At 38.8% G+C, this 110882-nt stretch overlaps 1 protein-coding gene across 1 annotated transcript; it reads left to right on the forward strand.

Moving 5' to 3' along the window:
• The first annotated feature begins 18090 nt into the window (after nt 1-18090).
• ZNF638 (zinc finger protein 638) lies at nt 18091-87821 on the forward strand. The gene is made up of 27 exons (XM_044663032.1): nt 18091-19421; nt 23300-23361; nt 26696-26734; nt 31432-31733; nt 32988-33253; nt 41305-41451; nt 45388-45522; nt 50384-50436; nt 50906-50955; nt 54753-54824; nt 55606-55692; nt 55951-56031; nt 56942-56985; nt 57831-57962; nt 58954-59082; nt 60115-60156; nt 60582-60722; nt 63320-63445; nt 66425-66462; nt 70937-72206; nt 72863-72928; nt 76121-77090; nt 77538-77609; nt 79605-79706; nt 82454-82520; nt 83389-83533; nt 87497-87821. Exons 1-27 carry the CDS (start codon nt 18102-18104, stop codon nt 87557-87559), a joined length of 6021 nt encoding a protein of 2006 aa, XP_044518967.1. The 5' UTR covers nt 18091-18101; the 3' UTR covers nt 87560-87821.
• The last annotated feature ends 23061 nt before the right edge of the window (nt 87822-110882 follow it).

Consider the following 110882-nt stretch of genomic DNA (forward strand, 5'->3'; position numbering starts at 1 on the left):
TCATGTGTCCTTGATCAAGACCAATTTCCAAATTGTTGGTAGTTGCATTTGTGTGGGAGTTTCAAGTCCACACCCTCAATCACATCCACCCCGACCCATGCGTTCAAGCAGTTGTTTTTCTTATATGTTTCCTCTCCTGCAGTCCTTCCTCTGAATGTGGGCAGCATCTTTACCATAAATCCCTCAGAATTGTCCTGGGTCATTGCATTGCTGCTGGTACAGAGGTCCATTACATTCGATTTTACCATAGTATATCAGTCTCTGTGTACAGAGTTCTTCTGGCTCTGCTCCTTTCGCTCTGCATCAGTTCCCGGAGGTCTCTCCAGTTCGCCTGGAACTCCTCCAGTTTATTATTCCTTTTAGCACAATAGTATTCCATCACCCGCATATACCACAGTTTGTTCAGCCATTCCCCAATTGAAGGACATCCCCTCCTTTTCCAATTTGTTGCCACCACAAAAAGCGCAGCTATAAATATTTTCGTACAAGTCTGTTTATCTATGATCTCTTTGGGGTACAAACTCAAGTATCAATTCTTCTAGCATTTAAAGCTCTTTACAGCCTTGCTCCTTTCAGGCCCTATAGTCCAGGCAAACAGGTCTCCTTCTGCATGGCATTTTATCTCCTGACTTGTGCCTTCGAAGCAGCTGCTCCCCATGATTCCTTCCCCGTCTCTAAGACTCAACCTTTTTGGATCCCTGACTCCCTGAGCTCATAACATTTATTACCTTCTCACCTTTGGTCTATATATGTACACATTATCTCCTGATAGAATTTAAGTTTTTTACTTTTGAATCCCCCATGACCTAGTCTGGCATATAGGCCTTTAGATGTTTTTTTTTTGAGTGGATAACAATTGTATCAGGTCAAAAGTTTTGTATTAATGAATAAAACCAGTATTATCAAGTTGACAAAGTTGGGAGAAAATTAGGTTCCAAATACTGCCTCTGATATTTCTTAACTATATTATTACAGGTGATCTATTTACCTCTTAATTTTAGTTTTCTAATCTATAGAATGAGGGCCAATTATCCTCACAATATTAAATATGTAAATGTATGTATATTTTTATAAAAATATGCACCACTTTTGCTACTTGTGCCAAATTGAGGTGTTTTCATATGTTTCTTAGATTTATTTTAATTTGAACAGTTTTTCAAGTGATCAACAGCTTGTTTCCTTGCTTTTGTATATTTTTTAGTGTTGGGGAATGGATTACTCCCTAATGATGCCTAAGTGTTAGATCATTTTTTTAATTAGATTGATTTACCATAGTTTTCCCAATTTGTTTCTTTATTTTGGATATATAATTTTCTGTAGCATTACATCTTTTATTTAATAAAATTCTAAAGTTTTGTCTCTAATGATTCCTTGCATTTGTTGAGTAACTTATCCAGGGGCCTGAGTTCCGATCCCAGTTATGCCACTGTCTCATTCCCATATTTGAGGCAAATAACGTCCCTGCTATTGATCTTAATTTTTTCATCTATAAAATCAGACTTCTGGACTGACCGGTCTATTTCTCAGAACCCTTTTGTTTCTAATGTAGACTTTTTATTATTGTCAAGTCATTTCAGGCGTGTGCCTGACTCTTTGGTGTTTTCTTGGCAAAGATAGTGGAGTGGTTTGACATTCTCTAGCTTGTTTGATAGATAAGGAAACTGAGGCAAACAGTGACGTGATTTGCCAGGGACCAAACCGCTAGCAGGTGACTGAGGCCAAATTTGAATTCAGGAAGATGAGTCTTAGGATTCCTGGTCAAGTCCTCAATCTACTGCACTACCTAGCTACCCACTTTTTAAATTCTATTATCTAATTTTTCCAGGCCTTTTTACTGACGATTCTTTTCTCAAATATTTTATGATTTTAGTTTTTATTAAAAATTTTTAATTATGATTTTTGATATATTTTCTTCTTTTCTAGACTTCCTATTTTGTTCTACTGATCTATCTTCTCATTTTTTAGTTAAGCAGAATGTCAACACAGTGGATTGAGTCCTAATTTGGCGGTAGATGCTTTATGCTGTCTTTTGTTCTATGGATGAGTCTGTTAAACCTCTCTAGAGTCCTGCAGTTTCCTCATTTGTAAAGTAGGGATAATATTTCTAATGCCCATCTTAATGGGGTAGTTTGAGCCTCAAATGATGCAACATAAGTAAATCACTTTGCAAATTTTAAAGTGTCATATAAGTGTCTGATATTGTGAATTGTCTGGATAATTTCTAAATTGGAAGATAATTTGAAATTTGGTAGTGGCAATGGAGGCCTTCTCCATTGATTTTATTTTTCTGGCTCCTGATGACAATTTGCTTCTTTTTTTGTATGATATATATTTTTTAAAATCTTTATAAAGTAACCCATTGTCATTTTAATGAGAGTATTAATTTAGGGAACACTGACTTTTACAATTTACTATATTGGCTTGATATAGCCAGAAAACAGAAAATGTCCTAATTATTTTTTTTTCTTTCAAAATTGTAAAGTCGTCCTGCCATATGAGCACTGATATGATTCACTGACTGACTCATTTAATGTAGAACTCTATGAACAAATTTAGAAAGAATATGAGAATATTTTGTGTTTTAGATATTAGACAGGATAGTTGAGTTAGAGTTGTCTTTAATGTTTTTTCTGACATGAACCTCTTCGGCAGTTTTGGTAAAGCCTATAGACTTAAGAAGAATGTTTTAAAATGCTTGTAAAATACGTTATTAAGGAAACCAATTATATTAGAACACAATTAACAAAAAATCTTTAAAATTCAAAGCTCCCTGGGGGTGCCCATGGATAAGAACCTGTATTTATATATACTCTGCTGTCATATTGATAGTAATCACTTTACAGACAGGAGGATCCCAAGACCTTTTGGAGTATACTACTTCTGCTTGCTTTTGCAACCTTCTTCTGGGAGCCCCCCACCCCGCCCTACTAGGGGGCAGTGAAGTTTTATCTTTTTTTTTTTTTTTTTTGACCAGGGAAGTTGGGGTACCAGAGGATGGGGGGGTGAAATTTGAGAATAGAGAGTGAGACACACTATAGTTTGGAAACAGACTCCAGTTGGAAGATGGTTGTTACGGTAGCACAGTACCCTTTTGCAGTGCTCTTAATATGTGATTATGAGTTTGTAGAAGTAAAGACATCTCTTTGTTTTCCATCATATATATCTTGGTAATCACTGAACTTTGTGCTACCTTGAAAACAACCAATGATTTGAAGTTATGTTTTGGGAATTGATTTTTCAGGCCACAGCTGTTTACATTTCCCATCCCTCATACCTCAGTTTGGGTAGTGTTGGAATACAGAGAGTAGTTTTATCTCAAACTAAATGTTCAAAGAAGATGTTGGAGAAATTATACAAAACCTTGCCAACAAAGACTTAGTTCTGTTTAGGTTTTTAAAAAGATTTTATGGCTATGCTGTGATGGTGGCATACTAGTTGGTTTGTATTGTGCATCATATTTTTTGATATCCTAGTTTTGTCATGTTCAGTAAACAATTTTGGCCCTAATCCTAATAGCCAGTAATGAAGAAACTAGTCACCTCTTAGTTATTAACAAACCATTAAATTAAGAACTGAATAGATATCACAAAGCATAATTTTCTAAGTTTAGGATCTCTGGAAGTGAGCAGATTTAAATTCTAGGTTCCTCATTCAATATTTGAGCTTGCCTGTGTAGCGTTGAATGAATGAAACTGACTTCTTTTAGATCTTTCTTGGTGGTAAGAATTGATCTCAGAGAACTTATGGCATATTTTGGAATAATCCTGGGATCTTACTAATAGCCTGAGCTCAGGTTACTGATAAACTGAAGATTAAATGTGTTTCTCAATGCCAGGAATGGAGTAACAGGCTCTTAATTAATTGTCTATGGTGTTGGCCCTCACAGTGGGATCCCACTAAAAGTTTTGGTGGCCTTTTTAAACTAAGAAAGGCATTTCCCTTGTGCTTGCTACTGGAGCTCATTTTCTAATAAAACTTTGAATACCACTCTTTAAGGTTGACGGGTTCAGGGTTAGCAACTCTGAGATAGATGTGGAAGATTTTGATAGTTGGACACCATTATCCTCAGTTTCTACTCTTGTTTAAGACACTTAGAGAGCTTTAAGCCTCAGAGGTGTAAGGAGTTGTTCTTGTGTCCTTGTGTGTAAACAGTATACTATGTACTAACAACATTTATTCAGCACAAATTGAAGATAAGAAAGGGAAGGCACTGGCATTTAAGGGGGATCAGAAGAAAGGCTTCTTGGAGAAAGGGGATTTTATCTGGATGCTTAAAGGAAATCAGGAGGCAGAAAAGAAGAGACCATTCTAGGCATGGGGTACAGCTAGTGAAAATGTTTGAAAGTCAGAAGATGAAGTGTCTAATTCAAGGAACAGCCAGGAGGCCAATGTCATATTATTGGAGTATGTGTGCAGGTGTAAGGTATAGGAATACTGGAAAGGTGGGGAGCAAGTTATAAAGAGCTTTGAGATCTTATCTAGGGTGCAGTTGGATTTTTATTTTGTGGGGTTTCGGGAGATGCTTTAGGAAGATCACTTTGATAGCTGAATAGGGGATGGACTAGAATAGAGAGAGATTTGGAGGAGGGAAATGAACTATCAGGCAGTATTCTAGGCATGAGCTAATTCGGGCCTGGACCAATGTGTTGGCAGTGCCAGAGGTGATGGGATATACAGGACGTGTTAGGGTGGTAAATTTGACAAGACTTGGCAATAGATTGGATATGGGAAAAGAGCATAATGTTTGGTTCTATGTCTGGGGGGATGGTGGTGTAAGAGGGAGATTTTTAGGTATTTTATAAATATATATATTTAAAGTGTGGCCGCCAGGAATCAAAAATTCAGATTGATTCCATAATTAAAATAGACCCAAGTCAGCATCCAGTTTAAGGTAGTTTATTTACAATTAGGAAGGTAAATGTAAGTAATTAGAGAGAGGGAGAGAGAAGGTTAAAAGGCTAATTAAACTAAGTTATATGCCACAAGACTTTAGAAATCAGAGAGGCTATAAGCCTACATAAGGCAGAGTTTGGAAACGCCAAGGTAGGCCAAGGAAGTGAGCCTAACTTACCCATGGGACAATTCAGAGTAGAAGCATTCTGAGGTCTCAGCTGAGCACCTTCAGCACCAAGTCCAAAGCCGGAACTCCTTCCACTCCTGAACTAACTGTAACCAGGTTGTATTTAAAGAGATAGCAACTCTCATCATTTCCTATGGGCCACCTCTAATTCAAGTGGACCAATGGCTGCCTCTACACTGATTTGGACTGCCCAAAGGGCAGTCCCTTGTTCTTGATTTGATACTTATTGTCATGTGTGGTTAACTTATCTCCACTCCCCTTTTGAGGGAGGTGGGGATGATATAATCTAGATGCCTAGGGTAAGTAGATTTTTGACTATGAATGGGCTAGAGTTAATTTCATTTACACAGTGGTACCACTAACTGTAAGAGAGAAGTTAAGAAAAATGGAGAGTTTGAAGGGGAAAGATAATGATTTGAGTTTGGGACTTAAGATATTTCCAGGACATCCATTTTGAGATATCCAGTAGGCACTTGGATTTTCCCTAAAGGTTAGGAGAGAGGCTGGGGCTGGAAAATAGATATGAGAATTATTAACATGGAGATGATAATTTAATCCATGGGAGCCAATGAGATCAAGTGAAATTATAAATAATATAAAGGGAGGTTAGCAGATGTTACCTGGATAAAGATCCAACAGAGCAGCCTGAGAAGGAGCAGTCAGAGAGATAGGAGGAAAACTAAGAGCGAATAAGGTCCCCAAACCCTAGTGAAGGTCTTGACCTTGTCAACAGTTGTTGAGAGGTTATAAGAAGGAAGAGGATTGAGAAGAGTTACCAATGCTCTCTATCACTGATTGCAGTGGCAGAGTTAGAGTGAGAACTGAGGCAGTGGAGGCACTTAGTGTAGACAATTTTCTCAAGAAGTTTATCCCTAAAAGTGGGAAGGGACATGAAGCACCAGCTAGCAGGATGAATAGATCAAGGGAAGGGGTTTTTTTTAGGACGGAAGAGAGAGACATTGTCATGTTTGTAGGCAGTAGGAACATAGCCAATAGATAGAAATTGAAGATTAGTGAGAGTGGGTATGACAGAGAGCACTCTGAAGAAAATGGGATGGAATAGTATCCCTTGTGCATATAGAGGGGGTTTTCCTTTGACTAGTAGGATTACCTCATTATGTGACACAGGTAAAAGAGGAGCTAGCACAGAAAACATCCAGGTAATGTGAAATGAGGACTGGAGAAGAGCAAACTTGGCGAATGACTTCAATTTTTCAGTGAGAAAAATTTTCAGCTGTCGGGTGGGAAAGGCTATGGGAATTTTGAGGAGGAATAAAAAGATTTGGAAGGGCTGCTGTGGAGAGTGGGATAGTGAGTCAATGGGGGAGGTGTTAAGGGTTTGTCTTGCTCAATGCTCAGTTGAGATTATGTAATAAATCTGTAGTGGATCTAGTCAGCATTTTGTGTATGTGATTTTCTCCAGTTTCAATAGCATGTAAGTAGCAGTGAATGCAAGAGATGACTAGACTGAGCCATGGCCAGGTTTGGCAGGGTAAGATTTTCTTTAGGGTAAAAGGCAGAAGCCTGAAGAAGGGGACAGTGCAGAGTTTAATTGGTTCACCAAGGGAAGGGCTCAAGGTGGAGAAAATAGAGTAGTATCTAGAATAGGGATGGAAGCCTGGAAAAGAACTAAGAGGTCTAGGATTAGAGGTCAGAATATGAATGAAAAATAGCTTTTGGGCAGAGGGAGAATATGACAACAGATTGTAATCAGATAAAGTAACTTCAAAAGTTCATGAACATGCAAGTAGAGCTTTTTGGGGTGGTGGCAAGATCAAGGATGTGAGCATCTCTAAGTATAGGTGAGAAGTAGGTAATGGGAAAGGAGTAAGCTGAGGAACTTTGAGATTAGGCTGTTTCCTATCAAATAGTATCAATAGATCGAGGTTCCCCCAGATGAGTTTAGAAGCTGGGGGAGAAGAGAGTCTGTGTGAGCCCTAGCTCTGGAAATCATTGAGGATAAAAGAGGAATCCCTAACATAGTATTTCTTTTTGCCTTAGGGTGTGATTCAACTACCAAATCCTTTCTCCAAATTGTATCTATTAGGCTTCTTTCCACTTATCTGTAACTTCTTTCTTCTGGCTTCATTTCTTCATGGAAAGGTAGCAAATAATATGGCAGTGCTCCTCTAGGAATATGTATACTTGTTGGGCACAGGGCAAGTGTCTCATTTAGAATGCTATGTCTATAGTCAGTCAGAAAGCTGAGAGTATCATCATACTAGGCCCCTTTTCCACCATGCTGTCAGTCAGCAAGCATTTATTAAGTCAGCCATGTGCCAGAAACTGTCCTAAGTTCTGTGGAAGCAAAAGGGGGCCCAAAACAAAGGATCCTTTTTTGTTTTTTTCTTTTGTTTCATGTGCTGAAATGGCCAAAAAATTCATTACCACTCAGTTAAATTGCAGTAGATAAGAGTTGGGGAGACTCATTTTCCTGAGTTTAGTTCTGACTTCAGACACTGACTAGCTGTGACCATGTGCAAGACACTTAACTCTGTTCACTTAGTTTTCTCATCTGCAAAATGAGTTGGAGAAGGAAATGGCAAGCCACTCTATTTCTCTGCTAAGAAAACCCCAAAAGGGGTCACAAAGAGTTAGACTTGACTGAAAAATGACTAAGTGACAACAAAGCATTTATTGTAGGTCAGGTGCTGTGCTAAGTGCTGGAGATAAAATGAATTAAACCATCTTTAATTTCCACAATTAACTGGACTGGACCTTGGAGAGCAGTGTTGCCTTTCTAGAATGATAAGACATTCCCAATCCCCAAGTTTGTGCTCTGTTGCCATATTTAAGAACCCAAGTTTCAGCTCTGTCATGTTGTAGTTGGACTATTTTTTTTTTTTAAGTGCAAAGATAGGAAGATATGGGTATAGTAAAAGATAGGGCATGATGACCAATAGTAAGCCTTAGGCCTTTATACATCATGAATATTCTATCTGAGAAGAGTATTGGTAAATGCTGGTCATCATGAGAACCAAATAATATCACAAAAAAATAAAATTGATTATATTTTTAACAGATAGGAAAGGGCTCATTTCTATTGGGAGTCACTCCTGTACCCGGTGTGTGGGTGGGTGGATGGAGTGGTTATGGTGACTTTTTAGATCAAAGGTGAAAATTAGTTACGATAACCCAAAGATAATACATAGAATTCAATAACAGTGTTGAGCTATTTAAAGAAGTAATTGATAATGAAGAATGAGTAACAATGAGTGACATCAACAATCATAACTTCATACAGACAGATGTGAAACATTTGCCATAACAAGGAGACCAAAAGGCTGTGGGCATCTGGTAATATATCATTACTTTCAGAAAGCAATGATGGCAAAGGGCAGCATTTTTTAAATGTTACAGAGAGAAGGATTGATCCTTATGAGCAGAATCACTTTAGGAGGCAGAAAGAAGCAGTGGAGGATAACTACTCATTTAGAGACTGCTTGTCAGGAGAGTCAATTGAGCAGATCATCCTGAGGGCAGGATGAAAATGGAAGAACAACAACAAAAAAGAAAAATTAGCAATATCTGCTAATATTTTTGTTAACAAACTAGTTTCCGTTAAGGATGGGAGAATCCACATTCCCTGGGCTGAAAAATCAAGATTCTGGAGTGTGCTTTTTAGCTGTTAGAAATGACACCAAAGGGAAGGGACAAGTACCTGAATAGGACCAAATGCACCTAGAGGAGAGGCCATGAAGAGGGTACAGCCTTCAAGGCATTGAGGTAGCTGGTCATAGGGCATCTGATTCAGTCAAGCATGGGCCAGGCATTATGCTAGGTGCTAGGGGGACGAGCCATGGAAAAAACAAAAAGGGCAATTGAGTGACAACTACTAACCCATAAACTTAATTTCGTCTATATTAAATCTGAGAATCACCAATAGGGAATAGGCAGGCTTTTTCAGGATCATAAGCCTACAATGGACTTGCATCTTTTACTGTCATATGGTTGAAAGATGTAGAAAATACAAATCCTACTTGTCTTTTATTATGTGATTATGAAAACATGTTTTATTTGATAGATCATGATGTAGCCTTCAGAGGTTTTCTCCCACCTAGACGTCTACTATAATTAAATTAAAATAAATTTTCCCTTATATTGCTATCATTGAAGAATTCCATAGAATGCTGGAATGGGGGGGGCGCTCTTAGGGGTAGAGGAAAGGGAACTTGACTCTTGGAGCATGGAATAAGAAAGGAAAAGGACAGTGATATGATTAAAACTTAAAAATAGATTTGTAGATCTTCCTGAAGAGGAGGAACTGGGCATTCTGAGGGAGAAGCTGGTTATCCTTTCAAGAATGTTTTATAGAATCACAGCAACCCAGAGAGCTGCAGTAGTTAGTGAGTCTCCCTTCACAAGGACACTGAGGTAACTGTCAACCTGATAACAGCAAATAGAAACGGTCTGTGGCCTGACTGGATTACAGAAGGCTTAACAGAAAACTTTTCAAGACTTGGGAAAATGTATGACACCTATCTACTTTTTGAAGATTCAAGGCATACATTACATAAATAGAAGTCACTGAAAGTTATTAAAAAACAATTATAAAGTCTTGAGCAAAGAACTGAAAACCCCATAGAGAAGATGAGTTTGGTTTTACTCACTGTTGCCTGTTGAAAGCAAGGGAGTCTAAAAAGGAAAAATTAATTTGGGAAGTAAACACCTAACAAAGGTTTGCATGTACTTCCATTGTATCTTGAAAAATTTAATCTAAAGGTCTTTGTGTGTGAGAGAGAGACAGAGACAGACCCGAAAGTTTGCAAGAGAACGCCAGGAAGGAGACAGAAGTAAAATCCATGGTATCAAGGGTATATATTAAAAAGGTCAAAATTCAGGCAACACATAAGAACTGGATCTCCTAAAAGCAAAATGCCAAATTTCAGCTTAAAGCTACAGTGGCTCCAGATGGGTATAGTTATTTGGAAGAAGAAGAATAGGTAAAAGGGTATGTAGATAAGTAGAGAATAACTTTTTATTTTAAGGGATTCTGTAAGTAAATCCAAGAACTGAAGGGATTTGGGATGTGATAGAGAATATTTGGGTTAAAGTCCAAGGAGGGAGAAACAGATGATTTTGTCATTAGAGCATACTACTGACCACCTGCACAGAAAGAGAAAATAGTGTCCTTTTGGAGTTTTGGAAATATCACCAGCCTGGCCCAGAAGTATGATACAACAGTGATGGGATACTTCAGTTATGCAGACATCTTCTGGAGGCCTTAGAGCACAAATGGAATAACCAACAATAATTTCATTCCTTAAAAGATAGAGGAACCAGTAAGGGGTAGTTCTATTTTGAGTCTATTCTCTGATTTAAATTGCTCTCCTTAAATTGCTCTCCTTTTAGACTCCTGTGCCTTCTGTGGACAAAAGCGAGTGAACAAAAACTGTGCCTCTAAGGGTTTCAGTTTCTTGCCTAAGATTTTACAAATTGTCATCAAAGGGAAGAATTGCTGGAGTGTGAATTGTGGGAAATTTGGGAGTTGGAGGGAAGTGATCACTTCCTCATCCTAGAGAAGAGAAAGCTGGCCATAGTCCGATTTCATTATATTCAGAGGAAATATGGGATCCTATCAACTAATGCTTTCAGATAAATCGGCTCTGGAGTGATGAGAGAGGCTCAAGAATGAAATCCTAGACACACAGCAAGTCTCATAATTGAGGAAGAAGTGTTAGAAGGAATCATTTTGTGCATAGGGAACTTGCCAACTACCTTAGATTTAAGCAAGGCCAGGAAATATGAATAAAAAAATATGGTTCAGGGCTATAAATAGTCAGGAATGCTCAAGCTTAGAATGAAGCCAAGAACTCAAAGGAAGTGGAGGATAACAACAAAAATTTAGAAGTTAAGATGAGAAAAGAAATACTGAGTCTCAAAGAAGGGACAAGATAATTTGCTGCAAGTAGTTTGGAGAATGATAACTGATAATAGTAAGAGGAGAAAGAAGCTCTGCAAAAGAGAATGACTTATACTATGACAGAACAAAAATTACTGATCAGAGTGTTAATATCCAAGAAAAAATAAAAGATGACAAGAGAGCCCCATGCTGCCTTGGATGGATTCCCAACAGACCCAAGTGGGCTATCTGAAAAGAATTGATGTGATGTGATGGAAACTTGAAGTTATACATACCTGTAGAAAGGTCCAGATTAGCTAAAAACAGGATCACTAAAGTATTAGAATAGAGAGTTTTGTGGATATAATTTACCTGTATGTTAGCAAAGCTTTTGATAAATATACTCTTGTGGAGAAGATGGAGAGAAACAGTATAATTCAACTAGATGGATTCTGAATTAATTGAATGACTGGCCTCAGAATCATGGTAATCAGGCTTTGCGGCACACTCCTACTAGCTAGCTACCTTCCAGTTGCCAGGGAGGCTGAGGCCAATGGATCTCTCAAGCTCAAGAGTTTGATATAGTACTGGGCTGTGCCAATTGACCACCCTAAGGCCAGTGTCACAGTGTCAAAAAGGTCTCAGGATTGCTGGGCAGCACTAGGTTGCATATGAAGAGGTGAACTGGTCTAGGTAAGAAATGTAGCAGGTCAAAAGCTCCTGTGCCATTCAGGCCTGTGAGCATACTCTATACTTCTCTCCCTGGAAGACTCATTCTTTAAAAACAAATAAACCACAATCATGGCAGGTCTCCACTGGGGGAACTCCAGGGATCTGACTTTGCCCTGTGTTATTTACTAGTTATGTATATCTCTTGGATAAAGAAATTAGATTAGTAGCTAGGTGGCCCAGTGTATAGCATGTTGGACCTGGAATCAGGAAGACTCATCTACTGAGTTCAAATATGGCCTTAGGCACTTAGTTGTATGATTCTGGGCAGGTCACTTAACCCTTTTTGCCTCAGTTTTCTCATCTATAAAATGAACCGGAGAAGGAAATGACTAACCACACCAGGATCTTTACCAAGAAAACCCCAAATGGGGTCATGATGAGTTGGGCATGACTGAAAAATGACTGAACAACAACTGATTTTCAGATTACACAAAGCTGAAAGGCATTACTAATTCACTGATAGGGCCCAAAAGGCTCTTGAATGTTTAGAGCATTGGGCTGAATCTCATAAGATGAAATTGAATTCAGAAGTACATTTGGGTGAAAAAAAATGATCTCCACAAATGGGAGGGGTATGGTTAGACAGAAGTTCTGAAAAGGATCTGGGGCTTTTAGTAGATTCCACACATGCTTTGTATGAGTAGGTAGAATGATATAGCATCACCAAAAGAGGAATGTAATCTTGGGAATAGGTATCTGGTCATCTCGGCATACTTAGCCTTCTTTTCTGGAGTACTGTGTTTTCTCTTGGGTTTAGGAAGAACATAGATAAACTGAGGAGGGATCCAGGATGTAGAAGGGCCTTAATCTCATGATGCATGAGGACTGGTTGGAAGAGTCAAACAGTTTAAAGAAAGAGGACTTGATTACAATGTATAGGAATTGCAAAGAACTTTTTCTAAGAGTAAGAGCTATCCAGAGGTGGAATGGGCTTACTGAGGCAGTTATAGTTTTCCTTTCAGTTCTTTAAGCAGAGGCTGGGTGACATCTTACTAGTAGGAATCCCCATTACAGTGGGGATTCCTTTGGTAGAAGGGTCAGCTTCCAACTTTGGCTTGGAAACTCACAATTTGTTCTCAGTTCTAAGAGACTAATTCAGGTAAGAAAACTTTTGGATCATAACAGGTTAGAAAATACTATTGAAGACTCTTGTCCATGATAAAATGCACTTTTTTCTATTTGTTTTTATATCAGTCGTTTCTGGATGTTAGCCCCCCCCCCCCCAAAAAAAAAAACTTCAACAATAACCAAGTACACATAGTCTCTCTTTATAATAAAGAAAAATAATGAAGTAAAACCAACTGACATGATAGTTTCTGATAGTATATGTTATATTCTATACCCATAGTCATTGTAATAAGTTTCAACTTTCTCATGCCCATCATGTTCCTAACTATTGAAGTATCCTTATCTATGATTATGACTAGCAAGAATGCAGCTCAGTGAAAGCAGCAGTCACGAGAAGGTTAGGAAGACTTGAGTTGGACCTTGAAGGAAGGAGCAAAGATAGACAATTGGGGAAAAAGGAAAAGGTCCAGAAATGATTTTGTTATTGTGAGTATTTGGTGAACAGTGAACAGAAAAGTCTTGCCAAAGTAGAAGGTTTGCATAAGATAGTATTTAAATTTTTTTTGACCCTTACCTTCCATCTTAGAATCAATTCCATTTATTGGTTCCAAGGCAGAAGAGTGGTAAGGGGTAGGCAATGGGGGTTAAGTGACTTGCCCAGGGTCACACAGTTAGGAAGTGTGAGTCAGTTTCTGGGCCTGACTCAGTCCACTGTGCCACCTAGCTGCCTCTTGCATAGGACATTATTGAGTAAGGATTAAGTTTTTAAAATATGGGTAAAATAAAGCATTCTAAATGTAAAACACTAAACTATCTAGAAAATTCTTTTGTCCTCTAGTATCATTCTTGGATAATTTCCCAAGTAGCTAGCTATTTATTGTATTATAAATAACTGTATTTTACTGTGGTAATTTCACAAATCGTATGATGTCTCATTTGTAAATATTCAGAAAGTCATCCTTTTCTGGATTTCCATAAACCTAAGTTTTTTCTACTTATAGATTTCTGTTGTTATATTTTGAACACTCCACCACCACCCCTATCCCCAGAGTTAATCATTTTCCTGTTTTGTTTTTGATAGGAACTAATTTTAAAACAACTCAGAAAGTTGGTGGTGGCTTGTAATTTTAGTTGGTATAGCATAGAGATGTCAAATGTTCACCTCTTAGCCTGAACAAAATTAAAATATGTAATTATTTAACAAAATGAATAAAAATACAATTAAAAAAAAGATGACTTTGCATTTAAAAAGTGTCACTATGTGACAGACCCGCAGGGAGCCTTCTGTACAGATCAGTGGTTTCTCTTTCTTTTTGAGTTTGATGCCACTGATGTAGCAGGTAGTTTTGGATGTGGAGTCAAGAATGTCTTATGTTCAAACCCTGCCTCATATACTTAATGGTTGCATAACTTGGCAAATCATTTAACTTCTCCCAGCCTCAGTTCCTTTATTTGTAAAATGGTGATAATAGTGCTTACTTTATAGGATTGTTGTGAAAACCCAAAAAGAAGATAAATTCCGTTGCAAACTTCAAAGAGCTATGTAAATGCTGGTTTCTATTATTATTATTTTCCTAGTTTTGTGTAAGTTTCTGCTTATGTTCCATAGAAACTATTTAGTTGATTTTTAATTTTGTTTACATTCTTTCAATAAATAACTTATCCAAAAAGGTGGGTAGAGTTGAATGCTTTTTAAAATCAACTGGTTTAGCATTTGTGTTCTCTTGTACACTTAAGTAGTTTGGAAGTTTAGTGACAATGAGGGAAAAAATAAAAGCCAAACTTAAAGCTAAATACACAATGAGAAAACAGTCATGTTTAGCACAATATCTTGAAATATAGTAAATGCTTACTAAATAATTACTAGTTGGTTAATTGATATTTGAACACAAAATACCTGAAGAACCTGAAAGGAAGAGAAAATATCAAGATTTATTTCCATGAATTGCAGAAAGGCAGATGTTGAGCTGAGTCCACACCATTAGAAAAGCCAGGAAGGAGATGAAGTACACAAAAAACACATGTTGACAAACTAAAGAACATTGAAATTTTGTCAGGAATTTTCCATTACTTGCTACTCTACTCCACCACTTGGGTGTTGTGGTCTCCTATTATAACATGTATTTCATTGGTTCTGGGTAATGGTCGCCAGCAAGCTAGAAGGAATTATTCTAAGGGATTCTCTGCACTTTAAATATCCTTCACATTCATCACATTGATGAACAGATTTTATTCTAAAGTATGATATTATCTTTGGAGCATTGCAAAGGATACTTTCGTGTTCCACCTTCCACACATCTTGGCCCTTTGCTCCTGGGCAAATTAATTGAGTATTCTTAGTGCTGGGGGCAACATTAACACTACAAGAAACAGAGATGTCACTTGGACTTGGTGTAGTATCTTTATCTAGTAGTCACCTATATCAGTGATCATAGATCCAGGCCCTAACCATATTTTGGTGTTAATCAGAAGGGTTATTCTTGAACTTTGCTTGCTTCAGGAGAATGAAACTTTTAATAAAATTCAGAAAAAAAGATTTGTAAATCACCTTGCCCAAGGAATATGAAAAGGGGAAATTATAGGGGAGATTCTAACTTCTTAAATTTTAATTTTTTTTCCTCTATGGTGAAAATCAAGCACCATTTAAAAACTTGCTGAGACAGCATGTTTTGATCTTTGTTTTAAGAGAATATATTTTTCATATATTCTGAAATAACTGAGGAATTTGGAACTTTATTTTACTTTGGTATTTAAGGCCACTGCTTGCTTTTTAAGCCTGGTGAGGGGGCCTTATAGAAGTGTGTGTATGTGTGTGTGTGTGTGTGTGTGTGTGTGTGTGTGTGTGTGTGTGTGTGTGTGTGTATGCGCAAGAAAGGAGAAAAAAATGACTGGTAGTTGGTGTGGGAGAGGGCTTCCTATGTCAAATCCATGGGAATTGGTTTTCAAACACTCAAATATACACATTATAAAATTCAGATCCAAGTACTATAATTTGAAAGTAAAGATACTTGAACAATAATCAATTTTATTTTCAAATGATAAAAGGGAAGAAATGCTTTCTAAATTAAGTTCCACAGAGAAGATCATAGTAGAGACCATTTTCCTATACGGAGATAAAAAGTAGGTATTGAGTCAATAAAGACCAATGCTTTCTTTTCAGAAAGCGTTTATTAAGATGCTTAGTACCATGCCAGCTACTAAACAGACAATCTCTGGATAGTTGAACAGACATTCAAAAGTACATGTATAACTAATATATAGTTATAATTTATAATAACACTTGTTTATTGACTACATTAGTTTCATTCTTGTATATCTCTCTGTAAAAAAATTATAACCAGAGGTTGAAATGTAGGACTTGCTTAGGAAATAAGTTAATAGAGGATGTTGTGGTATGATTGTAACTAAATAGGAACTAAAATATAAAATGCCTAAAACTTCATAAAAATACCTATATGGAGGTGGTGAATGAGAGCTAGGAAAGTGGAGGAAATCTCAGCTGTTGCTCATGAAAGGACAGGAGATATTGAGCACTGTCCTAGGCTGGGCATTTCCAGAGCAACCCTAGTAAATCCTTGAAGTAGTCTTATGCTTTATCTTCTCTCAGAAAACAGATGTCTTCAGAGGACAACCAAAATAGAAGACCTTGACTTTTTGCTTATCATATGGACTAAAATGGCTAAATCACATTTCAAAGGTATTGTGTAGTTTCAGAACTTCTTTGCTCCCCCAAATCTAGTGCCTGCTTATTGAAGCTTTGGATCCTTTAAAAGAAAAAAATTTATTTGTGCTTACTCTGTACGCAAATATGATTCAGCCAAAGGCTAGAATAGATCAATTTGGTTAGAGTTCAAGATTTGAAAAGGGACTAAATGGGTGTTCATGTTGAAATAGTAGATTTGGGAAGATTGTAAAGGACCTTGAGCTTTTCTATAAAGAATTCAGCCTTTAGTTTATAAGCAGTGGGGATGCCATTAAAGAATTTGAATAGATAGGTAATAGGATGGAAATATTATAGGAGATTAATCAGGTAGCTGCATTTAGGTTGGATTGTTGAAGAATGAGTTTAGTTTGAATACTGTTCTCTAATTTCTTAGATAACATGCATAAATACATATAGAGTTAGGAATAAATCTGTAACATGAGCTAAAAGATGGTAACCAAGTACATTGAAACCACATGTTGTCGAGACAAGCACAGCAGATGTATTTACTGTCCTTGGATGCCTATGTTTTGGTGTCAGACATTGGGGGTAGTTGACTAAGAAATTCTTTGAAGCCTAATATTATATTGTCTTCCACATGTTGGATCATGTGGCTTCTGCTTTGGGAGGGGAGATGGAGCAGCAGTGCCTTTCCACTTATACAAATGCAGGAAGTGTTTGTAACTCCTTCAGTGTTATACATTTTGATCTGTCCAGGAGGTCTTATTCCTTTGGAGGGTCTCCAAGAAGGGTTTAAAGAGGTTGTGCCAACTTAAGAGAAAGGATAAAAAAAAAATTGTCAGTATTTAAATTTGGAATTCAATGTGATTATTGTAGGGGCACCAGGATAATTATTTGTGGAAGTCGTTTTCCCAGTTAAATAGCTATCAAAAGGAAATCCTTTAATTGTATTGCTACTTTATGTTGCATAGGAATAGCTAATGAACTTGCTTCTAAAAAATGACTTGTATATCTCCCTTTAATGGGCTAGGTTTTACTGTTTTGTGGGCATGCTATCTTATAATTGAGAATTTAAAAATGTTACTTGTTTATCACAGTCTAAAGTGTTCAACATTTTTATGTCTATGTATTTTTGTAACTCTAAAATAGCATGGAATAAATTCCAGAATCATTTTTGGAGGGGGGAAATACCCCAAACCAAACACTTTTAACTGTTTTAAGCATTGGAAGCCTTTGCTCAGCACCCTGGACAGTTCTTATTTATTCCTCAGGAGAAGATGGGGGATGGATGTTCAATTACCACTGTCACTATTTGCGTTTTTAAGAACAAGAAAGAAAATACACTGGGAGTATCATGATTTAAAATTTTTCCTGAAGCTTCTGTTCCAAAAGCATTTAAAATTTAGCTTGATTTCATGATTTAACATTTCATAATGTTTTTCACTGGCTATAGAATCCACTTCATAAAATAGTTTGAGTTAAAATGATCTAATATTTGTGTTTTAACTTTCAGCTTTGTGTTATTCTTGGAAAATTTCGCACCACTTGTGAATTCCTTGAACCTGGGCATTGCAAACCCACTTCTGTTGGGCCCATCTCCTTTGCAGTTTGCTCAGATTAAGACACAGTTGGCTCTTCAACAGCTGCATGCAGTTGCTTCACATGGTTCAGCATCACCTTATTCTTTATTAAATCAGTCATTCTTGAAAATAGCCATGTCAAGACCCAGGTTTAATCCTCGAGGACACTTTCCAGGTCAAAGGCCACAAGCACCTAACCCTTCTGGAATGAAGCCTCATGGAGGATATATGAGAACTGAAACAATGGGTATCCCAAGATTACAACCCTCAGGAAGACCACATGGAATTGCACAAAGATTTGGGGGCCATGAGTCTTATCAGAGCATGGGTCCCCATCGGACAAATGTTCAGATGATGCAACATCGAACTGATCCAAGATTGGCCAAAGAAAAAATGGATTTTCACGAAGCCCAACAAAAGAAGGGAAAACCTCATGTTGGTCAGTGGGATGATAGTCCTCGTCCATCTGGAACATCAGGACTGAAACGTGGTTCTGCCACACACATTACAGACCAGAGTCCTAAAGTCCACAGTCGATACACAAAGGAAAGTGCATCAAGTATTTTAGCAAGTTTTGGATTGTCCAATGAAGATCTAGAGGAACTCAGTCGATATCCAGATGAACAGCTAACCCCAGAAAACATGCCTTTGATACTGAGGGATATAAGAATGCGTAAAATGGGGCGCTGGTTACCTAATTTGCCTTCCCAGAGAAGTGGTAAAGAAACCCTTGGTGGTGAGACAGTTTCAAGTAATGTGATTGATTATGGACATGCCAGTAAATATGGTTACACAGAAGATCCATTGGAAGTACGAATTTATGACCCTGAAGAACCGACAGAAGAAAATAAGGCTGAATTTCAGTCCCAGCAGAATATTTCTGTGTCTGCTCCAAATGTGATATGTAATACAATGTTTCCAGTTGAAGATTTGATCAGACAGATGGGTTTCCAAAGTGAGTCCTCCAGTAATCAATCATTTTTCCCAGTTGATAGTGCAAACAAGATGTCAAATTTAAACATGACAGGACAGTCAGTTCTTGAACCAGTGAACTCTGTGAGCCAATCTATTAGTCAAGCAATGAGCCAGTCACTTATTTCTTCAATGAGCCAGTCTCTGATACCACCTCCTATGAGCCAGCAGTCTTTTTCAGCTGAATTAATTACACCTGTAAGCCAACAGGAAAGGATTTCGCATGAACCTGTGATTAATTCATCTAACATGCATATTGGGTCTGGAGGTGGGAAAAAAAATTATTCATCAGAACCTGATGCTCCTATTCAGTCTCCGTTTGGAATTGTGAAAGCATCTTGGCTGCCCAAGTTTTCACAGACAGGTGCCCAGAAGATGAAGAGACTTCCAACTCCTTCTATGATGAATGATTATTATGCTGCATCTCCAAGAATATTTCCACATATGTGTTCTCTATGTAACGTAGAGTGTAGTCATTTGAAGGTGAGTGGTTTCTAAAGATCACTGTATAATATCTCAGCGCCTGAGTAAATTATATTCTACATTCTAATGTGTTCTGGTATTTATTGGGAATTAAGAAATTGAAAAGCAATTAAGTAATCTTTATGTAAAAGTTTTTGAAGATCTTATCATAAATTATCTATCTTAAGATTACAGTATTTCTCTGCTTGGATGACAGCTTAAGCCTATGAATTATGTAAAAAGTTGACCTGTTGCATTAATCTTTGGTACATCCTTTGGAGACCCTCAGCAGCCTTGCACATACCTTTGTGTTCAGGGCTAGTGACAATTAATGCTGATTTAAGTGTGTTCTGACTGGGGAACATGGGCCAAATAACTTTTAATACAGGTAAGGAAATGGAAACAAGTTAGTTTTCTAAGATGACAATTAATGACAGAACTAAGATAAGCATTATTTCTGCCCCTTATACTCTGGTATATTGCCTCTTAAAAATTTTATATATATCTTGATATATTTTGTTTTTACACTGTCTAGTTAAGTAATTCTTAATCTCTTGTGTCATAGATGCCTTTGGCAGTCTGATGAAGCCAGTAGACTATTTGGAATGTTTTAAAATTCATTAAAAATATAAAGAAAACTAATTATATTCATTACAGTTATCAATATTAAAAACAAGTTCAGAGAGCCCAGATTGTAAACCTCTGATTTGGATTTTCCTTTGGAAAATTGAGCAAAAAAACTAGGATATATTGCCTCTTGATGAATAGAATTAATAGATTTCTGAGGCTTTTTATATATATATGTAGCATATATTTTAGAGAATGTAAAATGACAACAGGATATAGATAAACATACATATGGATTTATTAGGTTTAAATATTTAATGATTAGTGTAGCTGCCACAGTCATATTTTATTGAAGTTTAGAAGAGTATCTAGAGGTAGTAGGATGTTTAAATGATATAATATGGTATATATTGTTTTTCAAAATAAGTATGTGGAGTTTAGGATGAATTTCTTTTGCAGTTTGTTTACTATGCTTGTATAAACTATTTTCTGCTAAAATTCTTTGTAATTTATAGTCTAAATTCTTAGGCTCAAAACCTGAGCGGGGAAAACCCCTTCCTTATAGGAGCAAATTTTTCTTAAAGTCCCTTTTTGAAACCTGTGGATTTTTGCCTGTGCCCCAGAGTGTGACTCTTCCTCTCATTTTAATTTTCATTTAGTCTAAATCCTCTTCACTTTAACCACATGCATTACTTTCTCAGGCTCAGCATCTGATGTTCACTTCTGGAGATGGGGAAGTTGTCATTGTAGAGGAAAATGTCTTTGGGTTGTTACCACATCTTTTAGTTTAGCCTCTTTAGAAACAGGGTCTCTGTCTCAGTCTGTTTAGGAAAGAGGGTTAAATGATCTTTTATCTTCTGAGCATAGAGAGCCTAGAGGAATCTTTAGAATAAGGAATATGAAGTGAAAATGAAGCTATATGTGAGGGGAACGCATGCTAGATGCCCATATACCCTAAATGTGTATTCATAGAAATTTTATTTCTACTTTTGGATCATTTAAAAGTTTTCAGAGGAGGTAAATTTTCAGCTCAGTATAAGAAAATGTCCTCCAAAATGAAATAGGTTACTTTGAATTGTAGTTTCCCTATCATTGAAAGTGTTCAAGGATACTTTAAATTAGTCTGCTTGGGTGGAAGAATTGAACTAGATGACCTTTAAGGCCTCTTCCAGTTTTTTGTTTACTTTCTATTTAAAGATGGAATTTTGTTTCCCATCTCATGTTTCTTTAGCAAAATTTTGTCCTCATGCAGGATTACAAAACTGCTTATAATTGTTGGACATGCTTGAGTATTTAGAAATTTTCATATGAAGAATGTTTAAAACTTGTAGCTCAGGAAAAAAATTATTTTTAAGTGGCACCAAGGTCTTGTATATAAATAAATGTGAGTGTATGTATATATTATAAATTGTCTTTCAAGAAAGGCTAAAAAATATAACTTGAGCAAAGAAATGGAATGTTAAAAAAGCTCTTTTGTGTTTGGTCAGCAGTTAATAGGTAGACTCGAATCCATAAGGAGACTGCTTGATTTGGAGCTGGTTTAGGTTCAGATCCCATCTCTCTCTTTTTCTACTTATGTGGGCAAGTTCTACTTACATTTCTTCATCTGTAAAATGAGATTGGACAAGATGACGACCTCTTGGGTACCTTAAATCTCTAAATTGTTAGTGTTGAATTTATACTGTTAAGGGTGGTATGCCAGTGGCAAAAGTAATTCAGTTTAGGTCAGTCAAAATTAGAAAATTTAGAGAGGGAGTAAGTAAGGAGAAGGTAAAGATGGTTAGAAGACTTATAAACTACTCTTCTTCGGTTTACTTACATCCTAGCACTTCTGGGTTAGTATAAGAAATTTCCTTTCATCTCTGAGAGATAAAAATTGCTTTCTGGACATTTTGATAATTTGGATGCCATCTTGATGACATCAGTACCGAGGTATTGATACTTGTCTTCATTTGACTTCCTGTTTGTAGGAAGTTTGTCAAAATTTCCCATTTTGGGGGACAGTTGGGTAGCTCAGTGGATTGAGAGCCAGGCCTAGAGACAAAAAGTCCTAGGTTCAAATCTGGCCTCAGACACTTCCTAGCTGTGTGACCCTGGGCAAGTCACTTGACCCCCAGCCTTCACAACTCTTCTGCCTTGGAACCAATACACAGTATTGATTCTAAGATGGAATGTAAGGGTTTTTAAAATTAGAACAAACGAACCCATTTTTAATTCCCAGTCAGTATCTTCTAGGGAGAAGTTGTCTGGTTTTACACCTCAATTATTGCTGGCACAGAGGCAACCATAAGGAATAGCTTTGCCTCTTTCTGCTTTAAGGCAGATTCGTCAGTAACTTGATAACCTTATCTGAGTTCCCTCAGCTGTGACACACTAGCAGTTTAAAGTACTATTTGAAACAAGGGAATTGTGCACTCTTAATTTAAATTGGGGGGGGGGTGCCTTACTATACGAGAGTTCTCTTTCATGTTGGAAAAACAAAACAGCATTAAACCAAATGTTTTGTTTTCAGGCGTTTGGGTCACTTCTGGTTCACTTTGAGAACTGCACTGGCTTTTTGTGTATTTTAAGAGTTAATGGGGTGCATTTGTTATTTTAGGGCAGAGTTCTTTGTATTTTTATTTCTTCAATTACTTAATAATTAGAAAATGCCCAATATTTAATTCTTTTATTACATATTTTGGTTGTTATAACTTTAGAATGAAAACAAGAATTGAATTTTATTTTTAAAATACATGAGTACATGAATCCATATCCTTGTGCAGATCAAATGATGACTTCTTTTGGAACACTATCTGTCATGAATAATAGGATTTTGATAACATGAATTTTACATTGTAAAACATCAAGTTACATGTATTTGGAGGACACAGGTCATAAAGACCATTTTCTTTAAAATATAGATGTGGTCTCTAGCATTTCTTTTTTCCTTTGGCAAAAATGAACATTTATCCTGTAGGCTTTTACAAAATTTTTTTTTTTTTTAGTAAGCCCTTTTCTGAGACATGAACAACTTAGACTCTGAAATTGTGCCTATGAAATGAAATAGAGTAAACAGTATTTTTGTTATAATTTACTTTATCAGCAACATCAGTAAGTTGATGATGCCAAAAATGTACTTGGGACTTTATTTTCTTGTCTTTGCTAAAGTTTGTTGAATATAAGTTTCATTATGCTACCTGTAATTGTGCAATTGTTTTGAAGATCAGATAAATTGCTCAAACAATTGAAAAAATTCTTAACATCTCTGACTCTGAAGAATTGATAATTATGGTGGACATGTCATGGTTTGGCATATTCTAACTTTAGCACTTTCTCCTCTTTTCTAATAGAATTGGATTCAACATCAGAATACGCCTGCCCACATTGAGAGCTGTCGACAATTACGTCAACAGTAAGGAAATTTCTATTTTCTTGGGTGGATAAAGAGCATTTAGAATGCCTGTTAACTTTTTCAATCTGAAAGTTTTGGAAAATACTTGAGGCATTTTAAGTTAGTTTTTGTTTATTTTACTGTTATGTATATTTGGTCCTTTTAATGGTAAGAAGATATATAGAATTGCCTGGTGGGAAAAAAAATGTCTTGTGGTTTCTGCTTTGCTATTGCTCTCAGGGTCCAAAACCATTGAGTCATTTCTCTCAGTTACACCGACATTTTTAAGGTAAATCTTTTTTGGTCCCTCTTCTTTTCTCTCCTAAGGAAGACTTATTTTGAAACAAATCCTATCCCTTTCTACTTTTCCTTGTATGTTTTAGGATTCATTCATTAGCTAAATATTAAGTACACTTGAAATGCTTGAGTTGGGGGCTGGGGAAACAGACAAAAAATAAAAATCCCTTCCTGGTTGCCTGCCTTGGAGCTTACATTCTGCTGGGATTGAGGGCAGGTCATCAATTATGTCGATACAAGGTAACTTGAGGAGACAGAAAGTACTTAAAATTAGGGGATGTTGAGATGGATTTATTTAATCTAGGATCTGTCATTAGAAAAAAGGCAAATCATCAGGATGAGCTGAGAGAATTATGTACTACTGCTTCTCCCTTCTCTTACCCAACTCATAAGACTTGGTGCCTTTTTGGGGAATTTTTCAAGGAGAAATTTTTCCTGCTAGTCTAGGACCAGAAAACAATAAGAACCATAGTATTATTGCCTCTTTCTATCTGAGAGATCTCCTTAAATGGTAGTGTTGGCCCAGAGTAAAGTTTCTCATTCCAGGTATTGCCATGTGACTTGGTAGACTAATTATATTGAATTTTCAGACTTTACCTGGCTCCCAAAGTGTAAATAATTGGGGAAGCTATTTTGTCATTTGACCACTTCCTGACAACTGCTGTAAGATTGACAGTTTTGGTTTTTTAAGTTAAATTACACCCTAAAAAGAAAATATACTTCATTGCTCAATTCCATATCTCCTGGCTTCTTACCTAGGCCCACATAGACCTTAGTTCACAGACTCTTAGTACGTAACCTGATTTATTTCTTAGTCTGAGAGAGGTTAAGTACTGCTCCAAGGTCTTACAGGTAGTAACTATTTGATGTAGGATTTTGAACTTGGGTCTTCCAGTCTCCAAGTCCAGTGTTCATTATTTCTGGTTACTGTTGGTAAATCACAGTCTTTTTTTTTTTTTTTAATTATTACATGTAAAAACAATTTTTGACGATTTGTTATTTGACATTTTGCAATTCAGATTCCCTCCCTCCTTAATCCCTGTTCCCCAAGGTTGTAAAGAGTCTGATATAGGTTATACCAGTGCTGTCATGCAATACATATTCCTGTATTCCTTGTACCATAAAAAAAGACATCACACATATACTAAGAAGCTCATGAAGGAAATAAAGTGGAAGATGGCATGCTTTGATCTATAATTAGACTCCAACAGTTACTTCTTTGGCCATGGATTTTTTTTTTTATCATGAGTCCTTTGGGATTATCTTGTTTTTATTGTTTTTGTTTTGCTAATAGTTTAGCCCTTCATAGTTGATCATTGAACAGTATTTTTTTTTTTAACCCTTATCTTCCGTCTTAGAATCAAATACTGGGTATTGGTTCTGAGGCAGAAGAGTGGCAAGGGCTAGGCAAATGGGAGTCAAGTGACTTGCCCAGGGTCACATAGCTAGGAAGTTTCTGAGGCCACATTTGAACCCAGGACCTCCCATTTTTGGGCCTGACTCTCAATCCACTGAGCTACCCAGCTGCACCCTCGAACAATATTTCTGTTACTGTACATATATACACTGTTCTCCTGGTTCTACTCACTTCATTTTGCATTAGTTCCTACAAGTCTTTTGAAGTTTTTCTGAACTCATCCTGTTTGTCACTTCTTTTTTTTAACTTTAAAAAATTTTCCTGTTTCTCATTTCTTATAGCCATATACCACAACTTATTCAGCTTTTCCCCAGTTGATGGACACCTCCATTTCTTTGCCACTATGAAATGAATTGCTAAAAATTTTTTTGTATAAGTGGGTCCTTTAATCTCTTTGGGATGTAATTCCATAGGGATTGGTCAAAAGGGATCTATCCAAAGGTATGGCCCTTTGAGCATGCAAACACAGTCTTTTAACCCTTCTTGCTGAGGTTGGACCTCTTGTAGAGAATCCTTAACACATTGGTTTCATGCTTCAAAGAGATTTAAGTTTGAAAGCTGGAGGACAGTTCTACTTTATGTGGAGACAGTTAGACAGTGGAATCTTTTCTTAACCAATGAGGTCAGTTATTCATTATTGTTTCAATGGTTCAAACTTTCCCCCCTCAAGTTATGAGAAGTGAGAAATCTTACCAGACCATTGTATTACTTGAAGTTACTAGTGTAACTTTTTTTTTTTTTTTTGGTAAACTAATCAATCTTCTAAGAGAATTGATTAGTGCTTGTAGTTAATTAGCTTCATGGATCTTATATCTACTAGTTAAAGTTGAAATGTTGCCTAAAGAATTTTAAGAATACAAGGATTATACAGAAAATAGATTTTATCAGGAAATATTTATTAGGCACTTAGCATAGTCTCCAATACTCCAAATAAATCCTATATGTTAGGGGTAGAAAACAAAAACAGTTCTCCATTTAAGAGGCTTACATTGTAATGGAAAAAGATAACATAGAGTTAGTGCATACAAGTTAAATTGAGTTGATGGCATTTGGGGTGTTTTAAAGAAACTTTTTATAAAAGTATTAAATAATAACTAATTTTTTTTCCTTAAAAGAAACATATTAAAGCATATGGTAAAACTTTTTGTTACTGTCACAGGAGTACCGGTGCCTTTATACTAATGCTCTATTCTCCTATCTGAAATTTTGGATACGACTTTGATACATATTATTATTTTGGTTTTTTGTTTACTTAAATTCAAATATTTTCCCATGGTTACATGATTCATATTTTTTCCCTCCCCTCCTCTCACCCCCCCTCCCATCGATAGCATATTGTTGATTTACCATTGACTTAAAATTCTTTTCATCATCTTTTAGTTTGTGATTTTTGTAGTAGGAACATTTTTACTTAAAAAAAAATTGAATTATAGCCTGTTCTTATTAGTCTTTTTGTCTAAAAGAACATCTGTATTGCATTAAGAATATCAAGTGTTAAGTTATAGATGGATGTCTAACCCAGGAATACAGTGTTTGGGAACAGTATTTTTTTTGTTGCAGTTAGAAAAAAAGACTTATAATTATGCTTCTTGATAACATTGATAATCTAGTTATGTTCATCAATGTTCTTTCTCAAAATAGATACCCTGATTGGAATCCTGAGATCCTGTCTTCCAGGAGGTAATTTTTTTTTGCTGTGTTGTTGTTATTATTTAGTCATGTCTTACTCTTGGTGATTCCCGTGCCCCCATTGCATGCTGGGCCCTTCTGTCTTCCACCATCTCCCAAAGTTGGTCCAAATTTGTATTTGTTCCTTCAATAATACTTTTCTAGCCACTCATCCTCTTGTCATCCCCTTCTTTTGGCCTTAACCTATCTTTCCAGCTATATTGGAGATCCCCTGCCCAACCAACACATACCATTGAAATTAGCCTATTCTCTCTTCTTTACATCCTCTACTCCACTTCCTGTCATTGCTTTTTCTCCAGCCATCCCACATTCCTACAAACAATTCCATCCTTTCCTTGCCTTATAGAGTCCTCATCCCTGAAGATTCAGCTTTTGATAACACCTGCATGAAGTCTTTCCCCATCCCTCCCACTGCTGGTACCCATCCTTCTTAAACCACTTTTTATGTATTTGTATAGATTAAATTTACATTTATACTGTTTATAGTTTTATGTGCACTTGTTGTCTCACCCATTAGGGTTTGTTTCATTCTTATACTTTATATTCCCAGTGCCTGACCTATTGATAGTCAGGATTTAATAAATACTATTTGGTTGATCCAGCCAGTATTTTTTTTTTAAACCCTTACCTTCCATCTTAGAATCTATTGGTTCTAAGGCAGAAGAGTGGTAAGGGCTAGGCAATGGGGGTCAAGTGACTTGCCCAGGGTCCCAGAGCTAGAAGTGTCTGAGGCTAGATTTGAACCTAGGACCTTCCGAGTCTGGGCCTGGCTCTCAATCCACTTTGCTATCCAGCTGCCCCTCCAGCCAGTATTTTGATCAGAGTTCCATCCACTGCATATCTTCCAAAGTGGTCCTCCAGCTTCTATTTGAATGCTTCCAGGGAATGAGGGAATCTACTACTCTCCAAAGCAGCCTTTCCCTTTTGTGCAGAGTTTGTATTATTACAAAGTTTTTCTTTATATTGAGCTGAAATCTGCTTTGATTTTTATTGTTCCTTGTTCTGCAAGCAGAACCGAACTGCCTTTCATCTTAACCCTTTTCTGACTGCTTTCATCTTCGGGCACTCCCTGAAATCTGGCTCCTTCCAGATGACGGCATACTCCTGGTGACTTTTTCTTATACTGGTTGTATTTTGACTAATAACTCATAGAGCTCCCTCCCACCCCTCATTGATCTTGGCTTGGGAATCAAAAAACTCCTTGTACCCCATTGCCATTTCTAAACTCTGCCTTTATCACTGTCACTCTAACCTTTCCTCCTTTGAGATGAATGTTACTTAGTTTTATCTTGGAATCCTGATTCTGATGGCTATTAGCAATTCCTAAATGTATTTAATTTCCATAACTTAATCCATCTCAGCTGCAGAAGTGTTCTGCCCTTAATCTTACTAGCATCCATAGATGCTTGTTTTATCATTGACAGTGTATTATTCAATCCTACTACTGTCTCCACCTTTGCATATTTAATAGGGCAGCCCATCTTGCCAAGACTATCCCTTCCACATGCACAAATGATCCCTTGCCATTTTTTCCCTTTTTGCAGACTGCTCGTGTCCCCAGTCTTTTTTCAGTTTCTCTTTACTGATTCCTATGTTGCTTACAAATATAACCATTTCTCCCTCATTCCATTCTGTGAGCTTGCCATGCCCATTAGCTTCTTATATATATGTCCTTACTTCTTCTTGTCTAAATTCCTTGAGAAAACCCATCTATATTCCGTGCCTTCACTTCCTTTTTCCTTTTTTTTTTAAAAACCCTTATCTTCCATCTTAAACTCACTACTGTGTATTGGTTTAAGAGCAGAAGAATAGTAAGGGCTAGGCAATGGGGGTTACATGAGTCAGACAGCCAGGAAGGGTCTGAGGCCAGATTTGAACCCTGGATCTTCCATTTCTAGATCTGGCTCCCAACCCGCTGAGCCACCTAACTGCCCTGCTCTTTTCTTCCTCTGCCATCTGACTTTGAAGTTGATCTTTCCAAAGTTATCAGTGATCTCTTAATTGCTGATCTAATGGCTTTTTCATCAGTCTTCATCCTTTTAAACCTCTCTGCAGCCACTGACATGGTCAGGATTGCCTTTATACTGTTCTTTCTAGGGTTTTAGAACTCTGCTCTTTCGTGTTGCTTCTTGCCTGCAGACTATTTCTTTTCAGTTTCCTTTGCTGCACACACCTGCTAACCACAGGTGATTCCCAAGTCCGTCCTGGGCCTTCCTCTCTTCTCCCTCTATACCGGTGATGGCCACAGGTGCATTTATCTTTCCTATTAATTGCTATTAAAATTTTAAAAAAATTAATTTCCAGGGGGCTAAGTAATATTTTTTCTGGAAAGGGGGTGGTAGGCCAAAAAAGTTTGGGAATCACTGATCTATACGATTTTGCTTGGTGATCTTTTCAGCTCCCACATATGAGAGTATTATTTCTCTGCTGAGGATCCTCAGATGTTTGTTGCACCTAATCTCTCTGCTGATTCCCCAGTCTTGCATCCCCAGGTATCTGTCAGGCATCCTGTCTGACATCAAACTTTTCATCTCCTCCCCACCCCCATCCTCCAGTATTGCAATAGTGCACTAGATAAGTCTCCCCAATCTAGTCCATTCTCTACTTAATTCTCAACCTGGTCTTCCTAAAGCACAGGCTCAACCATGTCACATACTTCCCTCACCTATTCAAGTAAACACTACTATTTCCCTGTTATTCAGGATCAAATGCCAACTCCTCTCTTTGGGGTTTGAAGCCCTTCACGATCTGTCCCCCTCCTACCTTTCCAGGCTTCTTATACCTTAACCACCCCCATGTACTCTTTGATCTAGTGACACTGGCTGCCCTCAGGGATTCCTGATTCTGGCTACTGGCCACTTACAAGAAGCTTTCCTAATGATCCTCCCTCATTGACTCTCCTTTGCCTTTCTGTGTTCCCAGCAGTGCTTAGTCCAGTGCCTGGCACACATTGTTGTTTATCTGACCTCCCTGACATTGTTGGAACATACTATCTCTAAGGTTTTCTTGGTAGAGATACTGGACTGATTTGCCTTTTTTTTTTTTTTTTCCTCCAGTGAATTAAGGCAAACAGGTTAAATGACTTTCCCAGGGTCATATAGTATCTGAGACTAGATTTGAACTCATGTGCTCTTGTCTATTGTCACCTACTGCCTCCAACCTGGCAAATAGTGCTTGATAAGTGCTTACAGACCAATTGACTGTTGATCACAAATGCCCTTCTCTCAATCCTACATTTTCTTGAGTTTCAGTCTTTGATCCAGTCACCCTGTCTTTCTGGATAGTCTTTCTTTCCTCTTTAGCCTTTTGTAGCTATGCTTTCTCTTGGTTCTTTTACTTTTATTTGACCATTTCTTCTCAGTCTCTTTTGTTGGCTCTTTCAGGTCACACCCACTAAATATAGGTAGGTAGGCCCTTTAAAGCTGTTTTTCTTTCTTCCCTTTTACATCTTCTTGGTGATCCAGCCATCTCACATGGATTCAGTCGTCTAATCTAGCTGACTTCTCAAGTCCTCAATTACCAAGTGTCTCTGGGACATTTTGAACTGGATATCTTGTACCCAGTTCAAACCTCATATGTGTGGTTGACCTTCACTATCTTTTCCCCTATACAATTTCTTCTCTTCCATACTTCCCAATTACTGTAAAGACTACAATCATCCTCTGGTTATTTAGGCCTATAACTTTACCCTACATGTCCAATTTGCTGAGAGATTTTTTTCATCCCTGTTTTCATGATGTCTCTCACATGTCTCCTGTTCTCTACTCATGAAACCACCACATCAGTTACAGAACTTCATCATCTATGTTTATTCTGTATTCTTTGTACAATTATAGATGTTCATATCTTTTCTCATCAAGAAAATAGGCTACTTGAATAGGGAAGATTCAACATTTTATTTTGTTTCCCCTGTACCTAACATATACAGGAAGTGTTTAGTAAGTACTGATGTCCCATAGAGGGGACATCAGAGGCTTCTTTGATAAAAATATCAAGAAGGTCTTTGTTATTTGTTATTTTTTTCCAGAACTTACTTTCTGAAATTTAAAATAGATAATACTTTTTTCCTTACCCTAGTCAGATTTTTGGCTTTCCTTTTGTTAAGAGAGTTTTTTTTTAAATATGCAGTTTATACATCTAATACTCTTTAACACAGAGGTGTCAATACATCCTGTGTAGCCACAGTACCTGAAGGGGCTGAGGCAGATTAAAATGGAGTTGCAAAGTATTTAACAACAAATAAAACTACACTAAAACATAGATGGTGTTAACATGTGTTTTTTAAAGACAATAGGCATTCTACAAGGATTCTTATACATTTTGTTCATCTTCTTTTTCTCTTTGAGTTTGACATCACTATTCAGTATACACTTTTCAGAATATATATATAATACTGACTGTAGTTTATTGTAATTTCTAAATTCCTTATACAGCTTTAAACCCTCAAATAGTTGTGTTTGTGGCTATTAGACACAAAAGCATTTGTGGAGTGAACTAGATCTAGTATATTGCTGAGTCTTTCATCATAAACATAGGCTTTCCCTTTTTAAAGCCATAGAGGTTGGTGTATGCATGTTTTATCTCCCTTTCTAAAAATTATTCTTCTAAAATTTTAAATTAGCTTAATTCTCAAGTTGAAATTAAGTGGAGCTTTGCTTAAATCTAGAATATTGATTTTTATTTCGCAGAGATGAGGGCAATCGAAAAGAAAATCAGACTCCAAGGAGACGTACTCACTCTTCTAGTGCCAGTCCCCGACGATCTAGGGGGCCAAGCTTCAGTCACAAGTTGCGGCGGTCTCGATCTAGAAGTCCTGGACGTTACATACCAAGTAGACCAAGAAGTCGAAGTCCAAGATATTCACATCGATTCAGTCCCAGACACCGGTCTCGGTCACCACATCGATCTCGAAATCCTCTCAGAGGAAGTCCCAAACCCCCAAGATCTGCTAGCTCCGAGTGGACATCAAGGAGACGACCGAGGTCACCAGGTACAATGATGGCCACATTGCTGATGATAAGAATTGGTTTATCCACTTAAAGAGACTTTTTCTTTAAACCTTTACCTTCCACCATAGAATCAATACTATATATTGGTTCCAAGGCAGAAGAGTGGTGAGGGCTAGGCAATGGGGGTTAAGTTATTTGCCCAGGGCCACACAGCTGGGAAGTGTCTGCGGCAAGATTTGAACCCAGGACCTCCCAGAGGTCTCTAGACCTGGCTCTCCATCCACTGAGCTACCCAGCTAACACCCCTTAAAGGACTTTTTAAATAAAAGGACTCACCTCAATAGATTGACTCCATAATTTCTTCTTCCCCCAACAGTGGTAAAAGGTGGAAGAGCATGACTTTATACTCTGAATCTGTTATTCAAATGCCCAAAGATGCATATCAAATATTTGAGAATGTAAAGTAGTAGAAAAAGTGGTGGCTGAGCTTAAGAGGTCTATTTTGAATCTTCATTCCAACATGTAAAATGCTTTGCGAATCAGATCAAATTATAGCTATTATTATAAAAAGTTTTTAGTATTTTATAGTCATAAATAACCTAATCATTTTTGTGCAATAAAATCCAAATGACTTGTTTCACTTTGGGGAGGGTTGTAAAATGAAGGAAGGACTTTGTAAAAATTTAAGACTTTGTGTCATCTTCCTTTGCTTTGTTAATATTATGTGAACCTTAATTTAGTTTTATTCACTACATATTCTGATATTAACATTAATTTACTAGAAAGGTAAATGATTTTCAAATAGAATTAATGACTTTTTGTTTACAAGAATGCATTGTATTGGCTGTCAACAGTTTAATTTCCTATAAGTGTCCCTAAAAATAATGTAGATGAGGCAGCTAGTTTGCTCAGTGGATTGAGAGCTGGGCTTAGAGACAGGAGGTCCTGGGTTCAAATGTGGCCTGAGATATTTCCTAGCTGTGACCCTAGACAGATCACTTAACCTCCATTGCCTAGCCCTTAATCCTCTTCTCCCTTGGAACCAATGTTCCTTATTGATTCTAAGAGAGAAGGTTAAGGATCAAAAAAAGAAAGAATAATGAAGACTAATACTGAACAATTTTTAAGGACCTTTAGTACATAGGAATTCACCTATTAATTTTGAAGCTGATGACCAAGCTTTCCCTTTATGTGCCCAAAGCAGTGAAAGGATTGCCCTGCACTGGTTTTTATGATGGTGTGGGTACCGATAGCTTTTAGTCTTGGAGACTCAAGTTGTGCTGTCCCCTGTCCAGATAAAAGAAGCTCATTGGAAGCTGTGGTTCAGAGTTTGGGACACGGTTTCCCTGCAGAGTTCAGTAAGCAGAAACACTTTGAAGCAAGCGGGAAGGGAAGATCCTCCACCCAAAAGAGTCTCAGCAGCAGTTCAAAACTACCCTGTAAGACTGTAGGTTCTGCAAAGAGTGAGTCCTCAGCCAGTCACACTGCTCGCCATAAAGCCAAGAATCCTGAAGATGCCAGCTCATCCCAGGTGCTGGAGGAAAGCGTTACTCAAAGAAAGGTTAGTGACTGAAACTGGCAGGACCAAGCTTGCGTACTTCGTTTTGTTCTCCTGGTGAGCATACTCTAAACATAGCGGCCCTTCTCTCTCACACTGGAAGAATCAAAATCTCAAAGGATTAATAGAAGAATAAGGATTAGCTGTGTAAGCAGAAATCCCCTTTGCTGGGGTGGGGCACAGAAGTGAGTACTGCATCATACAGATCTCAGCCTGAGGGGGCCCTCACATGCCTACTGGTTCTCTGTTGAGTGAGCTGGGAGTAGTGTAGAGAATAGAATGCAGCCGAGGGAACTTCAAGAGAGTGGACCACCATAGAACCTGTGGACGTTAATATAGTTGGGAAAGATTTCTGAGAATTTAGGTTTAGCAGGTAGGACTCAGCAATTTTAAAAAAAGGATGTCTTTTGTTTTTACATCACCTGTGTTACCTATTACGTTCTTCTCAGAGAGCCATCCCTTAGGATAATGAGTTGTGTTGTGGTTTTTTTGTTTATTTGTTTTTATAGGAGGGAAGGAAACGATTTAAAAGTAACCAGCAGATTAGTCTCACATCATAGGCAGAATTCCACACCAACCTCACTCAAAGGACTGTAGGAAGGTGTCTTATATCTCTTCTTTGGAGCCCTACTTGGTCAGGATCGTTTGTAGTGTTCAATGTTGGTTGTGTTACTGTCCTCATTATTTCTTTATCTAATCACAGTGTTGTTTTCCTGGCAATGCTTACTCTGCTTTTTGCATCCGTTCATGCTTTTCCGTATTCATCATGATCACTATTTCTTACAGGGTAGTAATACTCCATTTTGTTCCTAATCCATCAATATCTACTGTGTTTCTAGTTTGTTGCTATGCTACCACAAAAAAGGGATGTGTATCATTGACTTCCTTGCCTAGCCCTGGACTTAGGTCAAATACTATGGATAGTTTAATACTTTTCTCGGTATATTTCCAGATTGCTCTGAAGAGGGGTTATAATAATCATTTCATAGCTCCACCAAAACTGCATTAATGTATGCCTGTATTGACACATTCCCTGCAATATTAACTATTTCCTTTTGACATCCTTGTCAGTTTTCTGGATGTGAGTTGAAGCTTTAGGGTCCTTTTGATAGATAGTTCTTAATTTAATTTCTTCGTATTTTAGCCAATTTGCATTTTAAATGTTTTTAGCTATGCCTTTTCTTTAAATTGCAGTCATTTCAAAAGAAAAAAAATCTAGCCACTGTCTCTAAAATTATTACTTGTAAAAAAAAAAGTCCAAAATGCCTGATACAGTGACAGAATCTTTGTGTATACATAGCATTCTGCCCTGACTGTTGTCCTTTTTGTTTTGAGGCAAAAAGTAATCTTTTGTCATTTATTCTCCAAGAGCATTCTTAGTTTTTTATTACTCAGGTTGTGGCAGCTTGTTTAGGGTATCTGGTTTCCCACAGCCCCCTTCTGTTGCCATTATCTTTGTTCATAGGGGATTAGTTAAGGTCTGACTTGAATTTTCATTTCTCTTGCTAGTGTTTTTAGAGTGTGTCTTTATGTGGTTCATTTATAGTTACACACCTTATTTATTAGAGAATGACTGTTAGTGTGTTATTCATGGCTCATTTTCTAAAATTTAAAGATGTTTTATTTTCCCAATTACATGTAATAATAATTTTCTGTATTTTCCAAAATTGTAAGATCCAAACCATCTCCCTTCCCCTACTTGGAGATGGTAAGCAATTTGATCTGGGCTTTACATGTATTATTATCATGCAAAACACATTTCCAGATTGGTCATTGTTGTAAGACCACATTCATACAAAACCAAAACCCCAAAATAATAAAACTATAAATACACTGATATGAAAGATAGCAAGCTTGATTTGCATTCATCCAACTCCAACATTTCTTTCTCTGGAAGTGGATAGCATTCTTCTTCATAAGTCCTTCAGAATTTTCCAAGATCATTGCATTTCTGAGTGAAGTCAGATTTTCACAGTTGATCATCAGACAATATTGTTGTTACCTTATATAGTGTTCTCTTGGTTCTGCTTATTTCTCTCTGCAATCAGTTTATATAGATCTTTCTAGCTTTTTCTGAAATTATCCTGTTCATCATTTCTTATAGGGCAACAGAATTCCATCACAAACATATACCATAATTTGTTCAGCTACTCCTCATTTGATAGATATCCCTATAATTACTAATTTGCCAACACAAAGAGCTGCTATGCTCATCATTGTTTTTATTTTTTAGGGTTTTTTTTATTTTCAAACTTTGATTCTGGTTTTTGACCATGTTGGGATAGGTATTTTTCCCTCAAATTTGAAAGCTATCTTGTTTGCTTTTGATTTGTAATCTTGTCTATGCATATTTTTAATGTTAAATTCCAATAGTTTTTTGTTTAACAAGCAACAAACAACAACAGAGTAAAAATAAGATCTTTGTAATAAAAATAGATAATTAAGTGAGGCCGATTTCCTTTTTTTAAGTTGTGTCCAAAAGTTTAGGTCTTACCAGAAAGTGGTCAGTGTGCTGCATCTTCAAGTCCTCAGAATCATGACTTGTCATTGCATTGAGCAGTGTGCTAAAGTCTTTCAGAGTTGTTTTTCTTTCCCCACACTATTGTCATTATAGAAATTATTTTCCTAGCTCTTATTTATTTGTCTACATCAAGTCATAGGAGTTTTTTAGTTTCCTTTGAAACTATTTCTAAGAATACCATGATATTCATTATAGTTATATACTGTAATTTGTTGAGTCATTCCTTAGTAGGTAATCACTCCCTTTTCAATTCTTTGTTACTTTGGAAAAAGCTGTTAAAAAGGTTTTTGTACTTATGGGTCTTTTCTTCTTTTTTTTAATCTCTTTGGTATCGATGAATCAAAAGGTATATACCAGTGATGGTGAGCCTATGGCACGGGTGCCAAAGATGGCATACAGATTGCTCTCACCCTCCCTCCCCACCCCCAAAGTTTGTTACTAGAAAGGCAGAGGGAACTCCCTTCCCCCTCTCCACCATGCCTGATAACATTTTTTCATACCCTCCCCACCTCTCTGCCTAGCAGCTAATGTAAGGAATGTAAGGAGGAAGTGTGGGAGACTCACAGGTGGTAGAACTAGAGGGGAGCAAAGAGCCCAGGCCACTCCCCTTCCCCTTTCTACACTCTCTGAGGACATTCCTCACTTCTATCTGACCTGTGTGGGGTAAGGAGGAGGGGGCAGAGTATGGCACATGGTCTGGGGGTTGGGGACAGGACCAGGCCGGGCCCTCTGTCTAAAAGGTTCACCATCACTGGTATATACAATTAATTTGGTGACTTTTTGGTGTAATGCCAAATAGCTTGCCTGGACTAGATCATACCTTATTCTTAGTGTACAAATGTGCCTGTTTCCTAATATTTGTCATTTCCCTCTTTGCTATCTTTGCCCATGAAGATGGTTCTGAAGGAACCTTAGATTTGCTTTAATTTGCATTTCCCTAATTATTAGAGTTTGGGAGCATTTTTTTCCTATGGATATAAGTAGCTTTGATTTCTTCCTCTGAAAAGTGCCTTGTATATCTTAGACCTTTTATCTATTGGGGAATGGCTCTTTGAATGATACATTTTACATTTTAGTTAATTCCTGACTTTTTTTTTTTAACCCATATCTTCCACCTTAGATTCAATACTGTGTTTTGGTTCCAAGGTGGAAGAGTGGTGAGGGCAAAGCAATGGGTCATACAGCTGTGAAATGTCCACGATCAGATTTGAACCCATATTTCTAGGCCTTGTTCTCTATCCATTGAGCCACCTAACTACTATAATTCCTTATATATCTTAGAAATGTGACCTTTATCAGAGAGATTTGCTGCAAAGATTCCTCCCTCCCCCTAGTTACTTGTTTCCCTTCTAATTTGAACCCCACTGGTTTTGTTTATGCAAAATTTCTTAATTTTACTTTACTAAAATTATTCATTTTACCTTCTTTGATCCCTTCTGTCACTTATTTGGTCCTGAACTCTTCCCTATCCTTAGATCTGAAAATCATTTTCTTCTTCCTCTAATTTGTTCATGTTGTAACTTTTTATATTTAACTTATATGTATCCATTTGGAGCTTATTGTGGTATATGGTATAAGGCATCGATCTATACTTAATTTCTGCCTGACTATTTTCTAGTTTTCCCAGTAGTTCTGCACACTAGAGTCCTTAGTCCATTCTCTGGGGTATTTAGATTATGAAACATTAGGCTGCTGTTTGTGTTTGTTCTCTTGTACATTTGGAAACTATAGTGGGAATAATGAATGTTTGGGATATAAGGGAATGATGGTATAATATCAAGGAAGGATCACTGAATTTTAGATTAAGACAGGATTTGGAAACATAAGAAATTACAATAAAAAAAGAATTTTTTTCATAGTTTAATATCACTCTGAGTGGCTTAGAGTGTAAAAATGTAGATCCTGGGATTTGATGAATTGTGAGGCCAGCTCATTTAGGGTATATATTGAGGTCCTTGATTATGAAAATGGTAATAGAGCTAAGACATAAATTCAACTAACTACTAATTCATTTAGGAGAGAGCAAGCTTACCCTGGTGGCCAGTAGGTAATGTTAATTGTATCTGATTTGATAAATGATATAAATCAGTGATCTGAAACTGATAACACCACATCAGTTTTAAAAAGTGCATAACCTCTTGTGTATATACTTTCAAATCACATGGATATATTCAATTGTTTCAGCTATGTCCGACTTGTGACCCTATTTGGAGATTTTGTGGCAAAGGCACTGGAATGACTGGCCATTTCCTTCTCTAGCTTTGTTGACAGATAAGGAAACTAAGTCAACAGGGTTAAGTGACTCACTCAGAGTCACACAGCTAAATAAGTGTCTCAGGTCATATTTGAACTCCAATCTTCCTGATTTTAGACCTGACTTTTTTTTATCTACCCTGCCACATCAAGTGGCTCTACCACTCTACTAATGTGTATATTATGATAAAAAATTTTACATGTATAAAAATGACAACAATATTTTTAAAGTTCATTAACAGTAATTTTTTTTGCTTTAATTTATGATGTGATTGAATGGCTTCATTTTTAAAAATGCCTTTTCTACGTTCTGGGGAACAGGTTATAGTTATAAATAATGGTTTTATGTAATTTTTCCGATAACTTGGTAGTTTTTTTTTAAATTAAAAGATTCTTATAATAGTAGCTAACACAATTATGTAGCACTTATTATGTGTGCTAGGCATTATGATAAGTGCTTTGCAATTATTATTTCCTTTGATCTTCACAACCACCCTGGGAGGTAGATCCCTCTTTTACAGTTGAGGAAACTGAGGCAGGCAGAGGCTAAATGGCTTTTCCAGAGTCATACAACTACTGAGTATCTGAAGCATTATTCACACTTGGTCTTCCTATCTCCAGGCTCAGTGCTCTATCATATGTGCCACTTAAATAGGTCATAATAGGAATCAAGTTTTCCTTGGATATAATTGGCCCCCATACAAAATGTAGACAATTTGCCTAAATGAATTGTCTGATTTCCACTCAGCAGAAATACTTTCCCTCCTAATTTACTTGATTGTGCTTAAAGAAAAATATATGTTCATGATCTCTTCATGTTTGGGTATTTTTGTTGTGTTTTTGTGTGAAGAAAAAGATGAGTGGTTTATAATCAGGCTGGAAAGGTAGATTAGGTCCAGTTGTGAAGAGTTTTAAATACCAAACTGAGGTAATAGGGAGCTCTTAGAGTTGGGATGAGGAAGGTACTCCAGAATCTATGTGGTCCTCTGCATGGAGAATAGACTAGAATGGGAAAAGCTTTGGGGCTAATGGGTAACTGTGATTGTAGAAAAGAGCCAAATTCCGAAAGGTATTTGAAGAGACAAAAAAGATTGGGCAACTGATGTGCTGTCTGGGGTCAGGGAAAGTAAAGATTTGAGGATGGGACCAAACTTGTAAGTAGAGAAGATGCTGGGGATGCAGCGGGACAGTTTGAGGATAGATTATTAGCTAATAAGAGTTGTGATGCTTCACTTATGCTTATTCCCTGAAGTAAGTTCATTTCTACTCCAAATGGAAAGTTGCCTTCACAAGTTTTCTGCCCTGGAGGTCTGTGCCCATCCTCTCAGGGCACCTCCATTACTTGGCTTCTACACACAGCCAGGAAAAGGATTTTTCTTAGCAGCAGGAAGTTCTGATCATGCTGTCCTTGTACTTGGGTTTTAGTGATTCCCTATTGCCATGAATTATATCAACTTCTCTCCTTAGCTTTAAAAAAACCCCAAAAACTATTTCAGAGGGATATTTATTCATCTTTCCTACATTGGGGACATTTTGAGGGAATTGAAGATGCCAAATGCTATTTGCTAAGTCATAAGAAAATTACAGGCAGGCTTTTTCAAATGTAACTCTAGCAGACTACATTTTTTAATGGCCATGTGTTTGTCGAAAGGCACCTGAAGGTATGATCAAGGGCTTGATTGCCAAAGTCTTTGGTTAGGTAGAGCTAAATACCATGTTGAAGACTTGACCTTATTCTAAAATTATGTGAGATTTATTGAAGGATGCAACAGAGAACTTGATCTGTCTCTCAGTCCAGATAAGGTAAAGCTGCAGGATGTATTATGGTCATACAGAGTGTTTCCATTATTGTGGAAGATGGGTATACTTAATATACTTTTTCATTCAAAGACTGAGATGTTTCTTCTAGATCCTCTGGTGCTGCTCTTGCTGGTGAAAGCCTGCTATATGAGATCCATAAGCACTTAATTCTTTCTTGAATATTCAAGGCACTGGGGATATAAATGCAAAGTCTTATTCCATATTCTGAAGGAAACCTTTTATTTGAATGAGAAAACAAGTATATATGTAAATATACAAAGACAAAAAATGTTATAGTCTGGGGAGACTTCATTCTGGCAGTTGAAAGTGTTATACAATGGAGGTAGGCAGGTCATGAAGGGACTTACAAGCTGGAGGCCATAGGGAGCCACTTCTGTTAAACAGTGGGAATGATGTAGTCAGAGCTGCTCTTAAGGAAAATCACTGTCAGCTCTGTGAGGCTGGGAGACCAATTAGGAGTCTGTCATTTTGTAATAACTGGCTTGAGATAATGAGGTCTGAATTAATGTAGTGGTTGTGTGATGGAACGAAGAGGTCAGAGGTTAGATGTGGAGCTAGAAACACAGCAAGATTTGGCAGCTGCTTGGATCTGTCTAGGAAGTTGGTAGCATGCTTCATTATCAGCCTTTTGGAATTAAAGTTAGTCATTCCATTGATCAGTGATAGATTAAAGTCTATCAAAACCTTTTTTTAAAAAAATATCAGTTGTTCTCCTGGTTCTGCACATCTTTTCTCTGCATCAGTTCATACAAGTCTTCCCAGGTTTCTCTGAAACTGTCCCTCCTCATTTTTTACAGTGTAATAATATTATTCTATTACATCCATAAATTATAATTTGTTCAGCCATTCTCCAATTGATGAGCACCTTCTTTTGTTTCTAGTTGTTTTCTGCAACAAAAAGATGCTATCAATATTTTTGTTCCTTAGTCTTTTTTGCTTTGGTCTCTTTGGAATACAGGCCTCTTTTGGAATATAGGCATCAGTGGATCAAAGTGCAGGCCCAATTTTAGTTTGGGATATAGTTTCAAATTGTTTTCCAAAATGGCTGAACCAATCCATTATTTCATTAACAGTGTACCAGTGTGTTTGTCTTCCATACTGGGCTGATTTTCAGACCCTTGCTTTGAATAAAAGTGAATGCCATATAAGAATATGGTTGGCCCAATGAAAAGTCATCACTATTACTAAGGGAAGAAAAACAAAGCACTTGTGTTAAATCATTGTGATTTCCTTGTGCCGTCTTTGTTTACAAAGAACAGTATTTGGTATCTTTGTGTCTAAGTGCTTTTCAGCATCTGGTACACTAAAATTCGGACACTCATTATAAGCGTGGTAACTGAAACATTCATGATTTGTTAGTGTTTTTTCCTTTAATTTTAGAAGTATTGTTAATTTGAGGGTGTAGTGACTTATTTGGATTGCTTGAAATCCAAATAACTTTTTTCCTCCTCCCATACAGCCGTGGGAAGATGAATCCTTGCGTTGTGATACAATTATTCATGTATCAGAGTTACCAACTGATGGCTACACTGAGCAAGATATTATAAAAATAGTTCAACCATTTGGAAAAGTTAGTGATCTCTTGATTGTTCCATCTAGAAATGAGGTAAGCAATTCAATCAGCACTTTTGAAGGAGATTTTGTAATTTTATGGGAAATGACTGGATTTTTTTAAAATTCAGAAATGACTGCTATCCTAGACCATCCCATTATCCATTCTATAATCTATCCCACCCCAAATCTCCACCCCTCCATTACATTAGTCCTAGGATTTCATTGATGGAGGCAGCTTGGCTCAGCACCTAGTTTGCACCATGATAGTGTAGAGAGTTGTTAAGGACAGTTGGAGGTTAAGGGATTTGCATAGGGTCACCCAGCCAATTGATGACAGAAGTGGCTCTTTCAAGACTAACACTTTAAAGCTTTTATGCTTGTGGTGTGAAGAGTGAATCAAACTCTCTTTGTCTACCAATCAGCAACTTTTAAATTATCAGTCAAAAACTTAGGCACTCCTATTTAATAGCTTACTAGTCACTAAGTACAAGAGTTTACAAGTCACTTGTTAGAGTAGATGACAACTCCAGAGACCACTGTCCCACCCCTGGGCAGTGCTAGGCAAATTGAAATACTTTTGGTATTTTGGATTGGTTCCTATAAAGTGGGAAAGGGACAGGAAGTAACCTGGAAAAGGGACTATAAAAATGTCCTGAACTTCCTGTCCAAGGGACTTCTCCTTGAGGTTTCTTCTTTGGAGTTCTTCTTTGGAGTCTATGCTCCTTGGATCTTCTCCTTTGGACCTCTTCTTTGGAGGATGGCTCCTTGGGGCTTTTCGACTTCGACTTGGAGCTTTGGGCCTTTCGACTGGAATTTTGGGCTTCAGGACTTCGACTTTTGGCTTTGGAGCTTCTTAGAGTCGGGGACTTTCTTGTTGGGTTCACTGCTGCTTGGTGAGCTTACTTAGCTCATAAGGTTTTTTCTGCATTGGGACCTTGCCTGGATTCTTCCTGGCTTGCTGGTGAGTGATTAGGTTTCCCACATGGAGATTGGAACTTTGTGGAGATTGGAACTCTGTTGGTGATGAGCTTCATTTCATCGGATTAGCATTTGGGGTAGGCTAGGCAATCTCCTGATCTCTTTCCCTTCCACATTTCCCTCTTTTACTAATATTCCAATTAAACAAAATTGCTAAACGCTGCTAATACTTTTCCTGACTTAAGGGATAATAATCTGCCACCACTTTTTTATAACTCTTATTTAGTCAAAATTGTGAAAGAGAATTCTTTAGTGTCTATTTTGAGTTAAGACTAAGTACCCCTACTTAGTACCTCACTAGACTGAAGACAGCATTAACTCTCCTTTGTCTACTTTTAAATTGAATCAACAAAAGATTGAACCACCCTACTTAGTACTAGGTGAGAAGCTAGCAAGGTACTTAGAGAATCCACAGCCATAGCTGTGAATCTTTTTGATGAGAATTTAACCTTCAGAAGGTGAGAAGGTTGATCCCACAGACACTGCCCCAGTGCTAGACAATTTGGAAACTGAGTGGCCTCTGTGAAGAGGGGAAAGGACAAGAAGTCACCATAAAAGCAAGCCCCAAACTCCCTCAGAGCAGATTGTCTTTGAGAAGATAGTCTGAAGAGATTGCCTTCTGAAGATAGTCTTCTGACTGGGGAGAGTCTTCGAGGGAGCTTCGCTGGAGACTAAGGCTTGGATCATGGGCTTGGAACTTGGCTTCAAATTAGACTCTGACTCCTGGACTACTTCATTGGGTGAGTGAAAGATTGACTCCTTTCCTAGTTTCCTAAGAGACTAGCTTCCATCTTGGAGGAGGTATGTGGTTACTTACTACTAGCCTTCCAGGTTGAGAACTAATTAATCTCTGCCTGGACTAAGCAGACCCGGAGTAAACATTTAGGTTGATAGGGTAGATAACCTCTCTAACCTCTTTACATTTCTCTACTTTATTGTTTCCTCTCCATGTTGTAAATATTTGTAAATAATTTTCTGACTCTAGATATAACAAATATTGGCGACCACATAATTTCATAAAATTATTGTCCAACCATTAAATTTAACTCTTACAAAATCACAGTTTAACCATTATAGTGGCCTTTCTCCTTTATGTGTCCTTGCTCCTTTATGATGTGTTGCTGGGTAGTTTTATAGTCTACAGTTGGTGTTTTCTGGAAGTTGGAAGTAGTATTGTGTTTCTTGATTGGTACCTACCTTTAATACTTGCAGGAGTTGTGATATGGCAGGTAGCTTCTTGTTACTAAACATAAAAAGCCTGACACGGTGTCCAAAGGTATGTTGATTAATCTAAAACCCATAGGCTCTGGAGTTGAGAAGGACTGTCATGGAACTCAACTTTTTCCTCCCAAATCCCTGAGAAGTGACTCTCTTACCCTGTAAAGGAGATCTTGCAGTGTGATTGTTTTATACATACTGAGGGCATTTTCTGATCCTCTTCTGTTCTTTCCCTGTACTTTCCTTTCTTAGATATCTCTCTTCCTCTGATATGGTGCAGTTTTCTCTTTCTCTCATAAGTAGTATTTGATCTTAACCTTTTATTTTGATTGGATGAATTTCAGTTTTGAATGTAGTGGAATATTGGGATTTAAGTTAGGAGAAGTAAAGAACTTTCCAAAGATTTCTAAAGGAACCTATCTTAAGCTTCCATTCACATGCTTTTGCATACTTCTGAAATACTTTGTTTCTACAAAAATATGATTTGAAAATTAGTGACTTCTGGCCCTGCAACTTCAATCCATGAACCAGGAAGAAGTTACTTCTTCTGCATTTCATGCATTTCATATGACTGAAAGACCAGCTAACATGCTACATATACTTACTGACTGGTTAGTCATGGCTCTCCATTCCCCCTTCTCCACCCCAGTAGGAGGAAAGAAGAGTGCCTGCTTTTCTCCATCTGGACCCTTTTGCAGTGAGGATTATTGTTTCATGGTAGGGACTGCTTTGGGCCGAGTTCTAGGCATGTCAACACTATCAGAAAAATAAAAAGTGAAAATATTGTATGTCAGTTTTTAAAGTGAGCTACTTAATTTTGAATAATTTATTTTTAAGTATGTATGTTTGATTATTTGTGAATGAATATAACAATACCATATTGAAAGAAAAATACCGCATTCTTTTGTAAAATCTTATGTGGCTTCATATAGCTCTGCTAGAGGCAAGTAGGTCTTTTTTATGTGTGTCAAGAAGTGAATTTGACTAGTAAGTGTTTGCAGAATACCATTTAGTATTACTGATCACTGGCATCTCCTTAGTTCTCTTAGGTTTACGGAGCACATTACATGCACTTATTTATCTTTTGACCCTAGTCCTTATGAGTTAGATGAGAATTAAACTCATTTTTTTAGTTAAGGTAGCAGAGTCTGTAAGGGGTCCCACAGATAGAAAGTAGATGAGACAAGATTTAAATTTGGGGTCTTAGCCTGGTGTCATGCTTCATCACAAATAGAGCCATAGGGCAGATTTTTATTTGTATAGTAATATTCATTCTTAAGTGTCATGATGATCAAGAAGAAAAGGAACTACTACTAACCCATTGATTGATGTGACCAGATCCTGAAATACAGGGCTAGACAAGGAAGGCGGTAAAAGAAGCAGGATCCATTTCTCTTGCTTCCCATAATACCTTTTGTAGACCATCCTGTTCTGTCTTGGTTCATGTTGCTGCTTTGCCCACTTTCAGCCTTCTCTTTCAGGGGACTCCTCAGCCTCAGACAGCTGTCCACTTTTTTCAGTGTTGACTACTTGACCAGTCCTCTGTCAACTTCCTAAAAGAGAGTTGGAGTGCTCATAGCTCCCTGCTCAGCTGAGAGATAGTGTGTGAGTGCTCAAGGTGTGGAGAGCTCCAGAAGAGTGGGATCAGCTCTTAAGACACCTTAAGCATCAAATAAATAATTAGCCAGGAAGACTGGAGTGCACAGAGGGAACTACATAGTCCACTGACGTGTCTGACACTTTTAAACCTAGACTTTAGGGACATAAGCCATAAACTTGCCATTTATTTTAGGCCTACTTGGAAATGAAATTTAAAGAGGCTGTGGCTGCTGCCGTCAAGTACTGTGAAACCACACCAGTCCAGGTGAAAGGGAAGCGGGTAAAGATCAGCGCCGCAGGGAAGAAGAAGCTGCCGAGCACCAATCAGGTAAATGGAAGCAAGCACAAGGGGTGGGAGGTATAATGAAGTTAGAGCAAGAGCACAACAGCTGGGAACAAAGACTTTACCAAGGCTGGAAGTATCCAACCCAGCTCTACAAGAACAGCAATTTCTGAGGCTTTTTCAATGATGTGAAATCTTTAAGAGTTATTGCAGGTTGTTATGCTTCAGTAAGCTGGGTGCTATGCCTAGCCTCCTTGGGGATTGCAGGTGTAGATAGTCTTTGATATTAATGGACTATATGAAACCAAATAGTCTCTAGACCAGAGGTTTTTAACTAGAAGCCAGGGAAATGTATTTTTAAATATTTTTTAGTAATATTATTTCAGTATAATTGATTTCCTTTGAAACCCTGAGCATTTTAAAGTATGATTCAGAGAAGAAAGTGGATTCACCATATTGACCACATTATGTAAAAGATGCAGATTTCCTCTAATTCCTTCTTCAGTATTGATTTTAGGAAATCTATTTCAGGGACAATAAAACATTTAAAATTTTATTTCTGATCATAACAAGATAGAGAGTTCATAAATCAAGTAAGGTACTAGGGATATAAATACAAAGAATGAGACAATCCCTACTCAGAAACGAGCTTTCTAATGGAAGAGATGAATGAACATTAAAATACAGGGTGTCCCAGAAGTTTTGGTGCAGTTTGAATAAATACTTAGAAGCTACTAAACTGTAAGACTGCACTATAGCTTGTCCAGAAAGCCCAGATATCAGATGGAAATACATTTTTATATATATGCAAGAACACACCAGCACAAAAGTAGTCAAATACAAGGACTGGAAGAACGGATTACACTAGGAGTTAGAGATTAGGAAAGACCTTGTGCAGAAGATACCCAGGCTGCATCTTAAAGGATTTTATGAGCCAGAGGTTGGGTAGGGACTGGGACGTTTAAGACTACTAATACAAAAGCATGAAAATGTATTGAGAGTGAGAAAGAGCAAGAATGTAAATATCACTTAGCAAACATTTTTAATGTGCCAGAGTGCCAGAATAAGTACTGCTGGGAATACAGAAAGGCAAAGGAGAGTCTTTGCTCTTGGTATGCTTCATAGTCTAATGGGGGAGACGAGATAAACTGGAGATTATCAACAGAGGGTAGGCACTAGAACTGAGGAGGATCATCAGGAAAGCTTCTTGTAAGTGGCCAGCAGCCAGAGTCAAGCTCTTGAGGGAGGCCAGTCTTACTAGATCAAAGAGTACATGGGGGTGGGTAAGGCATAAGAATCCTGTGTAAAAAGGAAAAAGGGGGTTTTTGGTTGGATATATTTATTTAAAGGTGTGGTCACCAAGGAACTGGATAAATACCAATTCCTAAGATGATTTTAGTAATTTATTTACAAAATATAGGAGAGAGTGGAAGTAGAGATGAGAAGAGGGTAGAATAAGAGGTCTAACTTAATGAACTAGGTTTGTATTCAAGTCTGGGCTTTACTCCAGCAGGGCTCCAGAGGCCCAGCTGGAGAACCTAAAAATCAATTAGCAAGGGGTTTAGCCACTAGGGCTTCTCCCAATCAAGGGATCCTCCCAAAGGCTAGTACCTCCAAGAAAGTTAAGGTAGTCAATCAGCCTTCTTTACTCACCATGTGTAGTTCTAAGGGAAAGATTTAAGAACAGTCTCATCAAGGTCTCAGGGTCCCAGCCACAGCTCTCCTCCAGCTCCAAGTCACAAACAAGAAGAGTTAATAAAGGGCCAAGCCTCAGAAGTCCTCTTAATTTATCCAGGCCATTTCTTTTGTCACTTCCTGTGCCTTCCTCTTAGTTTACTTGTCCAATCACAACAGATACTTCTCTTAGGACTGCCTAGAGGGCAGTCAGTCAATTCTGATTTCTCACCCATTTTTGCACATGTGGGTCACAGACCTCTCAACTTGTGAATTAAGTGGAATTGTTTACACTTTAGGTGATTAGATTTTCAGAATGGCCAAGGTAGATTTAATATCATTATCACACCTGATAAGGTAGGAGGGGGACAGATCATGAAGGGCTTTAAATCCCAAAGAGAGGAGTTGGCATTTGATTCTGAATGAACAGGGAGGTAGTAGTATTTACTTGAATAGGTGAGAGAGGTATGTGACATGGTTGAGCAGGTGCTTTAGGAAGACCAGGCTGAGAATTAAGTGGAGAATGGACTAGATTGGAGAGGCATTTGAGTCAGGGGGACTACACAGCATGTTATTGTAATACTCCAAGCATGAGGTGGTGATATGAGGGGAGAAGGGAGGACATAGGAGAGATGTTTTGAAGGTAAATTGACAGACCTTTTGCAACATATGGAGAGATACACATACACACACACACACACACACACAATCTCAAGAATGATGTTTAAGCTGGGAATTTATATGATTGGATGGTAATGCCCCCAACGATAAGAAAGAAATTAGGAAGATGTGAAGATATTGGAGAGGAAAGATAATGAGTTCAGTTTTGGATGTGTTGAGTTAGGATGTCCAAGATCAGTAAAGAGGTTAAGGCGGGATAAACAGATCTGAGAATCCTCAGCATCTGTAGGAGCTGATGAGATCACCAAGGGAAATACTAAATAGAGAAGAGAGTCCAAGATAGAGGCTTGGAGATCACCTGGGGTTAGCAGATGTGACAAGATATAGTAAAGGAGACTGAGAAGGAGTGGTCTGAAAGGGAATAGGCAAAACCAGGAGAGAGTGGTGTCCTGAAACTGTAGAGAAAAGACAGTATCAGGAAGAAGGAGCAAGCTAGGTGACTCAGCGGATAGAGAGCCAGGAGGACCTGGGTTCAAATATAGCCTCAGGCAGTTCTTAGTTGTGTGACCCTGGGCAAGTCACTTAACCCCAGTTGTCTACCCATCACTACTCTTCTGCCTCGGAGGTGATAAAGGTAAGATGACTTTTTTTAAAAAAGGAGAGGAACTTTATCCTGTCAGTTTCTGCAGAAAAATTTAGAAAGATGAAAGTTGATAAAAAGGCCATTAAATTGGCAATTAAGAGGGCACTGGCAATTATGAAAGTGTAGTTTCAAAGGCTGAAGGGGGCTTTAAATGCAAATGAGGAAAGAAGCAGCAGAGGCACTGAGTGTGGGTGGTTTTCTCAGAGTTTAACTATAGAAGGGTAGAGGGATATGGGATAATAACGAATGGGAATGGTGGCTCAAACCAGGACCTTTTTTTAAAATACATATTTTAAAAAATTGTTAATAAAGCTATTTTATTTTAACCAATTTTGTGTAATAAATTTGCACATAAGTTTTCCAAAGTTATATGATCCAATCTGTCTGTCTCCTGCGGACTCCTCCCCCCAAGCTGGAAAGCAATTTGATCAAACCAGGGCTTTTTTAAGGTAAGAGAGATGTAGGATTGTGTATAATAAGTAGATAACCCCATGGAAAATCAGGGAGAGTGGGTATGATGGAGGTCGTCTGGAGGATGGAATTGAAATCATTTGTATATACAGAAGGATTTGCCTTTTCAAGGAGCAGGGCCATCTCATGTAAGATAGGGAAGAAGGTGATGATGGCAGAAGTCATCTGGGAAGTCTGAGAGGAGGAGGAGGAGGGAAGAAGAGGGAACTCTTGTTAAAGAGATAATATAATAATGAGGCTAAAAGAAGGTTCTGCAGTGCTTTTAAAAACTAAATAGAAGGTTTATGTTTCATTCTAGAAGCAATAGGAAGCCACTAGAGCTGACTGAGTAGTAGAATGACATGTTCAGATCTGTGCTGAAGGAAATTGACCTTGGCAGCAGTAGGAAAGAGAAGAATGGGGAGAGACAGGCAGAGAGAGCCTAGATGAATAGTGATAAAGGCCTGAACTGGTTGTTTTGCTAGTAGAGTGAGAAGTCTGTAGAGGTATGAACAGCAAGGGCTGGCAACTGATTGGAGATGGGGCTAAGGTGGAGGAGTCCATTATGATGCTGAGATTACATATATTACATGATAAATTCAGAAGCACGAGTATAGTGGTATCTTTGACAGAAAAGGGGAAGGTCTAGGGCAATGATGGGCAAACTTTGGCCCACGGGCCAGATGTGGCCCCCGGAAATGTTCTATCCGGCTGTGCGACATTATTCCTAATCTGACAAATACAATATAATGAAACTTCATAAGAGTTGTCTTAGAAACAGACTGACAGATAAGCATTTCCGAAAGGAAATGGCCTCCTCTTTAAAAAGTTTGCCCGTCATTGGTCTAGGGCAAAAGATAGGGAGTTGAGTTTTAGGCATAAAGTTTAGGGTGCCTTTTGGACAGCAGAGAGCATTTGGTAATGTGGGATTGAGGCTAAAGGGAGAAGCTAAGATTAGATATGTAAATCTGAGGTCATCATCGTATAGAAGATAGTTAAACCTGTGGCAGTTGAAGAGGTTGCTGAAAATGAGTATTAAAAAAGAATAGAAGAGGCTCCAGGAAACTACTTTGTGGGGAGTATCAATAGTTAACTGTTTATGATGTGAATGTGATTAACAAAATAACTAAGAAGTATTAAGATAAGGCGGAGGCATGAAAACCTAATGAGAAATATCTTCCAAAGAGCATTATAGTCATGAGTATCAAATGCAAGAGAAAGATCATGAAGGATAAAGACTGAGAAAGTTGTTTTGAATTGAACGATAAGGTGGAGCAAATGGGAGGAGAGGATTTTGATAACTTTAAAGGGAAAAGCTAGATCTTGGTAAACTTGCTGGGATGAAAACAAAAAGTCGTTAATGGGGAAGAAAGGCAGACACAGCCAAAGGAAGCCTTTTTGGAAGAAGGGAGATGTGTCAAACTGAAGTATTTATTGATAATAGGTCAATAGTAGTACCACTGACAAATACTTTTGACTTAAGTCTGGGTTTAAAAGTCTTATCACTTTTATTTTTAGAACAAAGACGGAAAGAAAGTGGTTTCAGAAGCAAAAAAGCTGTCAACTTCAAAGTAAGTATTTCCATAATTATATTTGGGAATGGGATATGGGATTATTTAAGGGGCTGATTTCTTGTTTTACTGTGGCAAACCTCTTGCTTTTTAATGTAAAAATGTTTGGTGCCTTTCATTTTTAACAGTTATTTTTCATTATTTCTTCCTACTCCTACATAAATCTTTCCTTTTAACAAAGAATAAGAGTCAACTAAAACCAACACTCTGTGTGAGCTTGACAATACTCAAAGTGCCATTCAGCCCTGGCCTGCCACTTGTCTACTCAAAGGGAAGGAAGAGCTTTTTCTTATCTCTTCCTTTGTATCCACATTACTCACCTCCATTGTTTGGTGTTAAACTGCAATTTCTTGCTTGTGTAAGTCTTCTAATGAAACAAGACAGCTTAAAATTCTGTGAAAGTAATTTTAGCCTCCTGCATTTGTGAAATTAGCATTGGTTTTATGGACCTTTCTACTTTTTCTATTAGAAAAGATGGGGATGGTTCAAAGACCGAATCTGTAATGGCAGCTTCCACTGGTAAGTTGACTTTCCTATGCAGTATTTCTTTTCTAACTGCTAAGCTTAACTTGATTTTTTTTCCATCTTTCCTAACTGACTCTAAGCCTAAGCCTGTAGAGGTGAAACAAGTACAACAGTTCTGTGATTTTATTGAGATGAGAGAGAGAGAGAAAGAGAGAGAGAGTGTGAGTGTGTGTGGGTGTGGGTGTGGGTGTGGGTGTGGGTGTGTGCGCGCGCACTTGAGAGTGACCAAAGATAACTCTTCTGTCCTAGAGGAAACCCTGGACCCTTTAGTTAGATCCTTATGTTCACACAGACAAGGCAATGTTTTTTTTTCTGCACAATGCAGGTCAGAAAAGGTTAGGTTCAGAGAGAAATTTGTCCTCAGAAGATGTTTGCATGACAGCACCTGCAACGAGACCAGAGGCTTTCTAGAACTCAAATCCTAGAAGTCTTGAAGCTAGAAGAGTCAGCTCCTTAGCATATCAGGATATTTCTGCATAGTATGGTCAGGCAAACCTGAATTCTCAAGGAAAGATTAAAGAATGTTGTATTTTGTTGAAGAACTTAAGGCATACATGTAATGTGTTTTAGAAATATTTCTATCCTAATAGATTAAAATGTTCTCTATTCACTTACATGCCAAATATATGAGATAATGCTATATGCAAAGGCTGGGGGAGGGGGGAAATGTTAATAATTTATAATATATCTAGTTAGAAGGCTTAACAGTTAAAAACATTTTACACAGTTAGGTAATAAAACTGTTGTCTCCATTTTACAGATGAAGAAATTAAGAGTCATCTAGATTAAGGACCTTGACCTTTTTGATAGAGTGAGGACTGAATTGTATTGCCTGAATATTGAAGTTACTGTAATTAGGTAAAATATTAGGTGCCCACTCAGGATGAGTAGGAGGAGAGATGTGATTTTAGTTGGTTCTCAAAGCTTATGAGTGTTGTTAGAGTGATAGAGAAAGCCTTTTTTTGACAGAAGTGACCATGAAAAGGTGAGCCACCAATGTGGAATGACTCCTACAGGACAGTGAATTGGAATTTTTGAAGTCATGAAGAAGAAAAATGGTTAGTAAAATAGGGAAAGAGGAGAGGAAGAGAGTCTTTGGTGTAAGTGGAGAAGTTCGTTCTGTAGGCAGTTGGGATCACCTGCTAATTTCTGGATCAGGGTCACAGGATAGACATGACTGACAATATGACTCTGCTTGATATAGAATCCCATTAAATAGCCCAGGGTATATGCTTCGAGAGAACAGGAGCCTGGGTTTGTGACATGAAAGCTGGACTCATGGTCAGGCAGTTAAAGAGGCCAAAATAGAACTTCACTCATGGCGGGAGAACTCAGGAATGTTCATTTTATAGATGAGAATCAAAGGAACTGTATCACATACAGCTTCTTGCTTGGTATCATACAGGCTAATGGAACTTGGGTCTGCTCCTCACTCTTGGCTCAGGGCTCTTCACTACACCATCTCTATATGTGAGAAATGCTGACTTTTGAAAACAGGGAGAAAAAATAAAAACTTGTTTTCATTCTTTGAAAGCTCAAATAGAAGGATTCTGATAATGACAGAAAAGGGAGATCGAAGAAGAATGATTATTCTGAGCAAGGAGATGTACTCTCCTCCACCGTTACAGAATACAAAGGAATATGCTTAGGTAGCTAGAGCAAGCAGACTGGAAAGAAGGAGCTGGGCACACAGGGATTATAGATTAGAATCATAAAGGAAACTGTCCATTTTCAAGATCCAGGCTGTGAATCTGTGTCTTGGGATCAGCATGGTGATGATGTCCTTTCCCTCAAAACAAAGATTCTGTCTTACTTTGGAGCTACAAGTTCCTTGGAGCAAGGAAGTAAGAAGCAGAAGTATTGGGTAGGAATGACAAAGGTATAAGGAGGATGACAAGACAAAGTGTTGGAGACTATTTGCTAGTTTCAAGAACAATCAATTCTGCTTACATCTTTTATTTCGAAATGCTAAGTTATCCCAAATCATCCTTCTCTGCTCTTGGTGCCAGATGGCCAAGTTGTCTGATTGAGTTACGTCAAAATTTGGTTTATAGGAGACTTTCTTGGGTTTTTATTAGAACTCAGGGTCCTTGACTCCTGGAGATAGCCATTGATTTTGTGATGTTTTTACAACTAATGATGAAATTTCTTGTTGCTTCTTTAAAATCATTGACCCATTGGCTCCTACTTGCATTTATTAAAATTAATTAGTTTTGGGATTCAAGATTTATAATGATGCCTTTTTTCTTACTTCATCCAGCTTAACAAAAACTGGACATGTCAAAGCCACTGCTGCTGTAGTGACTAAGCCTGCTGGTGTGTTGTGGATTGGTTCTCCTCAGTGTGTTTGAGAAGCAAAGCAAAGCAATGGTGTTGGATTTTTTATGCAATCAGCAGGGTGATCCACATTGAGGAGAAATGGAAGTGCACACAACCATCTAGAAACCTGAAGAAAATAGGGTGTAGTGTATATTGTTCTTTCTTTTGACTCCATTCCCCAAATAAGCTATAGTATAGTCTTAAGTCCTAATCCTGGAGAAGCAGCTTCTCAGATGAGATATTCAGTTGATCTTCAGCCATGACTAAGATGTTCCATATTTCACTGCAGAAGGGCACTGTAAAAGATTCAGATGGTATTTCAGTCCTTTAACAAGCTATTTTACCTATTGTTCTCCTCCTGCTCAGTGCCTGATTGATTCCCTTAACCTCTTGTATCCCAGAAAGAGGTGAATTAATGAATTTAGCCTGTTATTAGAAAAGTTAAATCCAAGAGATGAATTAATGGCCAGTCATGAAGGTGATTCTCCTGATTTTTTTCCCTGCCTTTGAACTGTTCTAGCCTCCATCTGAATATGTAGGCATTTGTGGCATGGTGATAATTTTAAATACAGAAAGCCAAAAAAATGTCTTAGAGACTCACTGCAGTAAGTGCATCCTTAGGCAGCACCATGAGAGTGGTGAGCTGGGACCTCTTGCTCAGGAGGCAGACATAGAGCATGGGAAACAAATGGGAGTCAAGATTGCCTGTGAGACAAGACAAGTGGAATTGCCAACCCAGGGGGCCTCTATAGTGTGTCCTACTTTCAGTCCACTTGATGCATTCATTGTCTCCATTGAATATCAGCTGTCCTGGAAAGTTGACTGGGCAGATTTATAGAACGTCTATGGCAGTTCACAGAAATTAAGAATAGGTCCAGGAGAAGCAGGATGGGTCCCCTTACTCAGAGGCTTGTTGTGTTCTATGACTTATTACTACCTGGTGGTGCTAAGGAAGGAACACCAAACTTCAAGAATCCTGATGACATCTAGAACCCCAGAGCTTTGTATGGAGCACTTTCAGCATAAAGAGCCTTTGAGAGTGTGAGGTCATGACTATGAAGGGGACAGAGACAGGGCTTTAGAGAAACTACCAGATCTTGAGATTGTATTTCTGTGGCCTGGCGTTGTGGGACCTAGAGCTGTTGTGGCTCCTCTACATTCTAGGGTTCTAGGCATCCTTCCTCTTGTAACTTAACTTCCTGGGGGCACTGCTACATCCCCCAAGAAGTAGGTAAGTAACTTTTTCTAGTAAAATATTTTCATTTTTATTTCCTGTCCAACTATTATTTATTGATTAACATGTGTCCCATGCCATAAAGGTGATAAAATTTCAAGTTTTGAAAGCAGTACTTTAATTTGACTGCTTGTTTTTACTTTCATTTTAAAGCCATTTTTAAGGAATGAATGATAGCTGAATACAAAGTTTTGTTTTAAAAAATGAACCAGTCTTGACTCTAATTTCTGTAATTTAGGGAAATCATCAGTTAATAAAAAGTCTGTGATTTCTGCAAGTGCTAAAAGTAATAAAACTTCTAACAAATCAGGTAAGGCGCTACTGGAAGCAAAAAGCAGGTTTTACTATATTTATAATGATTCTTTAGATAACATTATCTGAAACAATTTCTAAACTCTGATTTTCTCCAAATATACTCAGCTTTGAAAAATCTGTTAGATTTGGCCTTAAGTAGTAGCTCAGTAGATTTGAATGTTTAGGTTTTTTTTAATACTTTAACAAAGACTTTTGTGTGAAAGTCTTCAAAATCATTAGGCGAAGAACCTTCTGGATCAAAGTTTGACAATTCTGTTTGGTTGCATAGGACTGTCACTTGGTGTCTTCTTTGCCATGTGTAGTTTCTGATTGGTGTCTTTTATAATAAGACAAATACTTTATAAAAATTTAGATTATTCTTGTCATCTCTGAGATAGAAAATGACTTTAAATAGAGTGTTATTTCTCAGATTCAATATAATTCAAGTATTATAGTAATGAAAATATTTTAGCTATTACAAAATCCAAATCATATTATGTACAAGTGATCCTGCCAGCAGAGGAAGGAAGAAGGTAGAAGCAACAGCTTCTGGAGTACCATTTTAATCAGTTTTGTGAAATAAGGCCCACTACATTATATAAAAATAGTTTTTGAAACAATGAAGTTCATTAGTTTAATTTTCTCATTGCTTAGTCAAATTATATTAATAAGAAAGGAAATTGTCAGAGGAACAGCTGAAATCCATATTTGGCAGTGGTATCTAGATATAAAAGAAAGTGTATGATTAAGCTGTGCAATATATGTTGGAATAATTGTTTTGAATCTACTTCTAACAGCAAAACCTAGTGGAAAGAAGACAGTAGAAAACAAAAAACCTATAGATCCCCAAATAAAAGACTCTAATAAGACTGTGACAGTGCCAGGTAAACTTGGACTACCATTTTAATATTTACTTTCAAAAATATAAAAACTTTTTGAAATATACTTGAGATACACTTTTTCATTTTTACTGAATTTTTTTTTAAAGAGAAACTTGCACCAGTTTTGACTGAATCAGATCAACCCACCAAGACTTTAGTTGACAAAGGTAAGTAGTAGGCTGTTTATAGGTTAATTTAGATTTATTGTTTGACTTGAGTAGTCTGCTTTTGTGATGCTTTAAAAAGAAATTTTTCATGCAGAAAACACTGAAACCAGAAACATTTCAGAAGCCAAGAGCATTCCTGAAGCCACTGAGAACACTGCTAAAGAAAATGCTTCAGGTAGGTTAAGAAAAATTTTGTACATGATAATTTATGTGGAAAAATGATGGTTTTGCTTTATTAAATTAGATGCCTTGTTTATGACCAAGTAAAATATGGAATGGGACAAAGTTTTCATTCCGTAGTAAAGCTTTTAGAAATCTTCTAAATTGATGAATTTTCCCCTCTCCCTATATTTCATCATTGTAAAAATTTGTCCTCAAAAGGAATAAAACTGGCCATCCAGCAAAGCTAAAATTATTTTTGTCTAGATTTATAAAGCAACCTGTTAGCTTTTCTGTCAACTGCTTGTATTTTTTTTTTGTAAAGAGATTTTATTTTACCAATTACGTGTAATAACAGAATTCCACATAAGTTTTCCAAAGTTATAAGACCAAAATTATTTTCCTCCTTACCATCCCATCCCTTTCCGGGAGCTGGCAACCAATTCAATATAGGTTATACGTGTATTATCATTCAACACATTTTCATATTATTCATTTATGTAAGAGTATATCCATATAAAACTGAAACACCAAAATAAAAACCCAAATAAACTAAATTGAAAACTAAACTAAAATTTTCCAACTAAATTGAAAAATTGTAGGCTTTCATCTGCATTCTGACTCTTTAACATTTCTTTCTCTAGAGGTCGATAGCATTCTTTGTCACAAGTCCCTCAGAATTATCTTAAGTCATTGTATTGCTGAGAGTGGCTACATTTTTTACAGTTGATCATAATACAATATTGCTGTTACTGTGTACAATATTCTCCTGGTTCTGCTTGTTTCACTCTGTATCAGTTCATGTAGGTCTTTCCAGCTCTTTGTGAAACCATCTTCATTATTTCTTATAGCACAATAGTATTCCATCACCAAGATTTATGACTTTAAAATTTATTTATAACTTTCATTTTTTTTTTGTCTGCAAGAAGCTGTTTCGGGGACCACCGAAAATGAGGATTCAGTTAGTAAGGTTGGTTTAAATGTTTTATTTGGTTTGAAGTTGAAAATGTGGGAGTGTTAGATATAAATACAATAAACATATTCCCTTTCCCCCAACAGATATTTAGGATATTGGTCATGATGACATATTTCTGTGTTTCTTTGGGAAGTTTTGAGAGATGGAGAATTTGTCCTAAACATGAGAGTGTGCACTGCACAGCATTTCATACAGATAACTTACTGGTCATCACTTGTCAAGTTATAACTAGATTTATATGGAGGATTTGAAATTTTTAGTATAAAAAAAGCAAATTTTCTTGAGCCACTTGACATATCATTGAATAAAGTTTTCTTTGCATTTATTTTTTAAGATACTGTTTTATTTGACTATTACATAAAATAATCTAGCTTCGACTTGATCCTGTTGACTATTAATTCAAGGCCACTGATTAGGACTATATCAGCATCTCTCCACCTAGCATATATTAGGCATTTTGTTTTGAAAAGATTGGGCTATAGCCTAGCAAGTCCCTTTAGTTTTGTGAAAATAAGTATATTAGAAAGAACTCACATGAGCATTTACATAATTTACATAATGTTTTTATTCAGTTTTTCAACATCACTTTAAATTCTCAATACATTCTTTACCTATTCAGCAAACCATTCTGTGTAACAAAATTTTAGTAGTGAGGAGAGTTTGGGTGATCTAAGCCAATCCACATTCTTGTTTGTGCCAGTGTTCCACACCCATACTACCCTCATCTTTGTAATGAATTAGAATTCCTGACTTCGAAAATATCTAAAACAAATATTCGAACAACATACAGTAAAAGAAGACCTAAAAGGAAATAACAGTATCATCATCTTGATTTAAAGGAAACAGAAGAGATGTGTATTGTCCTTATTTCAAATTTGCCAAATAAAGGATATTCTACAGAGGAAGTTTCCAATCTGGCAAAACCATTTGGTGGTTTGAAGGATATTTTGATTTTATCATCTCATAAAAAGGTAAGATTTTTCTTGATAAGGAAGACTTTGATTGCATGTTCAACTAGGTCCCCTTGAAAAACATTTCATGTTCTATAAATAGCTTAATTCAGATGTAGATTTTATATATATATAATTTTTTTTAACCCATACCTTCCATTACATTCATATGTGATTATCCATCTCACACAGGAGGGCACATATTTAGTTTGAAATTTTTGGCCACTATGAAAAGAGCTGCTATAAATATTTTTGTCTATATTCTTTTTAGTTCTCTTTCCTCTTTCTCTGATATCTTTGGGAGTATAGGTCTAGTGGTGATATAGCTGGGTCAAAGGGTATGGTAGTTTGTTAACTTTTTTTTTTTTTTAAACCCATACCTTCCATCTTGGAATCAATACTGTGTATTGGTTCTAAGGCAAAAGAGTGGTAAGGGCTAGGCAACGGGGGTCAAGTGACTTGCCCAGGGTCACATAGCTGGGAAGTGTCTGAGGCCAGATTTGAACTTAGGACCTCCTGTCTCTAGGCCTGGCTTTCAATCCACTGAGCTACCCAGTTGCCCCCATAGATTCAAAACATTAACTTATTTTATTAATTTATTAACAAATTTAATAAATTTAACAAATTTAATAAATTAATGAACATTAATTTATTGTTTTATTAATTAATAAGTGTTAATTTTATTTTAGTTGTTAAAAAGAAACACAGCAAGTTGAGTCTTAGTGTCTTCTAGGGATAAATAATCCCCAGAATATAAGGAATGGGGATTGGTGGGGCATTTAGGCACAAAACTGGGGAAATTAAACCTATTGTTATAGTCTTCAAACTGTTATGTACAATAAATTTCACCTTACATATTTTGATACTCTGATTGAAACTTCTGTTTATCCTAGGAAGTATTAGACTGCTATAAAACATAGGTTTGAAATTTGATTTTTTTTAAAAGGTTTTTGTTTATTTTTTTGATGACTGTAAATATCTAATTTTTGTCATGTAATTTCTATTTTGAAAGGCATACATGGAAATAAATAGAAAGTCTGCAGACTCTATGGTAAAGTTTTATACATGCTTCCCAATGTCAATGGATGGAAATCAGCTTTCAATAAATATGGCTCCTGAAAATATCAATCTAAAGGATGAGGTAAGAAATGGCTGTCACTTTTTTTGAGCCTGAATTTCAGAAATCTTTTGTAAGCTCATAAGCACAGAACCATAATCCTTACATACAAAAAATAGGTTCTAAAGAGACTAAGAAGAATCATTTCTTTATTAGTTTCAGGGTGAATATTTTTTATTTGTTTCTACATAGCTTTCAACTTTTCATAATCAGATTTGTTTTTCATTCATCTTATTTCCAATTCTGTTCTGGGTATGTATATTTATAGGACAGATTCACAATTTCTTTTAGCTCTATCCTCTCAAGTTTCTGAAGCTAAAAGTACTCAGTTATTGTTGACTCTTTCTCTTTACGTTTATAACATTCTCCCCACTTGATTCTTCCTTTTCAATGTCAAGTAATGTGTGCTGCCTTTGCCTCCCCACCGTCCTCCTTCCCACATGGTCTCTCTTCCTCTACTCCTCTGCTGGATTGACTGTCGTCTTTCCTTATATCCCTCCTAAAGAACCTGTGGTGGCTTCTACTGAATCCTGTTCAGACTTCTCTGCCTGACTTTCAAGGTCCTCCACAATCTAGTCTCACCCTACCTATCCAACCTTATTTCCCACTACGTGTAATAGAAGAGTGATGGAAACTAAGGTTGGATAGGTAGCGTAAGACCACATTTGAAAATCAGGGAGTTATATTCAACAAGTAGTATTGTTGACCAGGTAAAAAAAAAAAAAAATGAAAGAAAGGCATCTATGGCTAAGCAAAAAGATGAGGGGCTAACATAGGAAACATGGGTTCTGATCTCTTTTCTACTAAGTAGTTGTCTGACCTTGGCAGGTCACTTAACTTCGATGGGCATCAGTTTCCTCATCTTAGAGAGTGAGGTGCACTCTGAATTCTGAGATCCTTTCCAACTATAAATCCTGTGATTGTTGGATAAGGGATTTTGTAGAGAGTAGAGGTGCCTGTCTTAAAACTGGATATATCAGCATATTAATACATCATAGCTTAAATGTGTAATTCATTAGAAGATATATCTTTAGCTTTCCAACTTTTATTTTTTAGGAAGCTATATTCACAACTTTGATTAAAGAATCTTCCCCTGAGGTGAGTTTTGTTTTTGTTATTTTCCAAATTTGTTTAATAGATCAAAAAACTAGTATTTTCATTTGTCTTAGGAAATCTAGGACCCATTTATCTGGAATCTCTAGAGACCAGCTGACTTTTCTATTTATAGCAAATAAAAGAATTAGTTTAGTTCATTGTGAAACCCTCAATTAAGCCAATTCTGTGGTTAAGCCTTTTGAAAGTTAATGATTGTTAATAGTTAAGAAATTCAGTTTTACATGAAGCCTATTTAGTTTTAAACACGAGAACTTGGAGGGTTAATTGTTTTTGTACTTTAGGGAAAGGATTTAGTCTTGACTACATCATTTGTTTTTGGGAGTATAATGTGCAGTCATTTTTTCAATGTGATGCCAAAGTTCTGGTAATTATTTTTCTTTTAAAAATGAACTTATCTATCTATACAGGCCAATCTAGATACCATTCACAATCAGTTTGTGCATCTTGGTAACTTACCAGATGATGGATATACTGAACAAGAGGTTGTTTGTGTTGGACTTCAGTTTGGAAAAGTGGATCGCTATGTGTTCATAAATAATAGAAACAAGGTAAATATTTTCTTTTTTAAATTTTAGATTCTGATTAGTGTTCATGGTTTAGTGTTTTTTTTTTTCCAACCAAAACCTTCCATTTTAGAATCAATACTGCATATTGGTTCCAAGTCAGAAGAGGGTTTGATAAGGGCTAGACATTGGGGTTAAATGACTTGCCCATGGTCACACAGTTAAGAAATGTCTGAGGCCACATTTGAACCCAGGATCTCCATCTTTAAGCCTGACTTTCTCCATTGCTGAGTCCCCTAGCTGTCCCCCTAGTTTAATCTTGAGATTAGCTAAATATTAATAAGATCTATTTCAGTCAATCATGAATTAAGTATCTACTGTGCACCATACCCTGTGCTCAGTAAGGCCTGATGATACAAGTGCAAAGAATGAAACCATCCCTATTTTCAGGGAAATTGGGTTCTAATAGGAAAAGACAGTTTCATATAAAATAAAATAAATAGCATATATAAATAGTGTATAATAACATTATGGAGAATGGGATGGAATGCTACCCAACAAGGCATGAAAGTAGTTTGGTGCCCTATTATACGGGACTTCACAAGCTCAGCAAAGGGAACTATGTTTGATTTATAGAGATAGCAGGAAGCCGAGGGTTTTATTGAATAGAGTGATGAGGTAGTCAGCACTTAGGCAGAAATGCATAAGGTGGACTAGAGTGGGGAGAAGCTTGAGGAAAGAAGCTGCTGCAGTCTACCTGAGAGGTGGTGATTGGAAAGTTCAGATATGAGAGAAGTTATGAAGATAGAAATAGCAAGATTTGGCAGCTGATGGGATTTGTGAGGTATGGGAGGTAGAGGCAAACACTGAGATGAAATCCTGAACAACTAGAATTGGCATGGTGCTTGTGACACTATAGAGAAATTTGAAGAAGGGGGAAGAAGATGAACTCAGTTTTAGAGAAGTTTTAGGATATCTCTGGGACAGGAGTTTGAAAGGTCCAGTGAGCATTTGTGGTAGTGTGGGAATGAGTGATGCTCAGGAGAGATAGTGAGAATGGAGGTAGAGAACATGGAGCTGTCAGCATAAACAGGATCCTTAACAAGGTCTTACCTTAACAGTTTTACCAATGAAGCAACTCTTAATGGGGAAAAAGAAAAGAGGCCCTAGAATAGGCTAGAGTTGCAGAACATACATGTTAAGGGCCAGCATTGGAAATAGAGGAAGAGAGGAGTGTCAGAAAAATCAGAGAGGGAAGAGCCCCAAAAGCAGAAACCTGTAATGTCAGGACCAGATGAAGCTGACAGGTAGAGAAGCACTTGACCAGTCATTGATGAGGTCAAAAGTCAGATTGAAATTATTTCAAACTGAGGAAGTGGAGGAACCAAGTAGAACCCTTTTTTTTCCAAGGACCTTGGCTAGAGGTGAGGGTGGGAGGATAAGGTGAGCACAAAAGCTTCTTGGAGTCTGTGGGGAGGGGTGAAAATAGCAGGAAATGGACCATTTGATAAGAAGAGGCTGCAGATTAGGGATGCTCAAGGATGTGCTTAGCTAGAGAGGATATAGTGGGAGGGTGGGTTGAGTTCCTTGTAGATGTGTTGGCCTTTGTGAGGGAAAAGGATAGAGAGTGGAGGGTGGTGTTGTCAAAGTGTTAAGAAAAAGATGTTTGCTTTCATGTTTTTTTTTTTTGTTTTGTTCTTCAGTGGAGGAGAAGGTAGGAAAACAAGGCACCTGAATAGGGAGAGATTTGGAATAAATTCTGTGAGAAGTGAGATAGGTGGGAATAAAAGGGCATTAATTTGTATTGTAACCAGTCACCACATGGGGTAAAATGTTACTCCTTATTCTGAGCCAGAAAGTATATCTGAATCTTTTACCTTCCTTCTTAGATTCAATACTGTGTATTAGTTCCACGACATAAGATTGGTAAGGGCCAATGGGGGTTAAGTGACTTGGCCAGAATCACACAGCTAGGAAGTATCTGAGGTCAGATTTGAACCCAGGACCTCCTGGCTCTATATCCACTGTCTACGGCCCCTTGCACCTTGTTTCTTCTGGTCAAAAGCCTCTGAAGTGACCAGCTGCAGGTTACTGAATCTTATTGCACAATAACTGAGGGCCCCTGGGCAACTGGTCCAAGCCCATGGTTTGTTGGGGAGCATAAATAAGGAGAGAATGAGCCTTGGTGAGATCAGGCTTTCCCATGGAAAGCAGCTTGCCTCCATCTGTTAAGGTTCTTGCTGGGCCCCTGAACATCACTTGAACCAAATCATGGAATTCCCTCAATTGGTAAGTTATGGCTGGGTTGGACCCAGTGAGATCTAGGTTGTTTCCAAAATGGGTTTTTTGTTAAATTGATAGTTATATGAAGAAAAAAAGAAAAGATGAAAATATTTTCTTTTTCTTTTTTTTTTTTTTGTCATTTAGTGCTACTTCTTCAATTAGCAGTGCAGTCATTAGCAATATTTATTTACAGATGTCCTGCCTTCTGTAAAGTCCATCTTTAGGAAAGTATGCATTTAGGTGCTAACCCAAGGTTGTATCTAAAATATAGAATAAAAATTATACTTGAAAGTTTTAAAATATTGGGGGTAAACTATGTTTTCCCTTTTTTCCTTCCTCTCCCATCCCCCACCCCAAAGGTAATTCTTCAGTTAGATACTTGTGAATCTGCTCAGAAAATGCACGGCTTCTTAAAACAAAATCCTTTTAAGATGGGTGAAAATATCTTGTCCTGTTCATTGTCTCTGAAGACAGAACCATCCAAGGTAAGACAGAATTTGGTAATTAGGAATTCTTGTACTTAAGAGTGACAGGAGTCATGTTGGAGATGATTATGAACCACTTGACTTTATCTTTTTTTTTAATTGATGCCTTTTGTTTTTCTATCTCTCCCTTCCTTGATGAGCCTTCCTTGTAACAAAAATTAGGAAGAATAAAGGCAGGTTATACCAACCATAGGACCTCACCTTTGGCATATTATTTTGTTTGTAAAATTTTAGATCTCTTAATCTGTATAGATAAATTACTGCATCAAAAATTGCCACTAGATCTTCCAATAAGGTGACCCTAGAAAACGAAATGTACGTGGTGCTTTCTTTCAGTGTCAGATTTACTCATTTCTTCAGAACTTGATTATTTTCAGCTAGACTCTTGGATCTATGATTGGTGGAGCCATATCTAGGGAGGGCTCTGATAAGTACTAGGCAGTAATTTGAATCACTTTTTTTTTTTTTTAAATTTTATTTATTTTTTAAGCCCTTACGTCCATTTTTGAATCAGTACTATATATTGTTTCTAAGGCAGAAGAGTGGTATGGGCTAGGAAATGGGGGTCAAGTGACTTGCCCAGGGTCACACAGCTAGGAAGTATCTGAGGCCACATTTGAACCCAGGACCTCCCATCTCTAGGCCTGGCTTTCAATCCACTGAGCCACCCAGTTGCCTCCACATGTGATTTTAGGAAGAAAGCCATCAACAGTTCCAGAAGGGAGGTAGTAAGGATCCAGCTATCTGAAAGATGTTTTTATGGAGAAGTCCACAGTTGTGTCAGAATTTCATCAATTTAAAAGGTCTTGTTCTGACATTTTGGTATACAACTTAAGCTTATGTAATATTTCTGTCCCACATTTTTATTATTATAAAACATTGCTAATAATCAATAGTAGAAAAACTGTTGGGTGTCTCAGTGGTTAGAGTGCCAGTCTTATGGTTGGGAGAGTCTGGGTTCAGTTCTGGCCTCAGACACTCCTACTTGTGTGCCCCTCAGATTGCCTAGCCCATGCCACCCTTCTGTCTTAGAATTGATAATATGACAAAAGGCAAGGATTTCATTTTTTAAAAATAATAATACTAAATAGTAGGTCTTTGATTCATTAGGCATAATAGCTGTATGTTCATATATACATTATATAGAGAATATGTTTCCTATATCAATGTTGGTGAAGACATGGCTCCCTTCTCTAGTGCCAAGGACATTTTTTTGTATGCCCTTCCCCTTTGACCAGCAGCCCAAATCAAGCACTTCCTACCTCAGCTCTTTTCTAGTCATACTGGGGCTCACAGATAGCTTGAATTTGCCCTCTGTTTGGGAATGCTGCCCTATATTTTTATTCTCAATTTTCCCTTCAAAATTCATATTGAGGAAATATTAAAAAGAGAATATATTGAGGTCTTAATAATTGTCAGATCTTTGTTCATTTGAATCTCATTCTGTTTTTTTCCAGTAGTTTTCTTCTGCTTAAAAAGGAAATGTATCATTTTTTGTGCCAGACGTTGAAGGATGGAGTTTTAACAACTGAATTATCATTTCCCCCTTATAGACTTCTGATATCTAGGCACTTTTATTCCCTAACAATAATTTTGGTACCATTTCCTCAGTCTCATTTTGTTGTTGTTTTTAGTTTTTTTACACTTCTAAAATGAAAATTCTGAATAATGCTGTGTAGTATATTGGATATAGCTTGCTTTGGGACCAGAAGGACCTCATTAAAGTTCTACCTCTTATAGATTCTAACTGGAAGATTCTGAAGGGTCTAAATGGTTCTATCAAGGGGCTCTGACTTTCAAAATGGGAGAACTCCTTTAGATCTGGTCCTCAGCCCCTCCTCCCCAATACCAAACTCACCAAGATAACTTCAGTTTAATAACCAAATTTGAGCTTTGTGTCTTTTGCTCCATCCCCTATATTTTAGCATGTACTAGAGAGTACAGCTTACTTTAACTTTTAACTTTAAAATAAACGTACTGCTCAGGAGAGGTTTAGAATCTTTTTCTTGTCATTCTGACAGTGAAGATGCTGGTATTTCAATGATAGTTTTTAAGTATTATGCAGAGGGTAATACTTATAAGTCACAATATTTAATGTTCTGTACTAGGAATTTTTATACTTTTTCTTTGTATTGGTACCTCTTTGGCAGGCAAGGAAAGCTTGTTTTTTGAATGCATAGAAAAAATATAGAGGATGACAAAGGAAACCAATAATATTAAAATACAATTATCAAGATACATTTTACAGGGCAGCTGGATGGCTCAGTGGATTCAGAGCCAGGCCTAGGGAGGTCCTAGGTTCATATTTGGCCTCAGGCACTTCCCATCTGTGTGACCCTGGGCAAGTCACTTGACCCCCATTGCCTAGCCCTTACTGTTCTTCTGCCTTGGAACCAGTGCACAGTATTAATTCTAAGACTGAAGGTAAGAGTTTAAAAAAAAAAAAAAGATATATTTTAAAAATAGTTTGTGGATCCCAGGTTAAGAATCCTCATTCTATCTCCCTCTCCTCCCCCAGTTGATGTGTGGCTTTTTAAGCTAGCATGAGATTTTTTTCCTAACAAGAACTAGAGATCCTTTTGACATGACTTGATATATAAGGTATAGTTACAAGTCATTGAGAATTTTGCTATTTGCTATTTAAGGTATTGTATTTTTTTTTAAACCCTTAACTTCTGTGTATTGGCTCATAGGTGGAATAGTGGTAAGGGTGGGCAATGGGGGTCAAGTGACTTGTCCAGGGTCACACAGCTGAGAAGTGTCTGAGGCCAGACTCGAACCTAGGACCTCCAGTCTCTAGGCCTGGCTCTCAATCCACTGAGCTACCCATCTGCTCCCTAAGGTATTGTATTTTAATTGTCTTGGCTTTTAAACATTCAAGTCATTTGATTCAACTTAGACTTGTATAACAACATGGTCTGGACTGTATATGGTAATGTGAAGGATTTTCCAAATTAAATGAATGAAATTGTATTTCAGGTTCAAACTGAGAGAGATCCAGAACTTGGAAAAGAGAGGTATGTTTTAGTTGTCTAATCTTTGGTATTGTTCAAATCACTATATCAATATGTATATTTATGTGTATATATAAATATGTGTGTATATATATGTGTGTGTATATATATATATATATACACATACATACATACTATATATATATATATATATATTCTATTCTTCTGACTTTTAAATTAAAGTTTTTGTGTGCATATATAGCCCAGAATGCCCCTAACTTTTGATTTGAGGTTACTTAATTAACATATGTACAAGCTTATTATGCTTTTCTTTTTATGTTTGTCCAGAGTTTGTATTCCTTTTTTTTCCGGAAGATATTGATTGGTCATATTTATTTAAGAAGTTGTATGAATGCATAGATATACTTCAATTTGAGGTTTTCAAATATAGTGTTTTAGTGTCAAATAGTAGATTGCTAAATTGTTTTTGAAAGAATTAACCAGTTGGCTAACCTCTATATTCTTTTGATGCTTTAAATATCAGCACCATTTCTATTTTAAATGATTAAGCATAATATTAACATTTTATCTGATCTATTTTATTGTCATTGGCTTGAGACAAAAAAAAAACAACCGATATTGAAAATTTGTCAATTTTTTATCCGATTGGTTACCTAAAACATATAGAAAAACACAAAATTTTAGCAATAATGATTCATTTTTATGATAACAATTGCTTCAAAATCCCCTGGGGAGAAGAAGAGGGATAGGAAAGAGGAAAATCCTTTGTGTAGTTTTAGTGGTGTTTCTGTCTATATTTTGTAGGCAGAAGTTAAAAAGCCAAATAAAATAGTTTTAAGATGTTTTATGTTTCTGCAATAGGAAACCATATTTTTGATTGATTGTGACTTGGTCCTTATCAGTTATTTGCTTCTCCTTTCAGCATATTTAGATGGTTTTTTCATATTTTAAATTACTCTGCAACATCATACATGTTTTGGGATCAGAACATACTCTTAGAAAATATGGACAATTCTCTGTTCTTTTGGGTGACCCATTCTCTAATCTGAGGAGCTCTGAAAACAATGTGGGCTCTCAGTTCTTATGTTGTAGAAAAGAAAATATTTAACCATTAGTTTAGAAGTAATGGATAGAATTCATATAAAAATATGTTGGGAACCTTACTCGTCCAATATTTCATCATCACAGATTACATAGATCACACATTGAATCTTTTAAAATAAATATGCCACAGGAGTAATGCTATCACCATCTTTGAATTCCCAGAGTAATGGTAGACTTAATTTAAGAGAAGCATCCCAAGGAAAGTAAAAGACCCACACAGCTCATATCAGTTTGTCCAGATTTGTTCTGTAACTGGTAAACAAGTGAATACGTTTCTGCTTTGCACATTTCGACCTGAGCTGCTGACATATGTGCTTGGAATGATCTTTCTTCTCAGCTTCTTAGACTGTTGTCCCCTCCACTTCAGTCCTCCCCCAGCTAATAGCTAATAATAGCTAATAATAGAACAATTTATTTACAAGTAAATAAAAAACTTAAATTCATGGAAATTCCCTCCTGTATTAGCTACTGCTTTTCTCGCCTCCCATTCCCAATTGAGTTTTCCAAGCTGAGGAATGGGAGTGGAGAGCCAGAGGATGTGATCTGACCACTGTGGATTGAATTTGCTTTTGGTTGGGTTGAGCTAACCTTGAAGAAATGCTGGAATTTTCTTCGCTCTTGGCACAAGGGACGTGTTTGAATGTGGTCTATTTGATCATTATAGCTACAGTCTGAAGAAGGAGAATTTCACAACTTTTTACTACTCATTGTCAGTCAAGTTCTTCTGAAAACCTGATTTCTTAAGCAGTATGTGGTTGAAACTTCAAAGCAGGATGGAAGAGCAAGTCTTTAATGTTCCTTAATGATATTTGGGGGGCACTTCAGAGCCAACTGAAATATCAGAGTTTAGATCTGAGCTGAAAGTGTATGTGCTGTGACTTTGATCAGATTCCCCATTTACTCTGATGGAGGTTCTTAACAGGCACATGTTCTTAAGGGAATTCAATTGTGAAGCTTAAGTGTGGTGGGGAAAGTGAGGCACTGGACTTGACAGCAACTTCAGTGAGGACATAGAGCAAGGGCGACGGTGGCATCCTGTTCCAGCTGCTGCTAACGAGGTCCTTCTTGGGGCACCTTGCTGGGATCTGCTAATGTGTTCCCAAAGTGGGGCATGCCTTTTTTCCACCTGAGATTTTCATCCCTAATTGTGCTTTCTTCGACCTTGAAGACTGTTGAACTGTATTGTCATGGGGGGAGAGGGGGATTGAATTTTCATGACTCTGTGAGATACTTTGTGACTATTAGTAAAGAAGCAACTTTTCCTAAAATGCCAAAGCTTCCCCAGAAATTCGGAAACTGAGTCTGATTTTTGTGAAGAAACTTTGCATCTTTGGAGCCCAACATATAAGAACAAAGATGGCAAGATAATGCCATTTTCATGAATGCTTGATATGCTTTTATATTCTAGCAGTGTTCCCCTTTTTAAAATATAGAACTTATATAGTGTGGTGAAGATTAATGAAAACTTCCAGCATAGAAGAGATGGAAAATAAATATAGAGCTTGGGATCAGGGACTAAACGGTCTTTCGCTGCCTTTCTGAGCCAATGAACCACAGATGCTTTTGTCAATTCTTTGGGGCTCACTTGTAGTCCAATAAATGAGGAATGGAATGGAGCACTCAGCCCTGCAAAAGAATCTCACACTTCAAAGAAAAAAAGCATAATTGAAAAATTAGTTTTCAGATAGTCATTTTGCCAGGATTTTTTCTTGCCTTTATCCCAATTTTTTTTATTGGCATATCAATTCATTTAGACTTAGCCCCAACAAACAAGTTGGATCAGTTGTCCTTAGTCCCAGGTGTTTGTGAGGGCTGAATTGTTCTTCCAGTAGCGAAAAGCTACATTTCTCTCATAAACAAGACACTGCTTGCACCATGGAATTAAATTCTCAGAGTTTTAGTTTATCATTACAGCTTTTCAGGAGAGTGGAAGATTTTTTTGAATGTGGTTACTGATCTGTTAAGAGACTTGGTCTCCTTTTTGAAGCCTGAACCTACCATTTTTAGGGAGAAGATGACAGTTCCACCAACTGCACTGGACTCTCAGGTAGCAGCAGTAAGCATTTGCTTTTTGTGATGCTTTAAGACATTTTCAGAGAACAATTAGCTTTGGATACCAGCTTCATTACCTAAGGAAGAATATAGAGAAAGATAGTTTGTTACTTGAGCTCAAAACTTACTCTTCTGAAAAGCATGAGATGTCATAAATCTTTTCATCTCCTCTTAAAACAGATGGAAGAGAAAGTAATGTCCTTTTCTGCTCAATATTTATGCCCGTCTGACTGTCTTGCTTTGGGGCATGCCTTCCCCTCGCCATTTTTAATACATGTTACTTCATTTTTGATAGCATGTTGGGTATATAAGATGAGCAACGATCTGTGGAGTATTAATGAAAAGATGGTTCATTAGGTCTCTTTGTCTGAGGGACAGAGTTGGGAAAGTAGGCACTAAATAAATGTTGACACAAAAAGGAAAATGTTGGTGCATAGAACTTTAAAGGAAGTATTTAACTTCCATTTTCCTTCCTATATGTAGCAGAAGACTTCTTTCCGTTATATTGTGTGTGCTCACATTATGGTAATTTGCTTTTTGAAAATTTTTCTCTTATCTTGAATTCTCTTTTTGAAGGTCTTTATAGGGAACCTAACTTCCAGTAGAACTGTCTTTGAAATATTCTTTAAAAGCATGACAAAACTGGGGAGTAGGGGAGGAGGGGGATGGATGGATGGGGCACATTCTTTATCTTCACAGCCTTGGAAACTGAAGGCAAACTCATAGCCAAACTGATCCCCCCCATCCAAAAGGAGGGTGATACATTTGGGGTTCAGGGAATATTTGTTGGATATCACTTTTCTCCCCTCTCCCTTCCCACCAGTTTCCAGTTGTACTTTTTTTAGATGTGGCTTAGTCAAATGACATCCTTTATGCCAGATTGGTGAGAATTAGAGCTTTAGGTCGCCACTTTCGGGGAAATGGGCTCTTGATAGTAAATCAAAATTGTTTTTGATGAGGGTGGTGTGGGGACAGTGTTTTATGCGCGTACCTGTATATACTTGTCCAACCTCCTAAAATCAGATGTAGCCGTGATCTCCAGGGGAAAAAAGCTGCTCCTTGTTAAATAAAAATAATGAGCAGAAGTCTTACTTGTACAAGTAATTTCCCTTGAATTATAGGGAAATTTTTGGTTCTAAGGAGGATTTCTTTTTTAAAAAATTAAATTGTTCACTGATTTGCCTCAAATATTTTTAACCATTTTAACGCTGATAGGCTAGATTTCCCAATGCTAATTACTAATGCATCAGGAAATCTTAACCATTGGCGTCAAGAGGGTTATTTGTAAAGATTGAATTCTCATCATAGTTTGATTTTTGTTTGTTTTTTGTTTGTGTTTTTTGTTTTTAAATACCTTTAGCCCTGACTTGAAAAACAATCCAGTTGATGAAAGTGAGGTGCAAACAGCAGCTGATAGTTCCTCAGTTAAGCCTAGTGAAATCAAGGAAGAGGCCATCCTAAATCCTGTCCTCCAAATGGAGCCTTCCACACTGCAGGAAGAGCCTTCCAAGGGAGAGCCTGAAAGAGGAGCAGTGTGTGACTCTGACTTGGCTCCTGGCAAAGTGGAGGTAGAAGTACAGGTGGAGGAGGCAGAGCTGAGGAATACCGATGGAAACTCTGCCCTGACTATGGTCAAAGACAGTTCAGAGAATTCTATGATTACTTCTCAGGAGAACATGACTGATGTGGAGAAAGAGGAGAAGGTCAAAGTTAAGTCGGAACAAGAACTGGCTCTCTGCACTGGGCCATGTGCAGAAGAGGACAGTAAGCAAAAGATGGAAGAGTCTCTTCCAGAGACTGAAGATGTTCATGATGTGGAGAAATCTGGAAATGCCCAATCAGGGTCTGTTGGTGAAGTAGCAACAGACATGGAAGTACTCGAAGCCTCTGCAGAAGTGCCGCTGCCTGTTTCTCCTATGGTGACAATACAGGGAGCTTCTACCGGGAATGAGAAGGCAGCAGCTGGCAAAGAGGAAATTTGTGATAAAAACACCATGGAGGAAAAAGAGGACAAGGGGACTGATTTCAAGGACACTAGAATCGAGCTGAAAACTGCGCTGGAAATAGGGCCAGAGAAGGAACCCGAAAAGAACGGAGCTGAGGATGCGTTGGGCATGGAGAAGTCTGAAAGGATTATTGTGGTGACAAGAGAGAAAACTGGAGATAGCACTGTGACTAAAGAACATGCGAATAAAGGAGTAGGCCAAGCTAGCAAGCCTGATGAAACAAGTAAAACCAGTGTTCAGGTGGTATCAAATGCCTCTTCCAGCAAACTGAGCTCCAAGCTCATGGCTTCCACCCCAAACACACTCAAGACAAAAGTGACTGGTCAGAAAAGTGAGGTGAAAACAGAAGATCAGAGGACATGCTCAAAGCTTTTGCCCAAAAGCCAAGCAAGTGTGGAGAAGAAGCTCACCACCAAAGACATGGGCTCTCTTAGACCTGCCAGTGCCAGGTCCACACTGGGTGAAAGCAGCAGCAAATCTAAAACTTCCCCCAGCGGCATAGCCAGAGGAGGCAGTGGGCGGACCTCAGCTCCACAAGACAAGGATTACAGGGCTCTAGCAAAACAGTCTCAAGAAACAGAGACTAGACCTTCCACCATGAAACGGGATGACAGCGGCAATAAGGTGAGAAAAGGCAGGAAGGCCGGCTCGGTGTAATTGTCAAGTAACTAACTCTGCTGCTCCAGCTATGGGGTAGACTGTGTAAATGTGCTCTCACGTCCCCTTCCCTGAGCTCCCACTCCTTTTCCTTCAGAATTGCTGGTTTTAGGCCCACAGCAGCATGGGACTATCAACATGACAGGTAATTTGTTCATTTGCGTTAACAGCTTCGGTCCATCATTTGAATATTACAGGTTTGAAAAGTGTTATATGGATGAGGTTCCTCCAGAGAGGAAACATTTTCTTTTTTAAAGATTCTCTCCAGTGAATCTCCCAAATGTCATTTCTGCCAATCTGACTCTCAATGGGGGAAAAAAGTTTTTGTCTCTTATTGTGAATTGTAGTTTTTTTTTTTTTTTTAAATCACTGATCATCCTACCCAGGGATTGGTTTCAGGGAGAAGAGATCTTGAATCCGATATTAATGATGACTTTGTTTCAGAGACTTTGCCTCTATTATTAAGTGATTGATGGCTTAGTTTGATACATATTAAATATTTGAACCATGGAGTCCACCATGACCGTGTTACTTGCACTTGATGTGATATTTTGGCTCTTGAAAGAAGACTGCCTGCCTGATTGTGTGTCCTGTGTTCCTTCATCCCTTGTCTAATCTTTCAGACTTCTGCTGGGCAGAACACTAAGAACCCTAAAGGCAGCTCTGGTAAGACTGCCAAACCTAGAGAGGTAAGGATGGACCCTTCCCTCTCACCCCTGTTCCTCCATAGGAGGATTCTATGTGAAAAACTGTGTGGGGTAAAACAAAAGGGACAGGAAATAAGAAGAACTGAACTGGACTTCAAGTTAGCTGGTTTTACTAGCTTCAAGCTTTTGTAGTAGACCTGCTGGGACTAGAAGAAAGAGAGAGAGACACACACAAAAACACACACACACACACACACACACACACACACACACACACACACACACACACACACACACACACGAAATGATTTGTTTCTAGTCTTAATAAGACCATGACACCATAAAATGAGTAATGTAACTCTAGGGAGTTGTATTCAATTTAAATGAGCTATTCCTGATTTATCCTTCTCTCTCCCTCCCCCCCACCCCCCTTTAAAAGGAAAGAAATGCTGGGTTTTCCTATCTTGCCCATCCTGGAAGTACAGGGGCTACACAGGTCCCATTGTGATAAGCATAGGAGCTTTAACAAACTATTGTGTTTCAAAATTACCTAGAACCTTTTGACCCTCCATAGACTGAGCCCTCTTCCTGGGGCTCACCATATTGATGCTGGACTTAGTGTCCACTCAACTTAGAACTCCTGAGCTCCAGAGATCCACCAGCCTCAGCCTTCTTGTTAGAGATAGCTGGATTACAGGCTGTGCCACTATGCCCAATCCTTACTTGTTGGAAAGAAACAACCATTATTCAAGGTGAACAGAAAAGCCTGCGTGGAAGGGACATTTTAAGGGTAGAAGAGGGATGAGATGAAAAAAACATGCACAAGGTACCAGGGGGCCTATGTAGACAGAGTGGAATCCATTTCATGGCACTACTTTAGGATGAAATTGATAGGCATAATCCTAGAGATCAATCTGGCACTCCTTAGCAAATAAATAATGGGATAGTGAAATTCTAATTTCATAGAGGAAAGACTTCTTTTATGTACCTTTTTTGTTTTCAGTTTTGTTGTAGCCATTTAAAGCGTATTTTCCTAAGCCTATTTCTTTTCACTCGATTCTTTTCTTTAAATAACTAAATATCAGAAAGGTTTAATTGTGGGAAGAAACTTTATATTTCCATCCTACCTTAAAGGGCAAACTTAACAGAGTTCTGGAGTTTTGTTTGAAAAGCAGGAGGAACAATCATAGTTCATCCCATTCATTTGGTCACAGAGCTTTGGGTTTTTAAATATATAACTTAATTGTTTTTCTTTATGGATTTTTTTTTTCAATAAAGATTTTCCTATTCTGCAAATGCAGAGAGGTTGCTTAGTTAGAATAAGTCATCTTTTTATCCAACCTGTATAGAGATTGGGAGACCTGAGTGGTTAGTATAATTAGTGAGTAGCACAGGCCCCTAATTTGAAGTGTCATCTTTGTATCACACATTGCTTCTCTGTGCACTGTACTAGGTTAGTCAGTCTTAAAGCTTTGAGATGGAGGAGACCGTATACGGTCATCCCAGAGTAGAGATAGTGCAATATTTGTTACATTCTGTTGCCTTTGTTATGACCAGTAATTCAAAGGAATCCTTCTTGGTGGAATTTATTTCTTTGAGACCTATCCTTACCCCCTACTCCAATCCCTCCTTTACACAGTTTCCAAAATAATATTGGTAAAACAGGACTGATTGTGTCATTTCCTCTCAAAACTCTTGGCTTTTTATCACCTCCTAGATTCCTCAACCTCTTCTTTTTTTCCCCCTGCTCTTTACAAAGAAATTATAGTAGTCCTTTCAATAGGGAATGTACTTTATTGTTCTTCATTTATTTATTTTCATTGTCCCTAGTAATAAAGATCAAAAAAGAAGAGACTGTTAAGCAAAACCAAGAAGCACATTAACTGTTGAGGAGTTTATATTATATTCCTTAACTATAGTCCCCCCCATTCTGCAGAGTTGGGGAGCCTGTTATTTAAAGCTCTTCATCATATGGGCTCCCAAGTAGTTTTCATATTACTTTTGCGTGTTATAGCCAGAATGGCTACTAAACTGTTCCTTGAACTCAACATTCCACCTCCATGCCTTTACACAAGGCTTTCTCCATGTAATTCTTCTTCACTTCTACATCTTAGAATTTTTCAGGGCTCAGCTTAGTTGCCAACTAATGTGGTTAGTTAGCCACTCTCCTTTTCCTTCAGTTGTTTGTGTTCTCATTCTCCTCAAATTATTCTGTATTTGCATCTTTGGCAATTGAATGGTAATATATTGAGGGCAGGGAGTAGTTTCTCTTCAGTACTTTTTTTAACAGCAGAATCCTGTCTCATCTCCCACCATTGAATTTAACCTTTTAACAAAAATTTGAGCAAAAGCCCCAACCCGAAAAGATATATATGACAGCATATGCAATATGTGTCCATTTGTCCCCTTCCCCACCTGACTTTGTATCATATGGTGCTCGAAGCATTACTTTTATTGCAAATAGGTATTTAATAGGTCTTGGTTTGAATTCTAAATGATGTAATTTTTATTTGGAAAAAAAGAAGTACAAAAATTCATTCTGTTTCTCTAAATATAAAATTTAATCTTTGATCCAGTGACTCATTTAAGATTCAGATCTTTTGTCATTTTGACTTTCTGGACATATTTGATCTGTTAATTCAGAGGTCATTTGGATATCATTTTAATATATTGGGAAAATATTGGTCATGTTATGGCAAGACCTTAAAAAATTACATGAAAGCATCCTTGTGATGCTTTATTTATAAAACTTTGAAAAATAAGTAGCTGAAAAATCCAGTAGGGAAGTGACTTGTAGCTGAAAAATCCAGTAGGGAAGTGACTTGCAGTTTTATGACCATATAAAATAATTGATGACTTCTTTTGAACAGCTTTTCATTGGAATCAAAGGTCTCATAAGATGGGATTCCTTTCGTCCTATAGGAAAGCTCTTTGGGGTGATAACCATGGAACAAGACTGCATTATAAATGCTTTATCAGTGGGATATAAATAGAGTGAGCTTATTCTGTTAATTTCCTGAAGGTCTTTAACTCTCCAGGATTATTTATATTGAAATTTTCTTGATAATATATAAATAGAAGCATGTGTTACTGATTGTTGTGAGGATCAAATGAAAACAGTATATTTAAGGCATTGCTTAAATATTAGTTTGTTGTTACTCTTACGAGTCAGATGTATCCAAATTCAGAAGCTGTTTGTAACTCAGAACATTATACTTTGATTTTTTTCAGGAGGAAGAGCTCTTTCCATTTAATTTGGACGAGTTTGTTACCGTGGATGAAGTTATAGAAGAGGTAGACCCTTCTCAAGCCAAGCAAAATGCACCAAAGGGGAAAAAGAAAGAACCTCTCAAGAATCTTCCTTCTTCTGAGATTAACTTAAAAAGAAGGAAAGGGAAAAGTTCAGTAAGTTGTGTTGCTGAGAGTGAGTTATCTTTTGTTACCCTGGATGAGATTGGTGAAGAAGAAGATGCCGCTGCTCACCTGACCATTGAGTCTGGCTTGGAAACCAAAGCTCTGGTCACTGTGGATGAAGTTAATGATGAAGAGGAGCTGAATGTAGAAGAAATGGTCCAAAATGCAAATTCCCTCCTTACTTTAGATGAGATAATTGAACAAGAGGATTGCACTTCCCACGGTGAGCCTAAAGATGTCACTATTTTGTCAGTGGATGAAGAACGAGATCTTTTGAAGAGGGAACCCCTAGTAACTGTGGATGAAATTGGAGAAGTGGAAGAGCTACCTCTCAATGAGTCAGCAGATATAAATTTTGCTCCTATAAATCCCAAGGAAGAAGAAAATGTTGTAAGGGAATCCATTGGCTTCATTTCTTCTCAGGTGCCTGAAGACCCAACCACTTTAGTTACAGTAGATGAGATACAAGATGACAGCAGTGATGTCCATTTAGTGACTTTAGATGAAGTGACAGAAGAAGATGAAGAGTCTTTGGCAGACTTTAACAACCTTAAAGAGGAGCTTAATTTTGTTACTGTTGATGAAGTTGGAGAAGAGGAAGAAGGAGAAAATGAATTAAGAGTTGAGACAGTTAGAAAAGATGTTTGCTCTGTGGCTAAAACAGGAGGCATTAAGAAGAAACCTATAGCCATAAAGCAGGAGAAGCCTAGAGCTTTGCACCAAATGGGCCAGATCAATGAAGAGATTATAGAGAAAGACCCCAACACTATGACTGAACGACATCTAGCAGGTAACTAAGTAATGGTGGACTTCTCTCTTTTTAAAAAAAAAAAATCAAAATTTTGTTATAGTAAGCACCAAATAGTTTTTTTGATTTGATTTTTTTTTCTGTTTTAAAAATTATCTGAAGTGGACTCCTACAAATTATTTCTGCCACTTTGCCTCTGAGTTGGATGAAGTTTTGTTTCCCTTTTGTAAAGCTGTAACTTCTTTTTATTAAATCTGACTAGTTACACTGCACTAGAATTGTTTTAGGGAAAAGAGATCTTTAATAATAAATATGACTTTGAGTTTGAGGGAGGTCACGGATATTTTAGTACTTTAACAAAAACTGTGTCACATTGTTTGAAAAATATTTTGGCCATGTGGTAGTAAGAGCCTAGAAAGAGTTGTTGCAGATTACTGTGGGACCTGATTAAACATGGTAAAGATATACTTAAACTTTGCTTAATTTCAGAACAAAGCATTTCCCAAGTTGCTTCACCTCAAGAAAAGGGGATGAAGCCAGAGAGCAAGCAAGAACACTCAGGTAGGAAATAGGCATATATAAAAAAGGTCTCAATCTTAAACAATCCTTTTCCCAGTCAATCTTCCCTATTCTGGATTCACTTGACTCCACAATCCATCTTGATTATATCTTTGGCCATTTTGAAGTTTTACCAGCTTTTACCTTACAATTCCCCTGCTTCTTTGTACTTTGTGTAAACTACTTTGTACCTGCTTCTTCCTACTACTCTTGAACTTGCCTCCTCCTTAGATAGAGGATGATTCACACCATCTAGTTTTTCTCTTGTGTGAGGAGACCGATAAGTAGGAATTGTCATGGAATCCTCCAGATTTGTCAGATTGCCTTGGCTGGGGCTTTCAGGGCAGTTGGAGAGTCTTCTTGATTCTTCGTGACTTCCGCATTCCTTGTGGTGTCTATTGTAGAGACCTTGTCTTTTGTCACTACCCAGGCTCCCCCATAATTTAAGTACCCTTCCACTCAGAAGAGAACCCATCAATTCCCTTTCTCTCTTCCTCAAAATATGTGCAAAAGATGAAGAAGAAACAAGTGGCCAGTGGTAGACATAATAGGGCAGCAGGGCAGCAACACAGGTGAGGTTCTCCATGTAGGCCCTGGCTCTCTTCTGAGGGGAACCTTCAACCCAAGGATGTCCCTAGGTAGGTGGTCTGTCAGCATATCCAGCTCAGCCTCACTCAGACTCTTTCTCCCCAAGGCTGACTTGATTCTTTCTGTCTGAGATGTTATCATTCACTCATGTCTGGCTGACATAGCAATATGTTATTTCTCTGGAAGACTGGAATCAAAAATATTTTCATTTTTTGTTTTTGTGTCCTCAGTGCTGGGCACATAATATATATCTGATTTGTTTTCCAGTGGCATAACTTCTCTAGTTCCATCATTTAATGTGATGATGTATGTAAAGTACTTTATAAACTTGGAAACACAGTAATTGTCAGATAATAGAACCTGTCCTGCCTCTTCATTCTGCTGCCCACTTTGAAACAGTCCAGGGGGAAGGGAGATGGCTCAGTGGATTGAGAGCCAGGCCCAGAGATGGGAGGTCCCAAGTTCAAATCTGGGCTCAGACACTTCCTAGCTGTGTGACCCTGGGCAAATCATTTAACCCCATTGCCTAGCCCATACCATTCTTCTGCCTTGGAACCAATACACAATATTGATTATGGAATGGAAGATAGGGGTTTTTAAAAATTAAAATAATATGGTGAATTCTTTGTGTTACTTTCAAAATTGCCCACTTTTTCTCTTCTGTGCATTTAAAAAGTGTTACTTTGACTCTTGATTTTTTTTTTTTGGCATCAGTCTTGTTACTCTACTCTTTCCTCATTCTCTTGATATTAAAGCCCGAGAGGAGGAATAAAAAAATAGATGAGTCATTATTTATGACTAAATCCATAGAATGTCTGTGACTTTCATCTCTTTTTAGGAGGTAGGTGGCACACTTCATCCTTATTTATGGTGACCAGAGTTCTTCGGTATTTGAAAGTTGTTTTTCTTATCCTTTTACATAAATTGTTCCCATGGTTGTCCTCATTTTATTTTGCAACAGGTCATACTTCCTAAGAATTTTGTTTCTTACAACACAGTAATTATTTCATTTGTGTTTGTTCGAATAGTTTCTTGTTCTCTTGTAGGCATCTAAGACAATCCTTAAGAACCTACTTTCAGGATCAGGAGTTTCTTTGTAGCTTTTCTTTCCTGAGTATTATCCTCTTTAGCCCTTTGCCTCCAAAGGTTCCCATTACCAGTTTATGCACATATAGAATTACTGTCATTCAGTATAATTGGAATGTGCAGTAAGATGTGTGTTTAGAGGAAAGGAGAAACCACTTCTAGCTTTGGGGATAGGAGAACATTTAAAGGAAAGGAGAAAAATTTCTTCTGTAGGTTTCTGAAGCCTAATGGAAAACATAATGCAAAGCAGATTATCCTCCTTTTGAAAGTCCAGAGATTACTACTACAATGTTAAGTTTTTTACCTTTTCACTTCTCTTTAAAGCCAAAACTCCAGCTAAGAGAAGTAGAACCAAGAAAGTACCATCATCAGAGATTCTTGATACTTCAGAACCACCAAAACTCGAAGAGGCCTCGATGACTATTGGTAAAATAGGGCTATTTGAAAGTGAAGGTCTGGTACTGATTCTCTGCATAGGGATAGAATCAGAGTCAGAAGGGACTCCTATCTGAACAGTCACATTTGGAACAAGCCAGGCCTCTTTTGAAGGTTCCCAAGGGCAAGGGATTAAGAGGGATGCCTTTCCTAGACAAGGTCATTCTCCTAACTGAATGCTCAGTTCATTAGGAAAATGTTTCTTGATATCAAGCCTAAACCTCCTCCACTTCCATTTCTTTTGTTCCTACTTCTTTCTTATGGGGCCAGACAACAATCCTTCTTCCACATAGCTACTCAAGGTGGCTTTTAGCTCTTCTTGTGCCTCCATTTTCCCTTCCCTTCAAGCTAAACTAAGTCAGACAACTTAGACTTAGGCACTTGACCCATTAACCAAGAAATCAATTCAGGTCTTTTCATATTTATTCAACAGTAGAAATGAAGCAGTGACTGAAGTAAGAAAAAATGAAAAGGCAGACCAGTAGAAACTTCCAGTATCCATTTTAAAACTCCATCTAAAAAGCATTTTCTTGCACAGAGCCAATTAAATCCACCATGTCCTTGTTAGTGTTTATAGACAAAAGGACTGATAAATCTCAACCAAAAGAGCGAATAGATTGGGTTTGTGTAACATACATGTAGAAACAATTTGATGAGGTCACAGTTATATAATAAAACCACTGTGTGCATAGCACTCTAAATGCAAGGTAATTATTGCAGTGGTCCTTGCCTTCAGAGAGCTTATTTAGCTGTAGATGTAGGACGCATTCATAGGAAAATAACATGACAGGGTAACCAGAAAAAATGTCACTTCTGGCCTTGAACAAGTTAAATCATTCCTCTGAGCCTTAAATTTTCAGATGTGTGAAGTGAGAGGATTAGACTATATATAGATAGTCTCTAACAAATAACCTTTGCAGTTCTATGTTCCAAAAGAATTTCATAGAAGGAAAAAAATCTATTGTGTAGAGAAGTTATAGAAACCTTCATGATGGCATGGGCAAAAAGGTCCTCTGTTAGATTGGACTAATTATAGGTCCACACAGTGGCTAGCATCTCCTTAATGCACTTGAAGTTTTTTAATGTACATCATACTTACTGCTGGTGTTAGAAGGTGTGAAGACTATGAAAGTTATCCAAATGAAACTGCATTTGAAGGGGTCACAGCTGTTTAGACATTTCCAGAACAGATGGACAATAGTACAATTTAGATGGGTTTGGAATTGGTTAAGTGGCTAGACTACTCAGTAGTCTAAATTAAAGGTTTGATGTCCTTGGAGGAAGGTCTACTAGTTGAGAGTTCTAGGGATCTGTATAGGCTGTGTATGATTTGTCCAGTCCACAGATTAAAATGTTAAAAGGAGAGATTATATGTTTCAGTTTGTAGATGGCAGAGCTGGCACACAAAGTGGCAGAATTGGAACCCCCAAGGTAGGCATGGGATTTAGGATGAAATGAAATAGAGATAAATATATGATCTTAACCGTTCATATCAGAAAACAGTCCTTTCATAGCAACAAGGTGGAAGAAGAACATAGCCAGCGATAGTCTATTTGCAAAAGATTCGGGTGTTTTGGCGACCTGCAAACCTAGTAGGGTTCTGTCAGGCTGTAGAGCAGCCATTAGAATGAGTTGGAGCATCATCTCTGGAAATAAAGACATGGAAGTCCCTCTGTGTTCCATTCTGGTCTGACCATATATTGTATTGTCTTCAGTTCTGTGCACTGAATTTAGGGAGGATATTGATGAGCTGGAGACTGTCCAGAGGTAGACATCTGGAATGCTAAGGCAAGGGGACCTTGAGTTTCTACCTGAGGAGGACCAGCTGAAACACTTGGGGTTGTTTAGCTTAGAAACAAGAAAGCTGTAGGATCTGCAGTAATTATCTTTAGGTATTTGAATGGCTGCCCAGCGAAAAAGGGATAAGTTTTGGTCTGTTTCTGCTCTTAACTTTACTATTCTTTACTTTCTTCACCTGGAAAAGGAGGGGATTGGATAAGATTCGTTGAGGTCCCTTCTAGCTCTTGATCTTTGATCCTATTGTTATTAAGATATATTGTAGGGGGAGCCTTGAGTGAGGGGTTGGTCTGAATTTTAATTATTTCAACATATTTTGTTTCTTTTGTAATCAAGTATTTTATCCATTAAATATTCTGAGAACAGACTCTTCGATTCCAGATTGCCAAAAGGACTCCATGAAATCAAAAAAGCTAAAATTTCCTGATCTAGGTTGTCTCTTTCAAAGCAAATTCTGCTATTCTGAGAATCATCAAAGCCCATTTGTTTCTGTCTGTCTTATGGCAGTATTACAAAGTTCGAGTTTAACTTTCTGGCCTATGAAACTGCATGCTCTATTACTCCATTTTAGAATATTCCCTGGGCCTTCACCATTCTGTTTGTAAAAATTATCTACATTTCCAGCATATAGATCATGCAAAACATTGATATTTGACCCTCTTTTATTCAAGACAAGCAGTCTATAAAAATAAATCTTGCATTTCCTACCTCGAAGAATTTCTAATATTTATAGTAGAAATAATATTTATCTATTTGTAAGACATGGAGTAAAATGAGTCTGGAAATGAGATGTAAATCATTGCAGACTTCAGATTTTTGAAGTGTTTGGATTTTTAAGTAGGGGAGGGGTCTCTTTGGGAGATTGGAAGAATAGTACCCTGAAAATCTGGTGGGGGAGTTTTGTTTTTGTTTTTTAAACTAAACTATGATTTTAATTGAAGAATCTGGATCCGAAGATGCAGAACCAGAGAAAAAGAGAAAGAAAGATGAAGAGTCTTCACTAGGCAAGTAAACTTTACCTCCGACCATTTTAACAACAAACATTTAGTCAAGCTCTTTGTTAAGTAACTGTTGGGAGTGACACAGAGTCTAAACAGAAACCTGCCCTTTGGATTTAGTCTACTAAGGGCATGGCATATACATGTGTATTTGACCTAAAAGTTTATGAGAGAACCTAAGAGAGGACCTTGTGGTTTCTGAGGTCCTAAGATAAAGCCATCTATTTACTGGACTTCAGGGGACAAAGATTGTTTGAATTATTTATCATCATATGCACATTTTCAGACATAAAAATATTCTGGCTAGAAAATTGAATAACTGTATTGGAGTTTTTGCCAGAAGTTTTAAAATTCAAGAATTGCCTTTTTTAGGCTGGGTATAAATATGATGGCATTAGCTTTATTCCTTTCTTGTCATTAAACCATCAATGGGACTGCAATCTGAATACCCTTATTTTCTCTTGTACTTTGGGGTAAGAGGGTGGATATATTTGCCCCCAAAATTTTTCAGATGACATTGTGGGGTGGTACCTGATGGCAAGTTTTTTCATTGCCTATTAGTATCAAGGGCTTTGCCAAGGATAAGCCCCAGCATAAATGAGTAGCAAACTAATTTTGCTTATGAACCAGTGTATCTTCAATTTGATTTTGAAAAGAACTTTCAAGTGAGATTGAGTTAAGAGAATCTCTGAGGCCTTTCTTGAACTTTTCTAAGAATCCTCTGGAGGCATTGCCAACCTGCCATTTCCCTGGGAATGATGAGTGCCCCAGGAAAGTTCTGGAATATCACAATTTCAAATAATAGTATTTTGTTTTTAAAAGTATGTATACTTAAAAACTATATAATATAGTTTAATACACACAGACACGTATCCTTTGTCTTCCTTGTCATCTTGTCTTGCAGATTTAGATTTTCTTATACCGAAGGCTGGTTTCTTCTGTCCTATTTGTTCCCTCTTCTACTCTGATCAGAAAACAATGGCAAATCATTGCAAGAGTGCACGTCATAAGCAGAATACAGAGGTAACATTCTTATTTCTCCTAGAATCTTTAAATGTTGCTTAGGTCACTGTCCTTCCTTTTTTGAAGTGATACCTTGACTTAAAGCCTTTGGTTTCTGAGTAAATTCATGGGCTCCTTCATAGAGTAACCTGGGACATAGACAAGTGTATCAGATTTGGAAGTCACAGAACTTAAATTTCAACTCTGCAATTACTTCCATTGTGGAAAATGGGGAGGGGGTGGTGGGAGTTAGACTAGATGACTTCTGGAATCTCTACCGCTCTAAATCTTTAATATTACTTTTTATCTGCCTTCTTAGTACCAGTCTAGGGAGGATTTCACTTATATTCACAGTTTATGTAATTCTCTCTCTTCTCCAAAATATGTCTGATCCAAAGCCTGCCTGTGGATTGGGTGCCCTCCCTCATGTTTTGTAAGGGTTAAAAATTAAAGGGTTGGGGGGCAGCTGGGTAGCTCAGTGGATTGAGAGTCAGGCCTAGAGACAGGAGGTCCTAGGTTCAAACCCGGCCTCAGCCACTTCCCAGCTGTGTGACCCTGGGCAAGTCACTTGACCCCCATTGCCCACCCTTACCAATCTTCCACCTATGAGACAATACAAGTACAAGGGTAAAAAAAAAAATTAAATTAAAGGGTTGGACTAAATACATAAAAATGTGGTCGCCAAAATTATTACTCAAGCCAGAATGACTTCATAGCAATTTATGTATAAAATACAGGGAAAGTGAAAGTAAGGGAAATGAGAGAGAGTAAATAATTACTCTGGCCAGGTCTGAACCAGGCAGGGCTTCAGAGGCCCAGCAAAGGGGACCCAGAGGTAAACTAAACAAGGGTTTTAGCTATGAGGCCTCTCCAGAGGGCTAATACCTCCAGAAAAGCCAGGAAAGGGAGTCAGCCTCTTTCACTCACCCACATGGTAGTTTTAAGGGAAAATCAAAGAGCAGTCTGAGGTCCCAAGCTAGAGCTCCTTCAAAGTCAAGTTTGAAGGTGAAAGAGCTGGTCACAGGAAGTTCTTGCCACTTTTAGAGACCCTTCCTTTTATCACTTCCTGTGCCTTCTACTTTACGTGGACCAACTGCAGCTATAATTTTGTTCATGACTGCCCTTCAGTTGATTCTAATTGTCACCCACTATCACACACATGGGTCACAGACCTCCCCATACTTAAAGATAAGTAGGATGTATATACTTCTGGTGATTAATTCTAAAAATGGGCAGGGGAGAGTTAATCCCATCTTCATGGTTCATAAGAGAATTCGTATAGCACCTTATCTATGACCTTTCTTTTGGGAAATTTGGATATTCTTAATTTACATAAATATAACAAATGAGGAAGAAAGAAATTAATAGGAACTATTTCAACCAATTTATGTGTCAATAAAACTGACTATATGGATTTTATGAAAACATAAAATACCCAGATCAACAAAACAGAAAATAGAGTACTTAATAACCCAATCTTACAAGAAATTTTTAAAAAGACATAGATGAACTAACAAAGAACCTTGGACTGATGAGTTTATAAGTGCATTCCATCAAACATTTAAAGGACAATTTTAATACTACCTAACCCTTTTGTTGGGGAGGGGATGCCCCCAAAACTACCTTAACCAAGGAAATTAAAAACAAACCATCAACTGATATTCCTAAGAAGTAATGATATAAAATATTAACAAGGAGACTATTACAGTACAATCCAAAGGTTATTATATTCTTATTACTGGGCTTGATTTATACCAAAAATCCAGGATAATGGATTTCTGGATTCTAGGACTGGTTCAATATTAGTAAAATTATAAACAAAATTGGTCATATTAATAGCAATAAAAAATTATGATTAGAATAATAGAGACAAAAGACTTTTAAAGATACAATACCTATTCTCGTTAAAAACAGTCAAAAGCACAGGAATAAATAGAGCTATCCTTAACATGATGAATATCTAAAAACAGTAAACCAACATTCTTTATAATGGTAAGAAATTTGAGACCTTTTCAGGTAGATCAGTAAAGCCAGGATGTGTGTGCTCACCATTAATATTTAGGAAAGTTTTAGAACTGCTAACTGTAACAAGACAAAAATTCTTGATAGAATGAGCACAGGCAAAGAGGAAACATACTGATTCAGTGGATCATATGATGGTGTATTGCAGAATCCTAGAGTCAACTAATTGAAAGCAATTAGCTTAAGCAAAAATGTAGTATATAAAATAAACTCGTACGTTGATGTTTTTCAGTTGCATCTGACTCTCTGAGACCCCATTTGGGGTTTTCTTCACAAAAATGATGGAGTGGTTTGCCATTTCCTTTTCTAGCTCATCTGAAAGATGAGAAAATGGAGGCAAACAAGGGTGAACTAACTTGCCCAGGGTCACACAGCTACTACCTGTTTAAAGCCAGATTTGAACTCAAGAAGAGGGGCCTTCCTGACTCTGGACCTGGCATTCTATCCACTACACCACCCTATGTGTAAATCATTAGCATTTCTATAGATTTAACAAAATCTAGCAAAAAGAGAGAAAATTCCATTTAAATTATAGGAATTATAAAATACATGCATATAGGAACATGCATCAGTGGATATAACTACAAAACTCTTTATACAAATAAATATTGATCTAAATAATTGATCCTGTATCAAGCAGACATTAGATGTGCAGTGACCGCAGGAAAGTCACTTGACCCTGTTGACCTCAGTTTCCTCATCTGTCAAATGGGCCGGAGAAGGAAATGGCAAACCACTCTAGGATCTTTGCCAAGAAACCCCCAAAAGGAGTCATGAAGAGTTGGACATGACTGAAAGAACTGAAAAACAAAATAATTGAAGAAGTATTCATTACTCTTAGATGGGCAGGAGAACTAACTTTTTTTTTCTGTTACTCAGATTTTGAAAAAGTTTTTAATTGATGATTTTTATCTTTGTATATCACCATAGATTTTCCCAGTATCCCTCTTCTCTGCAGAGAACCATCCCATAAAAAGAAAGAAAAAACTAACACAACTGCTAAACATATAATAAAAGTCTGAAAATATGTGCTGTGTACAACACTCATAGACCTCTCATTTCTTCAGTTATGATGAGAGTGCCTTCTACCTCTTAATTTGAGCTAGGCTTGTTATTTAAAATCTTGCAACATTTCCTTTTAGGGAGCGGGGGGGGGGTAGATATAATTATTTCTTCCAGCAAAACAGTATTCCTTCACAGGAACTGTGTATTGAAGTTTGTTTAGCTATTCCCTGATCATCAGGCATTGATTTTGTTTCCTATTCTTTGCTAACATTTAAAAAAAAAAACACAACTGTTGTCTATATTTCTGTGCCTTTGGGGAAGGTATGAATATTTTAGTCATTCTGTTTGCATAATTAAAAATTGCTTTCCAAAATGGTTGCTGATTCACAGCTCTACCAGCATTGCAGTACTGTGTATCTGTCTTCCCAAATCCTGCCAACATTGGCTGTCCCCATCCTTGCTGATTTGCAGGGTTCTGATTTACTGCTTTAATTTTAAATTTATCTTATTAGAGATTTAGAGCACTCTTTCATGTAGTTGTTAATAGTTTGTAACTGTGGAGAATTGTTTATATCCTTTGATCACTGATCTATTGAGGAATGAAATGTAGTGTATTATGATTTTGTTCACAGATACATTAGAGTTATTTTGTGGAATATGGTGTAGGTGTTGGTCTCAACCTAAATATATATCTTTGTGGTGCTTGTTTTTGTTTTTTTTAACCCTTACCGTCCATCTTGGAATCAATACTGTGTGTTGGTTACAAGGCAGAAGAGCAGTAAGAGCTAGGCAATGGGGGTCAAGTGACTTACCCAGGACCTCCCATCTCTAGGCCTGGCTCTCAATCCACTGAGCTACCCCAGCTGCTCCCTAAATATATATCTTTGGAAGGATACATACCAAGGGATGGAAAAAACTTCTAATAAATGGTTCTTTGTTCCATGTTATTTTCAACAGAAATTCATGGCCAGACAAAAAGAGAAAGAGCGGAAAGAAGCTGAAGAGAAAAGCTCCAGGTGATCGGGAGAAGAATTCATTAAGAATTCATTTAGGGTCCAGTTGATTTTATGTATTTTGTTATCACTTAATTTGTAACTTTGTTTCAGAAGCAGATATTCATGTTGTACAAATTTCTGATTGCACTTGATGTAGAAAAGACTGTTGGGGGCGGGGGGAGGGGAAGTATGATGGGTTTGATTTTTATATCAAATCATCTGGCCTGGAGAAACATCTTTTACATACAAGTGTTGAAATAAATGTTGCTACTGTATATTTAACAGCACCTACTTGTGTTTGTTGTTTATTGATAAGGATCTTTCTGTGATTGCTGTGTCTTATAAAGAATTTTCTTGACTGACAATCTTGTGAGTCATTGTGGTGACATTTAGTGTCCTGTTTTCAGAAGATGATTGTACTTGATTCATTTCTTTGGACTGTGGTGTCAGAGATTTCTTTATGGGTTAGACTGATTGGTCTATTAGGATAACAGTCACCCGAGAATCTGTCATAACTTGGTATGTGACATTGTCCACTTTTAGCAGCTTCACTAGTTCTTGTAATAGCATGGTGTTTAGTTTGAGTACAAAGTGACTGTTTATTTTGTGCATTAAACTTTAATTGTTAGTTTTTTGGGTCAGATCAGAATTGTAGAGACCTACATTTTGAGTAGTTCTCTCAAAAAGGGTTTATTTTGTTAAAATTTATAATTTTTTTTGCAAGTCAAAAAGGTGACTCAAATTTTTCTTGGCTTCTGGGAATCTCTGTCATATATTGCCAAGGCCCAGCTGTGACCCCCTAAACTAGTAAGTCAGTATTTGTCATCAGTTCAGGGGTGGGGTGGGAGGGGAAACAGCTTATTACTAACCTACTTACAATGTTGCTTTTGATGGGTACCAAAGTGATCATACTCACTGGAAATTGTACAGGTATGAAATTATTAGATAAAAGTATAGTAACGGCACATTTATCAAACAGGGAATGAGCTATTTCACATCAATAAATTTCCCTGATTTAAATGTCCTTTTTTATTTTTTAAAAAAATGGTGGAGTAGTTATTTGTAAAATGTATTTCATATTCTCCTGACTCATAGTGTATTGAGTTCAGTTTAGCCTTTTCCTGATGACTTAGGTTTTCAGGTTGAACATGAATTATTCTGTTCTCAAATACAATGTTTTTACTTGTATTGTAAAGTTGATGAGATCTGGGAAGTCATATTGTTGCATTTTTACAACCTACTTTGACAGATAATTGTTTTTTTAAGTTGAGAGGCTACTTGCAGAATGTCCATTGGCTTAGCCAGAGTCATCTCTCTAACTTGAACATAAGTTTTCAGAAGGCAGGCAGTGATAACTATATCTTATTCTCGTCTCCCACTCTATTACTGTTCAAGTCACAGTAACTTTTGCCCCAGAATTAATAACCAAGAGAAATTTTCACCTTAGTAAATATTTAGTGAGTGTCTGTGCCCTTTCCTCAGTACCTCACAGATTCAATGAAAAGACAGAAATGAATTTAGACCACTTTGTTATTAACAAGTATGAGATAGTACAGATAGAATAAAGAAAAATGATAGGTGAGAGCAAGGCTAATTAATTAGGGAATGCTGGGGAGGAAGGCATAGGCAACAAGCATTTATCAAGCACCTACCATGTGCAAATACAAGTTAGTATTAAGGGAAATAGGGAGAGGAGAGGCTAGTAGGAGGCAAGATTTTAACTGGGATTTGAAGGAAGCCAGTGAGGCCAAGAGAATGGAGATGAGGACAAGAATTTCAGGCATAGGGGACAGCCAATCTAAATGCCTGGAGTCGAAGAGATAGGAATGTGTTGTGCCAAGAACAGGAAGAGGCCGGTGTTGCCAGATCATAGCATAAGATGTAGGCAGACTAGAAAGGTAAGAGGGATAGGTGTTTTGAGTTCAGTCTTAATGGGAAGTATGATGGGCTTGGAAGATAATAACATGAGTGAAACCAGAAGGGAGATGATCCTGTCTAGGTCAGTGGTACCCTGTTTTTGATTGATTTTTTTTAATTCTGAACTTTTTAACACACTTAGAATGAGCATTTCCATATAAGGAGAGCAGAAAATGAGGCTTGTACTTGAAATGACAAATTTATTTCCGCTTGTTTTTCCTTTGACTGCATAATAAATTCAACCTGTTACTTTCAAAGCTATCCTGTTTGTTTTTCCTTCTGGTTTTTCATCAGTTCCCTTATGCATTCTTAAAAATTCTCCAGTGACCCTCAGAGGTACGTACGTCAAGAGGTGGTTGTAGAAATGGGAAAGGATTAAAAAAGTAGAAGAGGCACTATGCAAAGGAAGCTAGCAGCCAAGTTGATGGCATAGGAAGAAGCGGTACAGCCCTGAGGCCTTGGAGCCCCAGAGGAAAGAAGGATCTCAACTTGAGACCCAGTGCAAAGAGCAAGGCCTCAACCTGGTTACAATCTTGATCCCTGGAGAGAGATCTCTGATTCCAAACCTAGGCACAAAGACCACAGATACTGTCACTCAAACCAAGAGGGGTGGTGTCAGAACCATACTTCCCATAGAAAACAGAGCCATACTGCTGTCATTCTGAGCCCAACAGTGGGAAAATTATTAAAGCAGACTAGGACCATACAAGACAGGATTAATAACAGAAGTATGTAGAGCCCAGCTGGAACACAGGTTCATTCAGGGAAGTGAGGTAGAAAAAAATGAGTAAACAAAGATGGCCATGTCCTGCTGCAGGCATAAGTGACCAGCATTTGGATTACGATGATGTTAATTCAGTCATTTCTGACTATTCCTGACCCCATTTGGGGTTTTCTTGGCAAAAATGCTGAAGTGGTTTATCATTTCTTTTTCCAACTCGTTTTATAGTCAAACAGGGCCAAGTGACTTGCTTGGGTTCACTCAGCTATTAAGTGTCTAAGGCCAGATTTGAATAGTTATGGTGGGGGGGTGCGGGTGGCATGGGGTGGGTCTTCTTGATTCCAGGTCTAATGCTCTATCCACTCCACCACTTAGTTGTCTCATGTGAATTGTGCCTTGGACTTAATGAAGTTTGCATCTTCAGCAAATGGGTAAAAAACTCAAGTGACTTGATTAACTTGGTCTTCAGCCTTAGTGAATCTCTTTTTTCTCGGCCCTTGAAAATTGCCAGAGATGATAGAAGAAAAAAAAAATTATCTTGGATGTTACTATACCTGGAGATCAAGATTCCTATAGGTCACCATGGAGCTGCAGGTCCGGTCCTCCGTTCAGAGATGAGACACCAACTATTCACCTTTGCAAGCTGAAGATAGAAGCCAACAGTGCCGCTGACCAGTAGAGAAGTTGATTTCACAACCTCTGGGATCTGGATCATAGTTTTTTCAAGGATCAAAGCCTGCTGGAATTCCATCCTCATGATGAAATTTCAGGAGAATCCACTGGTCATCCAGCCCATTACAAGATGACCTCCATCAAGGTCCCATTGTGGCTGCATGCCCGATGTTGGTCTCTGGTGCCTTGAACCTCAGAGGCAGCCTTTGCAGACAGATGAGGATGTGGCTCCTTCCCGTGTGGCCAGAATTGGATGTCTGATAGAGGACATGGAAATTAAACCGAGATAGGTGCTGAATGAAATGTATTTGGGGGAAACAGGCTGTTAATGAGCTGAGGTCTGTGTAGACTTTTGCAGACAGAGCAACTTATTTAGACCTTTTGGGCTCTTTGATGAGGAAGTACAGTATTTGAAAGTCTTCATGATGATAAGCCCATGCTTAGATTCCTTTCTTGCAAAACTGCCTCTTGCCCCATCACATCATGTAACAACTCACATCAGATTCTTTCTGTATCTCTCCCCATGAATAAAAGTGTAGAGAACTGTTGAGTCTCTGAAGCTAATTTTCTACCACACTTTCAATGTATTTTTTTTTCCATGGAGATCATATGTTGTTATTACTTTTTTGATTCTCCTGCTCTGAAAATCCACTTATTAGCATCATATGCAATCCACTATCTGTCCATCCTGTCTTTTGTTCTCCCACCTTTTGGTTACATTGATGTAAAAATTATATCAAAAAAAAACCCTACAAAATACTGAGGTTGTTGGGGGGAAAAAAGCAAAATTTGGAAATCAAATTTGTTTAGAAGAGAGTTAGTTGTTTTGTGATGGAATGAGGTTGGGGGAGGATCCAGAAGGGTTTGGTGAGGAAGAGTCACAAGTCCTCATTTTCGTGCTCTAGATTCATTCTAGTGCCAAAGAGATGCCATTTTGGAGGAAAGATGGTGACAGGAACTGAGAAATCTGTGTTGTCATTTTCCTTCTTTAATTTGAGTCCAGGCACTTTTCTGTGTGTGTGTGTGTGTGTGTGTGTGTTTAATTTTAAAAATTACTTAATCACCACCAACAAAAACATTTAAATAAACATGCATTAAAAATTATGTGCACAACCATAAAAGCTGAATTATTTACAGTTTGTTTAAAAATATGTAAATTATATGCGTGTGCTGATATAAATATCCTCAGCTTTTTCAGTTCTCTGGGTTTCTTTTGATAACTTGATTGGGCAGTGGCTATTTTAAAAAATGTAATCAATTTCATAATTTGTATTCTCTTTTCTGACCTTTTCATCTCTTCATATATTTATACTATTTGTCATTTCTAATAAAATAATATTGGCCAGGACATTCAGATATTTTAATCTATTCAGCTGTTTCTCCTATCATTGCATTTGTATTGTTTCTAGTCATTTTGCCATTACAAACAAAGTCTTCCATGAATATTTTTACACATACACAGCTTTTTACCCTTTTAATTATGCCCTTAGGTGTGAAGCATGGAGGCCTAGCAGTACCAGATCTCAATCTGTACTATAAAGCTGTGATCATCAAAACAATATCATATTGACTAAGAGATGGAAGGGTTGGATCAATGGAATAGACTAGCAATAACTGACCTCAGCAAGATAGTGTTCAATAAACCTAAAGATCCAACTGCTGGGAAAATTGGAAAACAGTATGGGAGAAATTAGGTTTAGCTCAACATCTCACACCCTATCCAGTGATGGACAAACTACAGCCCAAGGGCCAGCTGCGACCCCCTGAAATATTCTATCCGGCCGCAGGATATTATTCCTAATCTGAGTAATGCGATGAGTAGGATACAATACAATGAAACTTCTTAAGAGCTGCCTTAGAAACAGACTGGCAGAGGAGCATTTCCTTTCCTTTGGCCCCCTCTTTAAAAAGTTTGCCCATCACTGCCCTATATCAAGATAAATTCAGAATGGGTAAATGACTTAAATATAAGAGGGAAAATTTTTTTGTTTGTTTTTATACAAACAAAACCAATGCAACCAAAATTAGAAGGGAAACAACAAATTGGGGGGAAAAATCTTTATAACAAAAACCTCTGACAGGTCTAATTTCTCAAATTTATAAGGAATTAAATCATATAAAAAATTAAAGCATTCCCCAGTTGACAAGGTCAAGGGACATGAAGAGGTGGTTTTCAGATAAAACTATAATAAGCACATAAAGTGTTCTAAATCTCATAATTAGAGAAATGCAAATCAAAACAACTCTGAGGTACCACCTTACACCTAACAGATTGGCCAATATGACAATAAAGGAAAGTAATAAATGTTGGAGGAGACGTGGCAAAATTGGGGCATACATTGCTGATGGAGTTGTGAATTGATCCAACCATTCTGGAAGGCAATTTGGAACTATTCCCAAAGGGCTTTAAAAGACTGCCTGCCCTTTGATCCAGCCATACCACTCCTGGGTTTTTGTACCCCAAAGAGATAATAAGAAAAATATTTTAATAACTACATTTCAATATAACTGGTTTTCTTTGTAATCTTCTCTTTTATTTTGTGCATTTAAAAACATTCTAAGAAAGGCTCCCAAAGGGTTGCTCTTGCGCTCTCTCTCTCTCTCTGTCTCTCTCTCTCTCTCTCTCTCATACACACACACAGGAAGGAGTTAGGGATCTTGACTAAGGAAGGTCACAGCTCCTAAGTATTCTGGGGACACTCATGAGAAGTTAGGGGGGATTCCTTTCTACTCCTACTGTCTTGAACCCCCATTTCAATGTGTTCTCCCCAGTGTTAACCACTAATGATTATCTCTTTTATTTCAGTACTCCCTAGTGATTAGCAGAGGAGCTAGGTGGCACAGTGGGTAGAGCTCTGATCCTGGAGTTCAAATCTGGCCTCAGATGTAAATCTCAGCAAGTCACTTAGCCTTTCTTTGCCTGATCTACTGGAGAAAAGGAAATGGCAAATCACTCCTGTATCTTTGCCAAGAAAATCCCAAACAGGGTCCCAAAGAGTTGGGCATGACTGAATAACAAAAGTGATTAGCCCTCAGCTATGATTTACTTAATGAATTAAAATAATAAATAATCATATAATATATATACTATATAAATAAAAGTAGTAATTAATAATAAACAATAAAATTAATTGATTAAAATCAATTAACTTTTTCAAAGGGAGATTTCCTGGGAAGGTACTGTAAGAACAGAAGCACAAACATCCTACCCCCTAGTACCTAAGGTACTTGGTCTCAGGGAAGAGTGGGCTTTCCCACTTAAAACAGTCCCTGCAAAATATTCGTCCCACCAAGACCTCTTGTGAACATGGCACAGCCAGGGGATGAGTTCCTTCTTTCTTCAGGACTGGGCATCTTGTCTTCTAGTTGAATACCGGTCTTATTCAGGTTCTGCTCTCTCGGGATTATGCTGGTGGACCCCAGCCTCTGGCCCTACACCTCTAGGAGCCCGTTCTCCAGAGCTTTCAAAGCTCCCAAGGCTGCAACTGGACGGATACAACTGTTCCTGCAGATGCTTTAGCCCCACTTTTCCTACCGAAGTCCTTGCTGCCATCAGCTGGTTCAATCCTATCAACAGATAGGATTCTATGGGAGGAAGTGTCATTAAGGAAGAAACATCACCTCTACTTGGCTACTGCCCCCTACAGATCATGGGACTTACAGCTGAATCGTTTACAATTAGATTAAAGGGGACAGCTGGGTAGCTCAGTGGATTGAGAGCCAGGTCTGGATATTGAAAGGTCCTGGGTTCAAATGTGGATTCAGACACTTCCTAGCTGTGTGACCCTGGACAAGTCACTTCACCCAATGCCTAGCTCTTACCTTTCTTTTGTCTTGGAACCAATATTTAATTTAGATTCTAAGACAGAGAGGAAGGGTTTAAAAAAAAATTAAAATAAATCCATAGGACCTGATATCACCAAATTAAGTTGGATAGAGGGAGAAGGGAGGAAGGTCCAGGATGGAATCCCAAGGGACACCTGTGGTTAGAGAGTGGGATCTTGTAGATTTTAAAATTAATATTCAATATCTCCAAAGTATAATATTTATAAATTTATTAATATTTAACTAGAGAGCTAGAGAATACAGGGAGCACTCACCACTCACGTGGAAGAGAAAGTGAGAGGGCATTACCCAAAACTTATATACAATCACATAAAAGACTCACGTAAACAGAAAGGAAAATGGAAGTTTGGGGCGAGGTAGGAATTCTGGGAGATGAAGGATATTAAATTTCCACTTACACAATCTGAAGGAGCATCCAGCAAAGGAGACAGAGGAAGAGTGGTCAGAGAGGTCGGAGGAGAACCAGGAGGGAGAGAGTTTCAAGGAGGAGGTGATCACGAGTGTCAAAGATTGTAGAGAAGACAAGAGAATGAGAACTGAGAAAAGACCAATGGATTTAGCCACTGAGGGATCACTGGTAACTTTGGCGAGAGCAGTGATGGTGGCATGATGAGATCAGAAGCCAGATTGTGAGGGGTTGAGTAGAGAATGAGGGGAGAGAAGTTAGAGGAACCCAGTGAAGACAATCTTGGGAGGAATTCAGCTTATGACTGAAGAAATAGAGGATGAACGTTAGCAAGGATGGAAGAATCAAAGGAGGATTTTTTTCAGGATGGGGAGACATGTTGAAGGCAAAAAGGAGTGAGCCAGTAGGGAAGGAGAGATTGAAAATGAGGGCAAGAGTGGGAGCGACAGTAAAATCTGTCAGATGAGATAAAATGGGATTGCATGGGCAGGCAGAGAGGTTAGCCTTGGTCAGGAGAAAGGCCACTTCCTCATGGGGTGGGAGAAGGGGGTGAAGGAGGAGACGCTTACTGAAGGCACCTAAGTGACAGGAGGTGAGGAAATGGGGGAAAAGAGGGAGCTCTTGGTCAACATCCTCCATTTCCTCCATAATATATGAGACAAAGTTCTCAGCTGAAAGAATGGGAGGAAAAGGTTTGAAAGAGTCACTATGGAGAGTGAAGGTTGTCCAGCAGTAAGTGAGGGTCTAGTCGATGTTACAGGTATCATAACTGTGCAATGGACCCAAATCAGAACAATTGCATGATTTTCTCTATCTACTTCCATTGCATTTATAAACCATCGTTTTTTCCATCCATTCCTCAAAGAAGACCACTTAGTAGAAGCAAAGACCTGGAAACAAAAGGTGATAAACATGAGTATTTTGTTAAATATCAGATGTTTTTTCCCTCTTGCCTTTGACTTTCTCAGGGCATACGCCCAAGAGTGGAACCTGGGGATCAAAGGATGTGGACAGCTTAGTTATTTTGCTTGTATAACTCCAATTTCATGACCAGAATGGGAAAGCCCTTTCATAGTTCCACCAACAATGTATTAGTTCTAGTCTAGGAGGAAAAAAAAACCCAATCCAATCAGATCACGATATATACAAGGACAATGTTGTTACTACCATTTAAAACTTAATATGCAAGGGGCAGCTAGGTAGCTCAGTGGATTGAGAGTCGGGCCTAGAGATGGGAGGTCCTAGGTTCAAATCCGGCCTCAGACACTTCTCAGCTGTGTGAGCCTGGGCAAGTCACTTGACCCCCATTGCCCACCCTTACCACTCTTCCACCTAGGAGTCAATACACAGAAGTTAAGGGTTTAAAATAAAATAAAATAAAATTTAATATGCCCTTAAAAATCTGTATATAACAGAAAAGAATGGTGTTCATGTACAGTTCTCTTTTGTTCTTTGTATAGTGAAATGTTTGCAGTAGAGTATGACTAAAAGTTCTCTGGCTCCAGAATCCTTGTAATGCAAGGTGGCTGACAGAAACTTTTTGCTTCTTTAATTTCTAACGGTCACAAAAAGTCAGTTATAAGTCAGAATCTTCAGAAAGTTAGTTAGAACTTAAAGCTATAAATAGAGGTGAAGTTCCAACTGAGGAGGCTTTTGCCTTATGGCTTTCGCTGTGGCTGGAGGCTTTGCTTTGGCTTAGCCTGTTAGCTGCGGCCTTTCAGCTTGGCTTTGGCCTAATTGCTCTGGCCTTGGCCTGTGCTTATTTGTCTTGGGGAAATTTAAAACTATCTCATTTCTCTGGACCTCTCCCTGATCTCTCCATCTACATTCCCTTCCCTTCCCCTGAATTTCCTTTGGGCCCTGGGTGGAAGGGAGGGCTTGGTAAGATTGAACATTGTGGGTTTTAGTTTCTATAGACAAGTAGAGTATCCTCAAATAAGTTACCCTTGTTTTAGTGATTTAATAAGGACTTTACTTAAAAGGCTGTCAAATCTCCCGACTGGGAGAGCAAGCTCTCTGTCTAAACCTCTCCGCTACCCATCCCCCACCATCAGCCCTCTCCCTGGCAATAGTTAGAAAATCCTGAACCTCTTTCCCTCTGATTAACCTGAGATTAATAAACCCCCTTGTTACCTACTAAAAACCTCTGGTGAATCATTGTATCAAAAATTGAGACAAGGGCTAAAGAGGGAAGGAATCATTTTCTTTTTATTTCTTGAGAGAACTGGGGGCATCCATCTTGGCAGGAAGTACCTACCCGAGACTTCCTCCAGCCATCAGTTTGACTGGCAGGGAGGGGCCCTCTCAACTCCTCCCTCAAGAGACTAGAAACTAACAAGACAAACCGTCCAGCCAAAACCTAAACAGTTCTTACTGGCCCTAGTTTCCTCCCTGTATCCTCTGTTTCAAGCCTCTGAGAATAAACCTATTTGAGCTGCCCTCTCCTACATACCCAATTTCCTTTATCTCCTAAATACCTTCCTTTGCCTTCATTCCTCCACCAGTCACCTTATAATCACCTAAAATCCCCTTTATCCTTCCTCACCCCCAAATTGCCTCATTGACCCACTCAGATTACCTTATTTAATTCTCGATAACAAGTTTGACTAAAAGTTCTCTGGCTCTAGAATCAGAGGCCTTGTAAAATCCCACGTCTGTCTAATGCTTTAGCACCTTTATCACCTTGGGCAACTCACTGGACCTCATCTTTCTTAACTCCAAAATAAGGCCGGGCATACTAGATGGCCATTAAGAGCCTCATTAAGGTCTTTTTATCCTTTATTTTCACTCATAAAAAAAGGATATTAAAAATAATTAAGAAGGATTGGATTACAAAGAAATTCTTTCTTTATAAAGCCATCCCCCTTTTAACCTTTAAAGATAAAACCTATTTGGCTTGATTAGAGAATCTTAAAGCCTGGCTTGTACCTCCAAGCCCCACTATTTTCCCTGTTTTAGCACACAAACACCCAGCAATACAGAACTGCAGAATTTCACATATGGCCACCATTTAAGACGAGATGACTGGGGGAGGTGCTTTGGGATTCCAATTCTGTTTTGGGTTTCTGTTATGTCATCAGTTAAATCCAGAGAAAAGAAAACAGCTTCTGTTTGACGGGAGCCGTGCCTGCCAAACCAGTCTACTGGTCATTGTGCAGAGGCACTTGAGTTACCCTCTGCTTTCCAAAAGGGCTTATTATCCCCATGAGGTACTGCGTACCAGGAGTATCAGTGCCTGACCCTTTGCGAGCCAAAGTAGCTTCACTTTGCTTTTTCCTACTTGGGAAATAGGAAAACACCATTTTTATGTAGAACATAAAGGAGACAAAATATTAAGGCAGAAGGATTTTTTGGTTTGGGCGTGTCTAGACCAACATTATTGTGGTTTAGATCTTTATGTGATTCTGAGTTAGCTGGACCAGGAGGCCTTTTAAGTGGACATTTCTCTTTTAATCCTGCAACCACCCAGTGAGGCAGGCAATGACTATTGCTATTCCCATTTAGGTGGCACAGCAGATAGAGAGGCAGGACTGGAATCAGGAAGACTCCTCCTTATGAGTTCAAATCTGGCCCCAGGCATTCTTGGCAAGTCACTTAACCCTGTTTGCTTCAGTTTCTATCAAATGAACTGGGGAAGGAAATGGAAAACCACTCTTAATTTCTTTGTCTAGAAAACCCCAAATAGTGATACGTGACTAAAATTGCCTGAACAACAACAAATCCCCATTTAACAGAAGGAGAAACTGAGACCGACAATGAGAAGTCAAGTGACTAGTTGGTCAGTTAACTGGTATCAGAAGTTAGATTCAACCTCAGTCTCTCCCGAATCCAAATCTAGCAGTTTCCCTTTCCCACCGCCTCTCATTTGAACCATGTCTCCCCTCCTTACCTGAAGAACTACATGAGCTACTTTTGTCATGCCTCACTGAAACCTAAGGATATTCTGATCTTCCAGTCTGCCTAGTCCAAAAAAAAAAAAAAAAAAAGGAAATGAGGTTATCCAGGCACAGTTTCTTCTTAATGAAGCCATGTTAATTTTTAGTTATCAGCTGCTTCCTTTTCTAAATGTCTAAAACCATTTTATTTTTTATTTGTTGTTTAATAATATTTCTTTTTCCCCCTCAATTACATCAGATTTTTAACCTTTTTTTTTTTTTTTTTAAGTTTGAGCCACATTCTCTCCCTCCCTCCCTTCTTTCCCTCTTCTCTCCCCGAGATGGTAGGTAGATTTTACATGCGTAATAATGTAAAACATTTTCCCACATTCGTCATTTTGTATCAGAGAACATGAACAAACAAAAGAAAAAGTGAAGAAATAAAATGAAATATACCCTATCTTGGTCTGCAGTCTGACTCCATCATTTCTTTCTCTGGAGGTGGATGGTGTTTTTCATCATGAGTCCTTGAGGTTTGTCTTGGATCACTAAGACTGCTAGGAATAGTTAAGTCATTCATAAATATTCCTCGTACTGTATCCCAAGGAAATAAAAAATGAGAAAAGACCTACTTGTACAAAAATATTTCTAGTTGCTCTTTTTGTAGTGGCAAAGAATTGGAAACTAAAGGTATGTCCATCGATTCGGAAATGGCTGGACAAACTGTGGCATAAAAAAAAATATATATATATGTATTTTTTTTAAACCCTTACCTTCTGTTTTGGAGTCAATATTGTGCATAGGCTCCGAAGAATGGTAAGGGTAGACAATGGGGGTTAAGTGACTTGCCCAGGGTCACACAGCTGGAAAGCGTCTGAGGCTGGATTTGAACCCAGGACCTCCCATCTCTGGGCCCGGCTCTCAATCCACTGAGCTACCCAGCTGCCCCCTTGTGGTATATATTGGTGATGGAATACTATTGGGCTGTAAGAAATGATGACCAGGATGATTTCAGAAAGTGCTGGAAAGACCTACATGAACTGATGCAGAATGAAACAAGCAGAACCAGGAGAATATTGTACACAGTAACAGCAATATTGTGGAATGATCAAATGTGATAGGCTTGGCTACTCTCAGCAATACAACAATCCAGGACAGTTCTGAGGGACTAAGGACAAAGAATGCTCTCTACCCCCTGAGAAAGAACTGATATGATTTATCACTTATTTATGTTTTTAGGTTTTGGTTTTATAAGATTACTCACTTACAAAAGTGACAATATGAAAATATATTTTGTGTGATAATGCATATATAACCCAGATTGAATTGCTTGCCAGTTCCAGGAGGGGGAGAGGAAGGAGGAAGGGAGAAAAGTTTGATTATATAACATCAGAAAACTTACATGTAGATTTGTTAGTACATGTAATTGGTAATCAAATAAAATAAAAATAAAAGTTAAAAAAAAATTTAAACTAATTAAAAAAAAGAACCAAAAAATTCCTCATAAAATATTGCTGTTTCTATGTACAATCTTCTCATTTCTGTTCACTTCACTCTGCATCAGTTCATGTAGGTCTTTCCAGGTATTTCTGGTCATCCTCATCATTTCTTATAGTACAGTAGTATTCCATTGCAATCATATACCACAGTTTGTTCAGCCATTCCCCAACTGATGGACGTCCCCTCAGTTTCCAAGACTTGCCACCACAAAAAGAACTGTTATAAATATTTTCACACAAACAGATCCTTTTTCCTTTTTAAAAATCTCATTGGGATGCAGATCTAATAGTTGTGTATCAAAGGGTATGCAGAGCTTTGAAACCCTTTGGCATAGTTCCAAATTGCTCTCCAGAATGGTTGGGCCAGTTCACAATAACACCAACTGTGTATTAGTGTTCCAATTTTCCCACATCCTCTCCAACATTGATTGTTTTGCTTTTCTGTCATATTGGCCAATCTGATAGGTGTGAGGTGGTACCTCAGAGTTGCTTTATTAGGAACTGAAATCAAGCTAACCTGATTAATCAGGGTAACATTTGCCCTCTTTCAATTGAACAATTATAGCTCCCAGTCCTTATATATCCAGTACCCTGAAATGTAATGCAGCTGGGGAGGGAGGTGATATCAAACTCGGTGAGACCAACCAGGTGCGATCACCTTCCTCATTTCTCTTCAATTTTCAACTTTCTTTGTTCTGTCCTTTTGAGCCCATGAGAAGCAAAAAGGGATGGAAAGTTGGAATTGAAGCTAAGAAGGCTCAGTGCATGTTCTTCCTCGGTCACATGCTGGCTTTGTGATTCTGGAGAAATTTCTTAAGTTCTCGGAGCCCTAGACAACTCTTTGAGACTAAGTTGCAGAAAAAGTGTTGACTTGCATTATTAGAAGGAATTTTTTTTTCACCCAAGAATTCCTTATACACAATAGTCCAATTAGTATAAGCCACATTGTTATACCAATTATGCGTGTGTGTGTGTGTGTTTCCAATATACATTGGTATAGTCCAATATATGTGCCTGGCACCCAGGGCTTAATAATTATTTTCTATATCTTTCTACATATCTGTCTAATTACCTGTCCTTGCTTCCATATTCTATAAATGCCTTTTTTTAAATCCCTGACCTTCCATCTTAGAATCATTACTCTATATATTAGTTCCAAGAGCAATAAAAGCTAGGCAATGGGGGTTACGTGACATAGCTAGGAAGTGTCTGAGGATGCTTTTATTCTATAAATGTCTTTTAAAAAAAACTGCATTGCCAGGTGATTTTCCATGTAGCCCAATTAGTTTCTTGAGCTGGATTCCTCCTTTCTCTCCTTATAGGAATCATGCTACTTGGGTCTCTTATTCTTTTTTTTTTTTAATTCAAAGATATTTTATTTTCCCAATTACATGCAATAATAAATTTCAACATGTTTTCCAAAATTATAAGATTCAAAATGTCTCCCCCCCCCACCTTAGAGATGGCAAGCAATTTGATCTGGTCCATACATATATTATCATGCAAAACACACTTCCATATTGGTCATTGTTGTAAGAGAATATTCATATAAAATCAAAACCCTCAAATAAAACTGTAAATACACTGATGGGAAAGATAGTAAGCTTGATCTGCATCCATCTGACTCCAACAGTTCTTTCTCTGGGGGTGGAGAGCATTCTTTTTAAGTCCTTCAGGATTGTCCCAGATCTCTGCATTACTGAGAGTAGCCAGGTTTTCACAGCTGATCCATCATCCAATATTGCTGTTACTGTGTACAATGTTCTTCCAGTTCTGCTCATTTCACTCCGAATCAGTTCATGTCGATCTTTACAGCTTTTTCTGACATCCTCTTGCTTATCATTTCTTATAGCGCAGTAATATTCCATCTCCAACATATACCATAACTTGTTCAGTCATTCCCCTACTGATGGACATCCCCTCCATTTCCAGTTCTTTGCCAACACAAAAAGAGCCGCCATAAGTATTTTTGTACAAGTAGGTCCTTTCCTCTTTTTTATTAACTCTTTGGGATACAGACCCAGTAATGGTATATTATAATGTCCATAGAAAGGTTTGCTCAATTTTATGTTTTTTTGGACATATGTCCAAACTGCCCTCCAGAATGGTTGGATCAGTTCACAACTCCACCAGCAATGCATGAGTGTCCCAATTTTACCACATCCCCTCCAACATTTATCACTTTCCTTTGCTGCCATATTGGCCAGTCTGCTAGGTGTGAGGTGGTACCTCAGAGTTGTTGTAATTTGCATTTCTCAAATCAGAGGGATTTAGCACATTTTTTCCTATGATTATTATTTTTTAAACCCTTAACTTCTGGGTATTGGCTCCTTGGTGGAAGAGTGGTAAGGGTGGGCAATGGGGGTCAAGTGACTTGCCCAGGGTCACACAGCTGGGAAGTGTCTGAGGTCAGATTTGAACCCAGGACCTCCCGTCTCTAGGCCTGGCTCTCAATCCACTGAGCTACCCAGCTGCCCCTTCCTATGATTATTGATGGCTTCGATTTCTTCATCTGAAAATTACTTGTTCATATCCTTTGTGGATCTCTTCTTCTTAAGAGATCTCCATCCCTCCTCAGCCAGCATCCTCTGAGACATCTGAGTCTATTTTCTCCTGCCTAATCTTCCTTAGAATCCACTGAGCTTTGCTTTCCCAGAATCAAGGATTCACATCACCCCATGGCTGACTTTCCTCTCCTCTATCATGAACTTTCTCCTGGAGTGCTCACTTGCCCCCAGGGTTCCCTTGGTTCCAACTGCAGTAGCCAGTTTCCTTTAGGCTCCCTAGTTTACCCTGTTTATTTCTCTTTGTTCGTTTGTCTACAGAATTGGAATGTGAGCTCCCTGAAGGCAGGGAGCCTTCCTTGGTGTCCTCAGCACTTAGCACACAGTAGGTGCTTAATGAATGTTCGATTCTGATCTTTCTTTAGTCATTCACAACCCAATAGGAAGTCTTATAGAGGTGGAGAGCCCAGAAGCGAGTGGACCAAGCTTGGAACACAGGATTTTTCCTAGACTATTTGGGTCTCCTTTCTGTCTGGCCTGACGCTAGGAAGGCAGGGACGGGTGAGATGGGGAAGTTTTATTTGGCACCGTCCACATGATGTTGCCACCCCGTAAATAGCCAGAAGGGGCACTAAATATAGCTTGAAGGACTGAGGGAGCCAGTGCCTTTGGCACCCAGGTGCCTGGTTGCTGAATGCTGAAAAGAGATCTCAGCTTTTAAGTCAGAGGAACTCTCTGGGAGTCAGTTCCAACACTGACTGGTTTGCTCTAGGAAGAAGGGGTTTCCCGACCAAACCAAAAAACAAACCATGAATAATATTGCAGGGAACAATGAACTCACCAATCGGCAGACATTCATAAAAGGTCTGTGTTTAACAGTCAAAGGAATTTAGGTTTCTTCAGACAACTTTTAGTTTGTAACTTTGGGGTTACGTAATCGGATCGGACTCTTCTCTCTTCATTACATGTTATTCAGTCGTTTTTCAGTCATGCCTGACTCTTATGAGCCCATGTGAAATTCTCTTCGCAGAGATACTGGAGGGGTTTGCCATTTCCTTCTCCAGCTCATTTAACAGGTGAGGAAACTGAGGCAAGCAAAGTAAAGTGACTTGGCCAGGGTCACACAGCTAGGAAGTGTCTGAGGTCAGATTGGAACTCAGGAAGAAGAGACTTCCTGTCTCCAAGGCTGGCACCACTATGCCACCTGGCCACCCAATGGAGCCTTGTGATTACATCATTAGAACTGATCTTCCCTCTTCATTACTAGGTTTACTTTATTCTATGTCGTTGAAAGGATGCCAACTGGACTTAGACGACAGAATATCCCCCTGATTCAGACAGGAGCCCCCCTTCCCGGGGATACAGTGCAACACTGAGATGATATCGCTGAAACAGGGCTTTTTTTTTTTTTTTGGTTACAAAAGAGGGTTCAGCGCAGAAGAAAAGCATGATTTATCACTATTTGGTATGGGTAGAGGGCTTGGGGTTTTGCTTTTAAAAGTTACACTATTACAAAAATGAGTGAGGGGGGCAGCTGGGTAGCTCAGTGGATTGAGAGTCAGGCCTAGAGACAGGAGGTCCTGGGTTCAAACCCGGCCTCAGCCACTTCCCAGCTGTGTGACCCTGGGCAAGTCACTTGACCCCCACTGCCCACCCTGACCACTCTTCTGCCTTGGAGCCAATACACCGAAGTACAAGGGTTTAAAAAAAAAAAATGAGTGAGATGGAAATAGGCATTGAGTGATAACGTGTGTATAACCCAGTGGAGTTGCTCCTCAGCTCTGGGAGGGGGGAGGGAGACAATATGAATCATGGAGCCGTGGGAAAATATTTAAAAATTTAAAATTATATAAAATAAAAAAGAGGGTTCAGTTCTGAGATGAGGTTGCTGTTTGGACAAATCTCTGATGCTTAGAAACGCACACAGGTAGCATCAATAAGTTTTTTTATATATAAATTTAAATGAAAACTTTTAAAACCCTTACCTTTCGATTGAGTCAATACTATGTATAGGTTCCAAGAGAGAAGAACGGTAAGGGCTAGGCAGTAGGGATTAAGTGACTTGCCCAAGGTCACACAACTAGGAAGTATCTGAGGCCAGATTTGAACCCAGAATCTCCCATCTCTAGGCCTGGTTCTCAATTCACTGAGTCATCTAGCTTCCTGCTATCAATATGTTTTGTTTTGTTTTTTCTTTTTTTTAAACCCTTAACTTCTGTATATTGGCTCTTTGGTGGTAAGGCTAGGCAATGGGGGTCAAGTGACTTGCCCAGGGTCTCACAGCTGGGAAGTGTCTGAGGCTGGATTTGAACCTAGGACCTCCTGTCTCTAGGCCTGCCTCTCAATCCACTGAACTACCCAGCTGTCCCCTATCCATATGTTTTAAAAATTAAATTAAATTTAATGTATTTCCAGAGAGGGAACTGAAAGGTGGAAACATGAAAGACTTAGCTTGTATGAACATGTCTGGCCCCAGGGTGATGCCTTCTGTCATGTGGTGAGAGGGCGAAAAACTGGGACACTTGGGGATAAATTCTATTAATTTTTTAAAAATTGAGCAACCAATAAACAAGCATTTCTTAAGGGCTTTTTGTGCTAAGTACTGGGGACCCAAAAATAAAATAGACCAGCTCCTGCCCTCAAGAAGCTTATTGGAAGGGGAGCAGCTGGGTGGCTCAGTGGAATGAGAGCCAGGCGCAGAGATGGAAGGTCCTGGGTTCAAAGTCATCTAGTCCACCCACTGGTCTTCCCTTCCCATTTTTACAGATGAAGAGGTCTCAGAGAAGTTTGTGACTTACCCAAAGTCACTCAGGTAGTCAGCAGCAGAAATGGGATTTGAATTCCAAATCACTAGTATTTCTATAGAGCTTTACAGTGGTTTCCCGTGCCATCCTCACTATTGGGGGGGGGGGGGAGCTTATTGTGTTCCAAGCTGTCTCTCACACAAGGAGGGAGCTGCAGGGCTGCGATTCCAATCCTGGTCCTCTAGCTTCAGCACATCCAGCTTCCCCTTCCCCCCCCCCCCCCCCATGTCACCGTCACGGTCAGGCCTTGCCTCCCTCCTTCTTTTTCTGCCCCTGGGATGGGAGGACCCAAGTGAACTCCCTGTCGCTGGCTGGCCCCTGTGTAGTCCCAGGCCAGGGGTAGAGGGCAGTGCCGCAGTGGGGAGACTCGGCTGGCAGCGGCAGATCCCGGTCCAGCTCTCCTCGGAGCTTGAGAAATGACTCGAAGGACAGGAGACCGAGCGGCTCCCTGCTGACTCAGTGCAAGGGCTTCCCAGCGCTGCCCACTGTCCCGGGCACGGGCACGTCCCTTAAAAGCAGGCGGTTCCCCTTTAAGAGCGGCCACTCGGTGGGGACCTGCTAGAGTGTGCTGGGCTTAGCCAGAGTCCGCCGGAGCCCGGGAGCGGAGGGAGGCGCCGCAGACTGCCCTGGAGGGCCGGAGTGGCAGCAGCTCCGCGGGTGGTGTTCCTGCGCCTGCGGACGGGAGAGGACGGGAGGGGAGAGGGGCGTGCGTAGCCGAGTGGCTCCCCCGCTTCCACCTGCGGGCTGGGAGGAGGCAGCATGCTCAGGGTGTTCATCCTCTACGCCCAAAACACTCTCACCGGCGATAGCGATGTCTGCGATGCCTACTGCTCGGTGGTGTTCCAAGGTAAGAGGCCCGCGGGTGGATCTCGTGGGGAACCGGGGTGGGGCGGGGTGGGGGGGGATGACAGAGGACCTGCGGAGATGCCCAGGAGAAGGTGCGGGGATCCTGGACCCAGAGGTGGGACCTCAGAGGTCACCTGGCCCAACCCCCTCATTTTGCTGGCCGGGAAGCGGAGATTCTCCGAGAAAGAAAGTGATTTGTCGGAGGTCCCACAAGTAGGAAGTGATGGAGCTGGGATTTGAACTCAGGCCCCAAGTGCAGACCCAGACGCGGGCGCGGACACAGGCGCACACCAAAGTACATACAAGGAGAAGCACAAAGAGTTAGTTCCTCAGAGGCTTGGAGAGAAGACAAAGATAAACAAGAATGCAGAATGGGAAGGAGGCCCGGGGAGGGGAAAGAAAACGAGGGACTTCGAGATCCCCAAGCCCAGGGCAGGCTGCGGACGGGTGCCAGTCAGGCATCCCCTGGGAACGGAGGCCAGGCAGAGGGGGACGAGGCCAGCCTGCTCCGTCACGCCTGGGGGTCGGTGCTCCCTTGGGATGCTCCAGGGTGGGTCCAGCCCTGTGAGGCCGTCCTTTGGGATTTCTCCCTCGGCGGCACCCTCCCCCCCCACCCCCAGGCCCTCCTCCGCACTGCCCCGGGACCAAGGTTATTTATAACTGAGCGCTCGTCCCCATCCCCCACCTCAGTTCCACCCCGCTGGTCCTGCCTTCCTGGGACGGCCGGAGTGACTCATTCCTGTTCCCAGACCCCGGATGTTGGATGCTGTCCGAGGTCTGAGACCCCCGACCCGCCGCCAGGCTCTGTGACCCTCAGCGGAGCTAACTTCCAGGCACTGCCTCCCGCTCCCGTTCCGAGGCTCCCGGAGGCTGGGACCACACCTCCCCCATGGTTCTGGGCCGGGGGCTCCCGCGTAGCCCAGCACCTTCTCCCTGAGCCGGGAGGGAGGGGTACGCGGCGGGACGTTTTCCTGAGAGGCTGCTAACTTCCTCTGCAGCTCGGGCGTCCCGGGCTTCCCTGGCAGGCGCCTCAGTAGTCCGGGAACAGAATTTGGGGAGAGAGACCTTCAGGGCGGGGGGGGGGGGGGTCCCTGCTCTGCCTTCTCCAGCCGCTCCCCTAACAAAGCCCATTTTCTCCCACCTCGGCTCCGACTCCTCCCCTCCCCCTCTCCCGGGGCTGAGTCAGGGCCACGCCCACCGCCCCGGAGTCTGCAACAGTATCCTTGGACCGCAGCAGCCTGCCCGGAGATGCTCCCTTTCATTTTCTTAGTCTTTAGCCGCCGCTAAAAGCAGTGGGAAGTAATTCAATAAGATACAAAGGAATGAACTAAGCTGATTAAGGAGTTCTGCCCTTCCCAGGCCGAGGCCTGGGAGTCCAGGCACCGGCCCTCGGGCTGCTGTTGGGCCTTGGCCAAGACCCTGCCCCGCTGAGCCTCAGTTTCCTCCGCTATAAAATGGGGTTAGACTTTGTGCTCTCGAAGATCCCTCTCTGGGGAACACCTTAGGCTCCCTGATGACGGGCACCTCGGCGCGTGCCCCTAGAAGCCCAGGCGGTTTACCCGCTTCTGGGCAGGGCGCTCCTGGGATTTCCTGCTCCCTGATTTGTATTGTGGTGCGCGAAGGCTGCCCAGAAACGTGCACTCACACACCACAAGCCCAGACTCATGCGCCCCGAGGCTTTGGAGTTCCTGGCTTGGGCACTGGCCGCCAGAAGGATCTACGCTCCTCGATCGGGAGGGCCGAGCTCCAGGGAGACAGCCAGTGCAGCAGGGCAGAGCCAGGGCAGGAAGCTGGGGGCTGCTTTTGTGCTGGGAACGAGGTGTCTGCTGGGAAAAGCAGCTGTGGACACTCCCGTATGCGTACTTGTGTCCAGACTGCTGTCCGTCCTTGGGAGGGCGCAGAATCAGACAGACAGACAGACACAGGCATCCTCCGGGGCTCTTTTCTCTGCAAACACTCCAGGGCAACTGATCTCAGCCATTCCGGGCTCAGGAAACTGACTTTGCCAAGGTCTCGGGGCCTCCAGATGTCTCCTGGAGAGAAGGGGAGGAAGCCAGTGGCAGTGGAAAAGACAGGACTAGGAATTCCCCTTCTCCATGGGAGGGGAAGAGAGAAGGCACTGACCCGGGCTGGAAAGGGGGAGATAGTAGAAATCATTCCCTGCTCCGCCCCCACCCCACCCTCCATCTCACCCTAACCACCCCCACTTAGGGAAAGAGAGAACGACCTGCGCCTATTGAATTGGATCGACTCCAGGACCCCTGACTCAGGATCTCCCCAAGCAAGGGTGCTGGGACAGGGGAGGGATTTTTCACCCCTCGCCCTACTCTTTCATGGTTTCATTGTGGCTTGTTTTCTTCCCTGGACTGCATCTCACCCTGGATAAGCTCCGTACAGCTCCCTTCCTGGTGGCCCCTCCTCTCCCGGCCATCGCCCCCCCCAGCCCCCCTTAACCCCCTTCCCCATCAAGAGCGCAGAATCCTGCAGTAGGCAGGCCATGGGGAAGGGGAGCTGCCAGGCTGATGAACACGCGGGCTCCAGCTTTTAAGGACCTTCTGGGCGGATGGGAGAGACCCAGCCCTTCCACGCCCAGGGAGCCCCAGGTCTGATTTTGGAGGCCGTCCCTGCGCCCTGCACGGTGGTGAGGAAAAGGAGGAGTCTGGCCCCTTGTACGTCCCTGAAGCATAGAGGCTAAGGGTTGGCTTCTTTTTATGGGGCAAAGTTTTGCAGATTAACCCCATCGTAGTTTTCCTTCTAGAATATTCTCCCCAGGGAAAGAACACGAAACATGTAAATATGGGGAAATAGTCAAACAAATACATGAAAAGAGACATCCTAAAGAAATAAAATCAAATGCTTAAATAGAATATTCTCCCCAGGCATTCATTGAAAACGTTGTGAAAAATATTTTTTCATCTTTATATGATTCCTTTTCTTTCCCTCCCCCCTCGTCCCTCCTCCCTCCCAGAGCCTACAAGCAATTCCACTGGTTGTACAAATATTGTCACTTGATACCTATTTCCATATTCATTTTTGCTATAGAGCGATCTTTTTTTTTTTTTAACCCCTCACCTTCCCTCTTGGAGTCAATACAGTGTAATGGTTCCAAGGCAGAAGAGTGATAAGGGTAGGCAATGGGGGTCAAATATGACTTGCCCAGGGTCACACAGCTGGGAAGTGTCTGAGGCCAGATTTGAACCCAGGACCTCCAGTCTCTAGGCCTGGCTCTCCATCCAGCTGCCCCCTAGAGTGATCTTTTAAAGCCCTAATCACATCCCATATATGCATGTGATGAGTGATGTCATAGATTTTGCTTTTGCATTTCTTCTCCCACAGTTCTTTCTCTCAATGTGGGCAGCCATCTTTCCCATAAGTCCTTCAGGAGTACCCTGGCTTGTTGCACTGCTACTAGTAGCAACTCCCCAGTCATTCATGATGCTTCTAGCTTCATTCATCATGGCCCGAGGTGCAGCAGGGTACATGGAAAGCTAGACTTAGAGGAGGCAGGCTGGAGGTTGGAGTCCCAGCCCAGCTTTGGCATTCACTAGCCTTAGATGGTCAGGACAAAGCCCTGACCCTGTCTGGCCCTCAGTTTCCTCACTAGTAAAATAGGATAATAATGGGAAAAGAACTTTGTAAACCTTAACATGCTATACAAAACTTGGGCCATTATTAACTTGTGTTTTTGTATTTATTTGGCTTCACACACATTTATTTATATAAATAGACCGGTAATTCTGTATTTGATTTTATATATTTATCCATTTTGTAGGTTATATTATATTATGCCTTTGTCCTATAACACTGGCCTGTCCTTTTTTTTTTTTTTTTTTTTTGGCAGGGGGGGGAGAATGGTGGCAGGACTTTCTTATTCTCTTTCATTTTTACATTTTAATACCCATTTCCCCATCTATTTCCTCCCCGCTGAATCCTCCCTTGTAATACAGGAAAACTGTTAAGCACAACCAACAGAGCCACAACTCTGACCCATTTAGCAATCAGTCTCTCATCTTTTTATTAAAAAGAGAGAAACAAGGGGGCAGTTGGGTAGCTCAGTGGATGGAGAGTCAGGCCTAGAGATGGGAGGTCCTGGGTTCAAATGTGGCCTCAGACACTTCCCAGCTGTGTGACCCTGGACAAGTCACTTGACCCCCATTGCCTGCCCCTTACCACTCTTCTACCTTGGAGCCAATACACAGAAGTTAAGGGTTAAAAAGAGAAAGAGAGAGAGAGAGAGAGAGAGAGAGAGAGAGAGAGA

Source organism: Gracilinanus agilis, chromosome 2 (genome assembly GCF_016433145.1).
Source record: "Gracilinanus agilis isolate LMUSP501 chromosome 2, AgileGrace, whole genome shotgun sequence".
Lineage (NCBI taxonomy): Eukaryota > Metazoa > Chordata > Mammalia > Didelphimorphia > Didelphidae > Gracilinanus > Gracilinanus agilis.

Coding starts and splice junctions, on each gene's coding strand:
- ZNF638 (XM_044663032.1), top strand. CDS start 18,102: ATGTCAAGACCCAGGTTTAATCCTCGAGGACACTTTCCAGGTCAAAGG. Junction 50,437..50,905: donor AAAAAGCTGTCAACTTCAAA/GTAAGTATTTCC, acceptor TTTTTCTATTAG/AAAAGATGGGGATGGTTCAA. Junction 77,091..77,537: donor GACTGAACGACATCTAGCAG/GTAACTAAGTAA, acceptor GCTTAATTTCAG/AACAAAGCATTTCCCAAGTT.